We start from the raw sequence: 137,293 nt of genomic DNA on the forward strand, positions 1-137,293 counted from the left end.
CAAGCCCCCTTAAGAGGCATGCCCGAGGTCATCTGCCTGTAACCTTTAACTGCGACTGCCAAGTGTATGCAGACAAAAGGAAATCCCCCTGCGTCCCTTTGACCACAGGTGGCATCCTTAGTGCAGTACCGATTATCGACACTAGGTGGCGGCTCTGCACCATCAATGCCTGCAGCTAGCGGAGGGAGATGCTGGTTCCCTTCTCTGGAAAACCCCTCATTTTCACCCACCCAAGTTCATTCTTTCCTGACTTTGTCCTGTGGAGCCCGCGGGTGAGGGGAAGTAAGCCTGGAGCATAAATGGAAAGGAACTCTAGAGTCTTGTGTTGGCTAAATTCTGAAGAGAGAGGATGACTTTCTCAACAGACCCCACCATTTGGGTCTCCAGGTCCCGCCCACCTCGGGTCCCGGGACCCTTAGCAGCTTCTTCACTGGCCTCCCCATGTTCACCCAAACCAGTCTGTTACTGTGTGGCCCATGGAAAGGGCTGGAAAGAGTGTAGGGCTTGGGTCCAGCATTCTCCTCTGGGCTCCACCAGCCGTGTGGCCTTAGGCACAGCCCTAAACCTCTCTGAACCTCAACAAGAAAGTGGACATCCCTTCATTCAATAGAACTTCATTGTGTTCTAAAAAAAATTAGAGGGAGGGGATATATGTATACATACAGCTGGTTCATTTCCTTGTATAGCAGATTAACACAACACTGTAAAGTAATTACGTGTGTCAGTCGTTCAGTTGTGTCTGACACTCTTTGAGACCCAATGGTCTGTAGCCCGCCAGGCTCCTCTATCTGTGGAATTCTCCAGGCAAGAATACTGAGTGGGTTGCCATTCCCTTCTCCAGGGGCTCTTCCTGATCCAGGGATGGAACCTGGGTCTCTGGTACTGCAGGCAGATTCTTTACTGCCTGAGTCACCAGGGGAGTAATTATACTCCAATAAAATAAAAATAAATGAGCCTGTAGGAAGAAAAAGAAATTTAGTTTAAATCCTAGCTATGACTAACAAAGAAACCGCTAATATTTTACTCCCCAGGAAAGGTATGTCATCAGAGCTTTTTTCAGTTTGTGAACTGATGACTTCAAGGTCCTTTGCCCTTCTCTCCCGAGGGTCATGATGTCTCATCTCCTTGATCTGAATGTCACGAGGGAGCCTTGAGATTGCTCAGACGTGAAAGGAAGCCTGTCATTCTGCTGGGTTGGGGAACTGGCCGGTGGTTTCTCCTCTCTGCTGCCTTCCTGCAAAGCAGTGCGTACAAAGGGCAAAGCTTCTCATTTTAAAACTGAGTGTGTGGTCTTTACTCACAAAGCCTGTTTCCTCCTTGTAAAAAGCCCTGACCTACCTTGCAGGATCGCTGTCAAGACTGAAAAATGTAAACGTGTCTGACAAAGCCCCCTTTCACAGAGGGCTATGTGAGTATAAAATAGTAGAATGCAATTTCTCAATTAAAAAAAAAAAAAACACCCTCCCTTGGGACTTCCTTGAAAGTCCAGTGGTTAAGACTCCATGCTTCCAATGCAGGGGGCGTGGGTTTGATCCCTGGTGGGGGAACCGAGATCCCATATGCTTCACAGCACAGTCAAAAGATAAAAAATAAACCAACCTCCATTACTCATAAGACGAAATAGAAGCACTTTCTCCTGATCCGTCAAAGTCTTCAGCACGTGCCCCGCTGCCTGCCCGGCCTTGCTGCTGTCCCTCATCCTCCCAACACGCCCTGTGATGCAGCCCAGCCCAGAAACCAGAAGTTTTCCCCCAGAATCACTCCGGTGTCTTCCTGCTTGTTCATTCCACCTGGAATGCCCTTTCCTCATTCCTCCCTATCAAGATCTTTCCTATACCTTTAGGCCTATTAAAAGTCAAGCTTAGACTGTGCTTTTCGGTTAGTTAGAAAAGTAACGCGTGCATATGGTATGAAATGAAAAACAAGTCTCTGTTTTTCTCCTCTTAATTCCCCTCACTCAAATGCAAGTTCACTCCACAAACACACTTCCAGAAGTTTATGTGGATCTACCAGCATATGTATGTACATTCTCTTTAAATGTAGGTAAATGGAATTATTGCTTCCCTGGTGGTTCAGTGGTAAAGAATCCACCTGCCAATGCAAGAGATGCAAGAGACTTGAGTTTGATTGATCCCTGGGTCAGGAAGATCTCCTGGAGAAGGAAATGGCAACCCACTCTCGTATTCTTGCCTGGGAACCTGCCATGGACAGAGGAACCTGGCGGGCTACAGTCCATGGGATCGCAAAAGGATTGGACATGACTTCGTGACTATACAACAAATGGAATTATACTTACACATATTAAATATGTAAGTATAATTATACTTATATATTAACATGTAACTTGGATGTATTCCAAATCAACATAGAGAGAGGTGGGCTCCCTGCTTGTAACAGCTGGGTGAGGGACTTCCCTGACAGTCCAGTGGTTAAGACACTGAGCTTGCAATGCAGTGGTCACTGGTTCCATCCCTGGTTGGGGAACTAACATCCTACACGTTATGTGGTGTGACTAGGGGCGGGGGAAGCAAACAATTGAAAAAGATCAGGAAAAAAAAAAACAACTAGGTGACATTAGCACAAATTACCCCCTTGTTCTATTTAACAGCCTTCTCTCCAACAAGTGCTTGCTGCTGCAGCCAAGGCTGTGATGAGTATCCCCGCCCCATGTGGCCAGGCAGTGTGCCACGTTCCCATGGGACGCATCCATGACGTCAACCTCCACTGGAATCCCTCCCCTCCTAGGGGCTCCTGCAGAACTCTCCTTGGAGTTCCTGGGCTGAGCATTTGCCAGAAACTACAGTCAGGTGGTGACTAGGTTCAAACTCCAGCTGTTCCATCAACATCTCCCCCTGCACCAGTGTTCTCACCCTTACAAAGGAGATGAAAATCATGGTACCACTTCCGGAGTTGTCTTTTGAGTATTATATGCAATAACGTGTTATAGCCCTGGGATCAGGGGAAGGACTCAGGATGGCTAGCTGCTCTCTCCTGCCCCCTCTGATATCCCATCTACGCTATGGAGTGCCAAGCTTTGCACGTGGGCCCTGGTCTAGTTTAGTCTACACCCTGCAGCTTCCCTGGATGTGGATGTGGTGGGTGCACAATAAATAAATGGCTCCTGCATGTCCCGTGAGGAGCAATCCTCCAGCTTTGGCCCGACCCCCGCTCCGCAAGGGCTGGGGGATAGGAGGACCTTTCTCTGAAGGGTCCATAGCACCCCAGAGCCCCTCCCCCTATTTCCTTATTACCATCTACCCCCATCCAGGTCAGTGATAAACAGCAGGGAGGTGGGGGTCAGTAGCTTCATAAAAAGCCAAGGCCCTGGCCCACCCTGGAACCATCACTGTCTGATTCTGGTCCCCAGAGGGACCAGACACCGTCTGCCTACCCCACCCCTGGCCAGTGTCTCACTTCAAACTCGGCTCCTCTGGGTCAGCCATGTCTCTCCAAGGGGTGGGTTTTGGGGGAATAAGAGCCTGCTCAGGGCTGAGAAAGGGGCATTTGGACACTGGAGCTCATCCCAGATCTCACCACCACCCCTGCACCCCCCCACCAATGATTTTGTTCATCTAGTCTACTGCAGGAGGCTAGGCCAGGACATCAGCATCGGAGGAGGGAACAGGGGCACCTGGGCAGCCAGACCCCAACCAAGGGGCGGGAAGGCCAGGATGGAGGGACTGGGCAACAGCAGGGCATCAGTCGGGGCCACATACACCCGGGGGACCAGTTAGGTGGGTCCTGAGGATAGATGCTTCTGGGAAGGGAAGGTGCAGGGGTTTGGGCACGGCTGCAGGGTGCATGCTTGAGACGTCCTGCAGGAGTGGGCACCTGGGGTGGAGGGGACTCTGCCTGCTCCCACCCCAGTGGAGCTATAGGGCCAGGGGAAAGGCTGCAGCAGAGGAGGGAGGCTAGGAATCAAAGCTGAGCTCCTCTGGGCTGAGAGCAAGTAGAGAGACTGGCTCAAAGTTGAGACATTGAAGTCCTCCTGTGATAACAGTAACAGCACTAGTAGTTAACAATAGCAGCTGCTCACAATTATAAGCACGTGCCTCCTGCCCTTCAAGGGGCTTCTTACAAGAGACAGGGCCTGTTTTTCCGTTTAGTTCAGTCACTCAATCGTGTCTCTTTGTGACCCCATGGACTGCAGCACACCAGAGTTCTCTGTCCATCACCAGTTCCCAGAGCTTGCTCAAACTCATGTCCATTGAGTTGGTGATGCCATCCAACCACCGCATCCTCTGTCCTCCCCTTCTCCTCCTGCCTTCAATTTTTCCCAGCATCAGGGTCTTTTCCAGTGAGTCAGTTCTTTGCATCAAGTCCCCAAAGTATTGGAGTTTCAGCTTCAGCATCGGTCCTATTTTCTATCAGGGCCTATTTTTACCTCCATTTTCATTTATTTATGGAGGATCTTAGCTCCCTGACCAGGGATCGAACTTAGGCTCCCAGCAGTAGAAGCGCAGAGTCCTAACCACTGGACTGCTGGGAAATTCCTTTTGCTCCCATTTTATTTATTTATAAAATGAATTATTTATTTAATTCAATTATTTAGTTGCACCAGGTCTTAGCTGGGGCGTGTGGGATCTAGTTCCCTGACCAGGGATTGAACCTGGGCCCCCTGCCTTGAGAGGACAGAGTCTTAGCCACTGGACCACCAGGGAAGTCCCTTACTCCTATTTTAAAGAGAAGAAAACCGCAGGCCCAGGGAGGTTGAGGGATCTGAGGCTCCTGTGGCGGTAGAGATGCCACCACCAGTGGTTTCACAGGTAAGAAGGTGGGACCGGGGTGGCTACTATGTTGAGAACAGGCTCAGACAGGCTCCGCGACCCGGAGGCTGACCTCGCAGTCCAAATCTCCAGATCTTGAGTGCTTTCCTCGGACGCAGGCACCCGTGCGAACCAAGGTCCTGCCCCATTAGGAAGGTTCCGTGTCATTGGGCCAGAGGCCACACGGGTTTGTGGGTTTTTTTAACTGGGTCTCCCCTAAAGGAGATTCCTGGAACTTTTCCAGAGACCCCGCCGCCACACAGGCACTCAGTGAGGGCTTCTCCCAGGAGCAAACCCTAAGTCCCCTTTTGTCCTCCGCGCCAGGCCTGGACGCAGTGCCGGGGGCGTGTGGGCGGGGGAAGTTGAGTAAGACCGGGTCTCGGCCCGGCGCTGAGCCCTCGCTGCGGCAGGATGCGGGGGAGGGCGCGTTCGCGGTGGACGAGAGTCTTGAGCAGCGATGGAAATCAGAGGAGGCGTCCCGGAGGCGGCAACCGCAGCAGGACTTGCAGGCGAGACTCTCCAAATGAGTTTGAAGGAACTCCTGAGAGCTAAGAGGCCCGAGGGAACAGGCTCGCTTGATGCAGGGATGAAGGCTCTGGGAGGGGGCTGTTATTGGAGAGGCTTTTCTTGGAAGTTGACGGGATGATGGCACTTCAGACCTAGATTCTACGTTTTATTGGGGGAGGAGAGGACAGCACCCGGAAGAAAGTAGCTCCGGCGGAAGACAGGGCTGTGCCCGGGCGGGTACATCGCCGGAGCGACCGAGGAAGGGCAGCGCGACCCTGGAGCGGTAGAGGATGCTGGCCTAGGGGACCGAGCGAGGCCCCGCCCCCGAGCGAGGCCCCGCCCCGAGCGAGGCCCCGCCCCCAGGGCCCGGCCCCGCCCCCGCCGACCGCGCGCAGGTAGGGAAGAGGCGGAGCGCTGGGGCCCCGCCCCCGGGAGCCACTACCCAGCGGCCGGCCGGCGCAGCTCGGAGCGGAGTCCCGGGGACTTGGGGCCGCAGGGAGGTGAGCGCGGGGCGCCGGGAGGGGCCTGCTCGCGGCAGCTGGGTGCCGGGCGCCAGAGGGGCCGCGGGGTCGCGCCCGGGGCGGCGGTGCGTGACCGGCGAAGGGGCCGGCGCTGGCCCCACGTGGGCCGATACCGGAGGCCGGGGCTGGACTGGGACGGGCCCCTGGACTGGGTCTGCCGACCGCTAGACTCAGCTCGGATAAGACACCTCCCGGGTCCCTGGGCCACGGGTCACCAGAGGCGGGGACAGGATGATTGGGCCGCAGCTTAAAGTCCCAGGAGGAAGAGCTGGGGAAAGCCCCAGGGCAGGACCGCGCAGTCCCGCCTCGCCCCAGAAGCGCCCGGAATTCAGACCTTCCCCGCCCCTCCACTTTCTCCTGGGTGAGCGGCAGCGGCCGGGGCGGAGTTTGTTCGTCCTCGCCGGGGTGGAAACAGGTGCCGCAGCCAGGCCGGACCGGAGCTCAGAAGTTGGACCCAGGAGTCCTGACTTCTGGATAGAGGGGCTTGGGAAGGTGCCCCCCCAACACCTTCTCCGTTCCCCCAGGGTACTGCGTTGGGTTAGAGAAGAGTATGTCTCTAGAGTTTAAGCCCCTAACTCCAGGGCAGAGGGGAGCCCGGGGTGAAAGGCCAAGGGAGAAGGCCTGGAGTTGGAGCCTAGAAGGGAGTGTCTGAGGAGGGGCGGGCTTGCGGACTGACCCCCCACGTGGACTGTCTGCTCTTTCCCAATGGCTAGCCTTAGGACCCTGTGTGGGTGGCATTTGCTGAAATGTAATGGGTCCAGCATCTGTGTTATGTTACTGTCACTCACTGTAGGTGATTCAGAACAGAGTGGAAAGCGAGGCTTCTTTCAGAGCCGTGATCCTCACACGGGCCTGGGGGAGCGATTTTGCTGCCAGGGGACATTCAGCAGTGTCTGGAGACGTTTTGGTTATCACACCTGGGGGTGGGGTGGGGAGGGTGAGTGTTGTGGCTCCCAGCATCTAGTGTGTAGAGGCTGGGGACGATGCTAAACATCCTGAGGTGTGCAGGACAGCCCCCTACCATGAAGAGTTACCCACAGGGAAGTGTCAGGAGTGCTGTGCGGAGCTTGGCCTGGTACCCGGTCCATCAGGTTACTTCTCACTGACTGCCCCTCCCTGCCTCAGTTTTCCCAGGTTAGAGGAGGAATAAACCCGAATGAAATAAACCGTAAGAAGGCATGAGGGCCGTCCTGTCCTAACAGCAGGCCACCCTTGGTGCCACCAGCCTCTTCCCTACTTAAACCCCAGGCCCTGCATTAAGCAGTTCTGGGTGCCATGGGGGAGGGGCTGGAAACAGGGGCTCTCTCACAGCTGGGTGCTGGAGTGCTTCACCCCCCAGGGCACCTCCCACACCGGGTGAGCCAGGGCAGCCCTGGGGGTCAGACATCCGCACAGTGTGGAGGGTGGGAAGGGGGCGAGCTCTGTTCTCAGAGACTGCCCAACCCTTGATCGCTGGGCTGGCCTGGATGCCTGACACCATGTGACCGGCTGTCATTTTCCCTTCTGAACCTACTCCTAACTCCTCAGACACTTATACCAGGAAAATAACATCCGAGGAATAACAGGACACATTCCTTGCTGCTTCGCAGTCTGCTTCCCTCCGGCAGTAAAAAGTTCCATGGTGGCTGTGGGAACTCTGGGTGAGATGAGAGACCCAGGGTGGGCCCTGATGCTAGTGCAGCGAGGCCCCCCCTGCTCCTGGTGTTAGCAGAGCCCCAGTGAGAGATGGGGGTCATCGGAGCCACAGGCCAGGGGGTTCCCTGGTAGGGACAACTCTGAATTAATTATTTGCGTTGGGCTCCCCTCTGTGCAGGGAATTGCAGCAGGGGCTGTCAGAGAGAGGGCAGGATGGGATGAAGCAGCCGTCCACGCCCAGGAGCCCAGGCCCCCTCACTGCCCTCCCTGCCCACTTCTTGACAATCTCCATTCCTACGCCCACCCTCCATCCTGTTTACTTGTGGTCCCTGGCCTCCTGACCTGGGAACCCTGGTGGGGTCAGAGGGCAGGTGGCAGTTTCTGGTTTGACTTTTGCCCTGGGGGGCTTCTTTTAATCTTTTAACTTTAAAAGGCTGGAGTGAGGCTTTCACCTTTTCAGCTAAAACAAAAACAAAACAACCTGTAATAGTGACCTCCCATCTTCTGTGTGCCTCTGAAGGCACAAAGCAGCAGTCAGACTCACACAAAGCTGTTCAGGAAGTAATCAGCAGGGCCTCACATTGAACCTGGGCCTCCCCTTCCCAGGTCCAGCCCTAAAACCCTGTGCCACCAGCTGGCAACAGAGTACCAGGTGACTCCTACCTCCCTTACTCATTTCTGAGTTGCAGCAGTACCTGGTGTAACACGCATGGACACACACACACAGGCACACGCTCACCGCCCAAGGTGGGGACTCCTGGTCCTCTAAGAGGAGGAATGAATCATGCCATAAATGCACTGTGGGGATCTCTGGGGTCCAAGCCCAGCTCCGGGTCAGTGGTGGTGGCCAGACTTCTCTGCAGGGTGTGTGACTTGCTGCGTAAACTCTTCCCCAGGCAAGGCCTCAGATGAGAGCAGGAAGTCAAGGGATGGTATGTTTGTGCCTGTGACTTGAATGAGCCATCTGGCACTTCCCTGTGGGTTGGGATGAGGGGTGGCGGGATTAGGGTGGCCCCAGCCCCCTGCCTGCCCCCTTGTGCAACATCGAAGGAGATGTACACTCCAGACTTCAGGTCCTCTCGGGTCTCCGTGACGCCCACTTTGGAGCAGACCTTAGCATTGCCCTGCCCACCCTTGGGGATTTCCAGAGTGACCTCACGCCTCTGCTCCCGGTTTCCCATCCAGCTGGGCCAGCCTGGGGGAGAAGTGGTGACCACGGTGGGGAGGCTGCAAAGCAAGGGCTGCTTTCAGGACCAGCGTAAAGAAAGCATTTTCTTCTCCGCATCAGAGCAGTACAGACAGCCGCCGTGTCCACGTTCCCTCGTTCAGTAAGTTTATCTAGGGACCCAGATGCAAGGCTTGCGGTTTCAGAGCCTTGGGAAGGCACATTCTGAGCCTTCCAGGAGAGTTGTTCAGTCGCTCAGTCGTGGGTGATGCCATCCAACCATCTAGGAAAGTGGCTGGTGCTAAGTGGGCAGCACAGACAAGGTGGGCCCATCAGAGATGCTGGCCGGGGGGGTGGGGGTGGCAGTGGGAGGGGGTGATTCCCAGCTGGGGGAGCCAAAGAGCAAGGCCCGGATTCTGGCAGGTGCCTGGGCTATGGGAGTGTGGTCGGTAGGATGGGGGAGGGTCACTTAAATAGTCTGTGCCTCAGTTTCCCCAGCGGGGTCACAGTGGTCTGCCTGGGAGGATTCCAGTGGTGGTCCATGTGAAGCTTGGGCAGGTGTCTGGCTGCACGAGGAGCGTGGTGAGGAAGTAGCAGAAACATCACAGTAACAGGGACATGTCTGTGTGCCCTTGGGACAGACTCGTGGTGAGGCCAGAGGTCTTACCTCATGGCCTGTTGGGGGGACGAGCTGAGAACAGGCTGTGGAATGGCATCGTGGCTGTGTCATCCTCTAGAATTAGCCGGGTCCGCGGTGGGGGACCTCAGCGTCCTGGAGGCCACGGGAATGGAAGGTGGGTTTTGGAGGGAGGGAAGGGAGGACCAGGCTGTGAACTGCTGGCCCCCACCCTCCAGCATGTGCGTCATGTTGCTTGGGGCGGGGGAGGGGGTTGTGGAGGCCGTGACCCTCAGCCTTGCTCCCCGCTGGCTGGGCTTCCTGGAGCCGGGAGCCAGGCCAGCTTGGCTTTCTCTGCCTCCCACGTGTGGCCCCAGAGCTTGTGCCACAAGGATCCTCAGTGGTCGTGCCCTCTCCTGGTGGCTCTCCCAAGGTCCTGCCCCCGGTGCAGACCCCAGAAGGCCTGGAAGAGAAGGGCGACCTGCGCGGGACTGGGTAGAAGCCGGCCTTGGAACTGCAGTCTGGCCCAAGCCCTGGCTCATTAGCTGATGGCTTTATCAGCCAATGACAATCGTGAGATAAGGACAAGGATGAGAGAATGTTTGTGAAAGCCCTAGATAAGCTGGGAAGTGCCACCAAGCGTTAGATGATGTCATTTCTACTTGGGGGGGGCGGGGAGGGGCTCATGACTCAAAGGCCTGTGCACCCCAAACTCGCCCCCAGCTCCTGAGTCACCACCCTCTGCCTGCTCTTCTGCCACTTTACCTCACCAGTTCCCAGAAGACAGGAGGCCACAGTCCCACAGCCTAACTGTGTAACCCCGGACAGGTGCCTTCACCTCTCCGAGCCTCAATTTCCCCACCTGTCAGAGATCTGTTGCCTCTGGGGTGCTTGGCTCAGATGTAGAAACCAAGTCAGCCATGGTGGTGGAGGCCAGCCAGGAATAAAAGGTTGCACGTGAACCCTTCACCAATTTTCCCAGGCACTAGGCACTCACCATCTCATGTCACCTCTGCTGCATCACCCCATTTCACAGCAGAGAACACTGAGGCTCAGAAGTCATAACTTGCTCGGTCTCCCAGCAGGTAGGTGGCCAAGCTAGAGTGTGAGCCCCCTCAGCTCTCATTTCTCGATAAGAGGACTTCAGTGGCTCCAAAGCGAGGTGGAGAGATGGAGCTGGTAATGCGTGCGGAGAGCCCCTCTGGACCGAGGGGCCTGGCTGGCCCACGTCCACGTGTCCCAGAGCCCTTGCAGCAGGCGTCGGGACTGGGGCCAGCTTCTTCCAGGGACGGAGCAAGCCCCAGGGCAGGATTCTGGGAAGTCTGGTTTATTAGCTCCTTAATGACTGTTTACAAGCTGAAAAGTGTTTGCCTGGCATCTTGGCTCCGTGCTAATGGCCGACCCCAGCCTCCAGGAGTGAGGGGCACCTGGCGCCCTGTCCTGAGCGTGTTGAGGTGAGCGACCCCAGGCAGCCCAGGGCCTGACAGTGGGCGAAGTGCTTAACCTCTCTGTGGAATATCAGGCTTTGTCCCTCGGCTCCCCAGACTCCCCAGGGTGACCCCTAGGTGACAGAGCCTCAGATCTAGAGAGGCTCCTTAGCCTCTTATGCATAATACACCGAAGCTCAGAGACGCCAAGTGGCTTGCTCAATATCACACGGAGCTCAGGACCAGGCCTCTGACCCCGTCTCCCCAAGTGGGACAGCGTTCTCATTGTCTGGAGCCAGGCCACAAGGCGTGGATGGAAACTGGGTGGCCTCCACCCTCGCGAGCACAAGACAGAGGCCTGCTCTGTGTGCCGGGGTTGGTCGTGTCTGCAAATGCCTCGGGGTCTGGGAGTCCCCGGCAGGAGGGACGTGGGCCTCTCCTCCTCCCCAACCTGTGTTGCACCCATCCCCCCCCACCACTGAGCATGTGCTAGGTCCTACCAGTTCCGAGGACCAGTGTAAACCCAGCTCCCAGTACCTGAAGATCCCAAAAGAGGCAAAATCCTCACGAGTGTTTGGAGCAAAGCCTGGTTCACTCCAGGTCTGGGTCAGTGTGGTGCCCAGCGGTGCATGCCCCCCCCAACCCCCTCAGGCTTCCTCCTGTGCCCTGGTATCCAGCCTGGATGGACCAGAGCCTTCTGGCTGTGCTCCGGGAACAGTAGAACCAGGAGGGAATAGACCACCTTTCCAGAGGAGGCCAGGCTGCCGGGCAGAGCATCCCAGGACCCAGCCGCTCCATCCCTTCCTGCTGTTGTCCTTGAGCGGCCTTTGACCCCCAGCCGCTGGAGGCTGCTGCTTGTCTGAGGTCTGGAAGGTCTCTGCCCAGCTGCTGTCCCTGATCTGCTTCCATCAACAGCTCCTGGAGGCCAGGGATTCCCAGTGGGGCCTCGGGGAGGGCACCGTGGTGGACAAGGCACAGCATCGTGGTCGGTTGGGGCCATCTGGTGGCATTTCCCTCCCAATAATGCCTGTCCCCGTATGTCACCAGGAGCAGCCCACACCTTCGGATGGGGGGCCGTGGGGCTTGGGCAGTTCCAGCTGGTTTGTGGAACTGGGGTCCCCACAGGGGATGGGGCATTCACGTCTCTGCCAGCCAGCCCCCCACTGGTGTGTGGTCCTGAGCAAACCTCCGGGTGGTACAGGGTGGGGGCTGGGAACACGGCAATCTGTCCTCCTCACCCCTACACGCTTTTGGCAGCAGCCTGGAGCCCGGCGCCCACTTCCTGAGTCTGTGGTCGGCCATGACTCCCAAGCCACTTTAACCGGGTCACCGGGAACCCGAGCTGTTTTCGGATAGGGAAGGTCACCAGGTCCTTGACCCTGCACTCAGGTTCTCTATCTTCTCAAGTTTGAGCGAAAAGCAGGATAAATCCGGGCCTCCCTGGGCCAGGGCCCTCTGTGAGTGGGGCCTCTCCCTGTGGTTGGGGCGCCAACCCACAAGTGGTTTCATTTATCCTCTCCGTTGGGGGGAGCTGGGCTGAAGGGCGGCCTGTGAAATAAGTCTGCCGGCTGGTTCCCCTGGGGAAGTGGGTGCTTGCCAGGAGGCAGGGGGTCCCAGGGAGGGCTCCCGCTGGCCTCTGGAGACAGATGGGCATCCCCTCCCCACTCTCCTTCCTCTAACTCTGATGGTGGGGTTTGCGGCCCCCACCTGGGACACCTGCCCCCCTCCCTTTTCATCTGTCTGTTTTTGGTCTTCCTGATCCTGGCTGACCCTCAGCTGGCCTTCTTGGCTTTTTTCTGCCAGGCTCTCCTATCCGCACTCACTCTTGCCAGGGCAGGGAGACATTCAGGGTGAGTCACTGGCTGCTCGGGCCAGTGTGGGGCCGTGGGTAGGGAGCCCTGCCAGGTGGGACCTTTTACATAAGCTGCCCCTTGCCGGGCCTTGCAGCAGCCAGAGCAGCCCCCCGCTTTCCCCCCGGCCCCCACCCCAGGTCAGCAGAACCAGGGCTTTCGCTGGGGGATTGCACACTGCCCAAGGGCCTGCTTCCTCCTTGCCGCTTTCTAAAACCGACCCAGTTCCCAGAATGGCTGTGGGGAGGAAAAAAGCGGGTTTCGGTTTCTGTGACAGGGAAGCAAGGGTGGGGGAGAGGCCACTTCCTTGCCCCCCGCCCTCACCCCGACATCCTGTGATTCAGCTGGGGGGACAGTCAAGACCCAGCCGCCTGGCCGCCTCCCTTCCCTCCAGACTGCTCGCCCGCCACCAGCTGGGGGGCCTCTGGGCCAGATGGAGGTTTCTTCTTCCTCTGTTCAGAGGGCCTGAGGTCCTTGCTTTGGGGGCTCCCCTAACCTTCCTGACCTTATCTCATGGTTCAGAAAGCCCCTCTCGGGAAGGGCTGCTCATCCCTCCTCCCAGGGCCCCCTCCCTCCCCTGTGTCCCCATGTTTGGCCACACGCAGGCTGAGTCCTTGTGTCCAGTTACCCTGCCTGCTTCCGGCTCAGGAGGTCCTCAGAGCTCCAGGGGATGTGGAAAATCCATCCACTGTGAGCAAGACCCAGGGGTGGCTTCAGAAACCTGCTGGTGTGTCGGGCGAGTGGGCAGGTGGAGAGAGAACCAGGACACCAGAGCCAGACTCCCAGGGATGGAGCCGCACCTGGGGGCAGGTGGGGCAGGGACAGTGGGCCCGTGCAGCCTGGGGCAGGGACACCTGCCCTGGTAGGGCTCCGGCTGGGGACCCACTGCGGGGAGGCCTGGCTTGCCCTGGCTGTGGCTACCAGGACAGGGCTCAGCTGGCAGTGCCCGGCCCCGCCCTGTGGGGAAACCGGATTCCCTGGCGAAACCAGCGCGCAGTGTCTGAGTCTGCATTTCTGCCATGTGTGTCTGATCCTAGGCTATGGCTCTGGGCGTGGAGGCGGTGGGTTTCAGACCCTGGGTGTACCTTGGGCTGACTTGAACTCTGTACTGCACTTGCTATAGGTATGTCCCCCCTACTCTAGGCTGGACACCCTTCCTCTCCCCAGGCCCCTTTAGGGTCTCCTGGGTACCCTGGGACTGAAGGCCTTTTTCTGGGACAGGCCCCCACTAAGGCCAGAATTTTTATGGGCAGGTGGCAGTGGTCCAGCCAGGTGGGTGGGGCCCTCAAACCTCCCCACCACTGACCCATGGGCTGGATGTTGCGGCAGGCCTGGGGGGTCTCAGAGAGCAGCGGATGTGACTGGGTCAGGAGGAAGCCTGGTCCCAGGATGTCACAATTTCCTCTGCAATGAGCAAGCACTTTTGGGGCGCGGGAGATAAGCATTGGGCGGGGCAGGTGCTCCCAGCGCTCCAGCACTTTTTCTGCCATCTGGGCTCCTTCACGCCCTAGACTTGGGTTATGGCGGGTGCCCAGAGTCTGTCCCCAACCCCTGAATCTACCCCAGGCACCTGCCACCCCCAGCTCTTCCCTCCCTGAGTCCGGAGGCAGGGGCTGGGCTTCTGGTGCCCCTGCCCCTATGTCTGCATCAACTGAGGGCATACCCCCTCGACAGGGGTAGAGTGACTGGGGCAAAGTGGTGTTTTTATGCCCAATATGTGGGCTGGAGGATGTCATGGCAGGTCATCATTTTGTCCAACCCCCTTGCTTAACAGAGAAGGAAACTGAGGCCGTGGAGGTCACACTGCTTACAGGTCAAGGCTCTGGGCACCACGCTATGAGGACAGTTAAATGACTCCACGTGAAAATGCGCCCCCGCCCTGCCTCTGCTCTCCGGGACTGGCCACTTCTCTTTGGGATGCTAGGATTTCCCTGGGGTGTGTCCAGTCCCCCCCTGCCAGCCTTGGATTGAGTCTGCCCTTCTTCTCATCAGGAGCTCTGAGTCACCCAGGGATCCAACTGTTTGGTGACCTTACTGAGCTCAGGCCTGGCAGCCCTGGACTCGTCCCCAGCCTTCCTCTGCTGCCTCCCCTCATCCTTGGTGGCAGTTTCCCAGGGCGGTGCCCACCTGGTGCCCTCTCACTGCGCCCTGGTCCCAGGGGCGACCCAGTGGGAGAAGTTTCTGTGCCAGGGCCCCAGGCGAGGCTGTTGTCATGGAGCGGTCCCCTGAGTGGTGCCAAGTGGCGTCTGAGGCTCCTGCCAACAGCCCGTCTGCCTTGGGGTGCGGGTCAGAACTCCCCACACATGGGATAGAAGGAAGAATGCCCAAATCTTGGTCAAGCCTTAAGCAGGAAGTGTCCCGGGCCCCCAGCTGGGCCTCAGATAGCTCCCTGGCACCCCCTCTGTACCCAGAGCTCTCATCTGCAGTTGTAGGACTGGAGGTGAGAGGCCCTGCTCAAAGCCAGCGGACTGCTGCCCTGGGGAATTGGGGGTCCCAGGCCCTCCCCCAGCCTCCAGTTCACCCCATGGCAGCCCCTTGGGCACCTCTGGTGGCCCCAGGCTGCTGAGGAGCACAGTTTGCAAAGTGCTGAGATGTTCAACCAAGTTTCTCTCCAGGCTGGACTCTGCTCTGTCTCCCTGATAGGAGGCTCTCTGGCTGCCAGTGTACTCCCGATTTAGGGAGAAGGGGCGCCTGTTTCCAAAGAGGCCTCAGGCGCTATAGCCAGAGCAGCCTGAGTCCCAGCTGCTCCCCTTCCTGGCTGTGTGAGCTTGGGCAAGTTACCCAACCCCTCTGAGCCTCCATTCTTAGTCCACAAAAGGTAGTTGATAATGTCTACCTCAGAGTAAGTTTTGAGGACAGAGTGGGATAAGGCCTGGCCCACCTGGGGCCCTGACCCAGTCCTGCCCCCAGCGGCCCTCAGGGGCTCCATCAAGGGGCCCCTACTCTGCTACACCAGCGTGTCCTCTGTGCAGGACTTCGCAAAAATAAAGGCATGCCCTCAAGTTGTTCACTATTTTTTCTTTTGGCCTCAGCACACTGCACGTGGGATCTTAGTTCCCAACTAGGGATCAGACTCTCACCCCCTGCACCAGAAGCACAGTCTTAACCCCTGGACCACCAGGGAAGTCCCACGAGTTGTTCACTTTTTAATCCTTTTATGGTGTGTGTGTGTGTGTGTGTGTGTGTGTGTGTGTGTGTGTGTGTGTGTGTGTGTGAGTCACTCAGTTGTGTCTCTTTGTGACCCCACAGACTGTAGCCCGCCAGGCTCCTCTGTCCATGGAATTCTCCAGACAAAAATACTGGAATGGCTAGCCATTCCCTTCTCCAGGAGATCTTCCCAACCTGGGGACTGAACCTGGGTCTCCTGCATTGCAGGCATAGCTTTCACCTAAACTGATTGTTAAAGAGCGGAAACAACAGCAAAACACGTCAGAATCCTTTAAACACTGCCTTGAATATCTGGCTTTGCCTAATTGAAAAGAAGTCTTGATCAGAAGATAGCCAATAATGCCTGCATTTTTAAAAGTTCAGCGTTTCTAGTAAAGTTCTCTAAAAACAAGAAAAGAAAGTAGGGAGCGTATTGATCATGGTTCCCAGCCCAGAGCACGGGTCTCTACGTGGCTTTGTTAGGTCCACGCCCAGAGGCCCCTGGCGTCCAGGCGCTCTGAAGAACCTAGCTCATCACCACAAGGGGAGAAGAAGAGAGGGTTATTTCTTAATCCCCCACCTTTGAAGCTGGTGGAATTATCCCCATTTTATAGATGAGGAGACTGAGGTCAAGAAGATGGACAGATGCATTGGTCCTGACATACCCCCTTGAGCCTGCCTTCCCTTCCTTATAGGCTGTGAGCACCAAGGAAGCAGCCCTGCCTGACCTGGAGTCATCTGTCTGTCTTTCCATCTGTCTCTGCATCCAGCCACCTCTCCACCGAGCTGAGACCCCAGAGCATCTCTGCAGAGTGAGGAAAGGACTAGAACATGCTCTAAAGTCCTCAGCATCAAGATCCAGGGAACTGCAAGCTCAGCCCACAGCCTGAAGGTAGGAAGCTGGGTAGCCGAGTGGCATGGGCCCCAGGTACCAGTGGCTTTCCTTGCTTGCTTATCTGACTTTCAACAAATATGTACTGATGCTACCCGTGGCCCAGCACTCTACTGACAGTAGGGAAGCAGCTGTGAATGAGGCAGAAAGAGGGAGATGAGCAGGGTGAAGTGACGGAGAGACGCATGGGGTGGGAGGGTGCTGCCTCAGGCAGTCAGGGAGGGCTCCTTGGAGGAGGTGGCGCTCAAGCTGGGACCAGAATGATGAGAAGGAGCCACCTGCTGTGCACAAGTGCTAATCTGATCTGGGGAGAGCCAGCAGGGTCCCAACCAGAGGCCCAACATTTATGGAGCACATACTTGCAACTGTTTTTTAACCGCCTTTATTGAGATATAGTTCACATTTAATTTATACAGTTCACATAAAATTCACCTACTTTAGGACATTTTCATCATCTCAGAAGGAAACCGCAAGCCCTAAGCCATGACTCATTCTTCTCGCCTCTTCTGGACTTGCATTTGGACCCCTGGAGTATGTGGCCTATTTGTGTCTGGCTTCTTTCATTTAGCGTAACGTGCTCCAGATTCATCTGTGTTTAGCCTCTCAGCGAGTCACTCCTCTTCGTGGCTGAGTAATGGTCCCTCGTGTGGATTTAGCACATTTTGTTTACTCATTTGTATGTTTTTTTTTTTCCCCCATAGATTATAGTACACTTTTTTAACTTTTATGTTATATTGGGGTAGAGTTGATGTATCGTGTTGTGTTAGTTTCAGGTGTATGGCACAGGGATTCAGTTATACACGTACCTATATCTATCCTTTTTCAGGCTCTTTTCCCATATTGCAGAGGTGTTTTTTAATTGCGCTGGGTCTTCGTTGCTGTTCACGGGATTTCTCTCTGTTGTGGTGTGCGGGCTTCTCTTTGCAGCGGCTCCTCTCATTGTGGAGCACAGGCTCAGGCGCACAGGCTTCAGTCGTTGCAACGTGTAGGCTCGCTCGTTGTGGCTCAGAGGCTCTAGAGTGCAAGCTCAGAAGTTAGGCTGCACAGGCTTAGTTGCTCTGCGATATATGGGATCTTCCAGGACCAGGGTTCAAACCCGTGTCCCCTGCATCAGCAGATGGATTTTTATCCACTGTGACACCAGGGAAGACCCATTGCAGAATGCTGAGCAGAGTTCCCTGTGCTATATAGTCGGCCCTTGTTGATCGTCTATTTTGTATATAGTAGTGAGGAGGAAGGAAGGAAGAGGTGTGTGCTCAGTTGTATCCGACTCTTTGCAACCCCATGGACTGTGTAGCCCGCCAGGCTCCTCTGTCCATGGGGTTTCTCAGGCAAGAGTGCTGGAGTGGGTTGCCATTCCCTTCTCCAGGGGATCGTGCCAACCCAGGGATCGAACCCGCGTCCTGTGTGTCTCCTGCATCGGCAGGCGCGTTCTTTACCTCTGTGCTACCGGGAGCCCCAGATATAGTAGTGTGTGTGTTAATCCCAAGCTCCTAAGTTATCTCTCCCTCTTTCCACTTGTATTTTGATGAACGTTTGGGTTGTTTCCACCTTTGAGTTCCAGTGAACATGGAGCTGTGAACATTCCTGAACGAGTGTCTGTGGATGTGCCTCCTAAGTGCGTGTCATGCGTGCAGTCATGTGATAGGGATGTCTCTTTAGGAGAGGGGGTTATTCCCCCCCATAAGGTGAGGACCTCGGTGACCAGTGGTCAGATGCAGGTCAAGCCCCGGGCCACCCAGCTCCTGTCTGTGCTTTTGACCATGTCCCCCCAGCACTTCCTAATAGAGCTTGGCAGGTGTAGGGCAGTGGGGGACCCCAGGTGGCCTGATTGGGGTGAGGGTGGGGACCAAGGAGGAGACGAAGGGGTGAGGGGCCTGGCGGCCCCAGTGAGAAGTTTGGACTTGGTTTTAAGTGAGAACTGGAGATCCTGGCCTAGTGTTGAGCATGGTATGATTTGTGCTTTTATTTTATTTTATTTTTTTGATTTGTGCTTTTAAAATGCGAACTCTGCCACCGGGTGGAAATGGTCCTGGGGTGGGGGCTCGAGGGGCAGCAGGTCAGGAGGAGTCAGGAGGCTGCTGGGACCCTTCAGGTGAGAGGCAACGGTGCCTCACCTGGGGACCAGGCAGGGTTGAGGAAGCAGGCAGGCTCGAAACAAAGGTGGCTACTGTGTTGCCCTGACATCCGGTACCTTGGCCACATGTGACCACACCCCGATCAGAAGATGGATGTGAGGGAAGAGAAATCAGACCTGCCCCAGCAGCCTTGGGATGCAGGGAGGGGAAACAGCAAAGGATTTTAGCAAGACAGAGGTCACAGGGCAGAGTGAGACGTGAAATGGAGAGACTAGTCAAGTCAGAGGGTGTTCGTTCTGTTGGGTCAAAGAGGGTATGGCAGTCAGTGGCACCTGTGAGGATGGAAAAGCCCCAGATGGGGGTAAATTGCTACTTCCTCCTGGCTGGGCCATTTGGAAAGTTCCACTGAAATTCAAGACACGCTTATTCTTCAGTCCAGCAGTTCCCCTTCCACTGTTTGTCTGTTTTAAGACTTGGAGGTGGTGCTAGTGGTAAAGAACCTGCCAGTGCAGATTCATAAGGAGACCTGGGTTCAATCCTTGAGTCGGGAAGATCCCCTGGAGGAGGGCATGGCAACCCACTCTAGTATTCTAGCCTGGAGAATCCCCATGGGCAGAGGAGCCTGGTGGGCTACAGTCCATGGGGTCACAAAGAAGCGGACACGATTAAAGCGACGTAGCATAGCGTAACACACATGATGTAGGCAAGGGTTTTCCTTAGCACTGGACACAAATCTAAGCAACCGTCAGTCTGGAGTTAAGTAAGTCTTGGTACATTCCGTTCTTAGAAACCTTCCCAGTCTTCAAGACAGAGCAGGTAGACCTGTCTGTCTGCATTGACAGAGAAGGATATCCCTGCTGTAGAGAAACGATAGAAGTGCGTGTGCAGTGTTAAGTGGCCTTCCCTGGCATCTCAGTGATAAACAATCTGTCTGCCAGTGCAAGAGATGCAGGTTTGATCCCTGGGTCGGGAAGATTCCCTGAAGAAGGAAATGGCAACCCACTCTGATATTCTTGACTGGAAAAATCCCATGGACAGAGGAGCGGGGTGGGCTATAGTCCATGGGGTCTCAGAGTCAGACACGACTTAGCAACTGAACAACAGCAACGAAATGTTAAGTATTGTGTCCTTTTCCAGGTGCAGAGAAGCTCCTGGAGGCATGTGCCCACCAGGCTCTTTCCTGGAACACGGGGTGGCAGGCAGGCCAGCAGTTCACTGTCTTCTTTAGTCATCTGAGTCTTTTTCTTTTGCAATGCTCGTGTATCATTTTTATCATTAAGATGTAATATTCTCCCTTTGTGAAAAGAAAAAAGTAACAGACAGATGGCAGTTTCACTTACCTTTGAAAGAGGAACTTGGCAGTCCGGGGGGACAGGGACTAGCCCGGTGGCTTTCTCATGTTCCCAGGAGTTAGGTTGGACCTTCCCTTCCTCGCTCACAGCCCAGGGATTCCTTCTCTGAGAACCACCCGCTCCTGCACAGCTGTGGGTCCCTTGTTTGTGGGCCGCCTGGAGCCTTCTCCTAGTCCTCCCCAAGCCCTGCCCCAGGGACAAAGGCAGGGCCCTTTGTCCAAGGAATCTGCCTTCCGGCCCCCTGGCCTGCTCTAGCCAGACTGATGGGCAGGCCAAGATCACAGCCGCTCTGCATCCCTGGTCCTCACATTCCTTTCTGGGTGTGGTCCTCGCCTGAAGTAGAGAGACCAGAAACGGAAGGAGGTGACAAGTTGGGGACCTCCCAGGCTCCTGCTGGCCTAGAATGCAAATGAAGGGTGAAAATAGACCTTCTCACCATACCCCACCCCTCCCGATGCAGTGTGCTGTGCGTGGTTTAGTATCCGGAGTCAGTTTTGAACCAACTTTCCACGGGTTCTCCATCTGGGCTGCCTGCCGTGGCACGCCCTGACACCCTGCACTGTCCCCGTGCTCCCTCCCGTCCTGCCGCCTCGACAATACATGTGTGCCCCCTCCATTTCCCTCCAGCTGCCCCGCCCCCTCGCCCACCATGGCCTCTGATGACAAGAATGGCGAGAGGGTCTCCTCAGTGTCCAGCAGCCGCCTGCAGAGCCGGAAGCCACCCAACCTGTCCATCACCATCCCTCCACCCGAGTCCTCGGCCCCCAGCGAGCAGGCCAGCATGCTGCCCCAGGTAAGAGGGGCCCCAGCGTGCCCCCTGGCACCTTCAGGGCAGTTTCACTTCCTGGAAGGGGGCCCTTCCGGACCTGTTGGAGCCCCTGCCATAGGCTTCACCCCCTCCTTCCTGGCCCCCAGTGTCACTGGGAGTGGCTCCTGAACTCAGGAACTCAGTCTTGTGGCTGGCCAGGGAAAATAAGAAACTCTTGTCAGTCCCACCCGGGACTTGGCTGTTCCCAGCCGCAGTCCTTCTCTTATTTATTCATTTTTATTTGGCTGCCCCAGGTCTTCGTGGCAGCACGCAGGATCTCGTTTCCTGCCAGGGATTGAACTTGGGTCCCCTCTGTTGGGAGCACAGAGTCTTAGCCCCTGGACCACCAGGGAAGCCCACCGGCCCCCGGCTGTTCTATGGGTGGTGGACTGTCTGTGACTCAGGGGAAGGGACTCCCCGACTCTCAGCGCTGCGCTCATGCAGGAGGACGGGGATGAATCACCGTTGCCAGCATCCCGACCAGCACTCCATAAAGAGTCCATTGAGAACCCACTGCTCACAGCATGGGCTCCCGTGCAGTCCGGGGCCCCGGGGAGGCGGTCTCGTGCCACCCACGCAGCCAAGGGCACTTTCAAACATGCAAAGCTGGGCCAGCCTGCGGCTTAGCCATGGCCAGGACCTAGAGACAGGACCCTAGAGACCTAGAGAAGATGGGGAGCTGGGGAAGTGAGTGCCGGGCTCCCAGACACACTAGAAAAGGGCCCATTTGACCCTCAGAATGTGAAGGCGGCTCGGGGTCAGCTGGGGTTGAGGTTTGCCCTGTTTGAATTTTCAAATCAGGAGCCAGAGCAGAGGCAGACGGGGAGGCTTGGGGCTCCACGGAGTCACAGCCCGTCTCCCTCTCCTGCCTCCAGGAACCCGGAGGGCAGAGGCCCAGGAACCCAGCCCTCCTGAAGAGCGTCAGCCTCCAGGAGCCACGAGGGCGATGGCAGGAGGGTGGCCCAGAGAAGCGTCCCGGCTTCCGCCGCCAGGCCTCACTGTCCCAGAGCATCCGCAAGTGAGCACACGTGCCCCCCGCCCCCCACCAACATGCCCCCCCAAAAAGACACCCCCCACACCCGATGGACTTGGACACTCCAGGGCCCCAAGCCCCTTTCCGGGAGGTGTGGACAGGCAACCCATGTTCCAGGCGGGGGAAACTGAGGCCCGGGCGGCTCTGTGCCTGGCAGGAAGACTCGGCAAGGAGGCTGCAGGGGGTCATGGAGCTGGGGGTGGACCCTGTGTCACAGAGCAGCTCCCCTGGGCCTCCCGAGGTCAGCCCTCAGGCCCTGGACTTTATTCCCCCTCCTCTGCCATCCAGTCCCTGGACACTGAGTCGGGGGTCAGTCTGCCCCTCCACCCCCCGCTGCACCCACACGTGTCCTGTCCCCTCCCACTGCACACGCACGCACACACGCACACACACGCGCCCTGTCACCTCCCACACACGTGGCCTGTCTTGCTCCTGCCGCCATGGTGACACGTGCCCTGTGCTCTGTCCGCCCCCGCAGGGGCGCGGCCCAGTGGTTCGGGGTCAGCGGAGACTGGGAACTGAAGCGGCAGCACTGGCAGCGCCGGAGCCTTCACCACTGCAGCGTGCGCTACGGCCGGCTCAAGGCCTCGTGCCAGCGCGACCTGGAGCTCCCCAGCCAAGAGGCGCCCTCCTTCCAGGACACTGAGTCTCCAAAGCCCTGCAAGATGCCCAAGGTGGGCTCCAGCCGGGGACGGGGCCATCAGGGGACTCGGCCCAGCGCCCGGCGGCCTCTGCTGACTGCCTCCCTCCCATCCAGATCGTGGACCCCCTGGCCCGAGGACGGGCATTCCGCCACCCGGACGAGGTGGACCGGCCCCACGCCCCGCACCCACCGCTGACCCCCGGGGTCCTTTCCCTCACCTCCTTCACCAGCGTCCGCTCCGGCTATTCCCACCTGCCCCGCCGCAAGAGGATCTCTGTGGCCCATATGAGCTTTCAAGCTGCTGCAGCCTTGCTTAAGGTAAGGACACCTCTGCCCGACCCGCTCCCTCTCTACCCTATCCCAGGCACCTCCGTCTGTGCCAGGGCAGTGGCTGCTCCGGGATCCCTGGGTGAAGGGGGCTACAGCCCTGCAGGCAGACTCACCCTGCTTCTCCCTAGTGCGGGCAGCTGGTTTCTGCACCGACACATACGCAGGAGAAATAGGAAATGAAATGTACAGGCACCGCTCCCTGACCCATGTTTGCGGAGCCCCCGTTACATGCTGGGCATGGGGGCACTGCAAAGAGAATTGAGCCAGTGTCCCTGCCCTGGAGGAGCCCTCAGCTCAGGCGAGGGGAAGATGTCACCATGCGGTGTGACAGGTGCTGGGGCCCGCCCAGAGGAGGGGCTGCCCCGTCTTGCCCAGGAGAGGAGCTGATGTCAGAGAGGGCACTTAGGAGATATAAAGAAAGTTTCAGCAAGAAGGGAACAGCATTCTCAGTGGAGGGAATGGCCTATGCAAAGGCCTGGGGGTAAGAGGCAGTAGCAGGTAGTTTTAGTGAAGGGTGGTCACGAGAGGAATCATGGGAGGTGGGATCAGAAAGGTCAGCAGGGGCCCCGTGTGCTGTGCCAGGAAGCCTGAACCTCGGGAGTAAGGGTGCAGGGTGAGTGGTGGGGTGCCAGGTACCCAAGCCCGAAGGTGGGAGGTTGCCAGGAGAAGTTGGCAGCCAACTGTGGAGAGAGTACTGTGTGCAGGCCGGGGGAGGAGCTGGAGCCCAGTCCTGGCCTCTGCAGACGTTCCTGCTCTGCGCGGGGTCCCACTTCCCCGGGCGGATGGACTTGACACCCCTTTGGTATCGGGGAAGGACCACCTCCCCTGGGCCTGACGCCCGTGCCTCTGCCCCGCACAGGGGCGTTCCGTGCTGGAGGCCACGGGACAGCGGAGCCGGGTGGTCAAGTGCAGCTTTGCCTATCCCAGCTCCCTGGAGGAGGACGCGGTCGATGGGGCGGAGACATTCGACTCCTCGTTCTTTAGTAAGGCAAGCACGGGGTGTGTGGGCCCTCGGGGTCAGGGGGCTGGGGTGGGCAGGAGCTGGGGGAAGAGACCCAGCCTCCCATCGTGCTCTGCCGGGAGCCCCTCAGATGTCCAGAGGCCTGTCCTTGGGATGGGGGTGCCGCTTCTTGGAGCTCCCGGGCCCCCCCATCTTTCATTGGCAGAACAAGGGCCTGGGGTGGGGCAGGTGCCAGCCGGGAGAATCACCATCAGGGCCCACAGACACGTGCCCACGCCTCCCTCTCCCCGGGAGCCTGTGCGGCGTTGTCCTACCCCTGAATTGGGCCGCTGGGGTTGCAGGGCGGGGGCAGCGGCCCCTCACACTGTCTCCTTCTGTCCCCGACTCCACCCCCACCCCAGGAAGAAATGAGCTCCATGCCCGATGACGTGTTTGAGTCGCCCCCACTCTCCGCCAGCTACTTCCGGGGGATCCCGCACTCAGCCTCCCCAGTCTCCCCTGAGCAGATCCCCCTGTGAGTTCCGGGCAGTCCTCCTGGTGGAGCCTGGCGGCAGCCCCAGGTGTAGAAGCGGGGTGGAGGGGTTCCCCAGATTGCAGGTCCCTCCCAGAGCCCGCCTCGTGGGAAGGAGGGGGTGAGGGTACCCGGCTGAGACCTCCGTTCTCACCAGGAAGGAGTCCAGCCGAGCCCCAGTGCCCCCCACCAAACGCGGCAAGCGCATCGCCTCCAAGGTGAAGCACTTTGCCTTCGACCGGAAGAAGCGGCACTACGGCCTGGGCGTGGTGGGCAACTGGCTGAACCGCACCTACCGCCGCAGCATCAGCAGCACGGTGCAGCGGCAGCTGGAGAGCTTCGACAGCCACCGGTGAGCCGCTGGCCGAGCCGCCTGCTCCGAGGCCTAGGGGTGCTCGCTGTCCCAGAGGGCTGCTCCCAGGAGAAGGCCCAGGGAGAGGGGCTGGGAGCCACCCAGGAGGGACCGGGGGGCTTCCAGATCCCCCTGGGCCCTCTCCCAGAGCATCCCTTCTTGTTCACCGAGCCTTTGATGAGCACCTCTTATGTGTCGGGGGAGCAGGGACAGTCCCTGGGGTCACCCTGCGAGTGTGCGCGTCACCCGGGAAGAGTTGTCAAGTGATGCTGCCTCTCCTTGCTTTCTGGGCCCGCTTTCTCCCTGGGTCCCAGACAACAAGCATTCACTGAGTGCCCCGCAGGCCCTGGGACAGCAGAGCAGGGCAGGTGTGGTGGATCAGAGGTGTGGTTAGAAGCGGTGACCCCGAGTGAGGGGCCTGTGGAGAGGGACTGTGTACAAGATCTTGGGGAAGCCAGAGGATTGGGAACAGGCCGTTCTCCGTGTACAGTTAGCAGCAACCTGATAGACACTGAACGCCAGATCACAAAAAATTAAGTGATGGTGTGGAGTGTGTCCCGGAGAAGGAGGACAGGGAGGGAGTGAACAGAGGCTGGGGAGGCCTGTGGTCAGGAGGAGCAGCGCTTAGCTGGGTGAAGAGAGACGGGCAGAGCATCGCAGGCAAAGGAAGCATCATGTGCAAAGGCCCCAGGGCCGCAGGGCACGGGGTGCGTTCCCAGAACTGCAAAAGACGGAGAGGAAGGAGGCCAGGAAGGTGAGCAGGTGCAGCAAGGCCTGGCCACCAGTGGAAGTGGGCAGCGTTAGACTTGATTCCCAGAGCAGCGAGAAGCCACGGGGAGGGTTTCAGCTGGGAGGGAAAGGCTTAGGGGTGCGTGTTAAGAATTGCGGTGGTGAAGGACGAGTCTGAGCAGAGCAGTGGAGGGTTGGGAGCAGGTAAGAGCTGTCGGCAGCTGGCGTCGACAGGCCTGAGGGTTGGAGCGTGAGTCCGGCTCTGCTGACCCGAGGCCCTGCCCGCAGGCCCTACTTCACCTACTGGCTGACCTTTGTCCACATCATCATCACGTTGCTGGTGATTGGCACGTATGGCATCGCGCCCGTGGGCTTCGCCCAGCATGTCACCACCCAGCTGGTGAGTGGGGCTCGGGAAGGGAGTCTCCATCCTGGGAATCCTAGCCTCCCCATCAAGAGGCATCCTTGTGTTGGGCCACCTGGTCCCTCCGAGGCACAGATCTGGCCCAGTCAGGAGGGGCCTCTGGGGTCTGCTCTGCTTTGCCTCTCAGCTCCTTCCTGGAAGCCCTTCCCTGGGACCGAGAAAGCCCTGACCCGCCTCCTTCCGCTCCTCCACCAGGTGCTCAGGAACAAAGGTGTGTATGAGAGCGTGAAGTACATCCAACAGGAGAACTTCTGGATCGGCCCCAGCTCGGTGAGGGGCCCAGGCATGGACGGCATCTCAGCAGGGAGCCCCCTGCCCTTGTCACCCCGAGCTGGGCAGAGAAGGGGGTTGTGTCTAACCTGGAAGCCCCCCTCAGCAGGAGGACCCTTGGGAGGAACGCTCCAGCCAGGTCTGGACCTGAGCTCACAACCGCCTCCCCGGTGGCCCCCTCCCCAGATCGACTTGATCCACCTGGGAGCCAAGTTCTCACCGTGCATCCGGAAGGACCAGCAGATCGAGCAGCTTGCGCTGAGGGAGCGAGACCTAGAGCGGGACTCGGGCTGCTGTGTCCAGAACGACCGTTCGGGCTGCGTCCAGACCCAGAGGAAGGACTGTTCGGTGAGGGCCTGGCCCGCCCCGGCTCCACCTGCCCAGCCTGGGGGAGGGGCCCTTCAAAGGCGGTGTCTACACGTTGCATCCATCCTTCTCTGCCCTCCCTGGGCTCGCACCCAATGTAGGCAGCCTGGCACTGGGAGGGTATCAACTCCCCAGCCCCAGAGAAGTAAAAGCTAAGTCCTGGGAGTGTCAGTGAGGGGTGGGGGTCTGGGAGATGAGCCAGAGACCTGGACAGCAGGGAATGAGCCCCTGCCCTAGAGGGGCCCCTACCCACTCTGATGGGCATGACCTTGTCCAGCCTGCCATGACCAGCCCCTCTCCATCCTCCAGGAGACTCTGGCCACTTTCGTCAAGTGGCAGGATGATACGGGGCCCCCCATGGACAAGTCTGATCTGGACCAGAAGCGGACTTCTGGGGCCGTGTGCAACCAGGACCCCAGGTACCCACAGCTGAGCTCTCTAAGAAGACGGGGCTGAGTGTCATGTAGTTGGTGCCACCCGCGGGGCTGCTGGCCAGTGGGCGTGGCAGGCTGGGGGTGCTGCTCGGGGGGCATGGCAGGCTGGGGGTGCTGGCCTGGGGGCATGGCAGGCTGGGGGTGCTGGCCGCAGGGCGTGGCAGGCTGGGGGTACTGGACGGGGGGCATGGCAGGCTTGGGGTGCTGGCCGGGGGGCATGGCAGGCTGGGGGTGCCGAGGCCCCACATTTTGGCCCCTCCAACCTCTACTTCCAGAACCTGCGAGGAGCCAGCCTCCAGTGGTGCCCACATCTGGCCTGACGACATCACCAAGTGGCCGGTGAGTGTGCGGGGAGGAGGGTGGTCCAGGAAGGGCAGGGAGGCACCTGGCCGCTGCACAGCCCCATCCCTGCTTCGTGCCCCTCCCGGCAGATCTGCACGGAGCAGGCCAAGAGTAACCGCTCGGGCTTCCCGCACATGGACTGCCAGATCCGGGGCCGCCCCTGCTGCATCGGCACCAAGGGAAGGTGAGCCGGCCTGGGCCCCGGGCCCGAGCCCCTGTGTTCCTCCTCTGCCGCTGTCCCCCCTGCCCACTCCGTCCATGCTGTGAGGGTCCCTAAAAAGAGGCACCCATCCTGCCAGCGATGCCTGCTGTGGCCTGGCACTGGACACCGGGCAAGGGATCAGGACTCAGTCCCCTGACGTGCGCCCTTGCCTCCCCGTCCCCAGCTGCGAGATCACCACGCGGGAATACTGTGAGTTCATGCACGGCTACTTCCACGAGAAGGCCACGCTCTGCTCCCAGGTGAGGCGGGGCCCTGGGCATGGTGAGCAGCCTTCGAGCCCTCCCACAGCAGGTGTCCGGTCCCAACCCCCCAACATCAGGGCCTCCCACCCAGCCGGGTCCCAGGGACTGACCGCCATGTGGCTCGCCCCCAGGTGCACTGCTTGGACAAGGTGTGTGGACTGCTGCCCTTCCTCAACCCCGAGGTCCCCGATCAGTTCTACAGGCTCTGGCTGTCTCTGTTCCTCCACGCTGGGTAAGAGGCCCCTCACTGCTCAACCCCAGGCCCCCGTGGTGCCCACCCACCTGGAAGCCTGGAGGAAGGGCCCTGAGCCAGGGCACAACCTGCCAGGCCCTGGTGCCCCCCAAGTGCCTGGCTGGTGGCCATGGGCAGAAGCCGATGCCTGTGTGTCCCCGTCCAGCGTGGTCCACTGCCTCGTGTCTGTGATCTTCCAAATGACTATCCTGCGTGACCTAGAGAAGCTGGCCGGCTGGCACCGCATCTCCATTATCTTCATCCTCAGCGGCATCACCGGCAACCTCGCCAGTGCCCTCTTCCTTCCGTACCGGGCGGAGGTGGGGACTCGGGGCACTCTGGGGACTGGGTGGGGTGGGGACTCGGGGCACTCTGGGGACTGGGTGGGGTGGGGCTAGCCCTGCTACTTCCTTCCTCACCCCACCCCCCACCACCACCCGAGGGACACACAGCCCGTGCCATGTCAGGCTCAACAGTCGATGGACAGCTAAGCTGGGGACTTCCTGGCCAGTTCCTTAGTCTGTTCTTGGGCACAAGGGAGCAGCGATGCCCCCGGGTCATTTGTCGAGATCACCTCCAGAAAGACCTTCCTGGACACCCCACCGCACCCCCGCTTCATTTCTCTCAGTGACCATGACCACTTGCCCACACGCCCCTTAGCTACAGGCTGCCCTCGTGTGGCCGTTCTTGCTAAGAAAGCAGGGTTTATTGATGAGTCCCGCCTCGCGCTCCGGGCTGGTTCAGTGTCTGTCCCCGCCACGTGCGCTGCCCAGAGCAGTCTGGCTGTCCTGCTTACTGCACCAGCTGTGCACATAGGTGTTCCACGTCTGCAGGAAGGGTGAGCAGGACGAATCCAGCTGGGTTCCGGCAGCTCTGTCTGCACCTCCCCTTGCCCCTTCGGCCCTGAGCTTCGGGGTCCCCACCCTGGGAGGGGCTCATGGACAGAATGACCCGGGTCCCAGGGCTTCCGCCCGGTGCCTGAAAGTGACTGTGTCCACGCCCCACCCGTCCGCCCGCCCCAGGTGGGCCCTGCAGGGTCGCAGTTCGGCCTCCTGGCCTGCCTCTTCGTGGAGCTCTTCCAGAGCTGGCAGCTGCTGGAGCGGCCCTGGAAGGCCTTCCTGAACCTGTCGGCCATCGTGCTGTTCCTCTTCATCTGCGGCCTCCTGCCCTGGATCGACAACATCGCCCACATCTTCGGCTTCCTCAGCGGCCTGCTGCTGGCCTTCGCCTTCCTGCCCTACATCACCTTCGGCACGAGCGACAAGTACCGCAAGCGCGCCCTCATCCTGGTGTCGCTGGTGGTCTTCGCCGGCCTCTTCGCCTCGCTGGTCATCTGGCTGTACGTCTACCCCATCCACTGGCCCTGGGTCGAGTACCTCACCTGCTTCCCCTTCACCAGCCGCTTCTGCGAGAAGTACGAGCTGGATCAGGTGCTACACTGACCACATGCCGGGCGGAGCCAGCGCAGCTGCTCCCACCCAGCTCGGAGGACGCAGGGACTGTGTCTGGACCGAGCTGTCCACCTGCACAGCGCCCTGCCCACACCCCAGAGACCCCGTGGGGCTGGCCCTGCTCCCAGGAGCTCCCTCCCCCAGGAGAGGCCAAGTCCAAGGGGAGACACTCCTAAAGGTGGGCTTCTTGAGGGGCCAAGGCCCCGCTTCCTCAGGCCAAGGCTGGGGGACACTCAGAGCCTGTGCATCTCTGCAGCTCAGGGCCCAGGCCCTGACAGACCTCCCCACTGCCCGGCTGTCGGGACCTCTCCTGGGGGTGGGCTCCTTTCTTCCAGGGCCCTAGACTGCTGCTCGGCCCCTACCTCCGGCTCTGCTGGTACGGTCCCCCCCCATCACCGACCCATTACTGTGAGTGAGCTGCTCCTGGGGACGAGGCTGGGGTTCCCGCCAGGTTCCCAGCCCTGCCTGGCCATGGCCGCCTGCCTGTTGCCCCTCCCCTCTCTGCCCTGTGAGTCCATGCCCGGCTTCCATCAGTGGCCCATTGAGCCTCCCCATTACACTCCTGGACCAGACCTCGTGGGAGAGGCTTTGGCCATGGTCTGGGGCAGAGAAGGAGCAAAGACGCAGCTGGACTGTGAAGCTGAGAGCCTGGGCTGTTATCCAACAGAAGCTGAACCCGCCAACTCACCCCAGGGTCCCCAGGCCCTCCCAGCCAGCCCTTCCCCTCAAGTCAGTGTTCAGCCTCCTGGGGCTGGACTGATGCCAACCAGCTCACCACCCTCTGCCTCACTTCTGCCAAGAAAGGGGCAGGGCCATCCTGTGGACCTGCACCCAGGGGTTGCCCAAGGTCAATCAGGACTTTTTTTTTTACCAATTTATATCATGGTCCTAATTTTTTGAAGTAACGCTAACTTTGTATGGACAGTGTCTGAAATGGATTAAATGATATTCTTTAAGAAAGGATTAGCTTTTGACCTGAGGCCTCAATGAAATAAAAGCTGGAACTTTACTTTGGGGGTGGGGTGGTGGGGGTCAGCCATGAGGAGCAGGGGGCAGGGGCGTGGCCTAAAGGGACCGTGGAAGCTTGGGGGACTTTCGAGGGATTTGTTAGGGGCTGAAACCAGGTTGGGGTCCCCTGGAGGGTTTCAGGAGGTGTGCTGAGATGATCCTGGTGAATCCTTGGACTCCCATGGTGCCCCAGCCCCAGCTGCTTATAGAGATGGTCAGGGGCCCGGCTGGGCGGAGGGGAGGGCCTGCCTGGCAGAAGCAGTGCTGGGGGTGGGGGTGCAGCTCTTGGCCATTCACTGCACATCCCTCCAGCCTTTCACCCCACACCTGACGGGGTGCAAGCACGGTTACTGTGGGCAGGGAACCTGGGGCCCTGGGGTAGTAGGATAGCTGGGAGGTGGCCCCTGCCCTCTTCTCCCCCCGGCTGCCCCCACCCCAGGCATGAGGACCAGAAGGGGCAGTCCTGGGTCTGGGGGATAGGGGCTCCTTTGGTGAGGATGCAGAAGCAAGGCTGCAGGATCCCTCCCACAGTCCCCAGTTCACGGACCCAGCACGTGTGGGTGCAGTTTGGATGCAGGGATCCGGAGGGCCTGGTGTGGACAGAGAGGAACACACAATACTCACACCCAGGAGGGCACCTGGACTGGGAGCAGCTGCCCCGCCTTCTCTTTATTTCACCCATTCTCCCCGCTCCACCATCCCCTGGGAATCACCGTCTCTCTTCAGACCAAGCAGAGCAGGGGGACAGCAGGGCAGAGAAGGGGACCAACGGGGACAGGGCAGGAGCCCCCGACTGTGGGCTCCCCAGGGGGCACCAGGTCAGGGGTCACTGTTCCGGCGCAGGGCGGCGTGGCCCCGCAGGGAGCAGTGCATCTCCGTGAAGGTCAGTGAGCCCACGACGATGGCACATGGGCCCACGGGACGGAAGCCGAACCTCTGGTAGAAGGGCACCAGCACGTCCTCGCACATGAGCATGGCCCGGCGCACGGCCGGCTGGCCGCCCATGTGGCGCAGGTAGCGCCAGAGCAGCACGGAGCCCTTGCCCTGCTGCCGGAAGGAGCGGTGCACGGCCAGCACGTGCAGGTGGGCACTGCGGCCCCCAGGCCTGTGCAGCGTCAGCGACTCCTGGGGCAAGAGACGGACACAGGTCAGGGTCGCCTCTGTGTACCCCAAAACCACCCCGCTGGGCCAAGAGCAGCTGCCCCCGAGAGTCTTCACTCAGCCCCTTCCTACCCAAAGTAGGAGCTATGTCCCCAGCCCCTCTGTGGCCCCCTTTTTGAGGGCCTTGAGACCCCAAAGGACTGGGCTCTCTTGCCGGAAGAGGACCCACCGTGAGCTCCTGTGTTGGATCTGGAGGAAGACATCCCAGCCTCCCGCTCCTCCCCCACCTTCTGCCTCCATGGGAGGTGGTGACCTCCTTTCCTGAGGCCTTCCCGGGACTGGGCAGGTCACCCCATCCTCACCTGAGTAAGTCTCTCCTCGTCCCACAGGGAGCCGATGATGAACGCCACAAGGCGGCCCTCCACGAACCAGCCCAGGGACAGCTCGGGACACAGGGTCAGGAAGTGCCGGACCTCGTCCAGATTCAGGGGGCAGTTGCCGGAGACAGAGATGAAGGCTGCGTCAGGAAGCACGGGTGGGTGACCCCCAGTCCCCTGAGCATCTGCTCGGACGTGGGGTGGGCTCCCCGGGTCCCCAGGCCTCCCCTGGGAAAGCGTGGGATTCAGGGCTGCTCTTCCCCCCTCTCCTGAAACACACCTGTGCTCCTGCACACACACAAAACACGCCGTCAGACACTCCGGGGGCCCGTGTGCCAAGGACAGGGGGCTCCAGGGTCTTCTCCCCAAGGGCAACAGCGTCAGAGTTCAGCAGAGTCCCGGACCCTGGGGGGCGGGGGGGCTGCTCACCCTCTCGCTCGATCTCAAACACGCCGGCAGCGTCCTCTGGGGTGAGGCAGCGAAACTCGTTGGCGGGGAGCGTGTGGCGCCGCTGGCGGCCTGGGGACCCTGGGATCCCAGACAGCAGGGGTAGAGGCGAGGGTTTCAGGCAGTGGATGCTCGGCGGGGACATCCTGGGTGCGGCTGCCACCCAGGGGGTCCCCAGCTTCAGAAGTGGCCTCTGTGACAAGGAGGGTCCCTCCGCACCTGTTGGAGAGGGGCGATGGTCAGGGGGCTGGTCCTCATCTCCCAAGGGGCCGTCCAGGGCTATGGCGCCTCTTGCCTCTCTTGTAGGGGACCTGGAGGGGGGAGTCTAGGGGCTAGGACATCGATTCCTCCTGCCCTGTGCCTGCTCTGGCTCTCTGGGCCCCTTTCTCACTCCCTGACGCCCATCTCTGTGCAGATCCTAGAGGCAGCGGTGCCTCCCTTATGAAGCCTGTAATCTGTGAGTTGCCTTCCCCTCGCCCCTCCACCTTCTCTCCCCTCATCTCTAAGCCCCAAGCAGGGGACTCCTGTTCCTGGGAGCCCATGAGAGGATCCCACTCACGAGGACCACAGGGCCAGTTACCCCAGAGGCTGTCCTTGGGCTCAGGAGCCAGGGAAACCCAGGACCTGCTTTTTGTAGCAGGAGTGGCCAGGCAGCGCATGACAGTGTCCTCAGAGATTTCTAAGGCAATGCCCCACCTCCACGTCACCCCAGGCAGGTCAAAGCCAGCAGGGCTGTGCCCTGTCCCCAACTTCTGAGGGCAAAACCTCAGGCTGGCATGCAGGACACAGAGGGGATTACAGCAGCTGATGCGGCCCCAGGGTTTGGGGACAAGATCACTTGGGACCGCTCAAAAACAAAAGTCAACCGAGTCCATTCTAAAATCAAATTGGCTTTATTCAGGGATTCATGAGTCAAGCACCATCCCACCAGGCAAATAGAAAGGAGCTCCAGGGCTTCCCTGGTGGCTCAGTGGTAAACAGTCTGCCTGCCAAGGCAGGAGACCCGGGTTCGACCCCTGATCCGGGAAGATCCCACTTGCCGTGGAGCAAGTGCATCGCAACTGTTGAGCCTGTGCTCTAGAGCCCGGGAACTGCAACCACTGAGCCCAGGCAGCCCTCGAGCCCCTGCTCTGCAACAAGAGAAGCCCCGCGATGAGAGGCTCATGCACCGCAACCAGGGCGAGCCTGCGTGCACCAGCGGAGACCAAGCATGGTCAAAACGAAGGAAATCAATATTTAGAAAGGCATTCCAGAGAGCTGTACAAAATCGGAGACCTTCAAAGGCTGAAGGGGCCAGGAGCAAGGAGAGAGCTGATGAGGAATTCCTTGATGGTCCAGCGGTTGAGACTCAGCTCTTTCACTGCTGGGGCCTCAGCTTCAATCCCTGGTCGAGGAACTAAGATCCAGCAAACTGAATGGTGCAGCCAAAAAAACAAAAAATCTTTTTTTTTTTTAAATGAAAGAGCAGATGAGGTCTATCGGGAAGAGTACATCACTAGTGCTGACCAGGAAATTCCAGATTGACTGGTTTAGCATTCCAGTCCTGAGAGAGGCAGAAGCTGCTAAGAGGTTAGGTATTAAAACCTTAGTTTGGTGTGGCTTAGCACTAGGGACTCCATTTTGGGCCTGTCATTGATTTCTAAACAGGGTTAAGCCTCATGGGTCAGGCTCTAACCTCTGCTCTGGTGTTCACTGGTTGGCTGGGGCGTCACCCTCTGTCCCCTGGGGACCTGGACGCGCCCTCCTCTGAGGGTCCTTCCAGCCCTGGCAGCCCGAGATTGCTACCTTTATAGCACTTGGTACCTGCTGAACCCTGGATCAGAGTCTCCTTTAATCCACACGACAGCCCTGCCCAGTGAGCATGAACCCCATGTCAGAGACAGGGAAACTGAAACCCAGAGAGGTGAGGTGACCTGGGTGCTACCCCCAGGCCTGCTAGGCCCCATCGATTTTCCAAATGACCAGTTCACAGCTTCGCGTCTCTCCTCGCGGTCATCAGTGTCTTCCAGGCAGGGTCTACCAAGGAAAGGGAGCTAGTGAGCCACCTGTCAGCTCAAATCTGGTTCTCGGATGGGCATGTGGGACCAGTGAGCCTGGAGACACACACATGGCTGCAACTGCGCTATTCAAACCTTGCTGTGTCCACAGGGACAAGCCTCTGAAAGGGCTCCATCACTGACAAACCCTGTCGGTCCTGCCTGCACACACCTCCATGGTGTAGGTAACCAAATCTGGTTCTGCACGTGCACCTCTTCTGAGCGCTCTGGGGAAGATCTCCACAGGCAGGGTGTGCTACGTCACTTCAGTCATGTCTGACTCTGTGTGACCCCGTAGACTGTAGCCCGCCAGGCTCCCCTGTGCATGGGATTCTCCAGGCAAGAATACTGGAGTGGGTTGCTATGTCCTCCTCCAGGGGATCTTTCCGACCCAGGGATGGAACCCAGGTCTCTTGGGTCTCCTGGGTCTCCTGCATTGGCAGGCGTGTTCTTTTACCACCTGGGAGGATCAGTGCCTGTCGGAGGGGACGGCTTTTTTTAATCCCAGCTGTACCCCAAGCAGCATGCAGGATCTTAGTTCCCTGATCAGGGATGGAACCTACGCCCCCCTGCAGTGGAAGCTCAGAGTATTAACCACTGGAGCACCAGGGAAGTCCCCTCAAAGGGGCCTTTTGGGGAGGTGCTGGAAATGTAAGGTTACGTTCTTAAATTTAACTTGTGTGATTTTGTGCATATTTGTTCTACTTGTTTACTTAAATATCTGGAAGACTGCTTCACATAACAGGTCCACTCCAGAGTTCCTGGTCTACCAGTGGCTTCGCCCCATGGGTTCCTGGTCTACCTTGGCTTCACCCCATGCCCAGGGCTGCCCTCTGGTCTTAGTATCTGACGTGAGCTTTCCCTCCAGAATCTAGAGTCTCAGCAAACTGCCTCCTGCTCCCTTTTCCTATGCCGCTACCCCAGCCCCTCTTCAGGCCAGCAGATGGCCCCTGGTTTCCCTTTCCACCCCCAACTCATACCCCTCCTGCAGCTCTCAGCCCCTCCCTAGGCAGCACCCAGCCCTGTCCTCCCCTGACACACACCGCCTGCCCTATCGACCCTTAGCTTCTACTCCCACACAGCAGCGCTGACCCCTGTCCACACACCACGGAAGGAGCCCCTGCTCTCACCAGGATCCAGGAGGCACTCCAGTGCTGACCCGGCCAGGTGCTGGTCACACTGGAGTGACCTCAGACCAGCCCGGGTGCCCCCATACCCTTTCACCCAGGGCCCCTCTGGAGCCCATCAGAACCCCCAGAGCTCACATGCCCCCTGCTCACCCCACCTGCCACTGGGCAACTCCCTGTCTTTCCCCTTCTGGGGACCCATGACTGACTTTTCAGGACTGACCAGAAGACTCAGGTTTGGCCTTCACACCTGCTGGGCAGAAGATGTCCAGGACCTGAGCTGGGTACCTTGACCTCCAACCTGGGGTCCCAGAAAAGACCTCTATTAGGGGCTTCCCAGGTGGCTCAGTGGCTAAAGAATCTGCCTGCCAAGAAGGAAGACATGGGTTCATCCCTGGGTTGGGAAGAGCCCCTGGAGAAGGAAATGGCAACCCACTCCAGTATTCTTGCCTGGAGAATTCCAGGGACAGAGAAGCCTCCCGGGATATAGTCCATGGGGTTGCAGGGTCAGAAACCTCTTAGCCACTAAACAATAAAGCTCTTCTTAGATCCTGTGGCTCCACCTCGCCCCCTGGTGGTTGATCACAACAGCCTGGAGCTGTGAAGAAATGCAAGCTGTTGAATGCGTCTCTTTTGTTAGGACACCATATGGCCTATGCTTTCTGGAGAACCCGTCTAGGCACATGGATCCTCAGAGAACAAGACCAGTAGGATACAAAACACAGCTAAACTGGGGCATGGCTCCCATGGTGGGCAGGAAAGGGCAGGGAAGGGTGATCACGAGGCCTCTCTCTTGGTCAACAGGAAGAAAATGACAATACCCCATTACAGGGAGGGGGTGATGGGAACAAAGATAAGGGTGCCCTCTGCAGTGAAATCAACATCAAGAGTGACAGCAATGGTGTCTGGTATCAGCCAGAGTAAAAATCTGCTGAGGTTTTCTTTTGGCCTAGCCCCAAAGCATGCGGGGTCTTAATTCACTGACCAGGTATTGAACCCAAGACCGCTGAAATGGAAACGCAGAGTCTTACCCATTGGGCTGCCAGGGAATTCCCTACAGAGGTATTTCAGACCACTAGACTTGCTAGTCGGAGAAGGCAATGGCACCCCACTCCAGTACTCTTGCCTGGAAAATCCCATAGACGGAGGAGCCTGGTAGGCTGCAGTCCGTGGGGTCGCGAAGAGTCGGACACGACTGAGCGACTTCACTTTCACTTTTCACTTTCATGCATTGGAGAAGGCAATGGCAACCCACTCCAGTGTTCTTGCCTGGAGAATCCCAGGGACGGGGGAGCCTGGTGGGTTGCCGTCTATGGGGTCGCACAGAGTCGGACACGACTGAAGCGACTTAGCAGCAGTAGCAGCAGCAGACTTGCTAGTGATGTGTCTTCCCCCTCCCCTGGGCTGTAATTGAATTTGTCAACCAAGGGAGTAACCTCAGGTGATGTCAGTTAAGTCTGTCCAATTTAGCAAATACAAATGCAGGACACCTGGTGAAATCTGAACCGGGTATACAACAAATACTTTTTAAAGAATGAATGATTCCCAGGCGGCGCCTAGTGGTAAAGAACCCGCCTCCCAGTGCAAGTAGACTAAGAGACATGTGGGTTTGATTCCTGGGTTAGGAAGATCCCCCGGAGGAGGGCATGGCAACCCATTCCAGGGTTCTTGCCTGGAGAATTCCATGGACAGAGGAGCCCGGGGGGCTACAGTCCATGGGGTCACACAGAGTCGGACACGACTGAAGTGAATTAGCACCTGCGCATATATGTGATTTGTAGAACATTTTTATACTAAAAAAGAGTTTATCTAAAATTTCAATTTCACCAGAGGTCTTGAATTTTGTCTGGCAGCCCTGTTTGTGAAGTATGAGAGGGGAAGTGGTCAGCCTGGGCTGGTAAAGGGCCGTGAGGGAGTAGGGGAGAATCGCAGGTCTGCGCTAGGCACAGGTGGCACAGGGCACAGGGAAGCACTAGCTGAGCCTTGGGCTGGCTGGACCCTTTGGCTACCAAACCTCATACAGGTATCGCCTTCTTTTTCAAAAGTCCACATTCTGCCATTTCACTTTTATGAAAGGGTTACATTAATACCTGTTTTCACTAACCAAAAGAAATCTGAAGAGAATTTTCGCTATTTCATGAAAAGAGGTGAAAATCGAAAATAGCATTGGGGGATTGTTTGGCAGCGAGCAAACTGAATGCAGTAGCCAAAGGCCCAAGGGGAGACGTCCAAGAACTGGAGAAGCCCTCGACTGAGGTTTTCACTGTGATTGCCAGGGCTGCCATGATTACAGGAAAACAGGACTAATTTTGAAACAGCATGTAGGTTTAGAGTGGCTTTGCACCTTGACTGCCTACTGAGGGTTCCATGATAGAACAACATGTGAGTGTAAGCAGTCAAGCTTACTGCCCTATTCCCAGCCTTCCTCACCAGCCACACCAGCGACATCAGGGACAGCAGGGACAGCAGGCAGCGACCTTGACCTTTGACTTCGAGGCAGGCAGACCTAGAACACAGCTGTTAGTGACCTGCCTGCCCCGGTGGATTCAGACGGTGGTGAGATGTTATTAGATGAACTGCTTCCTCTCTGTCCTGCATCCCAGGCTCAGGTACCTTCCTCCCCCGCAACCACCAAGACTGACCCTAACCCACCGTCATCACCAGCTCTCAGCTGCCCAGCGTGTGCTGTCTTCCCCATTCTGCTGAGCGAGTCTAACTGTCATATATTATTTCTATTGGATAAATGCTGTGTGATTATCTTATTATTCCTGCCTTCGCTTTTGTTAGTGTTATTTTAGGTTTTATGTGTTATTTGGTATGATTTGGAAGGTTATTTGGGGGGATCTGGGAACACTCAAGTGTTTCCATATAACTTAATGGTAATCACTTCTTTGCTTTACGCCCTTTCAGCTTACGAAAGTTTTCATGAGAACTCCGTACTTTCTGACAGTGGGGGAAACCTGTAATGTACACCCTGGTTTGATGCCCCCGGCCGTGACTGGCACCTCTCCAGCTTTCCCTGCTTCAGAACCGTGGTCCTCATGCCTGGCTGCCCATTGGAATCCCATGGGAGCTTTAAAACTATTCCAGTACCTGTCTCACCCTCCAAGATTCTGATATTGAAGTCCTGGGATGGGACTCCAGGCCTGTGTACTTTCCCCAGGGGAGTCTCCTGTGCAGCCCGGGCTCAAAACCAGTACTCAAAGCGCGTGTTCTCCCAACAGCCTTTTAGTCATGACCCTGCAACCTGTTTGTCCTCCTGTGGGGAAAGAAGGTGGGTCACCCAACAGAGGTACCCAGCCCGCCGTGAGCACAGAGCCCGGGAGTTTCAAAGCTCTGCAGCCCCAGCCTTTGCTTCCAGTGGAGTCTGTGGCAGAGGGCGAGAGTGCAGATGGACCAACAGCCGCCTGGCTGGAACCTACGGCAGTCCACACGTGGGCTGAAAGAGGATTTCCAGACACAGAGGACTGCAGAAAGGAGTGAGTTTATCAAGCACGAAGAGCAGAGATAACGTGGGCACCGAGAGCGCAGCAGGCTGACACCTCCTGACAGGCCAGGGAGAGTCGACCAAAGGGAGAACAGAGTTTAGTACTGGGAGACGCTGTTAGAACAGCAGGCACGCTCAAGGGAGAGACGACGCTTTTCGTGGGTCGTTGCTGTCCAGTCAGTAAGTCGTGTCCGACTCTCTGGGACCCCCTGGACTGCAACACGCCAGGCTCCCCTGTCCTTCACTATCTTGGAGTTTGCTCACACTGATGTTCACTGAGTCGGTGATGCTATCTAACCATCTCCTCCTCTGTTGTCCCCTTCTCCTTTTGCCTTCAATCTTTCCCAGCATCAGGGTCTCTTGTGGGTTAGTAGACAATTTTTTAAGCCTCAAGACAAAGAAAATTGCTGCTGGAGAGCTGACATTAGGTGATTGGTTAGGGCACTATAGGGTGAGCACTGGCTCACTTGACTCATCTGGGGTCAGGAAGCTGGCTGGTGATGATTGGGGGGCTTTTGGCAATGGTTACAAAAGGGTTCAGTCCGTTTTGGAGGTGACCATGCTTCTGAACTCTGCTTCTGTCGCCTTGGGGCAGGACGCCACAGAACTGCTGGGAATATGTGAGGTTCCCCAGAGGACCCTGCTAGAATAATGGGGGGCATGATGAGGGCCCCCACAGGGACCCTGGAGTGAAATGGAATTCCCGCAGAGGCCTAGACCCACCGGTCAGCCCCCTGCACCCTCGGAAACCCCACCCCACACGCCTTCCCTTCCTGGTCATGACATTTATCTCTTGTGCCCCACCCCTCAGAGGCCTTCTGAGGCTCTGCCCAGGCTGGGGGCCGGGGGGCAGGAGAAAAGTGCCACCTACCGGTGAGGCAGTCACAGTTGACACCACTTTCACCCCAGTGTAGAGACGAGAGGACAAGGCTGGGTATGGGATGCAAAGTCAACGCCATCAGACATCTCTGAGTGGGGACTCTGGCTCGGGGGCTGCGTCCCAGGCCCCTGATGATGGAGTTCTACCCTATGCCACGGACTCCATCCAGCACCAGCCCCCTTGAGAGGGTCCCGAGACCACGGCTCCCCCGGCTCTGACTCAGCTCACCTCGCGCTTCTTCTCCCCAGTTGCTCCCCTTTAGGGGTCCCATTGTCACCTCTTCCACCAGATCTCCTCTGGGGCCCCCAGCCTACAAGACAGGGCTACACATGTCTGGGTGCCAGTTGTGGCTGCCCGCCAGGTCTCTCCCAGAGGCTCTGTGGTCCCAGGCAGATCCTGGGCAATGGTGGGCTCCTGCTCCAGAACATTCTATGACGGTGGAGCCAGGTTGCCCAGGCCATGGGACCTGACTGCCCACCTGCCCAGCAGAGCCTCCCTCTGACCCGGCTGAGCCCCCACCCCACTAATGCTCTGTAGCGGTGAGATGACCAGACAGACTTGGCTGTCCTCACGAGGGAGAGGACCTTGGAGTCTCAGTATGGGAAGGACATTCTGAGGGGCTGCATGTCCCCACAGGGAAAGTGGGGGGTGAACTGGGGGATGTTCTCTCGGGGCCGAGGGTGGGCAAGATGAGCCGATAACCAGAAGAAAGATGAGGAGACGAGCATATCCAGAATCAGGAACATCCCAGAACCCAAGGAGGAGTGGCCAGTAGCATCTCCCGCAGCCAGGAGTGCAGAGAAGAGCTCAGATTCACCCTGATGGCCGCTGGGAGTCCTTCCAGGAGAGAGGGCTGGGGGCAGGTAGGGGCTCCTCTGGGTGACAAAGCAGAGGTAGCAACAGGGCAGAGGACATCGGTGAAAGGTATACTGACCCACCAGTGTGGCCAAGGCCTGGAGAAGTCTCCCCCACCCCACCCCACCCCACCCCCTGCCTCCAGCACAGTGCCGGCAGTAGCTCAGAGGCACCTAGAAGGCCTGGCACAGGGTGGCACTGACCATTGATCTGGGCCAGGTGAGCAAGGGCCACATTGGTGTCAGGGTCCCAGGGAGCTTCTCAAACAGGGCCCCACCTGCTCTCTCTCCTCTTCCATGTGACAGCTGCGAGGTTCCCACTGCTGATTCCTTAATCCCCTGATGAGAGGGAACAGCCGAACCCCTGATTCATGCTCCAAGGTCAACTCCGTGCTGGGACCCCACCCTTCACTCCGCCTCTTCTCTGCTTTCTCTCCGTGACCTTGACCACCGCCTGCCAGCACATCCCATAGCTACAAGTTAGGCCAAAAGAAGTTGCCCTTGTGTGACCCTTCTTGATCCTAAGAGTCAGCAGTTTGTTGATCAGTTCCGCCTCGGGCTGTGGGCTTGTTCAGTGTATGTCCCTCCCCACGTGCGCCGCCCAGAGCAGGCTGCCTGTCCTGCTTACTGCCCTGGGTGTGCACACAGCAGGTGCTCAATGTTTGCAGAAAGGGGGGGAGGCAGGAGTCCAGCCGTGTTCTGGCAGCTCCAGTGGCACCTCCCCCTGGACCGAGGCTCTCAGCTTTAGGGTCCCCACCCTGGGAGGGGACGACATAGGATGACCCGGGTCCCAGAGTTCAAGCCTGGATATGCCCGACCTCCCCGCAGGCTTCCAACTGGCACCTGGAAGTGACCCTGTGCCCTCCCCACCCACCCTGCTCATCATCTGGCTGTAGGTCTACCCCTGGCTCTCACCTGCCTACCCTTCACCAGTCGCTTCTGCAGAGAAGTACGAGCTGGACCAGGAGCTACACTGACCACCTGCCCAGAGGGGCCAGCACAGCTGCTCCCACCCAGCTCAGAGGACGCGTGGACTGTGTCTGGACCGGGTTGTCGGCCTGCACAACGCCCCACCACATACATCCCAGAGACCCCATGGAGCTGGCCCTGCCCTCAGGAGCTCCCTCCCCCAGGAGAGGCTGAGTCCGAGGGAAAACGCTCCTGAAGGGAGGCTCCTTGGGAAACCAAGGCCCCCATTCCTCAGGCCCACAGTGGCAGACACTCAGAGCCTGTGCGTCTCTGCAGCTCGGGGCTGAGGCCCTGACAGCCCCTGTGCTGCCTGGCTTCAGGACCACTACTGGGAGTGGACTCCTTTCTTCCAGGGTCCTGGGCTGCTGCTCAGCCCTTACCTCTGGCTCTGCTGGTACGGTCCCCTCCCCATTACTGTGAGTGCGCCCCTCCTGGGGGCGGGGCTGGGGTTTCCGCAGCGTTCTCAGCCCTGCCTGGCCACGGCCCCCTGCCTCTTGCCCCTCCCCATCGGAGAGTCAGGGTCCGCTGGGCAGAGGGGAGGGCTGGCCGGGCAGAAGCAGTGCTGGGGTGGGGGTACAGCACTCGGTCACTCACGATGCCTCCCTGTTGCAGCCTGGGGGAGCAGAGACCAAAACCTGCCCCGGGACTCGAGGGTGCGGTACGCTGCACGCCAGTGATTGTCGCAGGAAGCATGCCCAGCGGACATTCTTGGGGCAGCAAGTGCTCTCTGCCCCACTTCACTGCCTACCCCAGTGTCTGTCCCCATGGAAACAAACAAGATATTCCTGATCAACAGCAGAGCCTTAACTTTACTCCCTCTGGACCGGTGTGCTGATCAAACTCGCCTGTACAGCTATTCCCTAATGATCTCATGTGACTTCTGCCAATAAAAGTGCGGGCTGAAAGGAGCCATCTTGTCTTCCTGCCATGGACAGCGGGAGGGCCCCCTGACTCCCCACTGTCTTTTCATTACGCTCTCACCCTCATTTCAGGTCTATCTCACCCGCTGTGCAGGACGCGGCACCTCCCCTCAACCCGTCACCCCCCACCGAATGGGATGGAAGTTACTGTGGGCAGAGGACCCAGGGCACCTGGGGTGGTGGGGGAGCTGGGAGGTGGCCCCTGCCCTTCCCTCCCCCCGGCTGCCCCCACCCCAGGCATGAGGACCAGAAGGGGCAGTCCTGCGTCTGGGGGATAGGGGCTCCTTTGGTGAGGATGCAGAAGCAAGGCTGCAGGATGCCTCACACCATCCCCAGTTCATGGACCCAGCACGTGTGGGCACAGTTTGGATGCAGGGGTCCGGAGGGCCTGGTGTGAACAGAGAGGAACACACAATACTCGCGCCCAGGAGGGCACCTGGACTGGGAGCAGCCGCGCCGCCTTCTCTTTATTTCACCCATTCTCCCCGCTCCACCATCCCCTGGGAATCACCATCTCCCTTCAGACCCAGCGGAGCAGGGGGACGGCAGGGCAGAGAAGGGGACCAACGGGGACAGGGCAGGAGCCCCCGACTGTGGGCTCCCCGGGGGGTCAGCGGTCACTGTTCCGGCGCAGGGCGGCGTGGCCCCGCAGGGAGCAGTGCATCTCCGTGAAGGTCAGTGAGCCCACGACGATGGCACATGGGCCCACGGGACGGAAGCCGAACCTCTGGTAGAAGGGCACCAGCACGTCCTCGCACATGAGCAGGGCCCGGCGCACGGCCGGCTGGCCGCCCACGTGGCGCAGGTAGCGCCAGAGCAGCACGGAGCCCTTGCCCTGCTGCCGGAAGGAGCGGTGCACGGCCAGCACGTGCAGATGGGCACTGCGGCCCCCAGGCCTGTGCAGCGTCAGCGACTCCTGAGGCAAGAGACGGACACGGGTCAGGGTCGCCTCTGTGCACCCCAAAACCACCCCGCTGGGACAAGAGCAGCTGCCCCCGAGAGTCTCCACTCAGCCCCCTCCTACCCAAAGTAGAAGCTATGTCCCCAGCCCCTCTGTGGCCCCCTTTATGAGGGCCTTGAGACCCCAAAGGACTGGGCTCTCTTGCCGGAAGAGGACCCACCGTGAGCTCCTGTGTTGGATCTGGAGGAAGACATCCCAGCCTCCCGCTTCTCCCCCACCTTCTGCCTCCATGGGAGGTGCTGACCTCCTTTCCTGAGGCCTTCCCGGGACTGGGCAGGTCACCCCATCCTCACCTGAGTAAGTCTCTCCTCATCCCATAGGGAGCCGATGATGAACGCCACGAGGCGGCCCTCCACGAACCAGCCCAGGGACAGCTCGGGACACAGGGTCAGGAAGTGCCGGACCTCGTCCAGATTCAGGGGGCAGTTGCCGGAGACAGAGATGAAGGCTGCGTCAGGAAGCACGGGTGGGTGACCCCCAGTCCCCTGAGCATCTGCTCGGACACGGGGTGGGCTCCCCAGGTCCCCAGGCCTCCCCTGGGAAAGCGTGGGATTCAGGGCTGCTCTTCCCCCCTCTCCTGAAACACACCTGTGCTCCTGCACACACGCACAAAACACGCCGTCAGACACTCCGGGGGCCCGTGTGCCAAGGACAGGGGGCTCCAGGGTCTTCTCCCCAAGGGCAACAGCGGCAGAGTTCAGCAGAGTCCCGGACCCTGGGGGGCGGGGGGGCTGCTCACCCTCTCGCTCGATCTCAAACACGCCGGCAGCGTCCTCTGGGGTGAGGCAGCGAAACTCGTTGGCGGGGAGCGTGTGGCGCCGCTGGCGGCCTGGGGACCCTGGGATCCCAGATGGCAGGGGTAGAGGCGAGGGCTTCAGGCAGTAGATGCTTGGCGGGGACATCTTGGGTGCGGCTGCCGCCCAGGGGGTCCCCAGCTTCAGAAGTGGCCTCTGTGACAAGGAGGGTCCCTCCGCACCTGTTGGAGAGGGGCGATGGTCAGGGGGCTGGTCCTCATCTCCCAGGGGGCCATCCAGGGCGATGGCGCCTCTTGCCTCTCTTGTAGGGGACCTGGAGCGGGGAGTCTAGGGGCTAGGGCACCAATTCCTCCTGCCCTGTGCCTGCTCACTGGCTCCCTGGGCCCCTTTCTCACTCCCTGACCCCCTATTGATGTGCAGTTCTTAGGGGCGGCCATCCCTCCCTTACAAAGCCCATAAGTTGCACGTTGCCTGCCCACCCTCTGCCTCCTTCTCTCCCCCCGCCCCCCTACCCCCACCTCCAAGCCCCAGGCAGGGGACTCCTGCTCTCAAATTCTAGGAGCCCAGGGTAGGTTTCCACTTACCAGGACTCCTGTGTTGCAGGAGCGCTAATGTTTCCCCCACAGAGCCACCACTCCGGGGGCTGTCCACAGCCTCAGGACCAGAAAAGTCCAGACACTTGTGATGTTGATCTCAGAGATTTCTAATCCCCTGCCTGCCCCACCCCCACGCTACAGGCGGATGCAACCAGCAGGCTCTGCCCCCCAACCCCCGGCACCAAGCCCTCTCCCTGCTGGCTGAGGCTGAAACCTCAGATGGCACGTGGATGTGGAGGATTACAGTGGCTGGCTGAGGCCCCAGGGTTTGGGGGGATGAGCACGGGGCTCAGCCTCGTGGGTCCAGTCTAATCCGTGTCCTGGCGCCAACTGACTGGCACAGGCGTTCACGCTCTGTCCCCTGGGCAAGCCCGCCTCTGAGGGTCCTCTCAGCTCTGGCAGCCCGAGCATGTCATCATTTAGAGGACTTGCTCAGTGGCTAATCAGAACAGCAGAAACAGAGGCAAGAGAACAAGGCTGGGTATGGGATGCGAAGTCAACGTCATTAGATGTGTCCGAGTGGGGACTCTGGCTCGGGGGCTGCGTCCTAGGACCCTGATGATGGAGTTCTTCTCTATGCCACGGACTCCCTCCAGCACCAGCCCCCTTGAGAGGGTCCCGAGACCACGGCTCCCCCGGCTCTGACTCAGCTCACCTCGCGCTTCTTCTCCCCAGTTGCTCCCCTTTAGGGGTCCCATTGTCACCTCTTCCACCAGATCTCCTCTGGGGCCCCCGAGCCTATAAGACAGGGCTACACATGTCTGGGTACCAGCTGTGGCTGCCCGCCAGGTCTCTCCCACAGGCTCTGTGGTCCCAGGCAGATCCTGGGCAATGGTGGGCTCCTGCTCCAGAACATTCTATGACGGTGGAGCCAGGTTGTTGAGGGCACGTGGAGAACCCCAGAGGGCCATGGGACCTGACTGCCCACCTGCCCAGCAGAGCCTCCCTCTGACCCGGCTGAGCCCCCACCCAACTAATGCTCTGTAGTGGTGAGATGACCAGAACAGATTTGGCTGTCCACACGATGGAGTGGACATCAGAGTCTCAGTATAGGAAGGACATTCTAGGGGCTGTGTGTCCCCACAGGGATGCTGGGGCTGAGCTGGGGGATGTTCTCTCTGGGTGGAGTGGGGGCAGGATGAGCCATTAACAGGAAGAAAGGTGAGGAAATGAGCAGACCCCGGATCAGGACACATCCCAGAACCCAAGTACTGGACAATCAGCAGCACCTCCTGCAGCCAAGCATGGAGTCAGGAGCTCAGGTTCTCCTAACAAGGACACCCCCAATGACCTTGACGAGTCCTTCCAGGAGAGAGGGGTGGGGGAGGGTGGGGGACGAGGCAGAGGAGCCACTTTATGGTGACAAAGCAGAGGCGGCAGCAGGGCAGAGGGCACTGGTGAAAGGTATAATGACCTGCTGGCCCGGCCAGGGCCTGAAGCCTCCCCTCAACAGGCCCACCCCACCCCCAGCACAGAGCTGCCGCAGCTCAGCTGCACCTGGAGGGCCTGGCACAGGGTGGGGCTGCGCTTGCTCCCCGCTGCCGTGTGACTGCTGCCCGGTTCCCACTGCAGGACCCCAGGGAATCCACCTGGGGGAACTGAAAGATGGACCCCACAAAAAGCTCCAGTGATGCCTCCGAGACCCCAATTTTCCCACCAGAGCAACTGAAAGGCCCAGATTACAGGCAAGGAAGACAGAGCTCAGTTCAGGCACTCGTGAAACTACGACAGTTGTGTTGTTTGGTGGTTCTGAGGGCGGCATCCTTCTCTCATTCTCCCCTGCACTTAAGATCTGCCCTGCACATTTTGGGCACAGAGGGCACAGAGCACATTTTGCCTAGTCATATTTACCTTTCCAGCCTTCCCAGGTGGCGCTGGGTAAAGAATCTGCCTGCCGATGCAGGAGAGACGGGTTTGATCCCTGGGTCAGGAAGATTCCCTGGAAGAGGAAATGGCTACCTGCTCCAGTCTTCTTGCCTGGAGAATCCCATGAACAGAGAAGCCTGGCGGGCTACAGTCCATGGGGTTGTAAAGGGTCGGGCACGACTGAGCAACTGAGCAAAAATTGACCTTTCCAACCTTAATCTGTCACTAACAGGTTCTCCAGGGGATGGAGACTGAGATGGAGAATTGTGTGCAGGGCGAGCTCCAAGCAGCTTATAAATCCCTGGAAAACAGAGATTGCATTGAATGTGTGGCAGTGAGCTAGATACATAGACTAGGAGTCTATCAGGTAGGTGTTGATTCTTCTGCTGGTGAGGATGACACTTAGCTCCTTGACTTCCTGTGGATTCCTTCTGAAGCCTCCTTTGGATAGATAGGCTGAATGTGGTCTTGTCCTTATTTAGGGTTTTCAGTATCTGCCATGGTACAGTTTCCTCAGGAACCTTCCAGACCTTTCTGGAAAGGAGGTGTCAAATGCAGGAAGAGATCGCCACCTCCTGGAGAAAGAAGGGACCTACAGCTCCCTAAGGATCTGGAGCCCAGCTGTCCAACAGAAAGATCCTGGGAGCCCCATACATGATATTCAGTTTTCTAGTAACCACATGAAGCGAAGTGAAGTCGGTCAGTCGTGTCCAACTCTTTGTGAGTCTGTGGACTGTAGCCCACCAGGCTCCTCCGTCCATGGGATTCTCCAGGCAAGAATACTGGAGTGGGTTGCCACTTCCTTCTCTAGGGTATCTTCCTGACCCAGGAACTGAACCCAAGTCTCCCGCATTGCGGGCAGACGCTTTAACCTCTGAGCCACCAGGGAAGCCCACGTGAGAAGATGCCAAAAGAAACAGGTTAACTCGAATTTAATAAGATATTGTATTTAACCCAGTAGATAAGAAGTATTGTCATTTCAACAAGTAACCAATATAAAATTATTACACATATTTCAAATTCTGTTTTTTTCCTTTTTATACTGAGTCTGTAGCTTGATGTAATAAAACTATCTTGAATCATAAAAAAAGAGTACATAGTACAAATTTATGGTATGGTATGGTGCCAATTATATGTGAATCTATACTTGAGGACCCTTTTGTTTTAAAAAATTATCATTTCTGTAGTATATAATTATGTATTTATTATAGAACAAATACAAAATACAGATGAAGGATGACAAAAAATGTCGTGTGTATTTTACATTTACAGCACATGTCAGTTCAGACCAGCCACATTTTTAAATGATGCTTAAATAACTTGATTTATTTATAAAATACTTATTTGGCTTCACCAAGTTTTAGCTGCAGCATGGGAATTCTTAGTTGTGGCATGTGGGATCTAGTTCCCTGACCAGGGACTGAACCCAGGTCACCTGAATTGGGGGCACCGAGTCTTAGCCACTGAACCACCAGGGAAGCCCAAGATCAGCCACATTTCAAGTGCTCAAGAGCCACATGTGCTTAGCGGCTCCTGCAGAGGGCAGCCCAGATCTAGAGACTAAAGTCTAATGAGACAGCAAAATCTTGGGGAAGGGGCAGCACATATGTATGTGTGTTTAGGGTGAGTGTGCCTGGGTGGGGTGTGTGACTAGTAAAAATGGAGAACTGGGGACTTGAGCAAAGACAGAGGTGTCCAGTGACCTGTTGGCATATTCGGAGCCTTTGAGAGAGGCTGGCTTGTTTTGCACAATCATTCAACATAAATAAATCTTTTAAATTTAAGTATAGATGATTGACAATGTTGTGTTCACTCCTGCTATACAGCAAACTGCTTCAGTTATACATAGATATACATGCTTTTTCATATTCTTTTCCATTATGATTTATTACAGGGTATCGAATATAGTTCCCCAGGCTCTACAGCTCAGTTCAGTTCAGTTCAGTCGCTCAGTCGTGTCCGACTCTCCGCGACCCAACGAATCACAGCACGCCAGGCCTCCCTGTCCTTCAACAACTCCTGGAGTTCACTCAAACTCATGTCCACAGAGTCGGTGATGCCATCCAGCCATCTCATTCTCGGTCGTCCCCTTCTCCCGCCCCCAACCTTTCCCAGCATCAGTAGGACCCTGTATTTATCCATTCTCTATGTAAGAGTTTGCACCTGCTGACCCCAAACTCCCAGTCCATCCTCCCACCCCTCAGCAACCACAAGTCTGTTCATTCTCTGTGTCTGTGAGTCTGTTTTGTAACAAAACTCTTTCGAGCACCTACTCTGAATCAGACCTGCGCTGGATGCTGGAATACAAAGGTACAAAGAAGACACAGTCCCACAGGAGAGACAGGCATGCAAACAAATGGTCCTAATAGAGGGAAATAAATACAATCAGGCAGGTATGACTAGGGAAGTGGAGGAGTCAGTGGGCACAATGGGGCTCTTGGAAGACGTCATAAGAGGAAAAGGAGTTCTTTACGCAAAACCGTGGGTTGAAGGAGAGGAATAAAAAATGACAAGCAAAAGCACAGAGGAACTGGAAAGTCAGGATCCTGGCGTGAGCAGCTGAGGCTGCAGCATGGAGGGTGTGAACTGGGGGCAGAGGTGGAAGGTGTGATGGGAGGCAGCTGGGAGGAATTAATCAAGGAATTCCTGAAGGGCCCCAAGTACCGCGCTCTGATGGACCATGGAGAACCACGGAAAGACACTAAGCTGAGAAGGTGGATGGTGGTGTTTATATGTCAGTCTTCCAGGAACAAGGTGGTGAGGGATGGAGATGATCTAATAGCAGGAGCTAACGTTGATCAGGCTTCTACAGTGTCCAGGCACAAGCAAAGCATCTCCGATCCTTCATGTCAGGTAAATTCTAACAGCCTTATCTAGTAGGTATTGCTATCATTCCCAAAGGAAACCAAAGCTCAGAGAAGTAAAATAAGTTGTCCAAGGTCACCTGGTGATTCAGCGGCAACACAGGCTTCAAACCCAAGTTCATTTAACTCTAGAACCTCAGCCTTAACCACTGCACCATCCCATCAGCTCAGCCCCAACCCTTCCAGTGAAGCAGCCAGGGGCTATTTGCATGTGAAAAGGGAGGGTAGAGGGACCGTGTTCTGGGCTTAGCTGATTTACAGAGCTCCATATCAAGGGCTGACCCTCAGGTGGCCAACTTGGTACCCAGGTAAGTGTCCCTGCCATTAACCTGGATGAAGACTCTGGGAGAAGGAAGGGTTTTTAGGGAGAAGATGCCACTTTGCTCCCATGGCTGGTCATCCAGGAAGCGCCCATGCTTTGCTGGTGGGGCACTGGTGGTAAAGAGCATGGCATGGTTAAGCCACAGCAGCCGTGTTCCTGTTCTGCAAGCTGGTTTGGCAGATTTGCTGTCCTTGGGCCCTGAATCCTCAGGAAGGAGGGAAGCAGGATGAGCCTGCCAATCCTGGGCTCTCACTCATAGCTCATCCTTTCCACTGTCACCCCCAGCACAAAGGGTTTCACCCTGTGGACTGCAACCCATCCTCACGGTCAGGAGTGAGTGGTCAGCCGAAGACCAGCCACTCCGGGTCTTCATTCGGATTGTACTGCAGGGTGACCTTGGGCATGTCCCACGGTTAGTTCACCCAGGGCATCAAAGCAAGGAGGAGTGAGGCTCCAGGAACAAGAAGAGCCTTTAAAATTTTTTTTTAATGATGGTATCGATGAACCTCTGGAGGAGGAAATGGCAACTCACTCCAATGTTCTTGCCTGGAGAATTCCATGGACAGAGGAGCCTGATGGGCTACAGAGTCGGACACGACTGAGTGACTAACACACACATGCGCACACACTGATGAAGCTATTTGCAGGGCAGCAGTGGAGACGCAGACATAGAGAACAGGCCTGTGGACACAGCAGGGGAAGCAGAGGATGGGGATGGATGGTGAGAGTAACAGGAAGCATAGACACTGCCAAATGTAAAGTAGATAGCCACTGGGAATTTGCTGTATGACGCAGGGAACTCAAACGGGTTCGGTGACAACCTAGAGGGGTGGGATGGGGTGGGAGGAGGGAAGGAGACTCAAGAGGGAGGGGCCATACGAATACTGATGGCTGATGCATGTTGTTGCATGGCAGAAACCAACACGATATTGCAAAGCAATTATCCTTCAATTAAAAATAAATTAAAAAAAATTTTTTTTGACTGAGCTGGGTCTTTGTTGCATCACGAAAGCTTAGTTACCCTGCAGCATGTGGGATCTTAGTTCCCCGAACAGGGATTAAACCCATGTCCCTTGCATTGGAAGGCAAATTCTTAACCACTGGGCCACCAGGGAAATCCCAAGAGCCCAATTCTAGAGCAAGCCCCTGATGGACCTCAAAAGCATTTCTCCAGTCAGCCACTGAGGGTGTGGGAGGGCTACCCAGGGCCACACCCTTCCTGCCCCGCTTTCCCAAAGACCCCAGTGCTGCAGGCAGCCTAGAGCTCCCAAACATTCACTGCAAGGTGGAAGGGACTTCTCTGGGCCCATCTGGATTTCCTCCTACTCAAGAAGTTTGGAGAGGCCAAGCAGGGTAGGGTTCCAGTAAGGGGCAGCATGGGGCTTATGCTCACTTGAAGGTTCTGGAGAGGCGGTTGTGGCCAGTTAAGTCAGGGAAAGGCACAGCCTGCTTCACGTGGATCTGTTCACTTGGCTGTCAGGTCCGCTGCCTCCTGTACCCAGCCAGCCCCTCAGCAAGGGGAGTGGCCAGGCTGACTCAGTTTCCAGCAGGCACATTTGTAAATAAGCAAAATTCTCCCGAGCAGTATCTCTATTCTCCACAAAGGGTTAAGTATTGAGGCCATGAGAGAATGGGGATTCTCCGCTGGGGAATACAGGCCTGTTTTATTTTTTTCCCATTCAACAATTATGAAAATAAAAATTAGGCAGTCACTTCCACACAGTGTCACCCCCACTAGCCAGCCTGGAAGTGCAAGAGACTGTGGCTGGGGGCTTGGGGTTTGGGAAGGAGTCAACTCTCACACCATGTCCGGAGCATCTCAGGGCTGAGTGAGGTCACTGAAGGTCACTAGGAGGTGGGGAGGAATGTACTGAGCTTCTCTTTGGAAAAGGGTTCAGATGCAGCTCAAACTGGGGGCGATACACAGGGCTTTGAGATAGCACGGGCAGACGGGGGCCAGAGAGGGCTGCTTTCCCCACCCCAGCTTCAACTCCTCCGGGATATGGAGGAGAGGATGGGAAATTGGCCCGATGTTAGTTTGGAACCTCAGACCTTTGACATACCCACCAAGATGGTACCATTACTGACTCCAGTGCTTACTAGGCACCAGGTTACCCATATAAGTGCGAGGATTCACCAGCTTGAAACAGGTTGAGCAAGGGAAGGATCAGCATTTGAAATCAAGGGCCCTTGCCTACAACCCAGCATGTTCCTGGTAGTGATGGGGGAGGGGGACAGCAGAGTCTGGGGCGATGCTTCACAAAGTGGGGCTGGTACTTCCTCCCTCACAGGTTGAATCTATGTAAAGATGGGTAATCTATGTAAAACACTTATCATAGTACCTGGCATTAAGTTACAGTTCAATACATGGTAGCTATTATTAGCCATTATTATAAGAAACTGCAGAATAAACATGGCACGTCTTCCTGGAGTGCTAATTTTACTCAACGATTAGGGAGGAAAGGACATTCTTATTATATTAAAACAAACATTGGCATAAGCTGGAGTAGAATGCAAAACTCACTTAGATTTTTGACATCAAAAAAAGATCTGCCCTGCCACTTCTAAGGTCTTGCTCACCCCGTATCCCTTGATGGATACAGAGACCCTGAAGGAATTCCCTGGCAATCCAGCAGTTAGGACTCTGAGCTTCCACTGCCGAGGGCCAATGTTCAATCCCTGGCTGGGGAACTAACATTCCACAGCCTGGAGGCCTGGCCAAAAAAAAAGACAAGACCCTTAACTTGAGTCAGGAAACCTGGGTTCCAATCTGACTCTACCAGTTACTACCTTGTGCCCTCAAGGCACTGAATTCCCTGGGCTCTGTTTCACACTGGTAAAATAGAGTTGATTACACCTGTATCCAGAATTGTGATAACAAATAAGATCATGTGAATGTGTCTGCCACAGTGTGGATCAATAATAGGTTATTGATAAATGTTAGGTGATCAGGGGCCAAGGAGACAGAGCTAAAGGGACATGGTAGATGGAACACAAGCTACTGCGTCACTGCAACGAAGCCTCTCAAGTCTTTATGGGGAAAGGAATAGGGACTGTGTCCTTACAGCAATAATTCCAGATGGATATTCTGCACTGTAGTCTGGGATAGGAAGGCCATGATTTGGGAATCAAGCCTTGTCTTTCCATCATATCCTTATTTCCCCTTAAGTCTTTTTTCCCTATACCTTAGTATGTGAATTTTCCAAGATATAAGTCCATTGACAATCACCCCACGCCCAGTAGTATACCAATACTCTCTAAGTACTTAACTCAGGGCATCCCAAGTACTCAGGTTGCCACCTGCACTTCATATGTGTCCTTTTATTTTTTAATTAAAAAAAAAAGTTTTTCTTTTCATGAATGCTCAGTAGCCTATAAACTACCCAATGCCTTTTTTGAAGAACCTAAATACTGAAATATTGACTCATCTTGCTAATTTACCAACTCATGGTCATGCAGAAAATTGTGAAAAAAAATTATTTTTAACTGAGAAAGGTGAGGGCCATATCTTGAGTATTCCTAATTTCCTTTCAACAACCCAGTATGAATCTGTCCTCTGAGAATGTATCTAAATCTTTTGGAAGTTACTTAGGAGAGACACATCAGTATAATTACTTCTGTTTTATAATTACTTTTAATATTTTAAAATGGCAATCTGGAGCAGATCGTAAGTCTAAGAATTCTGCCAGTTGAGAATGTTAGTCTAGGCAGGGGGTTTGAAATATTATAATAATGTAATATGTAAAAAATTCGTTTATTGGGGAACTATGTGCCAGGCACTGTTCTATTTCACTTGATCCTCTCAACTGCCAGATGACAGAGGTACTGCTACTACCACCCCAATTTTACAGATGAGAAAACTAAGGTGAAAAGAAGTTTATCAGCTTGCCAACTTTATAAGATTAGTAAGTGTCTATGCCCAAAGGCGTGCTGTGATTCATGGGGTGGCGGAGAGTCGGACACGACTGAGCGACTGAACTGAACTGATGCCCAAAACTGGAATCGACGGCTTACACTCTTAATTACCCCTCTCTCCTCCTTCTTGCCACGCATACGCCTCAAGGAGTTTTGAAGTCATCTCAGTTCAGTTCAGTCACTCAGTCATGTCCAGCTCTTTGCGACCCATGAATCGCAGCACGCTAGGCCTCCCTGTCCATCACCAACTCTCGGAGTTCACTCAAACTCATGTCCATCAAGTCGGTGATGCCATCCAGCCATCTCATCCTCTGTTGTCCCCTTCTCCTCCTGCCCCCAATCCGTCCCAACATCAGAGTCTTCCAGTGAGTCAACTCTTTGCATGAGGTGGCCAAAGTACTGGAGTTTCAGCTTTAGCATCAGTCCTTCCAATGAACACCCAGGACTGATCTCCTTCAGAATGGACTGGTTTGCAGTCCAAGGGGCTCTCAAGAGTCTTCTCCAACACCACAGTTCAAAAGCATCAATTCTTCAGCGCTCAGCTTTCTTCACAGTCCAACAAGTCATCTAGATGAGTTTAAAGCCAAACCATAGGGGCCAGTAACACTTGCTTACGTTTCCGATCTTTCTCTGGGACTCCTTCACCAATTCCTTGACCAGTCCCTGTGGGGTCATGACCTTCCAGGCTTTGCAAGGAATGCAGTACACTCTAAATACACTCTATATTTAGCCTTGCTTACAAGCTGCCTTGGAGTTGCCTTTAAGCTATCTAATGTGTGTATGTTTCGTCTTCCCAACTAGATTGTAAACACCTAGAGGACAGAGGCTGTATCTTGTTCCTTCTGTATCCCTCCCAGTGCCTAGAACTAGACTGGAGACGTCCAGGGAACTCATTAAGTAAGTGTTGCGGACGGTCTCCGGACCATCCTCCGTCCCACCTCGACCCCTCCTCTCTGCCTCGGTGAGCACTTCACTTCCAGTCCCTGGGTCTCCACCCCTGCCTCCTCTCTCTGTCCTTTTACTCCCTCTGGCCCCGCCCTGCCCTCGTGTAGTCCTTGCTTTCCCACCCCGCCCCGCGCCCGCGGCAGAATCTCCAGCGTCCCCTAGCGACCAGGCAGCAGCACCTAGCAACCGCATCTCGGTTCCCTGACGACGGCGGCACGCAGGGCCACGTCAGCGCGCCGTGGCCCCGCCCCCCGGCGCTGGCAGGCCCCGCCTCCCCGTGCCTTTTTCGCCGCCGCTGCCGCTGCCGCCGCTGCCGCCGCCGCCGCCCGAGACTCGCGCAGCAGTTATGGCGGATCCCGCAGCGTCCGCGCCCACAGCCCCGGCTCCCGCCCAGGTCCCGGACGCGCCCCCGAGCCCGGACGCAGCCCCCGCCCCGGCCCCGGCGCCGGCGCCCGCCGCGGACTCGGGCTCCGGGCCATCCTCGGACTCCGGCCCCGAAGCCGGCTCGCAGCGGCTGCTCTTCTCCCACGACCTGGTTTCGGGCCGTTACCGCGGCTCGGTACACTTCGGGCTGGTGCGCCTCATCCACGGCGAGGACTCGGACTCGGAGGGCGAGGAGGAGGGCCGTGGGAGCTCGGGCTGCTCGGAGGCGGGGGGCGCGGGCCACGAGGAGGGCCGGGCCAGCCCGCTGCGCCGCGGCTACGTGCGCGTCCAGTGGTACCCGGAGGGCGTCAAGCAGCACGTGAAGGAGACCAAGGTGCGGCGGGCCGGCGGGCGGGGGCCGGGCCGGGGGGCCGGAGCGGGGCCGAGTCGGCCGCTCGAGCCCTGGGCCGGGAGGGCAGGCGTGCAGGGCGCTGCCCGGTAGTGGTGCCACACTGCAGTGGGGCCGAGGTGGGAGGACAAGCCTCCGCGGCGGGGACGCTCCGGTGCAAAGTCATTGCACCAGCCCTGGGCCACCGGGCCCCGGGCTTCCCCCGCGCGAAATACTGGCAAGCCCGTGCCAGGCTGCTGCGGTGTCGGCCTCAAGATCCTGTATGTGAACCCAGTCCGGTGGGGGAACTCCTGGGGCAGGCACTCTCTCGGCTTTACACCAGTGCGGCGTTCTGCTGACCCCCAAAGCAGCTACCTACTGCATTGTGCATCCAGAAAGGAAGGCCGTGCCTGTCCGTGCAGGGAGGGGTTGTGGGCATTCCAAAACAAAAGATAGAGGTGAAAATCTCGGCCGACATGAAACCCCAGGAAGTTCACTGGATTGCAGAATGCGTTATTATGGGTGAAGAAAACCAGCCCCTTTGTGTTTTAGCTTGTTGCCTGGTTCTAACTGCTGCAGGGAACTTTGAGTAAAATCATTAACAATCGGAGCCCTGATATTAATAGCACTGGGGGTGCAGGGAGGGATGTGGCAGCTGCTGACTGGACTTGATGACTCTCTTAAGTACAGTTGGACTTCTTGGGGAAAAAAAATACTATAGCACCCTGGATGGAGAGGAGCCACCCATTTGGAAAGCTGCAGGATTTGTCTTACCTGAGGCCATTAAGCAAATAGCAGACTCCCCCGTTCATCATCATAAAACTTCAACTGTGAACCAGGGTTGGTTTGGTGGCTTTTCAAGTCTTGTTTTCCCAGTGTGTGAACTCCTATCAGTACTTCACAGACACACACGCCTCTTGTATCTTTCACCCCTTTTTCATCTCCTCCTCCTCCTCTCCTTCAAAAAAACATTTCTTGGCAAGAATCAGGCCTGGACTGTTTTAGCTGCCTGGGATGTTGAGTGGTCTGATTTCAGGGGAGGGCACTTTAGAAGTTTATCTGGGTTTCTGACCCAATGGGAGACGAAGGCGACCTTCACAAGGGTTCTGTGATGACCGGTCTGGCTGGGAAGAAGACCCCACTCTCCGGAAAAGCCTGTGATCCGTTTCCTAGTGGCAGAAGTCACTGCTGATACCACCAGGGTCTTTTTCCCGGCCAGTACATGCGCATCCACGGGCACAGAAATCCGTGCACAGGACCCCTGGCTTCCCCTCAGAAAAATACAGATCAGGCGGTAGCTTCTCTGAGTCAGAGAGACAATGATAAGTTCACGCAAAAGTATGTGGAATAGATGACCTTTTGCTTCAGAATGCTGGTTAAAAATTACCGCCAGTATTGTTGGGAAGACAAGATTTTTTTGCTCTGTATGCTGTTTGTCTGTTGTCACACTAGCGAAGGTTGTCACACTGGCGAAGGGTTGCCAGCATCTTTCCACTGGTTCTTAAAAAACATTTTCCCTAACCGTCTCCTCTAGAGGTTTGTGACTTCTGGGATGGAGCTCGCTGGACTCGGTCAGGGCCTCCTGCTCTGGGACTCAGGGAGGCAGGCCCGGCTCAGTGCTGGGAGCTGCCATGTTATCAGTTGTTCCTGTTCATCGTGACTTTGCTGGTTAAGTTTGTTTACAGCTACACTCAGTCTGTCTCCTCCCACAGTGTGTAATTATGTGAAGTTTGACTTTATCTATTTTGGAATTAGATAGAAAATAAGTTTAAGGCCCCAGGTTGGATATATTTTGAAGCTGCCCTCTTGTGACTTGCTTTGAATTCGGTGAAGTCCATCGTGGCTCCAGTGGTGATGTTTTCTTTGCTATTGTAGTTTCTGCCGCTTCTGAGCTTGGCAAAACCTCAGGGACAGAGGGATTCTAGGATGGGGTGACACGTAGTACGCATTCGTGGATGGCAGGATCTAGTGCTTCTGTCAGGATTCGAGAATAGGTTTATTGGCGGGGAAGAGGGGAGTTTCCACCTGGTAAGTAGCCCTCTGTTAGCGTGAGCCGTAGCCACAGATGACCCTGGTCAGCTGAGTGTCTCACTCATTCTGCTCCTGAGCGCCCACCGGGGTGGTGGGGTGGGGCCTGGGACCGTGTGACATTATGGTTCAGGAAGATGATCCCTCTTACTTCCCAGTCCTTCCATACCCATGGACGTGACCGTGTGCTGTAAAGACCATCAGACCGAGACTGAGCTTTTAGGTTCTGATTCCTACCCCATCACTAATCTGGTTTTGAGACTTGAGAACCCAGTTATTGATTGGATAAAGCAGTGACAGTCTTGGGAAACTTTCCTTTTTAAAGCTGCCACCTATTGCCATTTTATCAATAGTGTCCTTTTAATGTGAATTGCTTGGTAGGCTGTGGAGTGATTTTTGTAGTTTTCGTGTTAATATGGCAGGCAGTGAGTACTCTTAGTTTCTTAATTTCTTTTAAGTTTTTAATGAGCAAATTGAGAAAGAGAGATGAAGAGGCCAGTCAACAAGTCCTATCCCCTCCTGGCCACTACTGTGAAAGTTATCAACAGAAAAATAAGTCGTTCTTCCTGGAAACTGCAGGATTTATGGTCTGACTCCTGAGGCTTCAAGCAGCCAAAGTTATGAGCTTCTTTAGGACTTAAAAAGAGGCACGCAATCTGTGCTCCCTCCTTTCCTTGGGCTCCTGACCCCTTCAGTGTGATAGCTGATTTATCCACTTGAGACTTGTCCCGTTTGGCCATGGATCTCCTGTGTGGTGACTTCGCCCTTCCCATCAATGGTCATCCTTTGAGTAGATTTTTGGAATGAAGCCGAGTGCTGACAGCCTCTTGCCCTTCTTGAGCATTGGCTAAACATGGTGGGTCATTCTGATCTCCACCTGTCATGGTTGGACAGAGCAGCCCCTGTAAGGAGGCGTGCCAGCTGCTGTTTGTCTGAGCAGGTTTGGGCCTTCCTGTTCACACTCCTTTGCTTTCCCGTCTCTTGTGCATTGTCTGTTGCTCTTAGTTGCCACAGTTTTCACGGTCTGTCTGTTCATGATCACCCTCCTTTTGTGAGGTGGTGTGTGTGTTTTTTTTTGTGTGTGTGGCATTCCTGGTGACAGGTCCCTCTGGAATTGGCTTTGGGGTTTATTTTTGGCTCCTACTCAGGCCAGCATTTCCATGGGGAAAGCTATTTAGGTGTAGCATCATAGCGTGTGAGGTTTGCTTGCCTCGCTGGTCCAGTGCTGGGCCCATTAAAAGCAGTTGTTCTTAGTGATGAAATAGGAAGAAGTTATGTAAGGTTAACCAAGGTGCAGGACTGCGTGCATCTAATTGCATTTTATTCAGGTAGGATCACAGCGCTGTGGCATCGCACCACTATTCTGTGATTTTAATCTTTGTCCCTTGGCTTCTGGTTTCTAACTCCTAGGCCTCAGTGTCTTCCTGCATTCTCTGTCTGGCCGACCGCCTAACTCAAGGGCACTTTCACCCGATGAGGGACATGTGTTTGCGTCCTGTGATTGGAAGTAAGAACCCTTGGGTGCTCTTGCTGGCTGTCACCTACTCTGAATGACCTTGGCCTCGTCACTTCCTCCTTTTCTCTGTCTGCAATAAAATACGAGGTCTGTCTTTCTAGCCACTGAACTGAGCCTGCACAGGTGGAATAACCAGAAGCTTGGCCGGGTGGTGCCCGGAGCAGTCTCTTGGCTGTTGGCAGACACTATCCTGATGTCCATCAGACAGGACCAGCCCCGCCCCTTCAGGAGATCACGTCCATGTGTCACAGGTGATGCTCCTCCACAGGGAAGCCAGAAGGTGCGGCTTGTGTCAGTGATGTAGGAATTCCTGTTTGATGATGTTGCAGCTTATGACCTGGTGGATTACACCTTTGACTTCTTCTTTAAGCCTCTTCTATAAATACTCATGATCTTCACTCCTCTGTTACTTTATAAGAAAACAGTAATGGACATTTAAAGTAACACCTGGCAAACTCTGCCAGCCTCCAGGAGGAATGAATGTGTGTATGTAGGTATATATATCTTCCAGAATCTAGGGGCATCTTTTGAAATTCCCAAAAGACAGGAAATGAGATTGTGAATTACAAGGATGGCAGAGTATTGCTTTTGTATTTAAAGATTACATAATGCTTGTTCTTTTTCTTACTGTGTTACTATGTGCTGGGCACTGGATAAATGCTTTATTCATATCGCTCACTTATGTGGACAACACCCCTGGAAATTAGGTACTATTATTATTGTTTTAGAGGAGGAACCCAAGGAACAGGGTAGTTGTGTAACTTATCCAGTCACACTGATAATAGTGGAGGAACCCAAATACAAGTGGAAGTAAATATAGTTTGCCGTCACCTGAGGTCTCACAGGTTGTTACTAGAATCGAGTACCCCCATCAAACATGAGTCACTAGCCCTGTGGCTGGCATTAATCATCCAGTCTTTTCACACTTGGATGTCCCAGTGGAGTGGGAGGGAACCACCAGCGAGGAGAAAGGGCAGGGTGTTGGGATGGGTGGAAGGTGGACCAGTGACCACAAGGGAGGCCATCTTGGCCAAGAGCAGAAGTATCGGGGGAACACCCTGTTTGCGCTGCAGGCTGCTTCCCACCTACCTTTGTCATTCATTCCCTAGCCTGTTGGTCTTTATCCAAACAACTGTCAGAAGACACTTTATTTCTAGAGAACCTGTGAATACCCCTAGATGTTGAGTGAAAGAAACCTGTGCAAGTCTGATTCCCTGCCCTCAGGTGACCGGCCTTCCTGTCTTGTCTTAGACAAGGGCGATGTCAGGAAATCCAGCTTGACCTCCTGCCCTGTCTTGCTGCCAGCGTCACCTTCCCGCTGGGAATGCTGAGTCACAAGTCAGGTTCAGGCGGACTCCTTCAGTCCCTTCTCCCAGGTCCAGCCCCTTCCCCTGTCAGGCTGACTCTGCTCCCCACCTGTTTTTGCTTGGACACTAAAGGTCTTCTGTTGCTTTCCCCATCCTGGTGTCCCTGGTAGTCCTGCCTGTCTGTTTGTCATTTTCCTGTTCTATTGAGAGGAACTTTTTCTTTTTTTTTTTTTACAACTTGATCCACGGGCCTCGTGGACTCCAGTGGAACATCCACGGGGCCAGCACTTTACAAAAGGGATGCGGGTGTAGTGTGTGATGTGCATTGCCATCGCAATAACGCTGGACCTGTGATCAGTGCAGCTGACCCTGTAGTCCCCTCGGAGCTGAATTTTCGGTGATGAGTGGGTTCCCTTTTAAAGAGCCTTAACCCTTGGAAGGGGTCGGACACGACTGAGTGACTTCACTTTCACTTTTCCATTTCACACATTGGAGAAGGAAATGGCAACCCACTCCAGTGTTCTTGCCTGGAGAATCCCAGGGAAGGGGGAGCCTGGTGGGCTTCCGTCTATGGGGTCACACAGAGTCGGACACGACCGAAGTGACTTAGCAGCAGCAGTAGCAGCAGCAACCCTTGGAAGACATAATCTGTGCTCCTGTTGTGATTGAAAGAAGCTTTCTGAGTTTGCTGCCCAGATCGGAGTGGGAAGATGCTCAAGGGGGGAAATGGCCAGCAGGACCGTTTCCAGAGTGCTTTCTGCTTTACATGAGGATGCTGCTACCATCACTCACATCGACTAGCAGTCTGGTGATTTTCACCGTAGCTCCTCCCTGAGGCTCCAGCGGCCCGGCGGCTGGATGCCAGGCCCTGAGAAGGACGAGGTTTTCATGCTCCTGAGCCCACAGTGGCAGCTCTGACTGAGCTGGAACACACGTTCAGAATTGCTTCTCTCGCTGACATTTCTGCCAGCCTCAGGGGGCTCTATTAGGAGCCACCTGACACGTGTGGTTACCATCAGCGAAGAGCAAAACGCTTACTGGAATTTTTTGTTGTTCAGAATAGAACTGAATCATGTTAGTGGATGACCCTCTGAATGTATCTACTCCAAGGTTATTTGCCCGTGTTTTGCTCTCAGCTACACCCTGTGGTTAAGGGTTTCATGTCCTTCGACCCAGGCTGACTGCGTTGAATGCTTCTCTTGGTCCATTGGGTCCGCAGGTCCACTGTGTTCTTCTGAAGCAGGATTGTGAAAAAGGTTTTATGATTTAAACATTGAGGCAAATGATACGCTCTTCAGAGGGGTTCAGCTCGGCAGTAAGTCCAGGGATGCATGTCCTTTGGGGGTTAAATCTAGTTGACTGGTTGAGGGGTTTTTGGTGTGTTTGCATATTTTGAAAGACTGAAACATCTTATTTTCTGCAGCAAGATGAAAGGAACTAGAGGCCAGATCTCTTATGGTTTAAATTCATAGCATAGCTATATCTGGTAAAAATTCATTCTGACTCTGACAGTCTGAGCAATTAAAAAAATTTAAGATACTGAGTAGTGCTTTAAAAAAAAACCAAAAACCGCAGTCAGTCCTATTCAACAATAAAATGAAAACCCCCCGCTCCTGGAGAGATTTCCTGCAGTCTGAAGAGTGATCTTCATTTGCATCCTGCAAGTGAGAGCTGGTCCTTCACACTCAGCAGCTCTGATGAGGTTCTTCCTCCTAGCTTTAATTTTAATCCTTTTTTGTGGGAGATGTTGCTGTGATGAGGGCTGGCAGAGCTGCCTTGACAGGCCTGTCCACGGGACTGTACTTACTGGCCCCCTAAGTGCAGGTGGGAAGGAAGACAGACACACACACATCTGTGTCTCTTGTGTGGCTTCCGGGAGCATCGGAACCTGACATACTCCGGGCTGAAAGCAGCTCTGACTGTTTAATTACTTGAGGGAGTTTGAGGGCCCTGAAGGCTGATGATGTCATCTTCAGGACAAGGGAGAAAAAGCATCTCACCCTCCCCCAGTGTGCTTTGGGGACACCCAGCACCCCGGGTGAAAAGGGGTGTCTTGCCTCCATTTCCCCATGACCGGAGCAACCCAAAGCCTTTCTCCTTCTGGCCTCCCACTGAAGGGTGTGAAGAGCTCTTCCGAAGGTCACAAAGGCCTAGGGAATTCCTGGTCACTGCACTTACAACTTTTTCTCGGTCCCTGCCCTGTTGAGCTACCAGCCTTGTCAGTATGGTCCATCAATCACCCTCTTAATGGAAACTCTAGTCCACTCTCCTGGCTGTAGTGAATTTTTCTCTCTTTTACCCTCTTTCCTCTTCAGAAATTTTGGCGATTCCCCTCTCCTCTGGGCTTCAGCATTCTCATCAGCCTACTGTGCTGTGTGCTGTGCTTAGTCACTCTGTCGTGTTCGACTCTGGGACCCCGTGGACTGTAGTCCTCCAGGCTCCTCTGTCCATGGGGGTTCTCCAGACAAAAATACTGGAGTGGGTTGCCATGCCCTCCTCAAGTGGATCTTCCCGAACCAGGGCTCAAACCCAGGTCTCCCACATTGCAGGTGGATTCTTTATTTTTATCGTCTGAGCCACCGGGGAAGGGCTGCTGGTACCTGCATGTTCATCCTTACCCACACATTCCCAGCTGCTTCCTTGATGGCTCCATCCTGTCATCTAGAACCTGCGACTTTGCAAGTGTTAACTGCCCTCTCCACCCGCAAGTCTGTGGAATTTTAAACATTTCTTTTCCCAACTTTTTATTATGAGACAGTTTTAAACATACAGAGAAGTTGAACGACTAGGCCAGTGATTACTAATTACCAGCCACCGTGAGTCAGCAGTTAACCTCGTGCCAAGTTTGCTTTATCTGTGTCTGCAAGAGTAAGTAAATACGCTTCCTCCAGAGCCCCTGGTGAGTCAGGAGCAGACGCCACAACGCTCACCTCCAGGTACTCAAGTGTACGTCTTCTAAACATCAGAGCATTTGGGATCATTTAAAATTCTCCTTTTTGGGCTCCCATTCTGACCCTTTTCCCTGTTATAAATAATGCTGCTAGGAAAATGGGTGTACAGATATCTCTTTGAGATCTTGTTTTTTCAGTTCTTTTGGGTATATACCCAGAAGTGGGATTGCTGGATCATATGGTAATTCTATTTTCACTTTTTTGAGGAGCTGCCGAACTGTTTTTTCATTGCAGCGATACCATTTTACATTCCCACCGACGGGGCACAAGGGTTCCAATTTCTCCACGCCCTAGTCACAGTTGTCATTGTTATTTATTTTTTGATAGCAGCCATCATGCTGAGTGTGAGGTGATGCCTCATTGTAGTGATGATCTGCATTTCCCTAGCGATTGGATTAGCGGTGTTGGACATCTTTTCATGTGCTTATTGATCACTTGTGTGTCTTCTTTGAAGAAACATTTGTTCAGGTCGTCTGCCCATCTTTGACTTGAATTGTCTGCTGTTGTTGCTGAGTTTTAGGGGTTCTCTGTACACTCCCTGGTAGCTCAGTCGGTGAAGAATCTGCCTGCAATTTGGGAGACCCGGGTTCGATCCCTGGGTCAGAAAGGCCCCCTGGAGAGGGAAATGGCAACCCACTCCAGTATTCTTGCCTGGAGGATTCCATGGACAAAGGAGCCTGGCGGGCTACAGTCCATGGAGTCGCAAAGAGTAGGACACGACTTAGCGACTAAACCAGCAATCTATATTCTGGATATCAATCCTTCATCAGATGCCCGATTGCAGGTGTTTTCTCCCTTCGTGGGTGTCGTGTCGCATTTTATCTTGGCAATCTTTTGATGCATAAAACTTGTTTTAATTTTCCTGAAGCCCAAATTGTCTGTTTTGTTTGCTTTTGTTGCCTGGTCGTTTGGTGCCAGGCCCCGTTCTCGTCTGTCGTCAGATCTTTGTTGGAAATGCCCCTTGCTTGCCCTGCATGTCCTCTCTCCTGCACTGGTTCCACTCTCTGACTGCCCCAGCCCGGACGTGCCTTCTGGCCTCCGGACCCCTTTTCAGCCCAGCGTATGGCTGAGCTCTGGGGTGCGCGCTCCACCACCAGCCTCCGGTCCTGCCTTCGCTTGTCTTCAGGGCTCCTCGCCTGCTTTCACACAGCCTCTGCCCCTTCATTTGAACCCCAGGTCACCTGTGCTGTTGCCTGCGTCTCACACCCCGTGACGCTCAGACGACACGCTCAGTTTCTCTCCCCGGGTGGGGTGCTTCTTGAGAAACAGGGTTTTCTGTGAAAGCTTACGTTCCGAATGACTCACATGGAGGAGTAACTCCTTCAATTAAAAATGGATCTAACCACCCTGTTTACCTGTGCGGCTGGGGGGAGCAGGGAGAGCATGCTAAATGATCCCCAGTCACACCTGCGAAAGCTGATGGCGTGGAATCAGCTGGCTCCTGTTAGTGCAGGTTCTTCTGACACAGTCAGACTGGGGTGGCGGGCCTGAGGACCTGGAGGTGGAAGGCATTCCCTGTGATGCAGTCTGCTGGTTGGAACTAACCACCCTTTGAGTTGGACTGATGGTGCTTAAAAACCCTGTTGTAGTAGATTCAGTTTTTTAATCTACCCCGCACCCCAAGTTTTGAATATATATATATCTATATATCTGAATCAGGGCTCCCCTCTGCTTAGTCTTCTAGTAACAGTGTTAATGCCAGAGATTGGCAAAAGATGGGCCACAGGAAGGAAGGTACGTTGAGTTGCCCTCGATAAGCAAGCAGTGCTTTCAGGTCCTAGTAGCAGAAAAACCTGTTTTCTTTCCGTCTACCCTTTTGCCTGAGCTTCCCTGGTAGCTCAGACGGTAAAGAGTCCGCCGGCCAATGCAGGAGACCTGGGTTTGATCCCTGCAATGGGGAAGATCCCCTGGAGAAGGGAATGGCAACTCACTCCAGTATTCTTGCCTGGAGAATCACAAAGACAGAAGAGCCTGGTGGACTGCAGTCCCTGGGTCTCAAACAGTCAGACTGAGTGGCTAAGCACACAGACACTCCCTTTTGCCTACTGACCGGTATTTATACGCCGCTGTCGCTAAGACGTGTCGTTAGATTTAATTTCTTTTAAGGATGAAAATATATGACAGTTGTTATGAATAGAATGCAACCAGTCTAAGAGGAAAAGGGCTGAAATTGCTGTCTTGTGTCCAGCCCGTATCCATGGATTGCTGGCTGTGTGCCAGGCAGCATCATGGTTGCTTTGAATGTGTCATCTCTCTCTTTCCCTAAAGTGGCAGAGACCTGGGTTTCCCAAGGGCTCAAGCAGTGATGCCCCTCCCGAAACAGCACCAGGGACAGAGGGTGAGGACATTCAGCCTTGGTTGTGCTGTGTCTTGGGTGCCTGGAAGCATCCACGTGAAGAGGGATACCTGCCGTGGAAACGCGTATTCAGTCTGTCCCCCATCTTTCTTTTATTCTTATCGTTGTCCTGTTTCATGTCTGCATTATAAACTCTCTTGAGGTTTATAGGAAAGTTGTAAGGACCATGGTATACCCTTCTCCCAGCTCCCCCAAGGTTGACATCTTATGTAGTATGGGACGTTTGTCAGAAACAGGAAGTCAGTCCTGGCCCCACACCATCAATTGAAATGCACACTTCTGTTTGGATTGGCTTTCCACTCATGTCCTCCTTTTGTTCCAGGATCCAGACCTGCGACTCCACATTGCACCTACCATAATTGCCTTTTGAATGTTGGAGAAACCGTTCTAATTGCTCTTGCTCTTTATCCAATCCACACTCCATCCTTTGCCCTAAGAGTCATCGTGCTGAAGAATGTTGCTCGACAGCTTTTGATGCCGGAGAGAAGGGGTCAGGCTCTCTAGAAAGAGACACTTGGAAGCCACGCGAACCGTGGAGGGCGCCGGGGGAGAGCAGAGGGCAGCGGCGGGTGGACACGTGAACGCGAGGGCGTGGGAGTGTAGCGTCCAGGTCAGGCGTGCGGGGAAAGTGCAGGCCCAGTGGCCTCCTGTCAGCCTTTGTCATCATCCCTGAAGAAAAGTGGGGTTGTTCTCGTATTTGTCTTAGATGATAGTTTGTTTTGTTTTGCTTTTTTCTGATTGCTCAAGTTATTTTGAGTTATTTATACATACTTAGTACACAGTTGCAAGAACATACAAAAATTGGTTTTAAAAAAGTCACCTATAATTCCACCACTCAGGTATAACTACTGCTTATCATTGCAGTGGATGGTTATTCTAGTCTATTATGAGTGTATCAATATTTGTTTACAAAAGTACATGCCGTGCTTAATCCTGGCCCCACCACTTAACAAACTTAAAATGGACCGTGTAAATGGACCATTTGCACATGTCCAGGGGAGTTCAAGTTTGCAGTACTTGTGTATTTCCACCGAACAGTGGAAGCTTTAAACCCAGAGTCGTCTTCTCTTTGCTGGTCAGTGTTCTGGAACACACCATTCCCACGACAGGCAGTGTCATCTGCGTGGAAGCCTGGTCACATTTGTTGCTGGGCAGGCGACCCCACCTGCTTTGTTTGATGTACACTGATTCTCTTGGGCTCGAATCTAAAGACTTACTCCCAGGTTGTATTTTATGAAGTGAATTTTAAAAATTTATTTAGTTATTTTATTTTTCGCTGCCCTGGGTCTCTTCACGTTGCATGGGCTTTTCTCCAGTTGCAGCGAGGGGGGCTACTCTCTAGTGGCTGTGTGGGGCTTCTCGCTGCAGAGCGTGGGGCTCTAGGTGCATGGACTTGGTACTTGTGGCCCACAGGCTTAGTTGCCTCACATGGGATCTTCCTGCATCAGAGACCGAACCCACATCCCCAGCATCGGCAGGCCAGATTCCTATCCACTGAGCCACCAAGACAGTCCCCAGATTGTGTTTTAGAAACACCACCAGTGACAGAAACTTTTGCCACTTTTACCTCGCTTCAGCCTTGGGTCTCAGTTCCGAACCTTCTGCGGAACCCACGGTGGACGCTGGTGTGCTGTGGGCGCCTTAGAGGGGCTTGTTCAGCCCTTCAGGGTCCTCTCCTCTGTTGATCAGCTCATCCCGTAAACTACTCTTCGGATGCAATTCCCCATGCTTTTTCTGCATTCTCTTTTTTAGAATTGTCGCCCATACCTTGGGGCCTTCATATTCTCCCAAGTTGGGTGTTCAGAGGCAGATATGTTTCTTTTTGGTAACATTTTTGTTTCACAAAAAATTTTTGATAGCATGATTCTTCGGTGTCCGTAATGCCATCCGATGGATGAACCTGTTTCTTTGATCAGTGTCTTTCAACCAGCTAAATTGTTGCCAGGTTTTCAGTTTTAAATGATGGGACTAACATCTTGTACTTTTTCTCCATCTTTGTCTACCTCTGTAAGTTTCTTAGGTTAAATTCCTAAATGGAATGACTGGTCAAGGGGTAGGAATACATTTTTAAGACTTGATTCATTTTATTGCACTGTCCTCCCCACAAGGGGTCTCCACTTACACTTCCATTTTAGAACGGCTGTTTCCCAGCACGATGCTGAAGCCTTTTGTGACTTAGGCAGGAGCACCCAGCTAGTTGGCAGCATCTAGAGGAAGGCAATGGCAAGCCACTCCAGTACTATTGCCTAGAAAATCCCATGGATGGAGGAGCCTGGTGGGCTGCAGTCCGTGGGGTCGCTAAAGGTCAGACACGACTGAGCGACTGCACTTTCACTTTTCACTTTCACACATTGGAGAAGGAAATGGCAACCCACTCAGTGTTCTTGCCTGGAGAATCCCAGGGACAGGGGAGCCTGGTGGGCTTCCGTCTATGGGGTCACACAGAGTCGGACACGACTGAAGTGACTTAGCAGCAGCAGCAGAGGACCAGAGCTCAAGTCAGCTGACTGTGCCCCGGTTGCCAAGAAATAAGCCCTTCTTGTGCCAGGGGTTGGCCCTGAGCTCTGCGGGCCAGGCGGGCCGGTCTGTCGTGCCTTCAGCTCACGACGAGCATTTTCCCCAGGCAGAAGGCTGGACGAGGGGCCGGTGAGTAAGGTGGGGGTGCAGGAAGCGCTCCCTGGGGCTCGGAGTCGGCATAGAGACCTGTGAAGGCTCCGCGTCCACAGCTTGCCCCATAGAAGGAATCTTGGACAGTTTTTGGGACTGGACGAGATCAGCCTGAGCACCACTCAGCATAGCGCTGGCTAGCAGCTGCGGCTGCCGGGGACTCATTTAGCTCTGCTTCATTTTCTTGGTCATGTTTAGGAGCCCACACAGTAAATATGATTGCAGGTCCAAGGGGGGATATTGCTAATTAGCTTGTCTGCCCTTTAAATTGAAATCTTAATGCTCTTGTGTGTATGTTTAAATAGATAATATATGCAGATGCAACAACATTCAAAAGGCTTAAAGAGGATGTCGTGAAATGTTTGTTACCTTCCTAACATTTCTTCTCCCCAGAGACCATCACTATGACCGATATAGTCTGTTCTAAGCATATATATTTAACAAGACTAGGCATACATTAACAGCCCACTTAGAATGTCTCTGTGATGGTTCTGCAGCAAGACTGAATTAATTAGATTTTTTTTTCTTTTTTCAATATTTATTTATTTGGCTGTGTGGGGTCTTAGTGGGGTCTTAGTTGCAGCATGTGGGATAAAAAAGTTGCCTGACCAGGGATTGAACCCAGGCCCCCTACATTGGGAGCGTGGAGTCTTAGCCATTGGACCACCAGGGAGGTCCCTAATTAGATTTTTTGAACTATTTACTACTTCTTTCTCCCTGTTCCCACATTTTATTGAGATCTGATTGACATACAGCTTTGTGTAAGTTGAAGGTATACAGCATGACGGTTTGACTTAAATATATCATGACATGACCAGAGTAAGTTTAGTGAATATCCATAGTCTCATAGATATAAAATAAAACAAGAAAAAATCTTCTCCTTGTGGTGAGAACCCTTGGGATTCACTCTCAACTCTCGTAACATACAGCATGTTAACCACGTTTGCCATGGTGACGTTACGTCTGTAGTACTTACTTACAACTGAGAGTTTGTACCTTTGACCACCTTCCCCCGGTTCCCCCTCTGGATTGGCCCTGGTAACCACAAATCCGATCTCTTTCTGTGAGTTTGTTCTTGAAGTGCATTTGCCCTGCAGCGCTGCTGAGTTCCTGGTGCACAGCTTACTGCTTCCGTATTTCTGTACATTTCAAAATGGTCTCCGCTGTTCTCTGCCTGTGCTGACATGCATGTATATATAGTTTCCTCCTCCACCCCTCTTTTTTTTTAAACACGATGGCTTTCTGGACAGCTGTCCGCACTTGCCAGGTCATACTCCAGGCCAGCCTGGGTAGGGTTCGCCTTCTCTGTTAGCTTTGCGACATTGAGTGATGGACTTAGAGTGTCCCATCCCTGGCCTGTCCTTCCGCACTTTCTCCTCTCTGCATGGGCAGTGTGCCGTGTTGAGTTGGGTACCACGTAGGGAGAGACCACTGTGCTGTTGGGGGCAGCAGGACCAGCGTTTATTTTCTCTTGGCACTTGCCCCCAAGCCCTCTGTCTAGGGTCTTCTCAGGAGCCAGGGCTACCACTGATGTGGGTGGGGGCTGTTGGCGGTCCTTGAATCAAAAGACCCCTGGCGAAGCCCAGGATGGGCGGGGTGCGGAGGAGGGGAGGAGAATGACAGTTGTGGTTTGGATTGTTTGTTTTCAAGTTTAAATGAAAAAGCGTTCCCAGAAACTGCCTAGTGCCTTTTGTCTCCACTCTTGGCATTTTGCTCACGAGGCGTGAAGGTTCAGGCTGGGGCCACCCCAGAAATCCTTCCAGAAGCCAAGGCTAAATAAGAGGACCCTCCACAGCCCCAGAGCAGACCGTGCCACAGGCAGTGGGCTGTTTCCTTTCTCCAGGGCAGGCATGATCCCAGCACTCAGACTCTCTTCCCTGTGGCTCCAGTGAGACGTTTCCCAGGTGGCACAGCTCACAGTGGCACTGGAGTTCCCCAGGTCAGCGTGTGCTTCCTCCGTAGGGGGGCTTCCAGCTTCCCTGCCTCCCATGGACACTCACACCTGAGATTCCCCTCTTCTGTGCTGGCGACCCTGGACCGTGAGGGCGTGACACTGCGGGTGGGTCTTCGGCTGAGGCCCGGAGACGGTTGATATTGGCTGCATCCCAGGTTTTAGGGCATCGAGGCCCATGGCAGCAGGGAAGGGACTGGGAGGGGTGATTAGATTGGGTTTGACTCCTGTATTTTGTAATTGAGGAACTAAGACCCCGAGGGGCTAAGTGGTTGAGATTAAGGTTGATGGAAGCTACAAATGGACACCGACACTAAACCTTAGGAGAGAGGAGTCCACGGGAGGGCACCCATCTAATTTCTGAGTAGAAGTCGAGGGGGTCAGGGGTGTTGATAGTAGTTTTCAGGTGATTTTAGTTGTAGTGGAGACAGTTTCTAGTTTTTGACTTGGAAAATAAAATCTATAATACAGAGGATTTAGGGGATTTACACGATGACTCAAGAGACATATTCCAAGAAAGCTTTCTACTCAAAAACATACAGCCAGGCAGCTTAACCTGGGCTTGCTTGAAAAAAAAAAAAACACAGCCACCAGCTTTATTGAGATATAACTGATATGCCCAGGTGGCGCTAGTGGTAAAGAACCCGCCTGGCAATGCAGGAAACATAAGAGACGTGGGTTTGATCCCTGGGTAGGAAAGATCCCCTGGAGGAGGGCATGGCAACCCACTCCAGTATTTTTGCCTGGGAATCCCATGGACAGAGGAGCATGGCAGGCTACAGTCCATGGGGTCACCAAGAGTCAGATATGATGAAGCAAGCAACTTAGCTCACATACCATAAAATTCACTCTTTTAAAGAAGACAATTCAAATGGTTGTTAGTGTATTCAGAGGTTTGTATACCCACCATTACAGTCTAAATTTAGAACACTTTCATCACCCCCAAGAAAGAAACCCTCTGCCCATCAGCAGTTACACCACATCCCCCACTCCTCTCACCACTTTCTGTCGTTGTGGGTTTGCTTGCTCTGGACTTTGATATATTTGGGAACAGAGAGAGTCGGCCTTCTGTGTCTGACTGCTTTCCCTTCGCCTGTCTCTGAGTCTCCTTCAGGTTGTAGCACATAGCCGTGCATGCGTCCTCAGTCGGGTCTGACTCTTTACAACCCCATGGACTGCAGCCCGCCAGCCTTCTCTGTCCGTGGGATTCTCCAGGCAGGAATACTAAGAGTGGGTTGCCATTTCCTTCTCCAGGGGGTCTTCCTGACGTAGGGATCAAACCCCCGTCTCCTGCATTGGTAGGCAGATTCTTTACCGCTGAGCCAGCTGGTAACAGCACAGAACAGTGCTTCCTTCCTGTTTATAGCCAGGTGGTCGTCCACTGTGGGCTTCCCTGGTGGCTTGTTGCTATCAGTCTTTGGATGATAGCCATCCTAGTGGGTATGCAGTGGTACCACAGTATGATGCCATGTGGATTATTTCTAATGATGCTGAGTGTCTTTTCATCTCCTTGATCGCCATATATGTATTTCTTGGGAGATGTGTCTATTGAGATTTGCCCATTTTTTAGAGCGGGTGATGCGTTGACTTGCCTCTGAGACCCTGCATTTGGGTCTTGTCTGTCCTTTAGACCCTGTCAGGTGGGCCCCCTCCTGTGGTAGGTGCCATGTCTGTGTCCCTGGGGCCTGTGTGAGGTGTCTTGCTTTACGCTGGGATCTAACTTCCTTTCCTGTTTAAATAGCTTTAGGGGGCTTGAGACCCTTATTAAACTGAAAGATCTTTAGGTTCTGCCTCTTTCTAAGAACAAAGTTCTGGTTGTTGTGCCTCTGGCGCTGCACAGTCACTCTAGAATGAAAATGAGGTTGCTGAGTGGGGCTTCTTGGACAGCGGGACAACCTTGCACGTATGTTCCAGTCGCTTGAAATACGCATAGCATGCCATTTACAATTGAAGGTTTTCAGAGGCATAGACTGCACCATCTTTCTTCCCCCTTGACTTTCTCGTAGTACAGATTGTAATATTTCTTATGCGGTAGGTGATGAAATGGGGTTCTCCGGGTAAAGAATCCATCTGCCAATTCAGGAGACGCAGGTTTGATCCCTGCATCGGGAAGATCTCTTGGAGAAGGAAATGGCAGCCCACTCCTGTATTCTTGCCTGGAGAATTCCTTGGACAGAGGAGCCTGGCGGGCTGCAGTCCGTGGGGTCCAAAAGAGTCGGACACGACTGAGCGAATAAACAGTAGCAACAGTGGTGATGAAATGCTTGTTGCTTGACATGAATGTACTTTGGTCACCGTCGTTTCTGGAGCCATCTGGCAGGTGGCCGCGCTCAGACAGTGCAAGGATGCCTGTGTGTGACACAGGGCTTTGTCTGCAGAGGCCCTGGGCTTTCCGAGTGTGTCTTGGCTGCCGCCGCTTCACAGATCCTCCCTCCTCAAGCAGCGTGGCCAGCTGCCGAGGGGCACATGTGCTGCTATTTATGCCCTGCGACTTTCTCAGTGGTTGTTTTGAGGTTAGCATGTAAGAGTCTGATCTCATTTTGTAAGTGTGTGAAGTGTTGATTCCCCATGCCTGTTGCCTGACAATGACTGCAAGTCCCTCCCTCCCAGAGCCCAGCTTTGTCCTGGATCAATTCTGATTGGAAATCACAGCCATCTATGGAATTTAAAATTTCTTTGACATTTGAAACAAAAGCCATTTGTAGGAGCAGACAGGTGGCCCTTTGAGAGCATCGAGGGAGTTTCAAGTGGAGTTATGCTTTCTCTTCCTGTGCCCCCATTTCGAATCTTGGAGTTGCCATTAGTGGAAGAGCCCGTTGGAGATGCCCTGGTGTCTGGTAGGTAGTGTGCACGTGCTTGCAGGGGTGTGGAAACTGAAGGTTTCTGGTGTGAGTCTGTGATTTCTTGTTTCCGTTGACACGTTACCGCCTCTCCATGTCACACACGTCCCATTGTTGTTTGGTTGCTGAGTCGTATCCGACTCTCTGTGACCCCACGACCTGCAGCGCCAGCTTTCCCTGTCCTTCGCTGTCTCCCAGAGTTTGCTCAGGCTCATGTCTGTTGAGTTGGTGATGCCATCCAACCATCTCATCCTCTGTCACCCTCCTCTCCTCCTGCCCTCAATCTTTTCCAGCATCAGGGTCTTTTCCAGTGAGTCAGTTCTTCGCATCAGGTGGCCAAAGTATTGGAGCTTCAACTTCAGCATCAGTCCTTCTAATGAATATTCAGGGTTCATTTACTTAGAACTGTAAAAGTGAAAGTGTTAGTCTAAGCTCAGTTGTGTCCGACTCTTTGAGACCCCATGGACTTTAGCTTGCCAGGCTCCTCTGTCCATGAAATTCTCCAGGCAATAATACTAGAGTGAGTAGCCATTCCCTTCTCCAGGAGATCTTCTCAGCCCAGGGATCAACCCTGGGTCTCCCCCATTGCAGGCAGATTCTTTACCATCTGAACCACCAGGGAAGCCCTTTAGGGCTGTGGTTGTGTGTAAATACTTTGCAGTCAGGTTAAGGAGCTCTGGTTGACATGGTATGCTTGGGTTAACACGGGTGATTGAACACATTCGTTAATTTCCACTTCCTCCAGAAACCCTTCTAAAATGACAGTAAAGGAATTTTTAAAATGTCGAAACCCATGAGGACCCAGACTAGGAGAGAAGACAATAGACAGGAAGCTTCAAGCTGTGGAAGATGGTCGGTGGAAGGCGGCAGAGCAGGAGCTGAAGTGTTGGTGCCGCAGCGACCTGCCAGGGGGGAGCGGTATGGAAGCCTGGGGTCCCTCAGCGCCGGGACTGCGTCTGGGCCTGAAGACGGGGCGATTCGCCGAGAGTCTCCGTGGGAGGAAATGAAGCTCTCCCAGTTGCCTGTCTGCTTGTACCAACCAGAGAATACTTATCTCCTCTGCCTACAAGAGCAGAAAAATCCTCTGGAAAAAAATCCTCAAACCAGACACTCTGGATGAGGCACCTCAGGCGGAGCAAAGTGGGCAGCCAAACCCTGAAAGGGGATTCAGGGAAGTCTGTCCAGTTGAGGGGAAATCCCAGAGCCCGAGTCCAGGCAGGGCCTGGGGTTGGAGGACTCCCCTCTGGAAGAAGAAATGGTGTCAGAGATAGACCTGTGGTTGCTAGCGTTTGGCAGGCCCTCAAAGCATAAGCGGGATGCTTTAGCTGATATGATCAGTACGAGTCCAGAGGCTTGCTTGTGTGCACAAAGCTTACATCATCTTTGTATTGCCTCAGCTTTCCAATTTTTTTATTTTGAAATAAATGTAGATTCCTAAGAAGTTGCAAAAAGTGGTTCAGAGAGGTCCCCTGCACCTTCCATCCAGTTTGCTTCAGTGGTTACATCCTACGTAACCATGGACAGTATCAAAACCAGGAAATTGACATGTCCCGGATGCTTGTGTTTGTAGCTTCACAGAACCACCATGGCAGTGAAGGTACAGGACTGTTCCATCATCACAAAGAATTCCGTGATGACTCATTTAAAAATAGGAATGGACAGCAAGGATCACTGCCTGTTTTCAAAAGGTTCTCAGCACAAAGGGTAGAGGCCAGAACAAGCAAAGAGAAAGATATATCAGAGGAAACAGCTGATAACTGCAAACAGAAAAACCCTCAAAACACATAGCGAATAGCCTCAGAGAAATAAGAATCAGTATTTTGTCAATGAAATAAAACAGGATGCTATAAAAGTCAGAAGAGGAGATAATTCTTAGAAATTAAAAACACAGCATTAGAAGGAAAAAAGCGTTGACAAAGACTCCCAGGAAATAGAATATCTGACATCTTGGCAGTCTGTAAAAAGAGGGAAGACAGAGGGCAGAAATGTATCAAAGAAATGAGAAATGTTTCCAGAAGTGATGATCGCGAGGCTCCAGGGTGGTGAATGGGAAAAGTCCTAACGGGCACATTCGTATAATTCCAGAACTCTGGGGGTAAAGCTTCCAAAGCGGCCAAACAGTCACTAAACAAGTTTGGGAATGAAGACGCATCGGATTCTCAACTTCATGGGAAGCCAGAAGGCAATAGAGTAGATTTCCAATCTGACACGGTAGATTAAGCTGATGTACAGTAGAACTGCTCTTCAGTGCGATCATTTAGAAGTGCTGTGTAAAATATAACAAAGATGTTAAATATAACTGAACATATGAAAGAAATGAAATACCAGGACAGAATCAAAGAGGGAACCTAAAACTAGCTGCTCATGTCATGGCGGCTCTGGGAGTGTGTGTGTGTGTGTGTGTGTTAGTCGCTCAGTCGTATCCGACTCTTTGGGACCCTGTGGACCATAGCCTGCCCGGTTACTCTGTCCGTGGAATTTTCCAGCCAAGAATCCTGGAGTTGGGTTGCCATTTCCTCAGTCGGTTCAGTTCAGTTGCTCAGTAGTGTCTGACTGACTCTTTGCAACCCCGTGGACTGCAACACACCAGGCTTCCCTGTCCATCACCAACTCCCAACTTGCTTCCACCAGATCGGTGACACCATCCAACCATCTCATCCTCTGTCGTCCCCTTCTCCCGCTTTCAGTCTTTCCCAGCATCAGGGTCTTTTCCAGTGACTCAGTTCCTCGCATCAGGTGGCCAATATAGTGGAGCTTCAGCATCAGTCCTTCGAATGAATATTCAGGGTTGATTTCCTTTAGGATTGACTGATTTGATCTCCTTCCTGTCCAAGGGACTCTCGAGAGTCTTCTCCAACACCACAGTTCAAAAGCATCAATATCTTCGGTGCTCAGATTTCTTTATGATCCAACTTTGACATCTGTACGTGACTACTGGAAAAGCCATAGCTTTGACTGTAGGGACCTTCATCCGCAATTCCTACTCCAGGGGACCTTCCTTACCCAGAGATTGAACCCACATCTCCTGTGTCTTCTGCATTGTAGGCAGATTCTTTACCCACTGAGCCATCAGGAAAGCCCTGGGGATGTTTACTGGGCCCTGAAACAGGCCGAACAATAAAATAACTTTGGATTCTTTTAAAAATGTATAGAATTGAAATAGAAATCTCCATTAAAGGGCTATTAACTGGTAAAAGGGGAAAAAACAGACATGAGAAAATCTTCCTCATGGAGCCAGAGAAACGATGAGAAAGTTTATCACTGTCCTGCGCTCAGGTGCTGCGGGAAGTCTCCTGTGAGCGATGGAAACATCCGAGTTTGAGGTCTGTGTTACAATCCCTACGTGTTCTAGGAATCCCCAAGCCAGCACCAGGCTGGTGAAAGTCCTGGAGCTACTTGCAGAAAGAAAAGCAAAAAGTTTGTCGAACAACCCTTGCACAGCTCAGGCCATCTGGAATCCTACAATTTCTACAAATTACAAGCTCCTGCCAATAAATTATTAAACATATAGAAATCATAAGCAAGAGTAAGGTGTCACAACAAACAGGAGGATTTCCAACATTTTACAACTTCAGATGATAGAAGAGATCTTAATATAATGTCTAAGGTGATCAAAGGGCTTAAAGAAAGATGAGAAATCAAGAAAAGAATAGGACACAGTACATTTTAAAGAGGCTGTTTTTTTTTTTTTAAAGACCATACATACAATTTCTACGATAAAAACTCTAGCTGTCTAACCAACAGAGATGTTAGCCGGCAAAATAGACACAACGCAGAAGAGAATTATGCACGAGCCAGAAAATAGATCTGAAGAAGTTAAGTCGACTTAGCACAGAGATCCAGAGAGGTGGCACGGAGTGGAGGACGTGAGGAGGGCCCAGGCCGGCTCTGATGGAGTTCCCAGAGGGCTCGGGCGCATCTTAAAAGCAGCTTGAGAGGAAACCAGAGATGGCTCCCAGGGCTCCACAGCGAAGCTCTGCAAGTGTCTATGCAGCAATAGGGAGGTCAGAGCACAGTGGAAGAAAATCTTCACGGGATGATAAGACCAGCATATCATTCTATCGCCAGAACAGGACACAGGCATTGTGGTGGGAGCGAAGTTCTGGAGGGGGGACGTGTGTGTGGCTGTGGCCAATGCGTGTTGGCGTGTGGCAGAAACCAACACAAGAGTGTAAGGCAACCATCCTCCAGTTAAAAACAGATCAACTTAAAACTATATAAGCATTTTCACAGAAATAGAAACCCAAGTTTATTCACTCACAGACTCTCACTGGACTTCAGGAAGAAGGGAACTAAACCCAGGACGGAGACACAGAGAAATGGTCTGCAGACGCAGCAGGAACTTGCGGTAGAGCCGATTCATAGTCAGCGTGTGGAACAGTGGTTGTTCCCGCTCTGAGGAGAGTTAGAAACTGAAATCCTGACAAGCAGTCAGTGCAGATGCGGGAGAGGGTCCTGGGAGTGAACATGGAGGTCTCTGAACTGTCAGGGAAGAGTGGGAGGGCACCTGGTTTACTCTAGACTTTCTGAGTCAGTCGGACACGTTAAAACGTTAGTGGTAGAAATAAGATCGAAAGCCTTCAAGCCAATAGAGGGAGGATGTTCAGAATTATAAAAACTAGGTCATTTCACTAGAGAAAAGAGGAAGGAAAAAGACAGGTAACGGAAGGAAATCCGCGCGGATCAAAGTGAATATAATCGGAGCAGCAGCGCCAGGTAGCACCGGAGGCCCTCAGTCTGGACGAGCAGAGCCCTCGACACTCGGTGGGACTGTCACAACCAGCCAGTCACCTGGCAAGCACTTCTGCTCGGCCCGCGAGGACTGGAGACACGCTCCCGCGGACCTTCCCCTGGAAGCTGGCAGGAGGTGTGCTGCACCTGGACCAGGGGGTGTCCTGGGATCCAGGCCACGAGATCCCACCCAGACAGGCATCGGAGAGGGGCCGGAATCTGCAGGAGGGAGAGGGACAAGACCAGTGGGGTGGAGGGCTGATTCCTGGGCCAGGCCAATGACCACAGTCCACGTGTGACGGGACCCTGCCCTTGAGCAGCGGCTATTATAGTTGGAGGAGCAACTCACATGTTCAGAGGTGGTGGCCAGCAGAGGGTCTCTCGCTGGCCACGCATGACATTTATGAGGCTGAAGCTGAGCCCTGCGGTCTGCCCGAGGCGGGAGAAGGCTCAGCTGGCAGACTCGGCTGGCCTGTGGGACACCAGCCTCGTGGAGGGGGCTGGACCGGAGGCGCCGCCCTGGTTACCTCGCAGGCTCGAGAGCCTCCCTGGGCAGCTCCCACCAGACCCATCTTTGAAGTCTTAAGAAGCCCTTCCCCAGCCCACGTCCCCTCCCCAGTCCTTCCTCCCAGCCTAGTTCCTGAAGGAGCTGCCGCCCTCCACTGCCTGCTTCCTGGGGGGCCAGTGGCTCTCTGCTGGGGGTGCAGCTGACCACTGCCTGTGTCCCTGGCCCAGTTCCCACGGGTTCCCCCATGGCCAAAGCCATCTGCTTCCAGGGCAGGGCAGGTGCTGCGGGAGAAGGAAGCGGGCAGTCAGAGAAGGCCTCCTGATGGGGTGACGCCCGAGCAAAGACTGGAGTCAGCTGTCTGGGCACATGTAAAAGCCGTGACTGTCACCGTGGCGGCACCTCGTGTGGGACTGCTCACTGCACTTCCGTGCCCCCGCCTCCTCCTGGCTCCTCCCCGCCTGATGTTTCGTTAGCACCAGGCATACACAGCGTCTGGCATCCTCGTAGGTGTGCAGATTGTCGCGTGTGTGTGTGGATAGATGGATGGATAGTCCACGGTCGTGTGAGCAGCCTGTAACAGATGTCAAGGGAAGCCAACCCAAGCTTCTGCAGGGCAGGCTCTGTCCCTGCCTGGCCGCTGGCGGAGGAGAGGCGGGTCTGGAGCCCAGGCCCGAGAGAAGCGGGGTTCACGCTGGGTGCCCCGTCGCACCCTCTCCCTGTGTGGTTCACTGCACAGCTCTGCGCTTCACCTCCCGTTTCAGGGCAGTTCAAACCAACCAGTGAAGTAAGCCCTGCAATCGTTGGCAGAGCATAAGCAGGGGTGGGCAAGAGAACTGCCATTTCCATTACACACCACATGCTACTCATGTCTGGGGGGCCTCCATCTCAGAACCATCACACACCTGCCATCTGCCATCACCCTCGTGTGACTCGGTTGGACCTTGAAAGGTTTGTGGCAGAGCGCTTGTCTGTCTTCCTCCATTCAGATTGATGGGGGGTCCTGGATGCAGCCTGCGGGAGGTGGGGAGGATTCTTCAGACGCCCGCCTGGGGTCATCTTCTGGTTCTTCACACTTCCGGTCCCACAGCCTGTTGGCCAGTGCTAAGGGCCCAGGGATTAAGAGAAATAAGGCCAGCCCCGGTCGGAGGGACGGGCTTCTCTGGTGGCACAGTGGTGAAGAATCCGCCTGCCAATGCAGGAGATGTGGGTTCAATCCCTGGGTCAGCAAGATCCTCTGGAGATGGAAATGGCAACCCACTCCAGTATTCTTGCCTGGGAAATCCCATAGAACAGAGGAGCCTGGCAGGGTACAGTCCATGGGAGGGCAAAGAGTTGGACATACCTGAGCAACTTAGCATGCATGCAGGTTGGAGAGATAGCAAGGCTGAAATGGTTCTTGTAAAAGGTATATACCGTGTACCCCCGGCAAGTCTCCAGCCCTTCTCAGGCAGGGGTGCTGACGCTCCAGGGCGTCCATTGAAATGTGATAAGGCATCTTCATCCATGCTGATTGCTGCCGTCCTTCAGAGAACAGAAGATAGTCACCTTCTGTGCTCTGAGGCCGAGAAGGCAATGGCAAGCCACTCTGGTACTCTTGTCTGGAAGATCCCGTGGATGGAGGAGCCTGGCAGGCTGCAGTCCGTGGGGTCGCTAGGGGTCGGGCACGACTGAGCGACTTCACTTTCACTTTCCACTTTCACACATTGGAGAGGGAAATGGCAGCCCACTCCAGTGTTCTTGCCTGGAGAAGCCCAGGGACGGGGGAGCCCGGTGGGCTGCCGTCTCTGGTTGCACAGAGTCGGACACGACTGAAGCGACTTAGCAGCAGCAGTGCTCTGAGGGCTCAGATGACGGTGACTCTGGCCTTTCTGCCTTTGGAGGAGTTGTGAGCTTACAGGACCGAGCTGTGTCTCTGGTACCTACAGGTGTTTCCTCAGTTCTCTCTAGTGGGTGGTGACGAGTCCTCTCCTTGTTCCCAGCCACACCAGTTACCACACGCTCAGCCCAGAAGCCGGCTGTTCAGTAAGCATTTGTGCTTCGTTCTGTTAGAAATCTTTGCTCAGAGGGCAGGCTACCCGATCCTCCCCTGGTCTAATTCTGGTGACATGGGGTGGCTGAGAAAGGAAGGCGTGACTGTCGAGGTGGGCGCTGGTGAGCAGTGAGGCCAGTCAGCTGCTCCCGGGTGGGGCCAGCCTGTCTGTGGGGCTCCGGGTGGCTGTGCCGTGGACCGAGGGCGTCAGGCCGGTTCAGAAGGCCGTCAGCACTTTGGGAGCGGCTGGCTGTGGGACCGTCGCTCGGGGATGTGAGGCCCTGGCTCACTTTCCGTCCCAGAGGGGCGCCTCAGCTCGCTTCCTCCTCGCCTGTCTGTTCCTTGGCAAAGCTCTTGCTTCCTGGGCAGGGGGTGGGGAGAGAACATGTTTGCAGCCCCCCACCCAGTTTGTGTTGGAAAGATGGAGTTTTGGAATTGAGGAAAGCAGAGGACCACAGTTATTCTGGGGAGAGTCCTGGAAGCTCCTGCCCCCCTGTGTGGATCCCCCTTACCTGCCCGCGGGGCAGCTCAGGGGGTGGGTGGGATGGGCGCACAGAGCCCTCACGGGTGATGAAGACAGAACTGCCCAGGGAGGTTAGCCACCCTACCCCCCACCACTGCCCAGCCCACCTCAGTGAGGACCTGGCCCCGGAGGAAAGACTCGGCCTTGGACCAGGGCTCTGGTGTGTATTTTTACTGCCTTCTCCTCCCATATTTGCATTTTTAAAAATAGCAACGCTGAGTGAATCCCTGTCAGTCTGAGTCTGCTGTGGAAGATAGGATGCATTTTGCAGGGAATGTGGCTGTTGATCAGCAACAATTCTCAGCATTTGGGAGCGTGGACCGCAGGAACCGTGGGCTGTCCTAGGGGGAGGCGTCCCCAGCCTGCCACTGCAGGAACAGGCCCAGCTCTCTGCCGGCCAGCAATGACGTCGTCTTGAAGGTGATGTCACTTTTCTGCAGGTTTGAAAGAGGGGAGGTGAAGAAGAGGCAGCAGGAGCGTCTGGGATCCGAGGTCCCGGCGGTCGTCCCTGAGGACTGGGCCAGGCAGAGACTTTCTCAGACTCTGGGTTCTTACCCGCAAGGAGAGCCGCGTTCGATGCACCAGCTCCTGCCCGTCCACTCACCCAGCTCTAAAATCCCCGCAGTTCTTGTGGCCATAGTGTGGGGCCCAGAGCTGCCTTCCTGCCTGGAGGTCTCCACCGTGGGAAAACCAAGTCCCCTGGGTGTCCAGGGACGCATGCTGGCAAGTTCCGCTCTTTGCCACCTAGGCAGCAGCCAGCCTGGGTCAGATCCCAGGGCTCTTGGCCCCCAGGGTCTGGGGCTTTGTTCTCGGCGTCTGTCTGGAAGCTGACGGAGGCCAGGGTCTGGACCACCTGAGCAGAGGTCAGAGCTGGGGCCATGTCATTTAGAGAACCTGGTCCTGTGTGCGCAAGGACTGGCCTGCTGGAGTGAGTCAGGGATGCTGGGGGGCAGGTGTGAGCCGAGCCTCACTTTGCTTTGCTAGTTATTGGAATCCACCTCACTTTTGCATCTTGGTCCCCAGATTTTTTATCTTCAAATTAAAAAACGTAACAATAACAGGGACCTCCCTGGTGATCCAGTGGTTAACTGCAGGGGACAAGGGTTCGATCTCTGGTCAGGGAGCGAAGATCCTGCTCCGGCCATGGTGTGCGGCCAAAAAAAAAAAAATTAAAAACAAATGTCCCTGAGTAGTCAGGGCCCTCTTGTTTTAGAAGAAAGAGAAACATGCTGGTTGAAAGTAGAGCTACTTTAATCAGGCTGGTGATCGGACTCGCCCGGGAACATTAAGAAATAGATTGCTGGTTTCACCTAGACATTCATTCGGTAGGTTTGGGATTTTATATATTTATAAGGAATCTGTATTTTTGAAAGAGCTCTGGGGATTCCGGTAGTTGCTTTAAAACTTAGTCCTCTTCCCAAGGGACCTGCCGAGGTGGCGTCCGTTTTTCCTCGTAATCTTTCGCTGTTTGAGCACTGCTGGGTTAGATACATCTAGACTTCTCCACTCTGTTCTTATGGGCCATTGGTTCATTTCCACCAGTCGCCCTTCAAAGATCAAACACAGTGGTGGGTGTTCAGCCAGAACACTGCCTTGCTGTTGCTGATTTTAGGGCTTGGTGTCTGGAGGTGGGTGTCCAGTAGTTGAGATACATTTTGAATCCCTCACTGTCAGAACCGTGTCCTTCAGACCTGTGATAATATGAATTCTGGCTGAGACGTCCTTCTTCCTGTGTGAGACCTACAGGAGCTCGGAGGAAGGAAGTTTCGTGCTTAGTTGGACAGAAAAGAAAATCAGGCCAGGGTCTTGTGTGCTGGCGTCTGCTCACAGGTCACCCCTTTTCCTCCAACAGCACAGGGCCTCCGTGAGGCTCCAAGGCTCTCCTGGTCCTGGTGGGGGCCAGGGGCGAGGCTCACTCCGTGAGTGCCAGCTGTGGGACCACCCCCTTGCTCCTGAACGGCCTTGCTCCTGCCAGCTGTGGGACCACCCCTTGCTCCTGAACGGCCGTGAGGATTCCTTCCCCTGCCCCCCCGGCTCCCTGGGGCCTGAGAGCGCCTGTGCTGACCTCTGACCCGGGGCTGTCTCCTCCTCACCGGGTCCCTGGATCACACCTCTCCCAGGGTAGGCACCTCAGTGCCGCCGTGCCACCAGCTGAGTGCTCTGTCTCCCACACACTCTGATTCATGCTTGGCCGCGTCTCCTTGGTCTGCATCACTCTTGGTCATGGAGGTGGGTGTGTCTGCTCTTGTTAAAAGGGGAGAATTGTGACCATATAAACAGGAAGGGGGTGACTGGCAGACTCCAAGATTTCCTGGGATTTTCTTTGAAAGAGCTCCCTGATACTGAAATCCTTTCAGTTTATACAAGACTTTTTAGAAACGCCCTCTAAATCAAAATGCATCTGTATGTTAATTTTTGCATCTCCTTTCTGTCTTCATAGGTGTTAATTTCGTGTATTTGTTTCCTCTAGCTGAGGTCTGAGTTCCTGGGGAGAAACCTTCAGGGGCACGGTCCAGGCTCTGCCCTGGTTCTCCCATCACAGGGCCTTCTCAGGCCGGGGGGGCTTTGGGGTTGTAAATTCCTGATGGACTCCCCACCTGGCCCCTCAGCAAGGGCAGGCACTAGGCAGGTAGACCCCAGGGCTCCCGGAGGCACTGAGGGGACCAGCTCTGGAGCTGGAAGGGGCTGCCCGTCCTGGAGGACACCCAGGGAGGTGACGGGACTTACTCAGCTCCGCAGCCAGGGCGTGGCTGTGCCTCCGCGGCCCTGGCTCTCAGTGTGGCCAGCCGCAACCTTGCCACCCAGTGCTGATGGTGTTGGAGGGACACTTCCTCCCCGACACAGGGAGTCTGCTTTTTTGAGGTCAGTCAGGGTTTTAGGACTTAAAAATCAAACCAAGAGGTTAACAGCAGCCCCCAGGAGCCATTCAGTCTCTGCCAGGGTTGTCAGGCCAGTTGGTGCCTGAGTGACACCCAGTGCTCTAGGGTGGGTATCCCTTCCACGCCTTGAAATAGTGACGGCAGGTGTCTGAGGCACACGCAGAGGTTGGTGTACGTTCCGGGAGGCTGTGCTTCCTCCACGCGGGGTCCTGACGCTTGAGGGTGGGCTCGGCCTGCCCCGCTGGACTCAGACACAGGCCCTTTTAGCTATTTCTCTTCCTCTCTTGCTGCCTTTAAAATGCCAGTCAGAAGAGCCAGGATTTGGGGCTATGTATCAAAATCTCTTTAGGAGCCTTTTCAGAATGCCTGTTTTCAGATTACCATCTGGGGGACCGACTGGGCAGGGAGCCTGGAATGGACCCCTCCTTCCACCCCAAGGCCCCTCTGTTGAGCCACAGTTACATGAGAACAAGGTGACGTGCCTCTGGGTCACCCAGAGACCTTGTTAACCGGTGGAGTCTAAGGTGGTCGGACTGGTGGGGGCCTCCGAGGCTGCATTTCCAGTGAGATCCAAGAAGATGCCTCAGGGGCCACAAGGAGGGCCACTCCCGCTAAATGAGGAAGGAGATAGCAGATCCAGGGCCCTGGAGCCCTGGCACCGGTGGTCTGGGCAGGCCACTCACCTCTTCGAGCCTCCAGCCTGCTCTGTGGAATGGGAAAGACCACAGCAGTACCTCCACGCAGGGCTTGTCCCCACACAGTGCGAGCTCCGTGAAGTTCTGCCCATAGGTTTCCCAGCCTGGGTTATCATTCTGCAAGCTGAGCTGACATCAGACACGTGGGGGTGAGGGAGGGGTCTAGAGAGCAGCTCTGAGCCCTCTCTGGGCCTGCTGTCTGCTACTCAGGGATGCCCAGCAGCCCAGCCATCAGGACAGGCCTGAAATCATGCTGTTGACTTCTCCTTTACCTCTTGAGAAGGGAGTTCTTCTCACTCTGAAGCTTCCCGTCTTGTACCCTCCTTCCGAATCCAGGAGTCCTGAGCTCTTTTATCCTTTTTGAGCCAGGCTGATCAGGCTGGGGCCAAGACACTGGGTGCAGTGCTGAGTTCTTGAAGGCGGGCGCTGCCCTCCCCCCGAACACTGCAGCATCTGCAGAGACCCAGCTCTCCTGCCCGGGCTTCAGCTGGTCCTCTGCCAGGCACAGCTCCCCGGTCCTTCCCCCAACTTAGCAGGCAGTTGGACTCGGTCCCCTTTCTCTGTCCCCTTGGGCACGCTGAGCCTTGGGCCATCTCCGCAAGCTGGCAGGCCACAGCTGCAGTTTCCAGGCAGTGATGCAGTCATGCTGCATTGCCTGGCCCTGATTGCAGGCTTCTGGTCTGTGGCGTGCCATCAGAGCAAGGGGGCCCTGGGGACAGGGCCACCACCCTGGGCGGTGAGAGTGTAGACGCCTGGCCAGCACAGCTAAAGGGTGTGTGTGTTGGGAGGGGGCGGTAACCCTTGCCTACATCTCTGATGGACGTTTCCTCTGCAGCCTGGCCCTTCCCACCTGCCCTTTGGCAACAGAAGTTTTTGTGTTATTTATTCGTATAAGTGTTTTCAGGTATTTTCATTTTGTCTTCCCCCAACTAAATATAAGTTCTGTAAAGCCAGGATACATACCTTCGTATTTGTACTCTTATCTCATTCTGAAATCTATAGAAAACACTAAAAAGCTATTGAATTGATTGACCTCAGTCTTCGAGTTCAGCAGAGCAGTTTCCGTAGCGTGTGATTGACAGTTTTCCGGCGAGGGGCCAGCGTTGGTCTGTTCTCCCACCGCCCAGCCATTTCCAGCTCTTCTCCCGCAGGCATGTGAGGCCCTCTGGCCATTTGTGTTTGCTAGTGAAACCTTTGATCCTCAGGTGGGCAGCTTGCTGATGGCTGGATTTTTAGGGACTTTCAGTCACATGATGGTCAACTGCTGTGAGAAAGTCATTACTCTGGCATTCACTAGGCTCACTGGCCCGTCAGGTCCCCAGATCCATTCAGAACTGAAAGCTGGTAGAGGAGCCCGGCTCCAGCCCATAGTTAGTACTGTTTCCTGCCACTCCCAGTGGGACTGTTCTGAAAGCCAGCATACTGACATTTTAAGCAAGGTCAGAAAGAGTTAAGAGTTTCCCCAACCCCACAATATCTACGTGTAAACGTTTGGATCCTAGGATTTTTGATCGTTTGCTTGGATCTGGCTCTGGACCAGCTTCTGACTAGAAGAGATGTCTCCCTCCACTTGATATAAGTGGCTGAAACCCCAGCTAGAAAGGACCCAGCCGGAGAGGACCCGCAGAGCAGCCGGGTAGGGTGGGGGCTCTCAGACACCTTGAAAGCGACCCACCATTGACTACACCTTTTACGTCGTGCCCCAGGACTCATGTATGTTATTTGTGCAACTGGAAAGATTTTCTCAAGACAGTACTCACCCTTTGTATGTGATGAGCCCAGTGTTGGCCATGACCCACTAAATTGATTTCATAACCCACTAACAGGTCCAAACCCTCAGTTGGAAACAGTGTTGCTCTGGAGTTCCCTGGCGGTCCAGTGGTTAGGACTCCCCACTTTCACTGCTGAGGGCCTGGTTCAGGAATGGGGATCACACGGGCAAAACTACATGGCTAAAGAAAAAAAAAAATCTCTGCTCTAGAGAGCATCCGTTCTAGGCTTCCCAAGGCTTTTTCAGAATTCTGCACCAAGGGGTAAACTCGCCAGTCTGCCAGCACAGATTGCATTTGTATTAGAAGGAGGGAGTTAATATCCCTGGGCCTGCCCTTCTTCTTTCCCCACCCATCTCTGCACCAGATCCTTCTACATCCTTAAAAGAGTGTGTACATTCCTTGTTTCACATTTTGTAATCTTACCAAGCCTTGAATCCGTAGGAACACTAAAAAGAGTGTCACTTACCTCAGTCCTAGGTTTTAGCATAGTTAGAATGGTTTGCCTCTAGTCTCACCCCCCCCAAACTGAGCTGCTCAGCCAGGGGCCAGCATGCCCCCGCCCCCGTCCCGCTCTGCAGCACACAAGGCGGCCTCCGCAGTGAGCCCGGGCTCTCACAGCCAAGTGGACCCAAGGGCAGCTGGACTGGGACCTACTGTGGCCTCTGCGACCTCGGCTGAGGTCGTGCAGGGAGCTGGCTAGGGGACCTGCAGTGCCCCAGCCCACCCCCACCCTGCGGCGATCACTGTGCTGGCTTGAGGGGCTCGAGGGGCAGGAGGGACCGTGTTTCTTGGGTTGTTCTTACCCCTTGGGAATAGCAGGCCTGTAGAAATTTCCAGCACTGGTCTGACCTCATCATGTATCTTTGAGGAATTGTTTCAAGTCCTGGCCTAGGTAAACAGCCTCATCGCCCGAGTGCATCTGCTGGACCTGCCACTGCCCCGCACCACCTTCGCCTACCCCAGGAAGGGCCTGACTCAGTCCACCAACCACAGCCCAAACCGGGGTCACAGCGGGCCCCCCCCAACACACACACCATCTTCCACTCCCTCGCCAGGGGCGCCGTCTGCGGCTGGCAGACAGCTGGTCCTTGAGCCCCGAGTTCGAAGCTACCACATCACTAACCCCCGGAGACGCCCGCGTGGTTCCCTTGCTGTGGGTCTGAAGGATACACGCCTCTCCTCCCCCGTGTTTTGGCCTCCAGAGTTTGACAGGACAGTGGTGGGTGGGCGGCTTCCAGCCTCAACACAGATGTTCAGGCTCCTTTCAGGGCCCTCCTGCCTGTTGTCCAACTTTCTACTGCTTCTCCTCTCACGCTAGGGGCCCCGTTAGTGCGTGCAGGTCTTAGGGACCAGGCACAAAGGCCCCTTTTATCCCTCAGGCACATGCTTGGCCCCCACGGAGCATGCCAGCCCGTAGAACTACCCAGTCCTACAGGATGTGGTGTTCAGATCCACTGGAAAGTAGCATCTTGTTTCAGCTTCCTTGTGTTTTCAACCAGTTGATCAGCCTTCAGTTCAGTTCAGTCGCCCAGTCGTGTCGGACTCTCCGTGACCCTGTGAATCACAGCACGCCAAGCCTCCCTGTCCATCACCAACTCCTGGAATTCACTCAAACTCATGTCCATCGAGTTGGTGATGCCATCCAGCCATCTCATTCTCTGTCATCCTCTTCTCCTCCCGCCCCCAATCTTTCCCAGCATCAGAGTCTTTTCCAGTGAGTCAACTCGTCGCATGAGGTGGCCAAAGTATTGGAGCTTCAGCTTTAGCATCAGTCCTTCTAATGAACACCTAGAATTGATCTCCTTTAGAATGGACTGATTGGATCTCCTTGCAGTCCAAGGGGCTCTCAAGAGTCTTCTCCAACACCACGGTTCAACAGCATCAATTCTTCAGCGCTCAGCTTTCTTCACAGTCCAACTCTCACATCCATACATGACCACTGGAAAAACCATAGCCTTGACTAGATGGACCTTTGTTGGCAAAGTAATGTCTCTGCTTTTTAATATACTATCTAGGTTGGTCATAACTTTTCTTCCAAGGAGTAAGCGTCTTTTAATTTCATGGCTGCAATCAGCATCTGCAGTGATTTTGGAGCCCAAAAAAATAAAGTCTGACACTGTTTCCACTCTTTCCCCATCTATTTCCCATGAAGTGATAGGACCAGATGCCATGATCTTAGTTTTCTGAATGTTGAACTTCAAGCCAACCTTTTCACTCTCCTCTTTCACTTTCATCAAGAGGCTTTTGAGTTCCTCTTCACTCTCTGCCATAAGGGTGGTGTCATCTGCATATCTGAGGTTATTGATATTTCTCCCGGCAATCTTGATTCCAGCTTGTGCTTCTTCCAGCCCAGCGTTCCTCATGATGTACTCTGCATATAAGTTAAATAAGCAGGGTGACAATATACAACCTTGACGTACTCCTTTTCCTATTTGGAACCAGTCTGTTGTTCCATGTCCAGTTCTAACTGTTGCTTCCTGACATGCACACAAGATTCTCAAGAGGCAGGTCAGGTGGTCAGATATTCCCATCTCTTTCAGAATTTTCCACAGTTTATTGTGATCCACACAGTCAAAGGCTTTGGCGTAGTCAGTGAAGCAGAAATAGATGCTTTTCTGGAACTCTCTTGCTTTCTCCATGATCCAGCAGATGTTGGCAATTTGATCTCTGGTGCCTCTGCCTTTTCTAAAACCTGCTTGAACATCTGGGAGTTCACGGTTTACATACTGCTGAAGCCTGGCTTGGAGAATTTTGAGCATGACATTACTAGCATGTGAGATGAATGCAATTGTGCAGTAGTTTAAGCATTCTTTGGCATTGCCTTTCTTTGGGATTGGAATGAAGACTGACCTTTTCCAGTCCTGTGGCCACCGCTGAGTTTTCCAAATTTGCTGGCATATTGAGTGCAACACTTTCACAGCATCATCTTTCAGGATTTGAAATAGCTCAGCTGGAATTCCATCACCTCCACTAGCTTTGTTCGTAGTGATGCTTTCTAAGGCCCACTTGACTTCACATTCCAGGATGTCTGGCTCTAGGTCAGTGATCACGTTATCGTGACTGTCTTGATCGTGAAGATCTTTTTTGTACAGTTCTTCTGTGTATTCCTGCCACCTCTTCACAATATCTTCTGCTTCTGTTAGGTCCATACCATTTCTGTCCTTTATCGAGCCCATCTTTGCATGAAATGTTCCCTTGGAATCTCTAATTTTCTTGAAGAGATCTCTTGTTTTTCCTACTCTGTTGTTTTCCTCTATTTCTTTGCATTGATCGCTGAGGAAAGCTTTCTTATCTCTCCTTGCTATTCTTTGGAACTCTGCATTCAGATGCTTATATCTTTCCTTTTCTCTTGCTTTTCGCTTCTCTTCTTTTCACAGCTATTTGTAAGGCCTCCTCAGACAGCCATTTTGCTTTTTTGCATTTCTTTCCCATGGGGATGGTCTTGGTCCCTGTCTCCTGTACAGTGTTATGAACCTCCGTCCAGAGTTCATCAGGCACTCTATCAGATCTAGTCCCTTAAATCTATTTCTCACTTCCACTGTATAATCATAAGGGATTTGATTGAGGTCATATCTGAATGGTCTAGTGGTTTTCCCTACTTTCTTCAGTTTAAGTCTGAATTTGGCAATAAGGAGTTCATGATCTGAGCCACAGTCAGCTCCTGGTCTTGTTTTTGCTAACTGTATACAGCGTCTCCATCTTTGGCTGCAAAGAATATAATCAATCTGATTTCGGTGTTGACCATCTGGTGATGTCCATGTGTAGAGTCTTCGCTTGTGTTGTTGGAAGAGGGTGTTTGCTATGACCAGTGCATTCTCTTGGCAAAACTCTATTAGCCTTTGCCCTGCTTCATTCCGTGCTCCAAGACCAAATTTGCCTGTTACTCCAGGTGTTTCTTGACTTCCTACTTTTGCATTCCAGTCCCCTATAATGAAAAGGACATCTTTTTTGGGTGTTAGTTCTAAAAGGTCTTGTAGGTCTTCATAGAACCGTTCAACTTCGGCTTCTTCAGTGTTACTAGTTGGGGCATAGGCTTGGATTACTGTAATATTGAATGGTTTGCCTTGGAAACGAACAGAAATCATTCTGTCATTTTTAAGATTGCATCCAAGTACTGCATTTCGGACTCTTTTGTTGACCATGATGGCTACTCCCATTTCTTCTAAGGGATTCCTGCCCACAGTAGTAGATATAATGGTCATCTGAGTTAAATTCACCCATTCCAGTCCATTTTAGTTCACTGATTCCTAGAATGTCGCGACCTGGGGACATTCAGTATCCTGTCATTTTGCCTTTTAATGACTGTTCATGGGGTTCTCAAGGCTAGTATACTGAAGTGGTTAGCCATTCCCTTCTCCAGTGGACCACATTCGGCTGTGGTCCATGTGATCAAATCGACTAGTTTTCTGTGATTGTGATTTCAGTGTGTCTGCCCTCTGAGGCCCCCTTGCAATACCTTAGTTTGTCTTTTTCTCTCCTTGCTGCTGCTGCTAAGTCGCTTCAGTCGTGTCTGACTCTGTGCGACCCCATAGACGGCAGCTGACCAGGCTCCGCAGTCCCTGGGATTCTCCAGGCAGAACACTGGAGTGGGTTGCCATTTCCTTCTCCAATGTGTGAAAGTGAAAAGTGAAACTTAAGTCGCTCAGTCATGTCCGACTAGTAGCGACCCCATGGACTGCAGCCCACCAGGCTCTTCTGTCCATGTGATTTTCTAGGCAAGAGTACTGGAGTGGCTTGCCATTGCCTTCTCCGTTTTCTCTCCTTAGAACATTTTTATTCAGTGATTTAGGTTCTTCCAGGTCAGCCAGGAGCACCAGTGTTGTGATTGAGGGTCTAGACCCTGAGCCGCGGCACCATCAGTACCCAGCATCAGAACTGCAGTGCAGGGGAGCCATGTGCGCCTTGGGCCGCCCGGGGGGCATGGGGCCGAGCTCCTGGGAGCCCAGAAAGGGGCGGGACAGACGTGTGCAGCCTCCCTGCCAGGTCGCCATCCCCCCGCAGGGTCCCCACTCCTTCCTGTGCCACCACACTGCTTTCTGACTTGAAGCACCCCATTAGTTCTGATCTCAGGAAGCAGCCAGAGGGCAATCCCTTAACCCACCACCAGGCTCCCCTGGGAGCAGCCTCAGGGCTCCTCAACCTCCGCACAGATGATGCTTTGGGCTGATCTTCTCTGCCATGGGCTGTCCTGTGGTTTGTTGGATGTTTAACAGCATCCCTGGCCTTCACCCACCAGGAGCCCCTTCCCCCAGCCTCGACAACCAGGTGTCCCCAGACATTACGCGTGTCCTCTGGGGCACAGCTGCACAGTTGAGAACCTCCGGGCTGCCTGGTCCCACTCCCTGCTCTGCGGCATCTTCTCTGCCCAATCGCCAGGTGATTCTCCCAGCATGCCCCGCCGCAGAGACCTGCAGGAGCTTCTGCCTCACTCAGGGCGGACTCGGGTCCTTCCCCGGTGCTTTCTCTGAGGCCCGAGACACCCGGCCTCGCCTCCTGCTCCTTGTTGCTGCCACAGCCTCTGCTGGTCTGAATTCTCCAGGCACACGCCACCGGGGCTTCGGGGCAGCTCTCTTGTCTGCTTGTCAAGCTCCCTCCCTTAATACACTCAGATCTCTGGTCACATGTCACCTTGGAATGGCCTTTCCTGATCCCCCACTTAAAATAACTCACTCGTGCTCACCTGCCACTTGCAGTCACTCCTGCACACATCGCCCGGTAGTGCCTTGATTTTCTGTATGGCACATGGCACCATACACACACTGATCTCTGTGTGTGTGCGCGCGCACGTGCGAGTGTGTGCACACACACGAGTAACTGTCTGCTCCTGTGCTTCACTGAACGGAAGCTGAGTCAGAGCAGGACCTGTCTCAGCAGGACCTGTTCTCCCTGAAGCCTGGCTCCCCCAACCCCAAAGGTGCAGGAATTCCACGCCCCCCGGGGGTAGCAGGCATGTCGCTTGCTACTCGTTTCCAGAGGAGGCAGTGGAGGCAAAGGCCGTGTGTTCTTGGATTCCACCAGGCACGTTCTTCAGACATGTCCCAAAAGTGTCTAAGCACAGGGAATTATTATGCCCAGTATCTTATAATAACCTATAATAAATATAACGTACCAAGAAAAAACTCTCAAAAACAAATCTCTGTGCTGTACACTTGAAACTAACACAGGATTGTAAGCCAGCTGTCGTTGCCATTGTTCGGTCCCTTGTATCCGACCCTTTGCAGCCCCGTGGACTGCAGCGCGCCAGGCCTCCCTGTCCCTCACCATCTCCTGGAGTTTGCCCAGGTTCCTGTCCGCTGACTCGGTGATGCCGTCCAACCGTCCCACCCTCTGTCGCCGTCCTCTCCTTCCGCCCCTCAGTCTTTCCAGACTAATGCATGTTCATTTTAGAGACCGCCTGTAGCCCCTCTTCACTCAGACCCTGTGTCGTTTTGGTGTGTTGTGTTTTTTTTTCCTGTTGAGAAACTTCTGACAGCTACAGCTCTCCTCCAGAAATGTTAAACCATAGTTGACCACCTCAGCGCGCGCGTTCAGAATTCTAGAGCTGATCATGATAAAAACTACATCAGAGTGCACCCAGCGAAGAATGAGACTCTGTCTGGCTTAGTTTCCCTGTGAACCCGGCAGTTTCCTGGAGTGGGCACAGCGCCCCCTGGTGTCGGCCCCGTGTCCGGCACCTGTGGTCTGGGTACTGGATCTCTGGAGGGCGGGAGGAGCAGAGGGCGCTCTGCTGAGAGAGACCGGGAGGCTTCTCCCACCTGCGCCCTTGGCCTTGGCAGGTGCTCGAGGGGCCCTCGTGACGTCCGCCAGCTGAAGCCACGACAGCTGCCTGCCATGTGTTCCAGACATGAACAGAGCAGTTACTGCCTTTACAACCAGGACAAGGATCGCTGTCTTTCAGAGTGCGTGGAGCTGCCAGAAATGCCGCTCTTGTCTCTGCAGCTCTGGGAAGGGAGGAGCTTTTCATGTGGTTAAGAGAATGGACTCGAGCTGGACTGCCCGAGTTCAAGTCCAGGCTGCACCACTCAGGAGCCGTGTGACTTCATCTGCTCTTTGTCCCAGCCTCCTTCTCTGTAAGGCCAGGATGGTATACTGATTCCACGGAGTTGTGGAGGATTTCTCAGGTTAAATCACGTGAACTGCTTGAAGACCGTGTGTGCATGGAGCGTGACACACACCAGGTGTGCTGTCGCTGTGAGGTGAGGCCTCCAGAGCGGGGCTTCCTTCCGGAGCCTGTGAGATGCCCGGAGCGCATGCCCCGGGGCAGGGAGAGGCGAGGGGGGCGCGGTCCATGGGCGGCACCCGTTGGACGTGCAGAGAGCCGTGCCTGGTGTGGGGGCCCGCGGCGCCCAGGAGGCAACACTGTGGAGCAGAGGAGGAGAGCCTGGCGAGTCATCCTGCCCTCTCGGGCGTCTTGTGCTCTTCTGGGATTCCCAGGGGAGGGCACACGGACAGAATCGTGGCCCTGGCACCCCGCTCTCCTCCCTGGCATCCCTGCCACTCCCACTCGGCGCACACTGTGTCACTGTCATTGTTGTGCAGGATTAGAAGAGTCTGGAGACCCGGCTTCACCATGGAAGTGAGTCAGGCTCTGGCAGGAGGCCGAGTGCAGGTCGGGAGAGCCCCAGCGGGGGACACGTTGGCTCCCCAGTCCCCCTCCCCACCCCCCGGGAACTCTGTGACCTGCCTGCCCCACGTCCTGGCAGCACTTCTGCAGGGGAGGAAGGAGAAAGCCCGCCCCTGGCCTGGCCATGATGCCAGCTTTCACGAGCTGTGGCATTCTTGCTCGGGCCTCCGAGCAGCAGCCTCAGCGTCCCCGCCGCCCTCACAGGCAGCAGGGCTGGGCCGTGTCCCCGACAGGCCCTGCCGGGAGTGCACTGACTCAGGGTCCACCCCGGGCCGCTCCCATACTCTCCCCAGGACACTCGGGGACCAACCCTGACGTGACGTGGGGCTGCTGTGCCTCACAGCCACATGCAGGGTCGCCTCCCACCCCTTGCAGCACAGCCCCTCTGCCAGAGGGCTTCCCCTCGCTGCAACTCCTGGTTTCCGTGGCAACTTGGAAAGCCCTGTAGTTGTGGCTTTCTCAAGTCTAAAACGGGAGCAGAGGTTTGAGATAGAGCAGGTCAGCACACTGAAAATACCACGTCCTACCTGGGGATTTGGACCCAGAGGTTAGAGGACGGGAGGTTGTTTGAGTTAGCAAACGGCACCGTCATTCCAGTACCTTCTTGGCAGAGTTCCATGTGGCCCCTCGAAGCCTCCTGGGGTCTCAGAGCCTGAACTTGGGGTCATCAGCCTGCAGCTGGGGGCAGTGAAGGTGGGTGGAGGCATCATAGTGAGCACTGGCTGAGCGCTTACTGTGAGCCAGGCGCCCGGTGGCCATCTGTGCTTTCACCACCGTGTGAATCTTCTGAGCCCCCGGGGGCTGCGGTGCTGTCTCGTCTCGGGTAAAGGTCCTCTGTGCCTAACCCGGGGCTCCCTCCCTGTGGGAGCATCTCGGTCGCCTGTTGGGGGCGGGCCCGTTGCTTCCACTTTACTTGTTTCCTAAGTTACATCGCATGGATGCCGGGGTTTTGGTGACCTTGAGTCTATCTCCCTTTTTAGTACCTCAGGTCGCCTCACAGAGGTCGCCTTTCCAGGCCCGAGGTTCTGCGGTGGCTAGAGTGACCCTGAGGGTCTTCAGCTGGGTGTCTGTAGGAGCAGCTCCTCCCCCTTCCTTGTTTGGAGTTTTGGAGGTTCTGAGCTAGGGAGGTGGGCAGTCCCAGAGCCCCTCTGTTTCTAGGATGCAGTGAAGAAGCCCAGAGGAGCCGCCGCGGGCTTGGGGGGCCAGTGCAGAAGGTGGGCTGGCTCAGTGGAGAAGTGTCGGGCTGTTGTGGGGATCCTATACCCAGCGGCGGGTTGGGGGACAGTCATGGAGGGAAGGGGTCGCGCTTGCTGTGCAGCCGGCCGGGCTCCAGAAGCTGGCGTCCTGAGTTACTCAGCAGCCTGCAGTGCTCCGCGGGGCCGTCGATAAGGAGCAGGCTGCGGCTGGCTGTGCAGGATAGCCCAGATTAGAAGGTGGTGTGGCTAATAACTGCCTCGGGGTGCCCCCCAGCCCTGTGTCATGCTCCTCCTCCAGCCCACCCTCCCTAGCACTCAGCGGCAGGGGCACAGGGCAGGCAGAGGCGGGCAAGACTCCCACTCATAGCAGAATGTTTTGCTCTCGTTTAAGTGAGGCTTTCCGTGGTCTATCGCATAGCCACCCTTTCCAGTGTGTTCAGTTCCCTCCGGTGAGCCTGACTTTCACCTTGGACCAGGGAGGCTGCACCTGGTCTGTCCCTGATCAGAGTGTGGTCCTGTGCCCTTGCCCTGATCCAGGCGCTGGGGAGGGGCGTGTGGGATTTGGGAAAGCCCAGGGGGACTTGGGGTTTTTGTGCTTGGCTGCACATAGTGAGGCGTCGCTGCACTACGGAGCTGGGAGGAGACCGTCCCCGTGTGACTGGAGGCCGAGCGCTCACTCTCTGCTCTCTGTTCCAGCTGAAGCTCGAGGACCGCTCCGTGGTGCCCCGCGATGTGGTCCGGCACATGCGCTCCACTGTGAGTCCCGCATCCCACCTGGCGGGCGTGGCCTGGGGCAGGTCGGGGCGGGTCTGGGGGGCCCCCAGGGCACCTTCCCTGGGCCTGGATGCCTTCTCGCCCGCAGGACAGCCAGTGCGGCACCGTGATCGACGTGAACATCGACTGCGCTGTCAAGCTCATCGGCACCAACTGCATCGTCTACCCCGTCAACAGCAAGGACCTGCAGCACATCTGGGTGAGCCCCCACGGGCCTCTGCCTCTCTCCACAGCATCTTCCAGGCCGAGCGGCCAAGCCCCCCGCTCAGCCTCTCCTTGCAGCCTGATGGCGCTTCTCGCGAGTCAGCCATCCTGACTTGAGGTCAGGCGGTGCTTTATGTCTCCAGCAGACACAGCTGGTTTCCTTTGTCTTCTAAGACTTTTTGTCGTTGTTTTTGAAACAAATTTTTTTCCAGTAGTTTATTTATGCTTTTATGATTCCAAACTTGCTGAAAGGTGTAGGTACCAGTGTCTTCTGCAGCGTCGGGCTCCACACCTGGTGACGTGTCACCGCGTCAGCATCTGCGCCTGCCTGTTCTCCCTCTTGCCCCCCACCCCGGCTCTTTTCTCCTCTTTTCTGAAACTTTGTTTTTAACCTTTTTTTGGGGGGGGCCACACCATGCAGCATGTAGGATCTTAGTTCTCTGACCAGGAATTGATCCCGTGCTCCCCTGCATTGGCTGCGTGTTAACAACTGGACGGCCAGGGAAGTCCCTGCTTTTCTGAAACATCTGAAAGCAAGCTACTGATTCGATGCCGTCTGCCCCTAAGCACTAAGTGTGTATTTTCCCAGGACAGAGACACTCTGCTGTTTAACCACCATTCAAACCCCCAGATCAGGATCTTGACCCGTTACTGTCCATCCGCAGACCCCACTCAGTTGTCCCAATAATCTCTGTTTTCCCCTTCTGACCCGGACTCCATCAGGAGCACACACTCAGTCATCAGCTCTTTGATCTCCCCCAGGCTGGAGCGGTTCCCAGTCCTGCTTTGTCTCCCTGTCCTGGGTGACCCTGAGCACGGGGCCATTCGACAGTGCCCGTGACAGTCTCGGGCCCTGTGCTTTTGGCAGAACTGCCGCAGAAGTTCTGCTCAGCTCTTCCCTGGCCCAGAACGTGCCTCGACCGCAGTGTGGGGACGTTCTCTTTGCTCCCCAGTCGTGTTGAGCTCTGCTGAGCCACCTCCCAACAAAGTCAGAATTCACCCCTTTGCCAGCAATCGTATTGCTTTTGTGGGGAGATATTCCGGGATTGGGTCAATAAACTGGTGCTTCTCAACCCCCATCCACCAGCCTTAGCCTCCATTAGCAATTCCCACCTGACCCAGCCGGCAGTCTTATGGCTGCTAAATGGTGATTTCATGACACCATCACTGCCTGCTTTGTTATGAGTTTGGCATTCTACCATATGGAAGAGCTATACTTTCTGTCCCATTTATTTCTTCATTTTTTACATCAGATGTAGAGACTCCTGTTTTATTCTTTGGTTGTAATCCGTTACTTGTTTTGTTGCTTCAGTGATCCCACCCAGATTTGGTCGGTAGGAACCCCTTCAAGCTGGCATCTGTGCTCTTCGACATGTCTCCATTTTTTTTAAACACTTTCTTACTTTTCATATCGTATTATTTCTGATCCAGCCTAGAATCGGCCGTTTCTTCAGAGAGCCCTAGTTTCTTTCAGAAGCCACGGTCTGGGTGCAAGCTGGTGTGCTCATTGCTCCTGGGCCCCATTCAGGGCAGCACTAGGGGATCCACGTATGTGTCTGTAGGTGGATAGGCACACACGTCCGAATATTCCTGTGCCCGTCCTGTGTGCGTACTGAGATGTGTGAGTTCGTCGTGAGCCCTGTGACCCCAGTCCAGCTCCTCTCTCTTCGCCTGCCTGTGTTAGTGACCGCTGTCCCCAGCAGGGAGAGACTTGGCTCTTGATATTCTCCATATAGTTATCTGTTTATTTAAATCACTTTACTGTGTAACCACCCGCCCCAGCCCACTCCCACTCACATCTCCTGTGTCCTTGGAAGGCCGTCCAGCCTCTGCCTCTGCGGGAGCGAGCAGCTGGGGACTCTTGGGGGAAGCTTGCTGCACAGTTACTAGGTCTGAGCCACACGGAGCCTTCCTGCCCTGTCTGTGGGGCCAAGAGGAACGGGGGTCCCGGACACCAGTGTCCTCCGTCGTCTCTCACCGCCTGTCTCCCTGGTCTGCAGCCCTTCATGTATGGGGACTACATCGCCTATGACTGCTGGCTGGGCAAGGTCTACGACCTGAAGAACCAGATCATCCTGAAACTGTCCAACGGCGCCAGGTGCGGGTCTCCCCACCATGCAGGAGCCCTCGCAGGGCAGGGGCCGCCAGGGAAGGGGCCGGGGTGCATCCTAGGTCCTGCGAGGGCCATGCCAGGGGCTGCGGGCCTCGCGTCTCAGTGTCCGACCCCAGGCTGGTCTCCTTGTCAGCCTGGCCGGATTATCCGGCTCAGTTCCTGGTCTTCCCTCTACCCTGGCTTGGGGAGACCCTCATTGTCATGTAGGACGCCCAAGAGAGGCTGATGCTCTCCTTTTGGCACTTTAAGGGGGTGAACACTGAGATCGGCTGGCTGAGTCCTGTTTGTTTTAGAGAGTTCCTTGTTCCAGTGCAGGGACGGATGTGTGGGCAGAGGGTGAATTACCCGTTTTAGGCCCGCGGAGGCACTGACAGACTCCTCCCAGGGCCCTGGCTGCCCCGCCCCGCCCCCTGAGGCTCAGGCGCTGGGTCCGGCCCACCAAACCCCGCCCCTGTTGTAGGTGCTCCATGAACACAGAGGATGGCGCCAAGCTCTACGACGTCTGCCCGCACGTCAGCGACTCTGTACGTTGGCCCCACCCCAGGAGCCGGGGGCAGGGGATGGCGGGGCGTGGGGGCTCCTCTCCTTCCTCAGCCCTGGGCTCTCCAGGAGCGGGCTCAGGGGCTTCTCGGTAGAGAGCCGGGGGCTGGCCCGGGGCGACCAGTGGTCTCGGCCAGTGCTTTCCTGGAAGGAGAGGGGTGTATATCAGAAGGTGTAAAAGCTTGGGTGTTTGCAGGAAGCAGTAGAACTTTCTTTGCATTTTGTTAACTTTTTATCTCATCCTTTTAAAATCTCCCTTTTTCTTGGAGTGTACGCAATATTTTACTGCAATATGACATTTTAGGGCTGTGGTATATGACAGTTTGTAATACTAGGAGAGTGTGTGTGATCAAGCAGGTTTGGGGACCCCCACCCTTAGAGCTTTATCCCCCCAGACCAGCAGCATTGTTGTGGCACGGGAGCTTGTTATAAGCAGAATGGGTCAGCCATGTATTTTAGTGAGTAAAACCCCTGGTGGTTTGTGTGCATCTGAGGTCCAAGAGGTGCTGCTCAGCAGTCTTAGAGGGTGTGGAGCATGGAGGCCTGGGGTGGACGGCAGGTGCCCAGGTTTGGACACTGCCCCTGCGCCCGAAGAGACGGCACTCACAGGGACCCTCCTCTGGCCCCCAATCCTTCAGGGCCTCTTCTTCGATGATTCCTATGGCTTCTACCCGGGCCAGGTGCTCATTGGCCCTGCCAAGATCTTCTCCAGCGTCCAGTGGCTGTCGGGCGTCAAGCCGGTGCTTAGCACCAAGAGCAAGTTCCGCGTGGTGGTCGAAGAGGTAGGGAGAGGGCGTGGCGAGGAGCGAGGCCCACACGCTCCCACCCAGCTTCCCTTACCTGGAAGGGGGCTGCTCTGAGGACAGAGGCAGCCCAGGCTGAGCCAAGTAGGGGGTGGCCAGTGGCAGGTCCACTGGGCCCTCCTGGAGGGGAGGAGGCCTCCGTGACCTCTGGGAGGGTCTGAACTACTATGAAGACCTGCTTCCCGCTGGGGAGGACAGCTGCAGAAAGCGAGGGGCATTGGAGTCCGCTGACTGGGGCCCTGTCCCACCCGCTTCCCAGGTGCAGGTTGTAGAGCTGAAGGTCACCTGGATTACCAAGAGCTTCTGTCCAGGGGGCACGGACAGCGTCAGCCCCCCGCCCTCTGTTATCATCCAGGAAAACCTAGGCAGGTGAGCGGCCCCAGCACCCCCAGAGGTTGTCCCCAAGCAAGTCTCTGGGCCACAGGCACAGATGCCAGCGGGGGTTGCCGAGGGCCCCCTCGCCCAGCGCCCACCTCTGCCCTGTCCCACCCAGGGTGAAGCGTCTCGGATGCTTTGACCATGCTCAGCGGCAGCTCGGGGAGCGCTGTCTGTATGTCTTCCCAGCCAAGGTAGAGCCGGCCAAGATTGCCTGTGAATGTCCAGAAAAACACTGCGCCCAGGGGGAGGGCTCTATGGCCAAGAAGGTATGTCCTCGGGGTTGGGGCTTGGCGGGCGTTTGAGGAACTGGCCTTGAGCCATTTCCACAGCAGGAAGGTCTGTGCTTTAGGCCTTGGGGGGCAGCCCTGATGACCCTTGCAGGCCAGTTAGGTGTATACAGCCGTCACCCCTAGACCGAGCTGCCTGGGGTCAGTTCTCCATGGTGCTTGCCCTCCCACTCTGCCGGCAGGTGAAGCGCCTCCTGAAGAAACAGCTTGTGCGGATCACGTCTTGCTCCCCAGATGTCCAGTGCCCCATGGAGGACGCAGGCAAGAAAGGGGCAGCCAAAGCCAAGAGTGAAACGGGCTCCGCCAGCCCCGAGGAGACGCCTGATGGGTCTTCCAGCCCGGTGGAGATGCAGGACGAGGGCTCAGAGGAGGCGCATGAGGCGGGCGAGCAGCTGCCCCCCTTCCTGCTGAAGGAAGGTGGGGATGACAGGCTGCACTCGGCCGAGCAGGACGCTGACGACGAGGCCGCCGACGACACGGACGACACCAGCTCAGTGACCTCCTCCGCCAGCTCCACCACTTCCTCCCAGAGCGGCAGCGGCACGAGTCGCAAGAAGAGCATCCCCTTGTCAATCAAGAACTTAAAGCGGAAACACAAGAGGAAGAAGAATAAAATCACGCGTGACTTCAAGCCGGGGGACAGGTAGACTCAGGGGCACCCTCTTTCCCAGCTGGGTGTCCAGCCCAAGACAGTTCACTGGCACCCGCACACAGGCGGGCTCACAGGTGCACACGTGGTCTGAAGGCCCGTGCAGGCTCAGGGGTGCCTGGGGTCGGCCAGGTGGGATGGAAGGATCTGAGAAGAGGCGAGGGCGAGACCAGGGTTGAGGGATTCTCCGGGAGGAGATGCTGGGTGGAGACTGTTTCCTCCGTCCTGCCTGAAGCTGAGTTCCAAGTTACCAAGCCCACAGGTGGGAGCGGGGAGTGTCCCTGGCCTCTGCTCACGGGCCCGCCTGCAGGGTGGCTGTGGAGGTGGTGACCACGATGACCTCGGCGGACGTGATGTGGCAGGACGGCTCCGTGGAGTGCAACATTCGCTCCAACGACCTCTTCCCGGTGCACCATCTGGACAACAATGAGTTCTGCCCCGGAGACTTCGTGGTGGACAAGCGAGGTAGTGCCCGGGGGCTTGGGAGGGTGCGCCACGAGGTCTGGCGCCAGGCCGCCCCTGGGAGGTGGCTCCCGCTTTGGAGGACTGGGGAGCTGTTTTAGCCTCTGACCGAGCCAGGGAAGCAGTGGGTCCTGCTTGACGTGCAGCCGGTGGCGGGGGTGAGGGGGTTGGTGGCCCCACCGGGGTGCCTTAGCTCACCCCTCCCCCGCGCTGGGTCCACAGTCCAGAGCTGTCCGGACCCCGCTGTCTACGGCGTGGTGCAGTCTGGGGACCACGTGGGCCGCACGTGCATGGTGAAGTGGTTCAAGCTGCGGCCGAGCGGGGATGACGTGGAGGTGAGCAGGGGCCGCCCCCGTGTCTCCTTCAGGGTGGGCTCTGGTGAGCTGGGCGTAGAGCCCCTGGGCTCACGACCGCCCATCCCGCCCCAGCTGATCGGAGAGGAGGAAGACGTGAGCGTCTACGACATCGCCGATCACCCTGATTTCCGGTTCCGCACGACTGACATCGTCATCCGAATCGGGAACACTGAGGACGGAGCCCCGCACAAGGAGGACGAGGTAGGGCGTCTTACGCGGCCGCTGCAGTACCTGTCGGTGCAGCCAGGGGGCCTGCGCGCCCGCCCCGCCCCCTGTAGGGCCCGCCTGCGGTCGGCACAGCTGCTCCCCTGGCTCCACCGGTTGTTTCTTACGGACGCCCAGCCCTGTCCTCAGCGCTGTGAGTGTGGTGGCAGGTGCTGTAGAAGCGCAGGAGAGGCCTGGGGAGGTGACTCTGAGCTGGGCCACAGGGAACAAGGGGACATGCGGTGAGGTCAGGCAGGTTCTGGGCAGGGGAGAAAGGGGTACCAGAGTCCCAAGGCTGGAGCCTCATCCGGGGAGCGTCCAGAGAGACCAGACTCAGGACAGCGAGCACTGGGGGTGTTTCAGCCAGAGGGTCGTGCTCTCAGTACTCACGGTGGTCTCTGGCCAGCGCCCACATTCTCACGGTCCTGCCTCTGCCCTCACCCCTGGAGAGCTACCCCTGACCCCGTCCCTTTTGCCCCGCAGCCGTCAGTGGGCCAGGTAGCCCGCGTGGACGTCAGCAGCAAAGTGGAGGTGGTGTGGGCTGACAACTCAAAGACCATCATCCTGCCCCAGGTGAGACCCCCAGGAGCCCATGGCTCAGCTCCAGACTCTTGACAGCCAGGCCGAGGGCTCAAGATCTTCCTGGCAAAGGAATCTTCTTTTGGGAGCAAGGTCTTGGGGAAAGGAAGGGCAGTGTTACACCCAGAGCCCCAGGTGAGAGTGGGGAGAGTGGAGAGGCTGCCCGCAGCGGGCCCGACCGTCCCGCCCCACTCGGCGGGCTCCTGGTTGCCAGGCATGTCTGGGTTCTCACAGATCTACCTGGATCCCTGTCTCACGGCGCTGAGAATGCACAGGCTGCGCCCTGTACGAAACAGCTGTCCCCCAACACGTCGAGGAAACTGTCACAGGTCGGAGGGGGGAATGGACGGGGCTTTCGCGGCTCCAGTTCTGCCCCCTTGTTTGACGCTCACACCCCAGCCCCCCTCTCGCGGCGCCAGTGCAGGATCACGAGGGGGTGGCTCCCCCTCCGTCCAGGAGGCCACTCCAGAAACGGGAACAGAGTCACAGAGCCTGCCACGGTCCAGCGGACCAAGTGCACTCGGTGACGAGGAGGCTGGAACTGGCGTTTGCTGGGCCCATGGGCTGGGCTGGGGTGGCAGGGGTGCCTCCCAGAGGCCTAGGGACCGCCTAGCGCAGAGGCCCAACTGCGAGGCCAGAGCAGGAAAGGGAGGAAGGGTGGCAGGGCCGTTGAGGCCTCAGGGTGCCCGTCGGCGTCAGCCCTGAGGCTTGGGGTCTTCAGCAGAGGGCCTCTGACCAGCCCGAGCCCCATCTCCCTCAGCACCTGTACAACATCGAGTCTGAGATCGAGGAGTCGGACTATGACTCGGTGGAAGGCAGTACCAGCGGGGCGTCCTCGGACGAGTGGGAAGACGACAGTGACAGCTGGGAGACGGACAACGGGCTGGTGGAGGATGAGCACCCCAAGATAGAGGAGCCCCCCATCCCCACCACCGAGCAGCCGGCAGCCCCCGAGGAGGACAAGGGCGTGGTGATCAGCGAGGAGGCTGCCACGGCTGCCATCCAAGGGGCTGTGGCCATGGCCGCCCCCGTGGCCGGGCTGATGGAGAAGGCGGGCAAGGACGGGCCCCCGAAGAGCTTCCGGGAGCTGAAGGAGGCCATCAAGATCCTGGAGAGCCTCAAAAACATGACAGTGGAGCAGTTGCTGACGGGCTCGCCCACCTCGCCCACGGCGGAGCCTGAGAAACCCACGCGGGAGAAGAAGTTCTTGGATGACATCAAGAAGCTGCAGGAGAACCTCAAGAAGACCCTGGACAACGTGGCCATCGCTGAGGAGGAGAAGATGGAGGCGGTGCCAGAGACGGAACGCAAGGAGGACAAGCCCGAGGGGCAGTCGCCGGTGAAGGCCGAGTGGCCCAGCGAGACCCCGGTGCTCTGCCAGCAGTGCGGCGGCAAGCCCGGCGTCACCTTCACCAGTGCCAAGGGCGAGGTCTTCTCGGTGCTGGAGTTCGCACCCTGTGAGTTCGCGTGGCCTCACTCCAGGCCCAGGGCCGGGGCGCCGTGTCCCTGGAGTGGGCCCCGGTCCCCGTGCCAGGAGATGGTGGGGGGGTGCTTTGTCCACCTGTCTGGGGAGCACGTTCGGCAGCCACTGCCCCTCTGGATGGTGTTCCTAGGCCTCGCCTGAGGAACTGACCACCCTCTTTCCCCCTCTAGCAAATCACTCTTTTAAGAAAATTGAGTTCCAGCCTCCAGAAGCCAAGAAGTTCTTCAGCACAGTGCGGAAGGAGATGGCGCTTCTGGCCACCTCGCTGCCAGACGGCATCATGGTCAAGACGTTCGAGGACAGAATGGCAAGTAGACGGTTGTGGGCAGGCACGGGCATCCGGGTGGGCGCGCAGGAGGCTGCAGCCAGGGCCCTGGGCCTGTAGGCCTGGGGGCACCTGCGTGCAACGCCTCACAGGGCAGGAGAGGCTCCAACAAGACCCACAGCTGTGTCTAGACCAGACGAGCTTCCTTTTAAAGCTTGGTTTAAAATTATGTAATGCATTACTTGATTTTTCTCTTTTTTTTGAAATATTAGAATGTTATAGGAAAAGCTGTATTACTGTTTGACTGGTCCTTGCCCCGCCTGCAGGGGCAGTGACTTTAGGAGCCTCACCTCCGGCCCAGCCCTGGAGAAAGGGGCCACGGGAAAGGGACCACAGAGAGGGATGCTGTGGGAACCGGCCTGTCGGCACTCCCGCCAGTCCGCTCAGCCCTGGCAGTCTCTCAGCTGGCAGCTCACCCGGCATGTTGCCCTGGCGATGGTTCCCCCGCCCCAGCCCTCAGCTTGGGTCTCTGATGTGTGTGCAGAGCCTCCTTAATGACTGACAGAGCATTTTCTCCCAGTGCAGATCTCACCTGTCTAGTTCCCTCAAAGCCAGTGCAGCCTTGCCATCCTGGAATGATCTTTCTTCTTCTTATTGGTTGTCACTGTTGCCTTCGGGGGAGGAGGGCAGGGGGTAGGTCAGTGCTGTTTTGAGGAATGCAACTTACAAGTAGTAGTTTATTTAAAAAAAAAAAAAACCTGGTAAGATAAAAACCAATTTGGAAAATTCCTTTCATGCCAGAAGTTAAGAGGTGCCAAGTGGGTCTGTACAGAGGTGTCTGCACCCAGCTTCTCTGTCGCTGTCCGCGGGTGTCCGGATCCCGGGGCTGCTTCCGCTGCAGCCGCCCGGTGCCCCAGAAGAGCCTGGAAGCGGGTGTCCGCTGCCCGTGTCAGCCTCCCCGCTCTCTCCCCCACCCCGCTCTAGGACCTCTTCTCGGCCCTGATCAAGGGCCCCACTCGCACCCCCTACGAGGACGGCCTCTACCTGTTTGACATCCAGCTCCCCAACATCTACCCGGCCGTGCCCCCCCACTTCTGCTACCTCTCCCAGTGCAGTGGCCGCCTGAACCCCAACCTGTATGACAACGGGAAGGTGTGCGTCAGCCTCCTGGGCACCTGGATTGGGAAGGTAGGTCAGCGCTGGCACGCGGTGAGGGCGGGGGCGGCTGGGCCAGGCAGGGGTCTGGAACACAGCTGATCGGTTTGCACATGTGTGTGCGCGTGTGTGTTACAGGGGACAGAGAGGTGGACGAGCAAATCCAGCCTTCTCCAGGTGCTCATCTCCATCCAAGGTACGGGGGGCGGGGCTGGGGGCACGGTCCCTCTGGCCGTGGCGCCCCCTTACCTCCTGTCTGTGGCTCTGGCCTCCTCTTGGGGGTGGGGGTCGGGCTGGCCCTGAGGGACGTCCCCTTCCCTCCTGCAGGTCTAATCCTGGTGAACGAACCGTACTACAACGAGGCGGGCTTTGACAGCGACCGAGGCCTGCAGGAGGGCTATGAGAACAGCCGCTGCTACAACGAGATGGCGCTCATCCGCGTGGTACAGTCCATGACCCAGCTGGTCCGGCGGCCGCCCGAAGTCTTCGAGCAGGAGATCCGGCAGCACTTCAGTGTCGGCGGCTGGCGGCTGGTGAACCGCATCGAGTCCTGGCTGGAAACCCATGCCCTGCTGGAGAGGGCCCAGGCGCTGCCCAATGGGCTCCCCAAGGACAGCAGCTCTCCGGAGCCGCCGGCCACGGCCGAGCTCTCAGACTTCGGCCGAGAGGAACCTGAGGACGGGGGGCTGGCCCCCGGGGAGGCCTCCCAGGGCTCAGACTCGGAGGGCCCAGCCTCAGCCCCCAGGGACCGCACGGAGCAGGCCTCGGAGGCCCCGCCCGACGCCTCGGTGCCGCCCAGTGTCAAGCCAAAGAAGAGGAGAAAGAGCTACCGGAGCTTCCTGCCCGAGAAGAGCGGCTACCCCGACCTCGGCTTCCCCCTCTTCCCGCTCTCCAAGGGCTTCGTCAAGAGCATCCGGGGGGTCCTGACGCAGTTTCGGGCTGCGCTGACGGAGGCGGGCATGCCCGAGAGCGCGGGGGACAAGTAGCCAGCAGCCCCGGAGGAAGGCGCGTCGCTGCGGGGAGAGGCCGCCCCCACTCCTGTCCCCAGTGCAGGCCCCCACCCCCGCCCTTTGCCCCCTCCTTCCCGAGGTGAGTTTGCTGCTGACGTGCAGGAAGTTTCTTGAGATGCTGCCATTTGTATTCCGAAGCAATCTTCCAACAGGCGGGTGCCCTGTGGCAAAGGAACCGCGCGGCTGATTTTCCCTCGTTGTCCCAGGCAGAGTGCCCCGCTCCTCCTCCCGCGCCGTCTCGCCCTCAGGGCAGGGGTGGGCTCTCCCTGGGGGCTGACACAGGAGAACGCGGGCCGGCCGCGTGGACGTGCCTTGCATGAAGTGTGAGTTGCCGTGGCGGTCGCCCCGGTCCCCCCTCCCCTCTCGAGTCCCACTGACGCTTCCTGGTGTCCCGGGCCCTCCCGTCGCCACCACCCGCCAGGTCTTCCCTCACCCCCCAGCTCCGCCACCTTCCCCACTCCACTGACTCCCAGCTGGGCCCCGGCCTGTTGAACTTGCTCTCTGCGAGAGGTGGGCACCAGGCCGGGTGCAGGGCAACACCCGGGAGGTGGTGGCCCTCGCACGCTGCCGCGGGGTGAGGACAGAGAGCTGCTGCTGGGAAGACACGGCTGTAGGTGCCTTGCCCTTCCTGCCCCTTGAGGCGGGGGGACTGCAGCTCTGGCTTTGAGGTCCCCGGGCGTGGGAGCAGCAGCACAAGATGAGGGCCTCTCCCTTGGACTCGGGCCCTCTCCCCTCCGGTATCCAATGCTCATGCCAGCGGGGGCGGCACGCAGCTCACAGAACTCAGAGCGGGCCAGCCCTCTCCCCACCCCGGACTAGAACACAGCCTGTCAGCCCTGCGCTTACAAACAGCAGGCTCGACGTGGCAGAGCGGCGGCCAGCAGGGTTCTCCCTCATAGAGCTGGGCCCAGAGGTTTACAAGTTTTCTAAGCGTTTGATAATGTGAAGCTCCAGGTGAAGGGGATGCCGTTGAGCACATTGCAGCTATGTAATTTTTGGTGTATGTAATGTAATATTTAAGGTTGAAAGAATAAATCAAAAAATATTAACTCTTACTAGGAAAAAAAAAAAGAGAGACAAAATAAGAAGCCAAAGCATGACGTGTCTTGTCCGCCTTACGCTGGCTCCACACCTGGGCCGCCACGAGCACGCGGCCGGCGGCAGCACGGGGAAGGACAGGGATCAGACCAGGGCTGCGGGGATCGGAGCCCAGAGTCGGGGTCTTGTTTGAAGATCACCCAGAGTGACTGGCAGGGCTGCGCTTCCCGGTGCGTTGTTCACGTGGAGATGTGAATGCCTATTGCTTAAGATATCTGTATAAAGTGCTGTGTGATTAAACTTTTTTTTTTTTTACTTGCATTTTTTTTGGTTTGGCTCATTACAATGTACAAAACAGACAAGGTGGCACCATTAAACCTGCCTCTGCCATTCATCTGGGCTCTGTCGCCTTTCTTCCCCTCAGGGGCACCTCACACATCCTCCCCAGGGGAAGGAAAGATCTCTGTGGCTGGGGGCGGCGTGGCGGTGGGGGGCGTCTCAAGGCAGCGGCCCCTTCCCCACCTAGCTTGCTCCCAAGCCTCTTCATCTCCCATCAAGGACTCGCAGGGGCCGGGAGGTGAGGGTCTAGAAGTTCAGTGGGTGGGTGCTCTTGCCTCTGAGCAGGGCCTGGGTCCTGGAGCCGCCTTTCAGCAAGGCAGCAGCAACAGCTCTGGTCCCTTGGGCACCAGGTCCACCAGTTCAGCTCTTTCCAGATGCAGAGGGGGCTGGCCTGGGCTCGAAGCCACTCTGGATGGCTGGAATCTGCCCCTCCTCACCACTGCTTCCTTTTAAACCCCAGCCCACCGCTCCCCCCACAAGGACAGGCTGGAGGAGGGCAGGGGAGGCAGGGGGAGCCCCAGAGCCCTCCCTGGAGAGACTCCTTTTAAAAAGGGGACAGCTGTCTGCTGTTTTGACCTCTCTTGCTCCTTGCCAGTTTTCCCCAGTGCCCCTAACTCGGGGATATTCTCCCTTTTGGCTGAGATTGGCTGGCTGTATGGCCCTAGGTAAGACATACTTGCTCTAAACCTCAGTCTTCCTACCTGTGCAAAGAGGCAGTTGGCTTCAGGCCAGACGGGGTAGAATTATCACTGGGGCAGGGGTGGGCAGGGCCCCACCCCCTGCAAAAGCAGCCTGGACCAGCTCTGGTCCTGTGCCCACTACCAAAATGACTTCCCAGGGGCTGGTACCACACGCTGCCCCATCCAGGAGGGGCCAGTGGCTTGGTCATCACATTCAATTCTAGAGCCCTGGCAGAAGCAAGACCCCACTCCCCGCACTCCCTAGGATAAGACCAGCAGGCTGGGAATGCACTCCCTAGGATAAGACCAGCAGGCTGGGAATGTCACTTTATTCCGATCTGATTCAAGGGTGGCTTCCCTGCTCCTAGCCCAACACTCCATCTGGCGTTTGGTGGGCAGAGCCTGTCCTTCCCACCCTTCTCCAGGCATCTCCCTCCTTCTCCTCCTCCTCCCAACTCACCACATGCGCTGTGGACAGGCCCTCCAGTCCTGGGGAGGGAGAGAGGGGTGGGGGGCTTGAGCGCAGAGTAAACCAAGTAGACAAAGGCACGGGCAAGGCCCACAGAGTCACGGGTGCTCTGCTGGGGGTGGCCTCTGCTGAGACTTCCTGCGGGGTGAGGGCTGTGGTTTCAGAGAGGGTGGGGACTCCCTGCAGCCACTGACCATCCAGAAGTGGTTGGGGAGAACCTGGCCCTGGACAGCCTCGCTGATCAGCAGTTCCCCATCCACAGCAAACACACCCTTCCTGTCCTTGGGTTCCAGGCGGAAGGCAACCACGGGCACGTACACCAGGTGGGGGCAGTGGTACTCCATGTGCCTGCCTTTCTCCATGGCCAGGAAGAGGCGCAGCAGCGTGGCCCGGGACACACCAGCCCGAACATAGAACAGATGCATGGCACCAGCCATGGGGCCCATGGGGGCAGTGAAAAGCTCACTGGCCAGGTGGGAGTGCAGGAGCGCCAACACCAGCACGAAGTCCTGCTCTGGCACCACCGTCCAGTGAGGGGGCACTGGCTGCTCCAGGGGCACCACGTGTGTGTCCGCAGGGCCCTGTGGGGCCCGAGCTGGGGAGGGGCCCCTCCTGGAGGCCAGCGTTTCTGCAGGCAGGTAGGCCAGGCTGCCCCGGTAGGTGCGCAGGGCTGCCAGGCGCAGGCAGGTGCCCAGCGTGAAGCGCATCTCACCCAGGCGCCGAAACTTCTCACTGTCCAGATCCACGTCGGCGATGAAGCCCCACGCCAGGCTGAGCACGGAGAAGAGGCGCTGCCCGCAGGCAGTCTGCAAGGACAGCAGGTCCATGGGTGCCAGCAGCCGGCGGCACAGCAGCTGCGTGCAGTTGGTCAGGAGGTCTTCGTTAGTCACCTGCTCGTACCTGCAGGGGAGGGAGTTGGATGAGGAGGGCAGGAGCCCTCACACGCCCTCCCCTTCCTCCTCCTGGGGAGCTGGGGCAGGCCAAAGTGACCCTGAGCCCCTGGGGGAGTTGGCAGGGGGTGACAGCCAACTGGAGTCCGAGAGAGAGAGAGAGGACCCTGGAACAGAGGCTCAGGGCTCCAGAAACAAGTGGTAGTCACTCCTGCTCGCGGGCACTCAGAAAGCCTGGCCCTAGGAGTGACCCTGAGGGGAAAATAAGCCCGCTCGAACCCTGGGCTCTCACCCGGCGTAATGGTTCAAAGAAGCGGCCACTGCATTGCCAGAGCCGGCTGGGAGGCTACACAGGGGCTTCTGGATGGCGGTCTCCCAGTCAGGCCGCTCCATGAGCCCGTTCACCACCTGTTGGAGCACAGGCGGCCTCAGCGTGAGAAGTTCCGCCCCGGCGCCCCCCGCGACCCAGACCCAGGCCCAGCCTCGCGTGGGAAGGCCTCACCTCGTGGATCAGCCCGTCTCCGGACATGACCACTAGCGCGTCCCAGCGTCTCAGGTCCTCGGCGCGCACCAGCTCCCGGGCGTGGTTCCGCCGCTCTGCGCAGAGGGCGCGGCTATCAAGGTGGGAGGTTGGAGTCGCGGGTCCCCCGGCTGGGGATGCTCCCCGCGCCTGCTCCCGGGGAGACACTCACCAGTGAGCATCAGCGTGAAGGAGACGTCGGCCTGGGCCAGCAGCGGCTGCACGTGGCTCCAGAAGAGCTTCAGGGCTTTGCCCTTGCCCCCGCGCGGATTTAACAGCACCAGCACGTGGCAGGGCCTCGGGAGCGGGTTCCGGGAGCCGCCGGCTGTAAACACAAACCAGAACCCGCCACTAGGGGCTGAGGATCACAACGCGGGCACCCGGGTGGAAACGCGGCGCCTGAAATCCACGGGTAGTTGATCCAACTGAGCCTGGCAAGCGGCAGCGGCCTCCAGCGGGGCGCTCCAGCCGGAGCCCCACGCTCCACACCCAGCCAGCTTGGCTGGGCTCAGACCCCCACCAGCTTCTGGTCTCGTGGGGAAAAGGGCTTCTCTCCAGGGTCCCCAGCCCCTCTTTTGTTCAGTTGACTCCGGCCAACTTTCCTCACAGGGAGAGAAGGGATCCCCCTACAGGCCTTCCCCGCCAGGCCCCCACAAACCTGCATCCATGACCTGGCCCCGTGGCCCCCGCTGCCGAGAGGTCCCCGGCGCTGTCCGGACGCTGTCCGCCGCGGCGGCTCCTGACTTCAGCTCCTTATCGGTGCTGCCCAGGCGGGCGTCTCGGTGACGGCTGTGGGGCTCGCCCTCCCCGTCCGTTGCCGGGGCTGTGGGGGCACCCGCGTCATTCCCTGCGGTTGCCGGATCTGAGGGAGAGGAGACCGCGCTGGCGGAGTCTGGAGCGGCCCCCTGAGGTTGGGGGGGGCGCCCCGTTAGGTCCTGGGACCACGCTCGGGGAGCCGCGCGCACCGGCATCGCCTAGTTTTCCGAGAGGTCCAGAAAGCAGAGGTCCAGTGCCACCAAGGGCGCTCGGGTCCTGGAACTGAGCCCCCACCCACCTAGGGGGAAAGGGTCTTTTCCTGAGAGCCTGTCTTTTCTAGGATCTCGGGCTCCGGCCCGACGATGAGTCAGAGCCCCGTGGCTCTCTCCGGGGGATAGGGTCCTCACGCACCTCCCCGGGGGCCGCCAGGGGGAGGGGAGTCCACTTGCGTAAAAAAATCCCAGAAGGTGAGTGGCCATCGCCGGGCGCGAAGTTCGGGGCGAGCTATTCTCGGCCCGAAACAGCCGGGTCGCCGGGTCCTCTACCCCGAGCTCTGGAGCTGCCTGGATCGCCAAGCGCGTTTCCAAGGGCCGGGCTCTGCGGCGCCGCGCGCAGCGCCGGAGTCGCGCGAAGGCTGAGCCGGAGCCGGGCCGCCAGTCACCGCCTCCCTCAGCCAGAGCCGAGTGGGCGCGAAGGCCATGTGCTGCACGGCAGCTCCCCCGGCCGCCCAGGAATCCAAGAAGGGCGAGAGGGCAGGGCAGGCGGCCAGCCCTACCCAGTCGGTCCAGTTTCCTGGGGAAGCGCTACCTCCATTCCCCACAGTGGCCTAGGGCTGAACACAGCCGGTCCCGGGCTCAGGCTCGCATCTGCGGAGCAACCGGAGCGCCGAGTGCTGACTGCGCGGCCTCGCTGCCTCCAGCCTCAAACTTTTCGCTCAACTTCGGGGAGGGCGCCGTGCCTAGCCTCCCGGCCTGGCCACGCCCCGCGGCCCCGGCGTTCGCGGGGGTGGAACCCGCGCCCCGCACGGCGCAAGCCAGCCTGGCCCTGGCCTCGCCACTCCGCCCCCAGTCCGCGCCCACGGCTCGGCCAAGCGCGCGGCCCTTTGGCTGGGTCCGGGGACTCTCGGACCCAGAAGGAAGGCGAGCGCCGCGGCCGGGCGGGAGACGTGGAGGCCGCCGGCGAGGCGCGGAGCCCTAGACCCGGCCACGAGCGGCGCGCCGCGAGCGCAGCGTCCCGGGCGCGCGAGGGTGAACGCGCATCACAGGCCGCGGCGCACAAAATCGGAGCGGCCCCCGGGTGGGGTTCCGGGCGCGCGTGGCTCAGGGCTCTGGTTAGAGCCTTGCATGTCACTGGATAGAGTCTCCTGGCGGAATCTGCCCCGCTGCCTGTGTCCCTCAATCCCACCCGGATTTCGAGGTCCAGGCCCCACCAGGTATCCCTTACTCCGTGCTGGGGCGTCTCTGCAGCCGCTCCCATCCTCCCCCAGAGTTATTTTTAGCCTCCTGGACCGCATGGCCACGGAGCCTGAGACAGCCAGAGGAGCCATCCCGGGAGGGAGGGCCAGCAGCGCTGGGGAGACGCGGTCTGGAGGAGGGTGCCTTGTTAAGAACCTCAAAAGTCGGGTGCTTTTCCCAGAGGACAACATCGAGGCTCGCCTGAACCAGCGGGGGCTCCAGGCCCCGCGCCCCTCACCCACCTGAAAGGAGCTTGGCGGTGTAAACAGGCCTAGGCGACCCCATCCGGATTGGGGAGCCAAGCATGGGGGCGTGTCCTCCGTCGCCCTCGCTGGCTCAGCGAGGAGCTGCAAACTGGCCCGGGGCCTCGGGTGTCAATGGGGTGTGATAAACATACATCACCGGCAAGTAAGTGTCCGACCTGAAAGTGTCCACGACCCACTCGAGTAAGCTCCCTGTGGGGTAGTGTGTGGCGACCCACAGGAGGAAGTTGCTAAGTTCAAGTTACCAAGTTTCTAACTCTCTAACCAAAGTTAGACCAAACCGCTGTAGGAGGCTGAGCTGATGCAGGCCCCGGCTGGAGGGTGCTCACAGCGCCCACACCTGCCCCAACCCGACACTCATTCACACGTCTCGCTTCCCATCGTCCCTGAAAGTCGAGAAGAGGCAGGTCTCGGCACGGGTCCGAGGTACCCCTTTGCGAGAGGACCCAGGCGGCCCTGTTTCCCAACACCTGGCGGGGCGGGGCCCAGGTGTCCCCGGGTAGGGGAGAGGCTCAGGCTGGGAAGCGTGGGTCCCGGGGCCGTTGGCCTGGCACGCGGCCGGGTGGTGGCCACCTCTGCCCTGCACAGCTCTGGGGGCAGCCCTGGCTGGGTCGTGAGAGTCCCGAGAGCGTTCCGGGAAGGTGCCTCAGCGACGCTTTCATGGGTCGAGAAACTCTGAGAAACTAGGAACCCGAGGGGCGAGCGGGGCGGGGCGTCATCACCCTCTAGCAGCGCCGCGACCGGAGTCCACCGAGGTCTGATCTTGAACCTCCAGGCTCCCCACCCCCGCCCAGGAAGCCCGCGCTAGGAGCCGAGCGCCGCGCTGCAGCCGCAGTGCCGCGGTCACGCGACGCGGGGACGCCAGCGCCGGCGGGAGGAGGGGGCTCCTTGCGGGAGCCCGAGCTGGATCCCTCTGCTCTCCTCTCCCCCTCCTCCCTCTCCTGCCTGTTCCTCCAGCCAGGACTACGGTCAAAGTCAGGGCTTTGGGCGCCTGGAAGACGCGGGACGCGGCGTGATGGTCCCGGGGATCTCGGATCTTGGAGGGGGGAGGCCTCCCTCTTCTCCCCGCGAGCGCTTCCATCAGTCCTGAGAAGCCGCTGCTTAAACCTCGGAGTCTGGTGGGACTCAGGCTAGGAAGCGAGGACGTGGCCGTGCACGAGCCTAGTGAGAAAGCCCACCTGCCGCAGGGTCCCTCCGCCTCCCTGGCTGGAGCCCCCCGGGTCGTGCGGCCGCGCGGGGGCGGGGTTGACTGGCAACCCAGCGGCGAGGGAGGCGGGGCGGCCTGCTGGGTTGTTATCCGGCCTCCGGGAGCCCAGTGGGAGGGAGGTGAAGGGCAAAGCCCTCTGGCCCCGGTTCCAGTCCGCACAAAGGCTCCTCTGTCCTCCCGGCCGCCTCTCCCCCAGCCCCCGTCCCCACCCCCAAGGTCCCTGCTCTGCCCGCTTCCTTCTCGTCCGTCACCTCCTCCCTCCAGCCTCCCTCCCTCCCTCCGGGCCCGCCCCGCCCCGCCCCCAGCCCCTCTCTAAAGAGCTTTATTTCATCTCCAGAGACCCTCATCAGTACCCATGGCCCAGGAGACCAGATTGGGCAAGAGGAAGATGCTTTTCCCCTTTTGATAACTGGGGGAAGTGAAACCCTGAGAGGTGAAGGGTCTTGCCTAACTAAGCCACTGAACCAGCTCCCTACAGAGCTGAGGCGCAAACCCAGATCCCAGCCCCCAGCCCGGGAGGCCCAGCTGTCCCCAGGCTTCTAGCTGGCTTTGAGTATCCATCCGCTCCATGTGTTGCTTGCCACAGAGCTGCCTCACCCACCCAGCTGCTCAATTGCTCTGAGAAAGAGGAAGCATCTGGAAGCCCTCTCCAGGCTTCATCCTCCAGGTTCTGATTAAGCAACTAGCTGCTGTGGCCACAGGCCCGGCATGAGGCTTGATCTGTCCCGGTCACCAACCATCAGGTAACACCTGTCTCAGAGGTGAAAAAGACTGCTGTTCCAACTCGCCCAGTCACCCTCCCTCCTCCTTGAGGGCCACCTCCTCAGGACACACCTGATCCTTTTTTGTTCTTTAAAAAAAAAAAAATCAAGCAGGCATGCACTGGGCCTGGCCCAGCTCTCTGGAAACTTGGAGCCAAGGCTGCCAGATGGCAAATGACTTGCTTTTATTAGGAGAGGTTTCCTGCCATCTCCTTGGCTACCCACTGCAGCATTTATTCTTGCCTAGTGAATTCCATAGGCAGAGGAGCCTGGCAGGTGACAGCCCACGGGGTCGCAGAGAGTTGGACACGACTCAGCGACTAACATCCATTCGTTCATTCCTGCCATCTCACCTGTTCCTGAGCTTCCAGCTCCCAGGCTGAACTGCAGGACCCCGAGGCCTGCCTTGACCTCAGGGGCTTTCTGCCTGGAAGGCTGCGAGGGCAGGGAAAGGGAGGTGTCCGGCCTGGCAAACTGTTTTTAAGACTGGTCTCCTGGGATGGCCCCCGATGTGGTTTTCCATTCTGAAGTCCCAGTGACCCTGCCACGCATTGAGGGTGGCAGGCTGTGGGTGGAGAGGTGTGCCCTGCACCAGCAAGCAGGAGACCAGACTGGTCGCACGAGATTCCTGACTTGCAGCTGGTGCTCCAAGTTTCTGTCTCTGAGGTGGTTCAGCTGCTCCAGGTGTGGTCGGGTGAGCCTAGCTTTACCTCGGAGGTGGCCTCCTCCTCCTCATGGGTGTCCTTGCCGAGGCTGCCAGCCAGAGTCTCTTCTGGGTGTCTGGACTCTGCCTCCCACATACCCTGCACCTGCAGGCCTGCTCAGAGGGACACATCCCTTTTAGGGAAGTTCACTAGCACAGCCTCCCCCAAAAGGCCTCACCCCCGCCACTCATTTCAGCTGCTGGTCTGGAATCTGAAGGCGCCTGTGTTAGTTTCCTCGAGTTGTCATAACAAGGTACCACAGACCAGGTGACTTGAAAATTTACTGCGTCACTGTTCTTAAGAAATCCAAGATTAAGATATCAGCAGGGTCAGTTCCTTTCAAGGCCTGTGAGGGAGTGTCTTGTTCCAGGCTTCTCCCCTAGCTACTAGTGGTTGGCTGGCCAACTTTGGTGTCCCTTGACCTGTATGTGCAGGCTTCCCAGGTGGCTCAGCGGTAAAGAATCCACCTGTCAATGCAGGAGATGTGGGTTCGATCCCTGAGTCTGGAAGATCCCTGGAAGGAGGGCATGGAAACCCGCTCCAGTATTCTTGCCTGGGAAATCCCATGGACAGAGGAGCCTGGTGGGCTACAGACCATGGGGTCACAATTTGGACACGACTGAGCACACACGCATAACCTGTGCAGGCATCACGCAAGCTCTGCCCTGGTCACCACATGGCCCTCTTCCCTGGTGAAAGATTTGACTGAAATTTGTTGTTTCAGGATCTGCATTATCTTCTGCGGGCCTGTTCTTTTTTGAATGCAAATTACTCTGGGAGGAAAACCCAGTTAGTTACGAGGACTCTAGTGTGAATGGATGCATCACTTTTTAAACTAAAAAAGAAAAAAAATCTAACCGTACTAGGTGTCTCCAGAGAGGACAACAGCGCACGCTCCTGTGGGTGTTGGAGGAAAGGGATCTGGGAACTGGACCTGCCCGCCTCCCACTGTTGGGGGGACTTGTTTAGACCTGTGCTGCCAGGTGACCTTGCCCAGGCTTGCACATCACCCCAGCTCCCCCGGCTTTCAGATCTCACCCTGCATCTCGGCTTACGGCGTCTCTGGTTTTCTGAGCAGACGGGTTTCTTCCACAGTCCTTGGAAGAACAAAGCTGGGTTTTGTGTTAGTGTCCTGGGTTCTCATTGCTGCACCGATTTCTCATCTTGCAGTTCTGGAGGTCACAAGTTTAGAATGGATTGGCAGGGCTGAGCTGCCTTCCTGTCCCAGCTTCTAGAAGCACCTGCATTCCTTGGCCACGGATCCCTTCTTTCACCTCCGTGCTGGCAGTCTAGCATCTCCAAGTCTCCGTCTGACTTTTGCTTCTGTTGTCACATCTTCTCTGACTCTGACCTTCCTGTGCTGTGCTAAGTCATTTCGGTTGTGTCTGACTCTTTGCGACCCTAAGGACTGTAGCCTTCCAGGCTCCTCTGTCCATGGGATTCTCCAGGCAAGAATACTGGAGTGGGTTGCCATTTCCTCCTCCAGGGGAATCTTCCCCACTCAGGATTGAACCTGAGTCTCTCTTACATCTCCTGCATTGGTACAGGGTTCTTTACCACTAGCGCCACCTGGGAAGCTCCCAGATCTTCCTGAAAGTGAAAGTCGCTCAGTCCTGTCCAACTCTTTGCAACCCCAAGGACTATACAGTCCATAGAATTTTCCAGGCCAGAATACTGGAGTAGGTAGTCTATACCTTCTCCAGGGTATCTTCCCAACCCAGGGATCGAACCCAGGTCTCCCGCGTTGTGGGCGGATTCTTTACCAGCTGAGCCACCAGGGAAGTCCAAGAATACTAGAGTGGGTAGCCTATCCCTGCTCCAGGGGATCTTCCTGAACCAGGAATGGAACTGGAGTCTCCTGCATTGCAGGCAGATTCTTTGCCAGCTGAGCTACCAGGGAAACCTCCAGATCTTCTTACCTCCCTCTTGTAAGTTCTCCTGTCTGTGATGACATTGGCTTCACCTGGCTAACCCAAGTTGAGCTCCCCTTTCAAAAGCCTTAATTTAATTTAACTTAGTCACAACTGCAAAATCGCTTTTGCCATATAAGGTAACATAGTCATGGGTCGCATGAAATATGACACAGACATCTTTGGGGGGCTGTTATTCTGCCAACCACAGTGGGGCAGGGAGTGTCTGGGAATCATGTCCTTACTTGGCGCCAGAACATTCTTTCCAGCACTCCGCATCTCCGCAGTGGTACCAGCTGAACACAAACCGGGAACTTGGTTCCCCTCAATTCGCATTCGTCATGGTGGGGCCGGAAACACTCTTGCTGAGGTCGCTGACACGTGACTCTGCAGACTTTGTGGCCTTTGACTCATCAGACAGAGGCCCCCGCAAAGAACACCGGTTTCCATTTTTAAAAACTGCACAGGAGGAAAAAAGAAATTGCCCAAGAAGGAGCAATTGGCATATTTACTAAACATAGTAATTATAGGATTGCAAATGACTTTTCACCTGAGGAAAGGGTGGGGTGCAGACCTGCCCATCCATTTCCAGCTTGGCAGAATTCCCTACTCTGCAGGAAGGGCTTGCCACCAGCCCAGCCCACTGGGTACCACACAAAAGACGAGGTCCTTTCAGCTCCTGTCATGAAGCCCGACAGTCCAGCTACTTTTACACTCTGTGGTGAGGCTGGGCCAGGCCAGCCACATGGAGAATGGTGGCTAGGAATATATAGGTTCTTGCTGACATCAGCTCCGGCTTGGGCTCTCTACAGGGGGCTCTGGCCTGTCTCCAGCACCCAGTCCCACATTCTGGACACTCGTGAGGGGAGAGAAGGTCCCCTTCTGAGGCTGCAGCCAGCCCCTGCCCTACCCAACTGTGTTTTTCTTTTTAAAGAGATAATTTTATTTATTTTTGCATGTGCTGGGTCTCTACTCGTGTGCATGGACTTCTTTCTCTAGTTGCCACTCCTAGTTGTGTGTAGGCTTCTCATTGCCGTGGCTTCTCTCATTGTAGAGCACAGGCTCTAGAACACACGGGCTTCAGTGGTTTGGGCGTGTGGGTTCAGTCGCTGCAGCTCCCAGGCTCCAGAGCACAGGCCCCATAGCTGTGGCGCATGCGCTTAGGGGCCCCGCAGCATCTGGCGTCTTTCCAGATCAGGGATTGAAGCCAGGACTCCTGCATTGGCAGACGGACTCTCCGGGAAGCCCTCAACTGTGCTTTGAAATCACTTACTCATTTATACTGGTTTATACTGGTTCGGCTTCCCTGGTGGCTCAGACGGTAAAGCATCTGCCTGCATTGCAGGGGACCCAGGTTCAATCCCTGGGTCGGGAAGATCCCCTGGAGGAGGAAATGACAACCCACTCCAGTACTCTTGCCTGGAAAATTCCATGAATGGAGGAGCCTGGTAGGCTACAGTCCATGGGGTTACAAAGAGTGGGACACGACTGAAGCGACTTCACTTCACATATTGGTTCGGAGAGACGCTGTGTGACTGGTCGTCTCCAAGGGAAGAGCAGCCAACAACCGTGTCAAACTGCTTTGGGTGATTCCCAAAAGAACTTCTGGAAAGCAGGAAGAGAGACCTGGCCTCTCTGCAGCCCTGCAGCGGGAACGCTGAGCCGCTTTTATTTGGTCCCCCACTTCCAGGCCAAGGGGATGGGTGTGTACACAGTTTTCCGGGCGTTTTTTGTTGTGCAGTATTTTCCACTTTAACATCGCTCCAAAGCTAAGCCACGTCCTTGGGTTGTTCCCAAAGCAAACAGGCTGGACGCAGCGCTTTGGTGCTAATGGTCTGGGGTGGTTTCCTCCTACCTGGGAATGGACCACTTCCACAGAGCAGAGGTGACATCCTCTCTCACCCCCTCCGGAGATGCGGGAACGCCCTTTCAAGGCACCCTGCTGGCCCCTGGTGGGCACCTGGGGTTGCATCCCTCTCGCCTCTCAGGCCTCCTTCACAGAAGCCAATTCACTGGAGGCCAAAGAGGGGCCAGCGCCCTACTTTGCCAAGCTGCAAAAAAAGACGGGTGCCTGGAGTGGGGCTTGCCTGCCCCTGACACTCATTATCCACATCCTGAAAATAGAAATTCCCCTTCCCTGGAGGCTGGCCTCCTGAAGGTCAAACCCTTCGATTCTTTCCAGACAGAACCCTGATCATTTAAGTAATGATTACACAGGATGAGCTGGACAGCTGGGACTGAGGAGAGGGGCCCTGGGGCAAGGGACACGGTAACCTCATTCCACACGTGTGCCCCCAAAGCTTTGTGCTGCCAAGGGAGTGATGCTGTGCCGATCCGACAGGAGATCCACTTCCAAAAGCGGCTCATTGTCCTTTTTGCTCCTTGCCCTAAAGTGCTGACCACGGCAACGTGACCGGCATCTTGAAAATGAGTCGAGATGTCATTTCTCCTTCAAGGCACCATCAGATGATCTTAGCAGCCTCCTCTGAAACTCCCTGTCTCAAAACAGAAGAGGGAGCCAAGTGATTACCTGTCAAAGCTTACAGACTAAGGAGTGAAGTTATTTTTAAAGAAAACAAAAGATGGAATGGGCTTGGGAGGAGCATATAATGGGAAGCATATGCGAAGAAAGTATCCTTTCTTTTCTGTTTCCGTCTCCTTCCTAGAGCTGCCGTGAGCGTGGCTCTGTACACAGAAGTCCTCGAGAGGAACGCTTGTGGGCTGACCCCTCCCAACCACAGCAGAGGATCCAGGGGAGGGAGCCCCATCTGGGCGCCAGGTGGCCGCTGCAACGATGCAGAGAGCCCAGGAAGGACACAGTCAAACACCCCACCTCCTCCTGGCTCTGCGCAGCAGGCTGATGGGTCCCAGGAGGGAGGGACAGACAGACGGCTCTGATGCAGAGTTTAAAGGACATATCCATCTTCCTGACTCTGCAGGACCTAGAAAAATCCACAGCATCAACTTGGCATTTGCCAACAAGCGCAAAGATCCTATCATTTTAGGCTGAATTCCAGTTGCCATGTGACGAGTATCTGTGACCACTTGGTTCTCAAACTGAGGACTTGGAGCACTTAAGAAATAGAATTATTTCTTAGAAATAGGATTAGCAGGGAATCAGATCTGCCACCTGCATCTCTTGGCAGGAGCAAGTGTTATTCCTAAGGGGAGAGGCGTGTTGAGTCCTCGGGGTGGATCTGTTACCCCTATTTGCTGCCATTAGCGGTGCAGGAGCCACACTGACTGGGGGAAGGCTGGCTGGCCGCCAGGAGACAGGCAAACGCTGGGACACGAAGGTCCCAGGCAGGACCCTAAGTGAGAGTGCAGGCTTCAGGCTTCCTCGTGCTCAGTTGTATCAGACTCTTTTCAACCACATGGACAGTAGCCCACCAGGCTCCTCTGTCTATGGAATTTTCCAGGCAAGAAAACTGAAGTGGGTTGCCATTTCCTCCTCCGCGGACCTTCCTGACCAAGGAATGGAGCCTGCGTCTCCTGTGTCTACCATTGAGCCACCTGAAAGAACAACAGCATCATTTTTATTCTAAACTGAGACTTGGATGTTGTGTGTATTTAACAAAGACAGGCTGGCCACCCATGAAAAACTGGTCCTAATAGAGGTGGAACAGGTGGACTTCCCTGTAGCTCAGATGGTAAAGAATCTGCCTGCAATGCAGGAGACCTGAGTTCAATCCCTGGGTCGAGGAGGAACCCTGGAGAAGGGAATGGCTACCCACTCCAGTACCCTGGTCTGGAGAATTCCATGGACAGAGGAGCCTGGCAGGCTACAGTCCATGGGGTCTCAAAGAGTTGGCTAGAACTGAGCAACTAACACTGCTGCTGCTAATAGATGAATGATGGAAAACGAATCTGGAGTACCCACCAGCCCGTGAGGAAAATATATGTTAAACAATGTTTTTCTTGAAGTATAGTTGATTTACAATACTGTGTTAGTTTCAGGTGTATAACCAAGTGATTCAGTTATACTATACATATTTTCTTTTTCAGATTCTTTTCCATTATAGGTTATTATATTGAATAGAGTTCCCTGTGCTGTACAGTAGGCTCTTGTTATTCTTTTATTTTGTGTATATATAGTGGTACTGGTGTGTATCTGTTAATCCCAAGCTCCTGATTTAACCTCCCCACCCTGCCCCAGGGCTTCCCTGGTGGCTCAGTGGTAAAGAACCCACCTGTCAATATAGGAGATGTGAGTTCAGTCCCTGGGTTGGGAAGATCCCCTGGAGAAGGAAACAGCAACCCACTCCAACATTCTTGGCCTGGGAAATCCCATGGACAGAGGAGCCTGCCGGGCTACAGTCCATGGGCTCACAAGAGTCAGACATAACTTAGCAAATGAAAAACAACAACCCTGCCCCAAGAAAAATATCTTTTTTTTCCCCCCTTTGGCTATGCCAGGTGGGTTATGGGATCCCAGACCCTCAGCAGTGGAAGCCTGGAGTCCTAATCACTGGACCACAAGGGAAGTCCCAAAAAAATCTCTTTCAAAAAAGGAGAGATCTGGGACTTCCCTGCCAGTTCAGTGGTTAAGATTCTGAACACCCAATACAGGGGACAGGGTTTCAGGGAACTAAGATCCCACATGCCACATAGTGTGGCCAAAAAAAAAAAAAAGAGAAACTCAAGGTTCCTCAACAAATTAAACATAGATTTACCATGTGACCCAATAATTTCATTCCTAGGTATTTACCCAAGAGGACTGAAAACATGTGTCCATATAAAACCTTGTACATGAATGCTCATAGTAGCTCTGCTCACAATAACCAAAAGGCAGAAACAACCCAAGTGTCCATCAGCAGATGAATGGGTAAAAGAAATGTGGCTTATCCATGTTAAGGAATAGTATTCGTCCATAAAAAGGGATGAAGTCCTGATCTGTGCTACCCTGTGAGTGAACTTCAAGAACATCATGTGAAAGAAGGGACAGAAGGCAGACAGAAAAGCCGTATATTGTGTGATTCCATTTAAATGAAACCTCCAGAATAGGTAAATTCACCAAGACAGAAAGCAGGTTGGTGGTTGCCAGGAGCGTGAGGAGACAATGCTTAATGGACCTGGGTTTTATTTGGGATGATTTTATTTCGGGTGATAGTTTTATTGTGGGTTTTATTTTGAAACCAGATAGAGCTTTGTTGCACAACATGAATATGCTAATTGACTTGTTTATTTCCTGTTATGTGCATTTCTTCCTTTTTTTTTTTTTAATAAGGGACTTGAACTAGCAATGTCCCTTTCAGCATCATTCTTTTGGAATGCACAAAAAGTCCGTTTCTAATGATGCAGTTTAAATTCTGATTTGACTGCTGTTAAAGAAAAACATTTATTCCAGGCACTTGTTAAAGAAGGGTAGTTCAGTTCAGTTCAGTTCAGTCGCTCAGTCGTGTCCGAGTCTCCGCGACCCCATGAATCACAACGCGCCAGGCCTCTCTGTCCATCACCAACTCCCGGAGTTCACTCAAACTCATGTCCACAGAGTCAGTGATGCCATCCAGCCATCTCATTCTCTGTCGTCCCCTTCTCCTCCCGCCCCCAACCTTTCCCAGCATCAGAGTCTTTTCCAGTGGTAAGGTGGGCTCTATTCAGGACCTCTGTGACAGGGGCAGGGACCATTACCTTGGGGTCTTGCAGATGGGCGGGAAGGAGTAGGGATTGAGTTCGACTGTGAATACAAAGAGAAGTGGGAATATAAGCCAAGGAGTAGAGTAGGGGTCAGTGGCTGGAAGATCACTAAAAGGAAACATCAGGGATCAGGGGAGATTCTCACTAAACCGACCTGACAGAACTTCCAGTGGCTAGGATGCCACACTCCCATTGCAGAGGGACTGGGTGCCATCCCCGTTTAAGGAACTGGATCCCACATACCACAGCTGAGAGTCTGCATGCCACAACTAAAGAATCCACGTGCCTCAACTAAGACCCGGTGCAGCCAAATAATTAATAAAAAAACTTGCCGAAGGCAGGCCAGGAGGCTCAGACATCACCCAAGGATGCTGGACAATGGGGAACCCAAACGTTTTGAAGGTGACCAGACCTGGAGCATGGGGGTTCTGGCTAAACTGACTTATCAGGATTCTTGTTACACCTGGACTTTGCATGGAAGGACAAAAGGGCCCAGGGTTTGAGCCCTGGTCAGAGAGAGGGCTCTGATGAGCCGGATTAGATCAAAGAGAGAATCTTGCTCCTAGGCACTGAATTATTCAGAGTCCAGTATGTCAACCACATGGAACCTCCCAGGGGCTCCTTCCCTCTCCTTACAGGGGTGAGGGGTAACCCCCAGCACTTTGGTGGCTTTATTTGGAGGTACTTACCTTGTCTCAAAAGTTGTGTCACCTTGTGGAGGCCCTAAGGGCCAATCCTTGGTTTTCACTGGTTCTTTTTTTTTGTTTTTTTTCATTTCTCTGTATTTCCCTACATAGTTATGAAGTATGTGTGGGGTTTTTATTTATTTTAGTTTTTAGGGGTTTTTGGACCCCTGCCATGCAGCATGCGAGATCCTTAATTCCCTGACTAGGGATCAAACTTGTGCCCCCTGCAGCAGAAGCACAGAGTCTTAACTACTGGACCAACAGGGAAATCCCTTGGGTTTTCTTTCTAAAGAATGTACATATCTGTATAACTGAATCGCTTGGCCATGTGGGATTTTTATTGAGGTATAAATATGTACAGAAAAGCACACATTATAAACTATGAATTTATGAACAAACACATCTGCATCAATAAAAGAACACATCCTAGAAACCCCTGCTGCTCCCTCCCAGCTCCTCCCCATCCCCCAACCACGACAACTACTCATGCAATGTATTTTTATATTGGGGAAAAAATACTTAAAATTTAAACAAAGCAAAAATACATTAGAGATGGAAAATTTTTTAATCCAGCACTTTTTATTTGTGGGTGAAGTCGCTCAGTCGTGTCTGACTCTTTGTGACCCCATGGACTGCAGCCTACCAGGCTCCTCTGTCCATGGGATTTTCCAGGCAAGAATAGTGGAGTGGGTTGCCATTTCCTTATCCAGATCTTCCCAACCAGGGATGGAACCTGGGTCTCCCGAATTGCAGGCAAATGCTTTACCGTCTGAGCCATCAGGCAAGTTTATTCGTGAAGGATCTTCCAAATGGCTTAGACATGGTAAAGACAGAGCTGTGAGTTTGGCCTCAGGTTGCTCCCAAGGGAAAGCAGAAGGAGGAAGCTGGTAATAGCCATGGGATCAACTGAGGGCCCTATCGCCTTCCCAGGTCAACTGGGCAGCACTTTGGCACCCCCTGCCAGGGGGTCTTCAGGACTACAGATGCCTGGGCTCCATCCGCAGAGATGATTTCACTGGTGATTTCACTGGTCTGGGCTTCAGAATTTTTCAAAGCTCTCTAGTGATTCTAATACGCAGACAAATTTGGGAACCACTGACTTAGCTTACAAGAAGGATCTGAAGCCTGCCTTCCAAGCAGGTGGGCAGACTCAAAAGCCTCCCAGAGATTCTGTAACTACCACAAAAATCCATCTTCTTCAAGAGCATCATGAATTGTCATGGTCCCCGTGACTATTTCACTTCTGGAAATGAGTCAGCCGTAGTACACAAGTGACACATACTCTTACGGCCTCTCCCCACATCCTCCCCGACGCCGGCGTGGGAATGTGGGAACAGTGACAAAGCTGGCTGCCACCCAGGCTCCAGGAAAGCGGGGCGTGGGGGCTGGGGGGTGGGGAAGGGAGGCTCTGCTGTTATTACAGTCACTACCACTAGGTGGCGCCCGAGCAGATGCTCTTGTGAATATCTTAAAAAAAAAAACTCAATTAAACCTTATTTCCCTGTGCGCCTTCTTAGTATCGAATTGGTATTTAATTACTGGTGGGATTCTGTTTTCCCCGAAAGGAAGATGAAGTTGCCTTACTCTTCCCAACTCCTCCAACCCCCCACCCCCTGAGGATTCTCACTAGGTGGCGGCGGGGGGGGAGGGGTCGGTTAACCTCTGAATTCTTGCTCCTCCAACCTAGACACACTGTGACTTCATGATATGGGTCAGATTTCTAAGAACCTGACCGTGTTTCTATAGTGGTTGTTTGGAATAGTGGTTTAAAATTTACCGAAGAATGGGAAAGGCTTGACAGCAGGAAGAAATGGACAGGAAGGGGAGAACAAGGGGTGGGGGCCTGGAATGCTTTCATGTCACCCACCTTATGAGCTGATACTGTGCCTGAGCTAGAACTTGGGATTGGAAGAGTGTTTGGCATGTATCTTTCCACCAGCCAGGATATGCCACTTATGCAAACCCTTCCTGGACAGTCACTAGAAATACAATTAATTTTTCATCCAAGAAAGCACCATATGTTTCTGAGAGTACTTGACTCCCTAGGGAAGTGTTCTAATTACCTGTTTCCGAGTGATAAATCACCCTAAGATATAGTGGCTTGAAGCAATAATTTACTAGGTCCTCTGCGGGATGACTGGACTCAGTTGGGTGGTTCTCACTTAGGGGCTCATGTGGTTGTAATGTCAATGGTCTGAACATCTGAGATGGATCCCTCCCGTGGGACCCTTGAGGGGGTACTGTCAGCTAGTTCAGCTGGGGCTGGCAGCCTGAGCTCTTGCGTGGCCCCTCCAGGTGACACGGAGCCTGGGTTCCCAGAGCGACTGTCTCATGGGCATCATTCCAAGATGCCCAGCGGAAGCTGTGAGGCGTCTCATGCCCTGGCTTTGGAAGTCCCAGGCTGTCACTTGCGTCACATTCTACAGCTCAAGCAAGTCACTAAGGCCAGGGCAGATTCCAGGGAAGGGAGTCAGGGACTCTCCCCCTCGGTGGGGGAGGAGGGGTCTATGGAGGCCACATTTAGGGACTCAGTTACTTATCTCAGGAAGTGGGAACTGGGACAAATTTAGGGAACTGCTTCACCCTGAAGGAAACTGTTTTTCAGTTTAAGAACAGACTCCTTCAAATGTAGTTTCAGGAAACCCCAGTGCCTGGTTGATCAAAGCCCCAGCTTCCTTGGGTGTCCGTGCTTTAACTGGAACCGGCTACCCAGCCAGACAGGGTTCATCCTTAAGCCCTCTCTCTCCACTGGAAGCTGCTGATTTTCCACTTCCTTCTTAATACAAGTGCTAACATTCATCACGCTCTTATTTTGTGCCAGACACTGTGCTGAGCAATGCATGCACTTAGCCCGTTTCATTAAGAAGACTTGTCTTGTTGAAGTGCCTGTTAGGAAAAGGCTGCTTGCTTGTTTGTTTGTTTCCAGTAACTACCACCAGCAGTGTTCTGTCCAAACCCCCTTGGTCACTTGAGTGTAAGGCTCCCTGTTAAGGCACCTCAATCCGATTCCACTTTTCCAGTCATTTTGTTTTTGTTGTTGTTAAGGCAGCCCCGCTTGGGAGTTTAAGGCTTGTTCATTTAAAAAGTTAAACTTGGGACTCAGATGCAGAGAACAAACTTCCGGATACCAAGGTGGGGGAGGGGTGAACTGGGAGCGAGGGATCGACATATGTGTACACCAGCTATAAAACAGATAACTAAGGCGAACCTACTGTATAGCACAGGGAACTCTGCTTAATGCATGGTGGTGACCTGAATCAGAAAGAAATCTAAAAAAAAGGGAATAAATGTGTATGTATGAGCTTCCCAGGGCTTCCCAGATGGTGCTGGTGGTAAAGAATCCACCTGCCAATGCGGGAGACGTAAGACACGAGGGCTCAATCCCTGGGCCAGGAAGATCCCCTGGAGGAGGGCATGCCAATCCACTCCAATACTCTTGCCTGGAGAATCCCACGGACAGAGGAGCCTCATGGGCTACAGTCCATATGGTCGCAGAGTCAGACATGACCAAAGAGACTTAGCACACATGAACCTCCCAGGGGGCTCATTGGTAAAGAATCCGCCTGCCAACGCAGGAGACAAAGGAGATGTGGTTCGATTGCCAGGTTGGGAAGATCCCGACATAGAAAATGGCAACTTACTCCAGTATTCTTGCCTAGAGAATCCCATGGCCAGAGGAGCCTGGAAGGCTATGGTCCTGAGAGTCGCAAAGGGTGGGACACAACTAAACGACTGAGCACACACACGTGTATACTCAGAGCTGGTTCATTGACTGAGCACACACACGTGTATACTCAGAGCTGGTTCATTGACTGAGCACACACACGTGTATACTCAGAGCTGGTTCATTGACTGAGCACACACATGTGTATACTCAGAGCTGGTTCATTGACTGAGCACACACACGTGTATACTCAGAGCTGGTTCATTGACTGAGCACACACGTGTGTATACTCAGAGCTGGTTCATTTTGCTGTACAGCAGAGACTAACACAACACTAAAAAGCAACTATACTCCAATAAAAATTAAAGAATAAAAATAAATAAAAAGTCAAGCTTGGGAATTCCCTGGTGGGCCAGTGGTTAGGACTCTTCACTTTCACTTCCGGGACCACAGTTTCCATCCCTGGTCAGGGAACTAAGATCCCAAAAGCCACGTGGTATGGCCAAAAATGAATAAACAAAGTTGAGCTTGTCTCAGATTACCCCTACCCTTGCCGAAGCGCAGGCCTGAGGTCTCAGCCCTGAAGCAGGGACCAAGCATGCCTCTCTCACTACCCCTCCTCTCTGTCTGCTTGAGGCACTGGGGAGGGAAATGGAAGCAGAGGTGTCCCTGTGGCCACTGGCTGGGGGCAAGGACGTGTCTGTCCTGTGTCCCGGGTCTTTACTCCTGACCCAGCTCATTCTCTGGAGCAGGGCTTCTCATCATCAGCACTACTGATGTTTAGGGCTGGATTATCCTTTGTTGTGGGGCCCTGTCCTATGCATTGTTTGGCAATATCCCTGGCCTCCCCCTATTGGACGCCAGTTGTTTAGTCCTAAGTTGTGTACCACTCCCCAAGTTATGCAACCAAAAATGTGTCAGCCATTACCAATATGCCCTGGTAGTGCTCCTTAGACTTGATGTGGACAAGGGGGTGGCCCATGGGCCTGCCGACAGAGGCTGTCCCATGGGGCTCCCCTGGTTACATATTCTTGCTGAGCCTTGGCCTCATGCCATATTGCTCTGAGGTGTTCCCCGGCCCCCAAGCCCCAGAATCCAATTCTAGACTTCCCTGGTGGTCTAGGGGTAAAGAATCTGCCTGCCAACACAGGGGACGTGGGTTCGATCCCTGGTCTCGGAAGATCCCATATGCCACAGAGCAACTAAGCCTGTGCACAAGTACTGAGCATGCGCGCTAGAGCCCATGTGCCACAACTACTGAGCCCTCATGCCTAGCGCCCGGGCTCTGCAACAAGAGAAGCCACTTCAATGAGAAGGCCAAGCATGAGCGCCAGAATAAACCATAGCCTCTGATGGCTGCAACCAGAGAAAGCCTGCACGCAGCAGTGAAGACCCAGTGCAACCAAAGTAAATTTTTAAAAAAGCCTCAAAAAACCACAAGGACTCTGCAGTTCCATCCGTACTCTGGATCCAGTTCTGAGGCTATAGGGGAGCGGGGGTGGGGATGGTCCCAGTCCTTTGCCTCCTGGCTGACTGCCCACCACACCAGCTCCCCTGAACACTCTCCAAACTTCAGGAGCCCCAGGGCAGAGCCACCAGCTCACGGCCAAGTGGACAGCCAAGTGGGAGACAAGGCATTCCTCTCTGCTGTCCCACCCACTTTACAATGACTCCACTGTGTCCCCAACCCCCTTCACTCCCACCTGTTTCCCAGAAAATCCTGTCAAGTCTTCATGAAGAAGCAGCCTCCCCCCGCTCCTCCCTCCCTTTTACTTTGGAGGCACCAACTACCCAAGGTTGGGCCAAACTTCACAGGTTAAGGGCTCCGTCCTCTGAAAGACTATCTTCATTCAGACACCAGCCGCCAAGTCAGGGGGGTCCTCAGGCCACACTCACTTTTTACCAGTTTGCTACAAACCTGGGGGTTCCCCCTACTCCCTCAAGTTTAATAATTCACTAGAGTGACTCACAGAAAAGTGCTATCCTTGCCATTACAGTTTAATGATAGCAAAAGGATACAAATCTGAATCAGTCTTGAGCAAGGTCGGGTGGGGGGGTGGTCCCAAACTTGAAGCTTCTGACGTCCTCAGGGACATGTTACCCTCTCGGCACATCAGTATGTGACAATATGCAGAGCACTGCCAACCAAGGAAGCTCACCAAGCTTAAGTGTCTAGAGTTTCTATTGCTGTTGCTGTTACTGCTGTTCAGTCACTAAGTCCTGTCTGACTCTGAAACCCCATGGACTGCAGCATGCCAGGCTCCCCTGTCCTTCACCATCTCCCGGAGCTGGCTCAAATTCATACCCATTGAGTTGGTGATGCTGTCTAACCATCTCATCTTTTGCTACTCCCTTCTCCTTTTGCCTTCAATCTTTCCCAGCACTTTTATGGCAGTTTCATTATATATGTACACCACTGACTGAATTCAATCTCCAATTCCCCTCCCTTCCCCAGAAAGTGAAAGTGAAGTCAGTCGTGTCCTACTCTTTTCGACCCCTCGGACTACAGCCCACCAGGCTCCTCCGTCCATGGGATTTTCCAGGCAAGAATACTGGAGTGGGTTGCCATTTCCTTCTCCAGGAGATCTTCCCAACCCAGGAATTGAACCTGGGTCTCCCGCATTGTAGGCAGACGCTTTACTGTCTGAGCCACCAGGGAAGTCTCCCTTCCCCAGAGACTGAGCTAATAACACATGGTTTATCCTAAACCAACAGGGCGAGTTGGTGGAGTCCAGTGTGAATAACTGACGCTCCTATCACTTAGAAAATTCCAAGGACTTAGAGGTGGCCTCCCAGGAACCAGACAAAGACCATCCAAATGCTGGGTTACACACAGGATTCATAGAGTCAGTGCTGCGTGGCATCTCCCAACCAGCCCCTGGCTGCTAGTTCTCTGAACTTACAATGTGGGGTGCATTTTATTCTTGGCAGTAGGCTCTGGCAATTCTTGGAGATCAGGAAAGATCCTGCAGGGTGCCTGCCTCCATCTTGTTGCATATACATCATCTCATTTAGTCGAACCGGTCTCCTACCCCCTGCCCCTGCTGCTGCTGCTGCTGCTAAGTCACTTCAGTCGTGTCCGACTCTGTGAGACCCCATAGATGGCAGCCCACCAGGCTCCCCTGTCCCTGGGACTCTCCAGGCAAGAACACTGGAGTGGGTTGCCATTTCCTTTTCCAATGTGTGAAAGTGAAAAGTGAAAGTGAAGTTGCTCAGTCATGTCCGACTCTTCGCGACCCCATGGACTGCAGCCTACCAGGCTCCTCCGTCCATGGGATTTTCTAGGCAGGAGTACTGGAGTGGGCTGCCATTGCCTTCTCCAGGAGCGGAGCTCTGGCTCCCTCCAAACCCCCCTATCCCCTGCCCCCACTGGTGTGGTCCTGCCAGCTCCCCTCATGGTCTCCAAAACACCTCCTTTCCTCCTGCAAACCTGTCCTGACCCTCTGCTACGGGGCTCACCACTCCGAATCCTCCCCCCGAGGTTGCCCTCTCCTGGTCTGGGACGTCTCTGGCCTCTGCTCTCAATCTTCCTGGCTCTGAGTTCTGAGAACGTGTAGAAACATTAGGTTCCGGGAGCTGGATGCCTGCCATACCCTCTCTCCGATCTAGAGTGTTTTCCATCCGCGTCCGACTCCAGCCTTGACTCTCCCGCGGCCGCCCCCGCACCACCAAGCCCTTGTCCAGGGCTGAAGTCCACGCGCCAGGCTGTCCTCTCTCCTTCCTGCGGCCGCGCTGTCATTCAGGCCTGCCGTTAAACCCTTGAGCACCTCCTCTCACCCCTCCGGTCCGCCGTCCTGAGGCTGTGGGGAGGCGGAGGAGGGGCAGCGTTTAAAGTGGGGGCCACACGCGGCTCCGTGATGCTGCCGGGACTCTGCGAACCCCCGTTTCTCCTCGGCCACGGCTCCCTTCCAGCCTCTGCCGCCAGGGGCGCTAGCGGGGCCCACACGGCCGGCGGAGCCGGGAGGGCTGTGGCTTCCAATCGGCTCCCTGGTCGGGCTCCCGAGCATCATCACCCAGATGTTTGGTTCCAGGCTCCAGGGTCCCTGTGCTCCCAGAACCAGCCTCTGTGCCTCACAGAGATACCGCACCAGCTGGGCAGTGACCCCTCGCCAGAGATCTGAGTCCCAGCTCCCTGGGACCCCCTCTTCCCGGCTTCTAAGGATCCCATAACCCCGACCTGTTCCCCAGTCAAGGGGGTGGGGTAGCTGCTTCCCCCAGAGTCGGCTTTCTGCTGCTTCTGTCCTGCAATACCCATTTGACCAATTCTCTGTTCTAAACTCTGTTAAAATAATGAATGTGCTTGTTTTCCTGGTTGTCCGTGACTAATAAATATGTATAAACATTTCCCCTCTCCCTTCCGTGGGGGCTCAGAATTCACCAGTGCAGGAGACCTGGGTTTGATCCCTGGGTTGGGATGATCCCCTGGAGGAGGGCATGGCAGCCTACTCCAGTATTCTTGCCTGGAGAATCCCACGGACAGAGGAGCCTGGCAGGCTGCAGTCCATGGGGTTGCAAAGAGTCAGACAGGACTGAGCCACTAACACTTTTCACCTAATTACCTCCAACATGCCAGACCCTGTTCTGCTTGACATGTATGGACTCACTTAACTCTCACAAAACCCTACTAAACAGCAATTACTATTATCCCCACTTCAACAGTGGAGAAAACTGAAGGACAAAGGAAGACAGAATTATTTGCTCAGGGTCACACAGCTGGTAAGAGTTGGCCCCGAGACAGCACACATGTACGCACCCTCTCAGGGTGTCCCTGGGGCATTAAGTGAACACATAGTTTCCCAGTTTATGGATGGACTAGAGCTAAATTTGGATGTTTATATCATGTGGAGGTTTTAGCTATCAGAGATCCTGAATCACCTTGAACCTGACAGATTTAGTTTACTTGAGCCAGGAATCTTGCAACGTTCTGAATTATTTGGTCCATGATTTGCTGCAACCTACCTCCTTAACATTTGTTTTTAATAGGGTTGTTTTTGTTTATTTATTTGGTTTTGCCAGGTCTTAGTCCTGGAACATGGGATCTTCAATCTTCATTGATGTGGGATCTAGTTCCCTGACCAGGAATTGAACCGAGGTCCCCCACACTGGGAGCTCTGAGTCTTAGCCACTGACCACCAGGACAGTCCCCTGTCTCCTTAATGTTTATCTTCTTCTATCTTATCAGCGCCTACCGACCTTTTTCCTCCCCTCATGTCTTTCCCTATGAGCTCCCCCACCCGCTTGCCAGTGCTGCTATAAATCTGGAGATATGGGCAAGGAAGCATCTCCTGCTTGGCAGAACTCTAGAAGGCACTGTGGTCTCACCTTGAACCAAAGTCTTCAGCAAGTTTGGGTATTGGTGATACCCTTAAATGTCTCTGACTTTCCAGGTGGAGCTAGTGGTAAAGAACCCACCTACCAATGCAGGGGACATAAGACTTATGTCTTCACAGGCTCGATCCCTGGGTGGGGAAGATAGCTTAGAGGAGGAAATGGCAGTCCACTCCGTATCCTTGCCTGGAAAATCCCATGGACAGAGGAGCCTGGTGGGCTACAGTCCATGCAGTCGCAGAGAGTCAGACAGGGCACTGAAGCTACTTGGCACATAGCACGTATCTCCAAAGGCCTTCACCAGGAGTTCCTGAAAACCTCACAGCAGAGAGGTTCTGTCCCTCTGAGACTCTGCGCAGGATCCCATTTCAGACTTTACAGCGGCCGTCAGGACAGCCGCTCTCTATCACTGCCCTTGCTCGAGTTGGGAAGGGTCACTCCCAGCGTGCTTGGCTCCATCTACCGAGTATTTTGCCCTCGTCCCCAGCGTGGTTTCTGGTGTCCTATGGAGAGAATCAGCTTAGAGATCCAAATTGGTATTATTTTTAGAACTAAAGATCATTTGGTCTCAGCTTGCTTAGTCCTGTTGGGGAAACGAAAACAGGGAAAAGTCTCATATTTTTTTCAAAGTTCAAGTCAGAGTAGTGCGACCTGGAGGCAACACTTCTGAATCGCTGCCTAAAACGTTTTCCTTTGTTGCAGAGATTGACCTTGTCTTCCAAAGGATTCATTCCCTGGGGACAAGGCTGAGTTTTTTGAAACACACCCCTCTTTGTCTTTGCTTGTTCTCTCGGACAATTCTTTGTGTCAAATCTGAACCTGTGCTTTCTCTTCCAGTTTTTAGAACAGATGAGATTGTGTTTCCATAATTTACGCTGAACCTGCAGCCCAGTTAACAACAGGTTTTTTTTTTTTTTAAACTTGAAAACTGAAATTGAGTTGAATGTGGAAAATGTCATCTTGCACTGAGCAGAGAGAGCTGTGTTTTTGTTTTTTTGTTTTGCAGGAAATGTCCAGCAGATCTGGAAGATCAGCCTGTTCTTATAGAGAAAATTTAAAAAAAAAATAGAACTGGGCAAGAAAAGTGTCATTTCAAACTGTAAAAAAAATAAATAAATTCTTAACAAAATGAGCAGAGGTATTTTTTCCCTGGTTCAGACCCTGTATTGGTCAGGGTTCTCCAGAGAAGAAACAGAATTGATATGATTATCTATCTATCTAGAAAGCAAGAAAAAATTTTTAACATTTATTTATTTGGCTACGCCGAGTCTTAGTTTCGGCATATGGGCTCTACTATAGTTCCCTGATCAGGGAACAAACCCCGGCCCCCTGCATTGGGAGAGCAGAGTCCTAGGCACTAGAACACCAGGGAAGTCCCTAGAAAGCAAATATTAAAGAACTAAAAGGAAATATAAAAAACTCCACACTCAGAGAACAAGCAGATGAAAAATAATTAAGGTAATAAAGAATTTGAATACAACTAACAAACCATCTAATCAACAGATATAGGACAAGGACTGCCGAACACATATTCTTTTCAGGTGTAGGTAGGACATTTATCTACATAGATCACGTGCCGAACCACCAAGAATGTCTCAACACATAGCAGAGGACTGAGTTCACTTAGAGTGAGTTCTCTTATCAAGTGGAATTAAATTAGAAATCAGTCATAAGTCTCTAGAAATCTCTCAAAGTTTAAAAATCAAGCAACACACTGCTAACAATTCACATGACAAAGAAGAAATCACAGTCAACATTCCAAACATTCTCAGACATAAAAAAAACCACGTCATTTTCAGCAAATGGCAAAGAGTTGAGAAAGCCACAGACCCAGGGCGTGGCCTGTGGGGGGAGGGGGAGGGGAAAGCAGGAGATGGGGAGGGAGGCTCAGAGCAGGTCAGGCTAGGGAGTTTGGCCTTGTAGGCAGTGGACAGCCCTGAAGGCTTTTTACCAGGAAATCTGCTGTGTGTGTGGAGGGTGGGCTAGAGCCGTTGGAGGGAAGGAAGGACAGAATGTGAAAGAACGAGGCCAGCTGCGAGACCTCTGCCCAACTTCAGAGATCAATAGCTATTTGCTGTGTCACCTGTCAGGCCCACAAATACAAGCAGAGCCCTTACTACGTGCCAGATACCCGAAAGGCACTACCGATACCTTCTCCCAAGTACAGTGTGTGAACCACCTTGGCGCCACATAGATTATTATACACAGATCACTGACTGGGAACACTTCCAACAGTGTAACCAAAATGTTCATTTTTTTATGAAGCGTCACATTAAAACAGAGCATGTAGTTCTTGATGCCGGGCTAAGATTAAATGCCTAGCTTGATGGCACTTCCAAAGACGTTCTGTACATAAAGCCCAGCCTCCTCCCTCCACGCCTGAGGCAGTCTGGGAGGGCAGCTGCTTTTCATCAGTAGCTCCCCAAATAGTTATTACAAATTCATCTCTTTTTTGAAGGCTGTTTTTGGTGTGGACCATACTTAAAGTCTTTACTGGATTTGTCACAACATTGCTTCTGCTCCATGTCTTGGTTTTTTGGCCATGAGACATGTGGGACCCCAGCTCCCCAACTAGGGATCGAACCCACATGCCCTGTACTAGAAGATGAAGTCTTAACCGCTGGACCACCGGGGAATTCCCCCTGATTCATTTTTTACAGCCCTTCCAGCCTATCACTGGAGAAATAAGAGAAGTTTGTAGGAATTTAGACATTGAGGCTTTGTGAAGGTGAGGACATCCGATCTCAAATTTTGTACATTTTTTTCACCAGAGACTTCTAAACATGAGATGGGCTGGCTAAACGTGGTCTGCCTGGCCCAGAGACACAAGGATGAAAGAACACAGCATCATCCATGCCTTTCGGAGCTAACAGTCTGGTGGGGAGATAAATAATCACCCAAAAATGGGAACCGGTTGGGGACAGGCTAAAAGGCTCCGAGAGAAAGCTCCCAGCATACCATGCTTTAAATCAGATAGATTGTGATCTCCTGTCCTCTGTGACCAAGCAGAGGTGCAGGGTCCAGAACTGGCAGGGCAGGTCTGCTTCCTGAGGTCAGCCAGCAACTCAGGTGATAAGCTGACTCTGCTGTCCTCAACACATGGTCTCCACCTCCAGGTCCACAGGGGTTGCTCCAGTGGTTGTCATTTCCCAGCAGTGAAATGACAGACCAGGGGCACCAGATGCCTGCACATTGCACACATCGCTTCTATTCTCATTCCCTTGGCCAAATGTGTTCACGTGGCCACCCGAGCTGCAAGGGAGGCTGGGACCTGACAATAGCTGGGCTGGTTCTAATACTGAAAGGAAGAAAGGAGATTGGGTACAGTCTCATGATTGGTGGTCCTCACAATATACACATTTTCAAGTTTGAGTTCAGTTCAGTTCAGTTGCTCAGTCGTGACCGACTTTTTGCGACTCCCATGAACCACAGCACGCCAGGCCTCCCTGTCCATCACCAGCTCCCGGAGTCCACTCAAACTCATGTCCATGGAGTCGGTGATGCCATCCAACCATCTCATCCTCAGTTGTCCCCTTCTCCTCCCGCCCTCAATCTTTCCCAGCATCAGGGTCTTTTCAAATGAGTTGGCTCTTCGCATCAGGTGGCCAAAGTATTGGAGTTTCAGCTTCAACATCAGTCCTTCCAATGAACACCCAGAACTGATCTCCTTTAGGATGTACTGGTTGGATCTCTTTGCAGCCCAAGGGACTCTCAAGAGTCTTCTCCAACACCACAGTTCAAAAGCATCAATTCTTCTGCACTCAGCTTTCTTTATAGTCCAACTCTCACATTCATACATGACTACTGGAAAAACCATTGCCTTGACTAGACAGACCTTTGTTGACAACGTAATGTCTCTGCTTTTTAATATGCTGTCTAGTTTGATCATAACCTTCCTTCCAAGGAGTAAGCGTCTTTTAATTTCATGGCTGCAATCACCATCTGCAGTGATTTTGGAGCCCCAAAAACTAAAGTCAGCCACTGTTTCCACTGTTTCCCCATCTATTTGCCGTGAAGTGATGGACTGGATGCCATGATCTTAGTTTTCTGAATGTTGAACTTTAAGCCAGCTTTTTCACTCTCCTCTTTTACTTTCATCAAGAGGCTCTTTGTTCTTCTTCACATTCTGCCATAAGGGTGGTGTCATCTGCATATCTGAGGTTATTGATATTTCTCCTGGCAACCTTGATTCCAGCTTGTGCTTCATCCAGCCCAGCACTTCTCATGATGTACTCTGCATATAAGTTAAATAAGCAGGGTGACAAAATACAGCCTTCCTGATTTGGAGCCTGTCTGTTGTTCCATGTCCAGTTCTAACTGTCTGTTCCTAACCTGCATACAGATTTCTCAAGAGGCAGGTCAGGTGGTCTGGTATTCCCATCTCAGAATTTTCCACAGTTTATTGTGATCCACACAGTCAAAGGCTTTGGCACATTCAATAAAGCAGAAAGAATGAAGGGACAGAACCAAAGCAAAAACAGCACCCACTTGTGGATGTGACTGGTGATAGAAGCAAGGTCCGATGCTGTAAAGAGCAATATTGCATAAGAACCTGGAATGTTAGGTCCATGAATCAAGGCAAATTGGAAGTGGTCAAACAGGAGATGGCAAGAGTGAACGTCAACATTCTAGGAATTAGCGAACTAAAATGGACTAGAATGGGT

At 55.1% G+C, this 137,293-nt stretch overlaps 5 protein-coding genes and 1 non-coding gene across 21 annotated transcripts; 2 read left to right on the top strand and 4 right to left on the bottom strand.

The window, feature by feature from the left end:
- Positions 1 to 4,588: 4,588 nt before the first annotated feature.
- TRNAE-CUC (transfer RNA glutamic acid (anticodon CUC)) lies at positions 4,589 to 4,661 on the bottom strand. Its single transcript has one exon. It is a non-coding gene; the product is annotated as a tRNA-Glu (tRNA).
- Positions 4,662 to 5,672: 1,011 nt separating this feature from the next.
- Positions 5,673 to 30,285, top strand: RHBDF2 (rhomboid 5 homolog 2). Of its 6 annotated transcripts, none has more exons than XM_088829316.1 (21): positions 5,704 to 5,773; positions 8,615 to 8,757; positions 9,236 to 9,388; positions 16,330 to 16,526; positions 20,584 to 20,749; positions 21,640 to 21,782; positions 22,276 to 22,471; positions 22,555 to 22,758; positions 23,630 to 23,758; positions 24,133 to 24,245; positions 24,400 to 24,594; positions 25,612 to 25,723; positions 25,943 to 26,017; positions 26,204 to 26,365; positions 26,693 to 26,802; positions 27,093 to 27,156; positions 27,249 to 27,343; positions 27,546 to 27,621; positions 27,756 to 27,856; positions 28,023 to 28,176; positions 28,879 to 30,285. In XM_088829316.1, exons 5-21 carry the CDS (start codon positions 20,606 to 20,608, stop codon positions 29,296 to 29,298), a joined length of 2,493 nt encoding a protein of 830 aa, XP_088685442.1. In that variant the 5' UTR covers positions 5,704 to 5,773; positions 8,615 to 8,757; positions 9,236 to 9,388; positions 16,330 to 16,526; positions 20,584 to 20,605; the 3' UTR covers positions 29,299 to 30,285. The 6 variants fall into 6 exon arrangements, with proteins under 6 accessions (XP_055264491.1, XP_088685442.1, XP_088685441.1 ...); XM_088829315.1 differs by lacking the exon at positions 9,236 to 9,388 and adding an exon at positions 13,525 to 13,610; XM_055408514.2 differs by lacking the exon at positions 9,236 to 9,388.
- Positions 30,286 to 31,134: 849 nt separating this feature from the next.
- LOC129544688 (serotonin N-acetyltransferase) lies at positions 31,135 to 32,451 on the bottom strand. The gene is made up of 3 exons (XM_055408520.2): positions 32,223 to 32,451; positions 31,779 to 31,933; positions 31,135 to 31,440 (listed from the first exon to the last, which is right to left on the bottom strand). The coding sequence occupies exons 1-3, from the start codon at positions 32,383 to 32,385 to the stop codon at positions 31,135 to 31,137; spliced, it is 624 nt and encodes a 207-aa protein (XP_055264495.2). The 5' UTR covers positions 32,386 to 32,451.
- A 10,509-nt stretch (positions 32,452 to 42,960) lies between these two features.
- On the bottom strand, positions 42,961 to 56,386 carry LOC129544691 (serotonin N-acetyltransferase). Of its 4 annotated transcripts, none has more exons than XM_088829324.1 (4): positions 56,263 to 56,386; positions 44,214 to 44,450; positions 43,768 to 43,922; positions 42,961 to 43,429 (listed from the first exon to the last, which is right to left on the bottom strand). In XM_088829324.1, exons 1-4 carry the CDS (start codon positions 56,270 to 56,272, stop codon positions 43,124 to 43,126), a joined length of 708 nt encoding a protein of 235 aa, XP_088685450.1. In that variant the 5' UTR covers positions 56,273 to 56,386; the 3' UTR covers positions 42,961 to 43,123. The 4 variants fall into 4 exon arrangements, with proteins under 4 accessions (XP_088685450.1, XP_055264505.2, XP_088685451.1 ...); XM_055408530.2 differs by lacking the exon at positions 56,263 to 56,386 and adding an exon at positions 55,288 to 55,424; XM_088829325.1 differs by lacking the exon at positions 56,263 to 56,386 and adding an exon at positions 46,677 to 46,698.
- On the top strand, positions 55,021 to 107,682 carry UBE2O (ubiquitin conjugating enzyme E2 O). 2 transcript variants are annotated; one of them, XM_055408521.2, is made up of 18 exons: positions 55,021 to 55,494; positions 95,758 to 95,817; positions 95,924 to 96,034; positions 98,040 to 98,137; positions 98,613 to 98,676; positions 99,331 to 99,474; positions 99,755 to 99,864; positions 99,989 to 100,139; positions 100,343 to 100,803; positions 101,120 to 101,274; positions 101,494 to 101,606; positions 101,700 to 101,828; positions 102,315 to 102,404; positions 103,171 to 103,867; positions 104,064 to 104,200; positions 105,143 to 105,346; positions 105,452 to 105,509; positions 105,641 to 107,682. In XM_055408521.2, exons 1-18 carry the CDS (start codon positions 55,084 to 55,086, stop codon positions 106,297 to 106,299), a joined length of 3,852 nt encoding a protein of 1,283 aa, XP_055264496.2. In that variant the 5' UTR covers positions 55,021 to 55,083; the 3' UTR covers positions 106,300 to 107,682. The 2 variants fall into 2 exon arrangements, with proteins under 2 accessions (XP_055264496.2, XP_088685445.1); XM_088829319.1 differs by having other exon boundaries at positions 99,989 to 100,064.
- On the bottom strand, positions 107,657 to 114,047 carry SPHK1 (sphingosine kinase 1). 7 transcript variants are annotated; one of them, XM_055408529.2, is made up of 6 exons: positions 113,911 to 114,047; positions 110,918 to 111,121; positions 110,432 to 110,584; positions 110,242 to 110,336; positions 110,032 to 110,147; positions 107,657 to 109,749 (listed from the first exon to the last, which is right to left on the bottom strand). In XM_055408529.2, the coding sequence occupies exons 2-6, from the start codon at positions 110,925 to 110,927 to the stop codon at positions 108,948 to 108,950; spliced, it is 1,176 nt and encodes a 391-aa protein (XP_055264504.1). In that variant the 5' UTR covers positions 110,928 to 111,121; positions 113,911 to 114,047; the 3' UTR covers positions 107,657 to 108,947. The 7 variants fall into 7 exon arrangements, with proteins under 7 accessions (XP_055264504.1, XP_088685447.1, XP_055264501.1 ...); XM_088829321.1 differs by lacking the exon at positions 113,911 to 114,047 and adding an exon at positions 112,712 to 112,790; XM_055408526.2 differs by lacking the exon at positions 113,911 to 114,047 and adding an exon at positions 111,823 to 111,980.
- Between the last annotated feature and the right edge of the window lie 23,246 nt (positions 114,048 to 137,293).

The sequence above is a fragment of the Moschus berezovskii genome, chromosome 20 (assembly GCF_049115385.1).
Source record: "Moschus berezovskii isolate FMDL1 chromosome 20, NW_MosBer_1.0, whole genome shotgun sequence".
In the NCBI taxonomy this organism is placed as follows: Eukaryota; Metazoa; Chordata; class Mammalia; order Artiodactyla; family Moschidae; genus Moschus; species Moschus berezovskii.

Excerpts from the sequence above, each read along its gene's own strand:
- LOC129544688 (XM_055408520.2), bottom strand. The coding sequence starts at position 32,385 with ATGTCCCCGCCGAGCATCCACTGCCTGAAACCCTCGCCTCTACCCCTG. Across the intron at positions 31,934-32,222 it reads GTTTGAGATCGAGCGAGAGG|CCTTCATCTCTGTCTCCGGC; the intron begins GTGAGCAGCCCC and ends TTCCTGACGCAG. Across the intron at positions 31,441-31,778 it reads ACGAGGAGAGACTTACTCAG|GAGTCGCTGACGCTGCACAG; the intron begins GTGAGGATGGGG and ends CTCTTGCCCCAG.
- LOC129544691 (XM_088829323.1), bottom strand. The coding sequence starts at position 45,523 with ATGGGACCCCTAAAGGGGAGCAACTGGGGAGAAGAAGCGCGAG. Across the intron at positions 44,451-45,480 it reads CTGGGGAGAAGAAGCGCGAG|GTGCGGAGGGACCCTCCTTG; the intron begins GTGAGCTGAGTC and ends CCTCTCCAACAG. Across the intron at positions 43,430-43,767 it reads ATGAGGAGAGACTTACTCAG|GAGTCGCTGACGCTGCACAG; the intron begins GTGAGGATGGGG and ends CTCTTGCCTCAG.
- RHBDF2 (XM_055408516.2), top strand. The coding sequence starts at position 20,606 with ATGGCCTCTGATGACAAGAATGGCGAGAGGGTCTCCTCAGTGTCCAGC. Across the intron at positions 20,750-21,639 it reads AGGCCAGCATGCTGCCCCAG|GAACCCGGAGGGCAGAGGCC; the intron begins GTAAGAGGGGCC and ends TCCTGCCTCCAG. Across the intron at positions 28,177-28,878 it reads TCCTTCCGTACCGGGCGGAG|GTGGGCCCTGCAGGGTCGCA; the intron begins GTGGGGACTCGG and ends CGCCCGCCCCAG.
- UBE2O (XM_055408521.2), top strand. The coding sequence starts at position 55,084 with ATGGCGGATCCCGCAGCGTCCGCGCCCACAGCCCCGGCTCCCGCCCAG. Across the intron at positions 100,804-101,119 it reads GACTTCAAGCCGGGGGACAG|GGTGGCTGTGGAGGTGGTGA; the intron begins GTAGACTCAGGG and ends GCCCGCCTGCAG. Across the intron at positions 105,347-105,451 it reads TGGGCACCTGGATTGGGAAG|GGGACAGAGAGGTGGACGAG; the intron begins GTAGGTCAGCGC and ends TGTGTGTTACAG.
- SPHK1 (XM_088829320.1), bottom strand. The coding sequence starts at position 111,230 with ATGCCGGTGCGCGCGGCTCCCCGAGCGTGGTCCCAGGACCTAACGGGG. Across the intron at positions 110,585-110,917 it reads GGGCCAGGTCATGGATGCAG|CCGGCGGCTCCCGGAACCCG; the intron begins GTTTGTGGGGGC and ends TTGTGTTTACAG. Across the intron at positions 110,337-110,431 it reads CTTCACGCTGATGCTCACTG|AGCGGCGGAACCACGCCCGG; the intron begins GTGAGTGTCTCC and ends CCCTCTGCGCAG.